General features: G+C 38.6%; 1 protein-coding gene across 2 annotated transcripts; it reads right to left on the bottom strand.

Moving 5' to 3' along the window:
• Window positions 1–82,932: 82,932 nt before the first annotated feature.
• On the bottom strand, window positions 82,933–141,973 carry LOC149144489 (protein phosphatase). 2 transcript variants are annotated; one of them, XM_089447338.1, is made up of 4 exons: window positions 141,728–141,973; window positions 141,448–141,532; window positions 123,159–123,312; window positions 82,933–83,253 (listed from the first exon to the last, which is right to left on the bottom strand). In XM_089447338.1, the coding sequence occupies exons 1-3, from the start codon at window positions 141,796–141,798 to the stop codon at window positions 123,202–123,204; spliced, it is 267 nt and encodes an 88-aa protein (XP_089303464.1). In that variant the 5' UTR covers window positions 141,799–141,973; the 3' UTR covers window positions 82,933–83,253; window positions 123,159–123,201. The 2 variants fall into 2 exon arrangements, with proteins under 2 accessions (XP_089303464.1, XP_089303463.1); XM_089447337.1 differs by having other exon boundaries at window positions 82,933–83,313; window positions 141,728–141,967.
• Window positions 141,974–144,179: the final 2,206 nt, after the last annotated feature.

Here is a 144,179-nt window from a genome sequence, read left to right as displayed (position 1 = left end):
ATTTTCTAATAGATGTTACATTAATGTTAAAAGAATGATTACATTAATGGTGGAAGAGGGTTGATGAGGTTGACCGTGGTTTAAGAGGGCTAGCCATTATTGATTAAGGTAGATCATGATTACCAAGGTTGACAAAGGATAAATTGAATAGATTATTTTGGACCTCAGTTGAATATGGCTGAATATGGTTGATTTTGTTTTACCATTGTTGACCTTAGTTAACCGTGCTTCACCATTATTACCATGGTTGACCAAGGATGAAGAGGATAGAGTATGGTGGAGTAAGCATGACCATGTTGACCATGATTGGGCTTGGATGGGTATGGCATGAACATTTTGTCAATGGTTGACTATGGTTGAGCATGGTCACCATGGTTGACCATTGTTTAGCTAATTTGAACATGGTCAACTAAGGTTGAACTTGGTGACCACGTTTTGCCATGGTTGAACTTGTTACACAAAGGTTGACTATGGTCAGTATGGGTGATTGTGAGGAACATGTTTGACCATGGTTGTCAACATTTAAATCTAAATGACTATGGTTGAACATGATTGATTGTGTAGGCCACTTAGCACATGTGGTTGTGCTAGCACAACAAATAGTAAATGTGGTTGATATGTGTTGTTTAGTGCCATTTTCCACCTTATATACATCGATTGACCTATGAAAATGGTGTCGATTGGTGTATGTTAACCACATTTACTGATGTGGTGATAGTTAATGGCTCATGTGCATGGGAAGGATTAGTACACCATGGTTGCCTATGGTTAAATATGGGCAAGTTATGGTTGATGAGGATTTATAGTATTAGATGTATATCACTCCCTCACCTCCCTGATCTACCCATGCAATGATGGAGTACTTAGGATCGACGAAATTATCTATGGAACTAACCACCCATAAGATTTCAATCTATTTTCGGGCCTTGACTTGAAAATTTCTTCAACAACACTGAGTAGGCTTAGAGTGGCCACTTCTCCCAGATTGAATTGATTGAATATTCCAAGGATCCCATTCCCACCATGGTTGACTATAGTTTATGATATTTGAAGAAGGTTGACCATGGTTGATTGTGTTTGATCGTGTTGAACAAAGATGGTCAACCATCGATTTCACTATTTTGAACCATGTACTAGTTGGTAAACAAAAATCAAGCATCATCAAACATGATTCGTTATGTTTGACCATTGTCAATCATAGTTGATTGTGTTTGACAATGTTTAACCAAGGTTAACTATGTTACCATGGTTAACCGCAAGTCGATCATGGTAAAATTTAGCTAAACATGGTTGTCAATAGTTTTTTTTGTTGTAATGTGATGTCATTCTCTGTTTGTAGTATTATGGCATTATTTTTTGTCCAGTTGCAACGGTAATTGTTTTTGTGTTTGAATATGGTTGAACATGGTTGTGTTTGAATGCAATGTTGACCATGATTGTGTTTGATTATTGTTGACAATAGTCAAACACAATCATGATTTTGTTTAGTATCTGATGTTGACCATTGTAGTGTTTGACCATATTTATGATTGAATATGGTAAGTTATGGGTGATGAGGGTTGACTACAATTGACAATTTTTGACTATGTTTGAGGAGGGTTGATCGTGGGTGATAATTCTTAACCATAATTTGACCATGTTTGCCCTCAATTGACCATGGCTAGCCATGTTTGTCGTTGGTTGACCATGGATGACCACATTTGTCCTTGATTGACCATTGTTAACTGTGTTTGACCATGTGTTAGCCGACGAACGTGGTTCTACCATCTTCAACCATGGTGGACTGTGTTTGACCATAATCAACCATAAGATGATCATGGTTGACTTAGTTAAACAAATTAACCATATATATTTTTTAAATTTAATTAAATAACAATAATTTAAAATCTATATTTCTAATGATAATATTTTATTAATTTATTTTTATTTTAAATTAATTTTTCTTTATAATTATACTATAAAGAACACAAAACACAAAATAACTATATTAATTTTTTAAATCAATTTGTTCACATACAAATAAATTAAATAATTATTATTATTATTATTATTAAATAAATTTGTTTAAATTAAATAGTAATAATAATTTTTTAATAGATTTATTTATATACAAATAAATTAAACAAGACAATGTGATGATAAATATGCATATACATATATATATATATATGATAATGTTAATGATAAAAATAATTTAAAAATATTTATGTATTATTTATTTAGTTTTGATGATTAGTGGAATTGGTAATATATATATATATACACACATAATCATTACTTTATGTTGCTTGTAATATAGATATAAGTAAATTGAGAAATTGAACAAAAACTTTAATAAATTTAGATGTTGAATAAAACATATTTTAAAAACCATTTAAATATAATTTGATTTTTTTTAAATATATATAAAATATATTTTGAAAACCATTTAAATATAATTTGATTTCTTTTTTAAATATAAATAAAACATATTTTGAAAACCATTTAAATATAATTTTATTTTTTTATAAATATAATAATATAATAATAATTTTTAAATAAAAAAATTATTTTCAATTAATTAAAATTATGAAAAATCATTTTAATTAATTAAGCTAATAAATTTAATATTAAGACAACTTAGGTTAATTAATTAAAATTATGAAAAATCATTTTAATTAATTAACGTAAGAGATTTAATATAGACAAAGACTTTTTAGTATTTACGTAATAAATTTACATATTTTGTTAAATAAATTATATTTTAAAAGTAATTTGAACAATAAATTTAAAAATTATTTTTTATTAAATATAATAATGATAAATCATATCTTAATTGATTAAAACTAAAATAAATACATTATAAAACTAAAATAAATATATTATAATTAGTTATAATGTTTTACATATATTTAAAAAATAAATAACAAAACTACTTTTAATAAGTAATTATGTTATATTTGTTTGTATTTTTGTACGTTAAAATTAAATAATAAATTTGAGAGCTTTATGTTTATTAGGATTATGTTGTAAATTCATGTTTTATGTTTTATTTTGTTTTGTTGTTGACAGGTAGTAGCTTGTTTTTGCAAAATCAACCATATAATGTTTTATGAAAATTCTAAAAAAAAATATAATATGTGCGGGTGATCTTCAAAAGCTTGAAAACTAATGCTGATGATATATAAGAAAAAACATATATATATTATTATTTATTCTAATTGATGAAAAATCTTGTGAAAGCTATTTATGTTCAGGGCAATAGTTGGTTGGGCATGACATTACCAATATTGCTTTCTTCGATTTGCCGCTATCCTTGATCTTATGTCAATCCTCTTTTTGAAATTTAATAGGATTTTTGGTTTTGTTTCGTGTAGATATCTGTAAAATAAATGTAAGAGGAGCTTGTTACTTTGTGGATAACATTTTAATATAATGGAAGGAGGGTGTGATTTTTAGTCTAGCTGTTTCTTGCATCTATTTTATGACAACTAAGGAGTCTCCATAGATATTGAGTTTAGAGATACAAAAAAAATCAACTAATTGTAATAGTAATTTTAAAGTAAATAACTCAATGTAGCTATTTTAAGCCTTTCCAATGTTGCAAAAGAAGGAGAAGAAATGAGAATTAGATAGATAAATGAGACTTCCCAAGCCACCTAGGGATGAGTTTTGTTTGGCTTCTTCGTGAATAAAGCCTAAGGATTTTCTTTAATTATATCAACTTCAGAATTGTTTTGTTTTTTCAGAGTGGGATAGTGAATAGGAAGATAGCCTTGTAAAGCTAGACTATTTATGACAACTCTGATAAAATATTTCCATTGGTTCTAAAAAATTGTGTTGTTCCTCTCCAGCGAAATGCCTCAAAACATAACCAAAGGAAGAGATTTTAGATTGCTAGGAGGCTTCTTGTTAAGCCAATCTTTTAGGCATTCATCCAGAGAGTTTCATTGCCAAGTGTTGTTTACTCCAATAAATTTTTGTGATTCTCTCTAGACACTTGTTGTGAAAGGGCACTGTGTGAAAATATGTGGATGGTTTCAACATCCTCTAGACAAGGAGAGAATCTATTGGGCCCACAGAAGGATACTTTTTGTAGGATATCCTAGGTTGGAGCTTTGTTTTTTAGGGGCAATCAAATAAAGAGCTTTGTTTTAGGCGGACAATTTAGCTTCCAAATTTTTTTGACCCACCAGGGAGGTGCGTGGGCATTTGGTTGTTGTGCAATGGCTAGGTACCCATACTTTGGATTGTAGAAACCTGTTGGGGATTTGGACAATACCAGAATATTCTTAGAGGGTGAGAGTGGACGAGATTGTGTTGAAGAGAAGTCATATGTTGTTTCCATTCTAAAGTTAGATCCCTAGCAAGATTAAAAACATCAACTCTTTTCCAAGTTTGTTGGCCCAAGAAGCCCATCCTAGTAGAAGCTTGATGCAAATAGAAAATGCCTTGATTATTTAGTGCATGTATTAATTGTTCAAAATAAATATGTGATTCCTTGCTCCCTGTCTAGTCAATTTAACGTCTTAAATTGCTCTACATAAATTATCAATCTGGGTATCGTAAACTGATGAAGTGTGGTGCACCATATGTGCTTAGTTAACATTTTTCTTACTTCGTTGTTTTATAGATTTTATTTTGTTTTGGGGTTTTGTTTTTGTTGGTTTCCTAAAGTGTCTAATGCAAATGGAAATCCTATTCTAAGGTCTTAAGAATACTTTTAAAGGACAAGTATGGATAAAGATTTCAAGACAAGGCCTATGTCCCTAATGGTAACTTCCAAAACTTAGCACTTCAAAAGAATTTAAAACATGTTATTGATGGAATTAGTATTTAAACAAAAGTGTAAATATACAGCTAGTTCAATCAAAATAAAATGCAATAAGCAAACAATGAGCTAGTGACTATGAGACCCAGTATCCTTGCTGCTTCAGCAGAAGGACAAGATGATTCTATCATGTCATTAGTCATTAAAAGGCTATGTGCATCACTAATCTACAATCAACCGGTTGAACACACTTGCATGAATTAAAATTGCATGAATGAAAAATCTAATCTATCAAACTTGAAAGCAATTTATGTACAGCTAATATACAGAAGCATAACAAAATTAATGTAAAACAACAGTAATCAAAACAGCTTGTTATGTACAGCTAATGTACAGAAGCATAACAAAATTAAATGCAGAATTAAATGACAACTATACAAGGCTTTAGTGTGCAGGGGCCCTCTGCCACTTGCATGAATTAAAATTGCATGAATGAAAAATCTAATCTATCAAACTTGAAAGCAATTAAATAACATAATGAAATCAAAGCAATATTTACAAAATGAAATCTACTCTACCTTACATTCTACAAAGCAATATTTACAAAATGAAATCTACTCTACCTTACATTCTAATATGCTCCATGACATCTACTTCACATCTCCTTCCATGTTGAGAACAACAAAGCTTTATTCAATTTCTTCAAAAGTACAAAGTACAGCAAAGTTCTCTAAAGCTTTCAAAAGCCATCAAGGAAGAATTACAAACTTAAGAACTAGGGACTAACAAGCTTAAGCTAAAATAGACTAACAAATGAAGGAGAGAGATCTCCTATTTATACAAAAAGATGAGAGCCATCTTATTAATGAGAGTCCATGAATCTCTCCCTCTACCTCTAGAGTCCTAATCAAAATAGGAACTGATAAGACACATGTCTTCTTAGAGTTACAATACAATTAGGAGATGTGACACATATCTTCATGATCCCATGATTCTTTCCAACCAAATTCGAATTTAGCCTTAGAGTGCCACATAAGGGTCTTCTAGAAGTCTCCTTTCAACCTACACATGTCAACAACCTCAACCCATTTGTTAGGTATAAGCATATGCACATTATTTTCTAATTTTTAACCACAAATTCACTTAAAAGACTTAGAATTAATAAAGATTGGAAAAACATAAATGTGGCCCAATGATAATGAAAGTGGGATGAATGTGGTGACATAGTAGTGAAGTGGAGGTGATATAATGGACATAATAGTGAAAGTGTAATGGAAATGAATGACATTTTCAAGGCTCAACATACCCCCCAACTGAAGCTATTGCATTTCCTCATGCAATATATATTACATTAACTATTTTGATCCTTGAGCTTTGGCTTAACTTTGCATAATGATATTTTGATTATTGTTGCAAAGTATATCTTTATTGGATTGCATGATGGTTGGTTCTTGTGTGACAACCATGATTTTGTTTGTATCCAATTTATCATTTAAGCATTTTTTTTCAAAAGCCATTGTATGCTCATAATAGCAATGTAATAATTAATATATGTTGGAAGTATGTGAGCTCATGAATATGATATGGACATGGCAATATATGAATATGAATGTATTCCCCCCCCCCCCCCAACTGATGGTATTGGCAATTTTATGAAATGAGGAAGAGAAATGTTTTTCCAACAATTATCATTCTAGCTTTTTATGGAATTTTATGGTCAAAAGTTAGAAAATGACGTACCTTCACTTACCCTTTGGAATGGATGAGTTGTATGTGTGGTGGCTGAAAATTTCTGATCATATTCTTCTTCAGGTGGCTGAACAAGAGGAATCATGGATAGAGAGATAAGATGACTTTTTATTGCTTCTACTAAAAGTTGTTGAATCTGCTCCAAAATGCTGAAAATAATAGTCTTCATGTCTTCAAAACTCATTGGCACAATTCCTACTATGTGAAAAGATGTTCTGATGTCGAACATAGTAGGAAATTGTTGGCGTAGTGGCCATTAATGGATGCCACTAGTCAACACGAGAACTCTCACCATTGATGACAATGAGAGTCAAGATGCCCAAACACATCTTGCTAGGTACGAATGAATTTGTTGAAGTCGAGTCACCTAGAAGATCTGACGAACAAGGGAAATTAATGTATTCCCATTGTTTGTCAGCATGAGGACTTGCCATTAAGGCATGCAAGCCTCAAGGTGTTTTTACAAAGAACTTAGACTCAAAGGACTATGGACTCAATAATTTGCATTGAAGCAGGGCTTATTTGCGGAATGAAAATGACAAGGAATGGAAGATGAAAATGGAAAATGGCAATGGAGAACAGAAATGACAATGGGCAATAAGCATGTGAATGAGCTTCTTGCTTTTATTTGTGGGTTATGAATGGACAAAAAGAGATGGAAAGTGTATGTGAATGAAAATGGAAAATATGGAGTGGAATGAGGTGAATGGTTTATTATGAAGTATGGATGTGATGGAGACAATAGTATCTGAAAGTTTTTCAAGTGTTTGGATCTGATTTCGCATCAACATATTTCCTCTTTGTTGCTGATCATCCTCTTATGAAACAAATTGGTCTCTTAGAGAGACACCATTCTCTTGTAGTCATTTGTCCTTCCTCCTGAAACCTGCAAAAAAACTAATACTTCTTCTGCAATGGAATGTAATATTATCAAAGGAGAGAGGTGATCAATCTCTCTAGTTATGATATTTACACACAAAACTAAGAATTTGTATTAATGAAACAAGTTTTCAAAGGAAAAATCAAAAGAATTTATACCTTCTTTGAAATTGGTGCCCAATTTGAATTTATTTCATTATTTTCCATTTCAAACTCTAATGATAGATTTCTCATTGTATATATCTTGTTGAGATCTTTCCAATGATAGTTAAATCATCAAAATCTGATTTTGTATGAGAAAGATAGGCTGATTTGAACAATGAGGTTTTTCTGGCTGCGGAATTAGACTTTAGCTGCGGAATGTGCACAGTTCTGTAGCTACAATCTTGGATACAAAGTTAGCCATTCATTTTTCATCATCAGTCCAAAATTAATCAATACCTTCAGAAAAGTGAGAAAAATAGCTTATTCATTTCATTGATTCAAAATTATTATTTTTTTCTTGACATGCAGTGACTCAGTGTGGCGACTTAGTGATAACACACAATTTGACTTCCCTTTGACCAGGGTCTTTTTCATCAAATTTGATTGAATGAATAGGACACCATCCATGTACCAACATTCCCCCAGCTACCCATGTGACTTGTTTTGCTTGATGACACCTGCAACCTAGAGTTTAACAAAACAGCTGTGGAAAGTTGAGCCAGTTGCGGAAAGTTGAGCCAGCGGCGGAAAGTTAAGTTAAAACAGTCGATCATCAATTTTGAAATTTTTTCATTGTCTGCATGTAGGAACTCTGTGAATGGAGCAAAACAATTTTATTGATGGATTTATAGTTTGATAAACAACCTATAACCATGATCATAACTATTTATCCCTTTCATAGACTTAATCCCTTCCAGTTCTGCCCTTAATAACCGACCCATCCTTTACTCTGTTTAAAATTTGTCTGCCTGTGAGGGTTTAACAGAGGTAAGACAGCTGGGTTACGGGGTTTACGAAAAAGACAACAGTGACTGAAAATGTAAACTGGATAATAGGTAGCGGGAGTGAACAAGATTCAGGGACTGTCAGCGGAAAACAGAAGACAGGCAGCCGTGGTGGATTCACGAAATGGGAAGGAGACTAATATGAACAAAGTGGAGATGCAACCGTGCTTCAATAGAACAGTGGAGATATGGAATGAACCCAACAGAACTTTAAACTAAACGGCTGCGGAGGAGGTGTAAACACGTTTATAAAATGGTTGCGGAAATTATGCGGTGGAGAGGAGCCGTAATGAAACCGGTCACTTATCATGATTACAGGTGGAGTGTAAAAGTGCAGTCAAATATGAGTTAAACCCGAGGATTAATCATGAGGCCGTTATACATCAAGATTGAATGCTAGAAAGGTTCACGCCACGTCTATCAATCGGCTGTGAAGAGCCGTATCCAACCAGTTCATGTAATGGAGTTATTTATTAAATAGACCCGTCTTCAATTGGATTGCTGTTAACAGGTGTTACGTTTATCAGCAAAGAACCGATCCAATTAGAACTGTTATTAATCGAGAAGTGGCAGAGAAACTGCTAGACGGGTGGAAAAATCAACAAACGGTTAATCATCAGCACGCCATTGATTTCAAATCGAAAGTAGCTAAATTAAATCAACTATCAGTTAATCAATTCAAATCCAGTTTTTTTCTTCACGCGGCGGCAAAAAAGAGGCTCCAAAGAACCGAGGATTTCTCCCAGACCGCCACAAATTTCTTCAAACGGTTTCTGGGTTATCTAATTGACCCACCTGGCAAAAAAACCCATGTTTTATTTTCTTGAAATTCGTCTCTGTTTGGGCAAATCGAGCGTTTTAAATTTGACGTTTTTCAGGTTTTGCGTTTTTCTGAGTTAACATTTTTTTACTGTTCTGAATTATTACGAATTGTTGCATTCGGCCTTCTGGTTTTATTTGCTGCGTAACTGCCTTAGTTGTGCTTGTTACTAATGGTGGTCCACCTTCACGAAGCGGGAGTGAACAGTCCACAAATTAATCATGCTGACAATCCAAAAAAATGAATGCACAGAACAGTACACACATCTTGTTGCGTATTGATAAATGGCATGGCATGGGCAGGAAGGACAAACAGGATTGATTGGCTTAATTGATAGGATTACAGGGCCAGTGGAAACAGAAACAATAGTCTCCCATCTAACAAGCTACCCCTCCCTCGAAGAGTTTTTTTTTTCTTTCTCTATTTCTCTCTCAGATGGATTACTTTGGATGTTGATGTACCTCGCCTACAGATTTGATTATGGATTAGAAAGGGCACTTTGAGGTGCACGCTGAAGAGAGACAGGGCATGGAACTTAGCTTTAGAGGAAGTGACACACTTGGAGTGTTATCTCCAAAAATGCATGATTCCGTCCTCAAACAAGGAGCTCAATCCACCTTAACAATAATAAATTTCAGCCTCTAAAAAGAAATGCCGAGGCCCCTTGTCTTTGTTTGTCCATTAGCCCTTACTCAATTTCTCCTTATTGATGTCTGTAGATGCTCCATGTACATGTCTTCATAGCATATGCTTAGTCATACCTTCATTTTCATTTTATTGCACTAACATCTTGACTGTAAATTTGAAAAATAGAGTGGTGGCTGCGGAAACTGTTTCTGGCTGCGGAAACTGATTCCAGCTGCGGAAACTGATTCCAGCTGCGGAAACTTGGCACAGCAACCACTTAGCTAAATAGAGATAGTTAGGCAATCTGAATGGAAATGATCATGGGGAAAAAAAATCTTTTATTGATGAAATGGATGGCATGGAGTGAAAATGGAAATGAAATGAAGTTTATTTTGTCTCTTCTTCTTCTTTTTTTTCTTTTCTCTCTTTTTTTTTTTTTTTGAATCAATTGAAGTGATGAAGTTTATTTTGTCTCCTATTCTTTTCTTTTCTTTTTTTTTTTAGGCATAACAATCATTTTTCTGATCCTCCAGATCACACAAAGTGCAAGAGGAGAGCATACTCAAGAATTGTTAATTTTTTTTTCAGATGTAAGAAATAAGGTTTCCTAATTACACTTCCCCGGCAACGGCGCCAAAATGTCTAGTCAATTTAACGTCTTAAATTGCTCTACATAAATTATCAATCCGGGTATCGTAAACTGATGAAGTGTGGTGCACCATATGTGCTTAGTTAACATTTTTCTTACTTCGTTGTTTTATAGATTTTATTTTGTTTTGGGGTTTTGTTTTTGTTGGTTTCCTAAAGTGTCTAATGCAAATGGAAATCCTATTCTAAGGTCTTAAGAATACTTTTAAAGGACAAGTATGGACAAAGATTTCAAGACAAGGCCTATGTCCCTAATGGTAACTTCCAAAACTTAGCACTTCAAAAGAACTTAAAACATGTTATTGATGGAATTAGTATTTAAACAAAAGTGTAAATATACAGCTAGTTCAATCAAAATAAAATGCAATAATCAAACAATGAGCTAGTGACTATGAGACCCAGTATCCTTGCTGCTTCAGCGAAAGGACAAGATGATTCTATCATGTCATTAGTCATTAAAAGGCTATGTGCATCACTAATCTACAATCAACCGGTTGAACACACTTGCATGAATTAAAATTGCATGAATGAAAAATCTAATCTATCAAACTTGAAAGCAATTTATGTACAGCTAATATACATAAGCATAACAAAATTAATGTAAAACAACAGTAATCAAAACAGCGTGTTATGTACAGCTAATGTACAGAAGCATAACAAAATTAAATGCAGAATTAAATGACAACTATACAAGGCTTTAGTGTGCAGGGGCCCTCTGCCACTTGCATGAATTAAAATTGCATGAATGAAAAATCTAATCTATCAAACTTGAAAGCAATTAAATAACATAATGAAATCAAAGCAATATTTACAAAATGAAATCTACTCTACCTTACATTCTACAAAGCAATATTTACAAAATGAAATCTACTCTACCTTACATTCTAATATGCTCCATGACATCTACTTCACATCTCCTTCCATGTTGAGAACATCAAAGCTTTATTCAATTTCTTCAAAAGTAAAAAGTACAACAAAGTTCTCCAAAGCTTTCAAAAGCCATCAAGGAAGAATTACAAACTTAAGAACTAGGGACTAACAAGCTTAAGCTAAAATATACTAACAAATGAAGGAGAGAGATCTCCTATTTATACAAAAATATGAGAGCCATCTTATTAATGAGAGTCCATGAATCTCTCCCTCTACCTCTAGAGTCCTAATCAAAATAGGAACTGATAAGACACATGTCTTCTTAGAGTTACAATACAATTAGGAGATGTGACACATATCCTCATGATCCCATGATTCTTTCCAACCAAATTCGAATTTAGCCTTAGAGTGCCACATAAGGGTCTTCTAGAAGTCTCATTTCAACCTACACATGTCAACAACCTCAACCCATTTGTTAGGTATAAGCATATGCACATTATTTTCTAATTTTTAACCACAAATTCACTTAAAAGACTTAGAATTAATAAAGATTGGAAAAACATAAATGTGGCCCAATGATAATGAAAGTGGGATGAATGTGGTGACATAGTAGTGAAGTGGAGGTGATATAATGGACATAATAGTGAAAGTGTAATGGAAATGAATGACATTTTCAAGGCTCAACACTCCCAATTCAAGGATCCTTGCATACTAATAATTTTTTGTCATCTCCAACTTTCCATCGAATACCTTGTGTAATGATATCCACATATTTTAAAATTTCTTTCCAAACTATAGATCCATTCTTTGTGGGGCTTCTAGGGGATATGAGCCAATCTAGAGTAGTGGATGGGAGGATGTATTTTTTAATGATAGTCTCAACCCAGAGCCCAATGTCTTGAATCAAATACCAAGCTCCTTTTGTAGCTAAAGCTTTTGAGAACTAAACAATACTTTTTAGGCTCATCCTCCCAAGGATTTTGGGAGAGATATAGAGGACCAAGCTATGAGGGAAAAAAGTCTATGATCCTATTTTCTATCCCAAAGATATTGTATGAAGATTTGCTTTATTTTATTGGGAATGCCCATTATACAGGAATTGCCTCAATCACTGCCTTACATAAGACAAGTCTGCCAACTCAAGAAAGCCATATATTGCACCAGTTTCAAATTATGATCTCAAATTTGGCAATAAGCCAAGCCCAATCCTCCTTTTGGTAACTTTTTGGCTTTAAAAGAAACTGCAAGAATTTTTGGGGATCCACAAGAGGCAAGGGGACTAATGAAAGGATTCTAGAGACAAGGTCCAAATCTTCCTGACCTAGGGAATTCTCGATAAGAATAGACTTTTCCTAATTTAAGCATATGTGTTTCCCGAGAGACTAACTCTAGGGTGTGATTTATGGCTTGTAGACTTCCAATATCCAGTGTGAGGAAGAGAATGATATCATCCACAAATAAGAGGTGAGTAAGAGAACAAGCAGGGGAGATCTCAATGTCTTTAATAATATGTATTATGTTTTCATTGAGGAACCCTACTGAGGGATTCAACAACCAAAAGAAATAGGAGAGGGGACAGGGGGCAACCTTGCCTTAGACCTATCTGGGGATTGAAGAAAGGGGGACCTGATTTATTGATCAATAGAGTCATTGAAGAAATCCTGATACAATTGTATATCCAATCCGCAAAAGAAGGATTGAAGCCAAGATGAAGAAGAATCAATATGATGTAGAGACAACCCACTCTATCAAAAGGCTTGGAAAGATTCACTTTGTAGATGACTACTTTTTGCTTACAAATATGAATAGAGTGAAGACCTTCTTAAGCGAGCCCTATAGCCTCATGGATTTTCCTATCCTTCAAGAACCCAAATTTTTTTAATGAGATATGCTCAATAGGGTTGGATTTAAGCTGAGGGCGATGACCTTTGAGATTATTTTGTAAATAGAGTTACAAAGAGAGATAGGGCTAAATTAATTAAAAAAAGCAAGCTTATCCAATTTTCGGATGAGAGTTATGAAGGTAGAGTTGAAAGGGGCTAAGACTCTACTATTTATCTTCGAGTATTTCACCACTCTCAATAAGTCATCACCAATAAATCAAAACAAGCATGATAAAATTCAATGGGGAGACCATTTGGACTAGGGATTTTATCTTTTTGAAAACTTTGTAATACTGCCTCTAGCTTTGCTTTTGTGATTTCTTTCATTAGTTCTTTGTTGTCTTCATCATTTATGAATCTAGGGAAAAGAGTATCCATTTGGAGAATATTGTTTATATTTGCTCTTCCAAGATTTTTGAATATGTCCTTGACGTATGAAACACCTTCTTTGCAATTTCCTTAAAAAAAGAGGCTTTTGATCCATCTACTTTAGTGATTTCCTAGATAGTGTTTTATGGCTTTTTGGTGGTTTGCAATTTTATGAAAACATTTTGTATTTTGGTCCCTAACTTGAAGCCATAGTGCTCTACTATTTAAACACCATTCTTTTTATTTTTCTAGAAGGAGAACTCATTTTTTATTCTTTAGAGCTTTTAGAGCTAATAGTTTCTCATCAGAGAAAGAGTAATGATTTGAGTTTTCAAGAGAGTCTCATAATTTTTCCTCAATTTCAGATAAGGTCTTCTCATCTGGACATTTTTTCTATTTTTCCCAGTGTGAGATAGTTTTTATTTATTTATTACCTTAGTAAGTTATCCTAAAATTGTAGTGGAGGAGAAGATCCTAAAGTAGGGCTATAGTGAATCCAAGCCCCGAGTTTTTCAATGAGGGAAGGATGGTTAAGCAAGCTTGGGTTTAATTTGAAAGGTCCCATTGGATTTTTGGTTCCATTATCCATGTCCAAGATGATTGGATTATGATTCAAGTCTCCCTTGTAAGTTACCCATTGTCGAATTTGAAGATTTAGATCCAGAAGATTTTTAGAAATGAGGAAATGATCAAGTCTCTTTGCTATGAATGCAGACCCTATCTTGTTGTTAGTCCATGTAGTAATAATTTTAACAGGGACAACATCCACTAAACTTGCTTTCTCAACATTGTCCCAAAATAATCTGCTAGATGATTAAGACAAGCAGAGGGGCCCCGGACTTTAGATTGTGTGAAGTTGAAATTTAAGTCGAGTCAAAAAAATAATTATTATGACTCAAAAGAAAATTATTTGAGTCATGTCCCATTTGGAAATGTGTAAGAAAATGAAATTTTATTTTTTCTTTGAGTCATATGTCCACCAAATGTGTAAGTCATCCCTCCTTGGATGAAGTCGGCCTAGTCCTCCAAGAGCCACCTATTCAACCTCTTGAACAACTATATATATGAGGCAGTTCAACTCATTTGGTAGGTCATCCAATCACACAATAAGAAGTACATTTGAACCATGCAAAAGAGAACAAGGAGTATAAATTGAAGGAGAGAAAAAGGCAAGAAGAATATCACAAGTGTGAAAAATACATTATGTGAACATGCCAAAAAAAATTGTGCTACTACAGGCCCAAAATTTTAGGACCGAAATTTTAGAGGCCAAAATTTCAAGAAGATGACTACTTTGACCTATGTTGACTTTGACTCTAAAGGTGACTTGGAGGAGGGTTGGAATTGGAGTTTTTGGTAGCAATTATGGTCTTGATGTTGGTCTTGGGTATCTCATTTTGATCTAATTCTATAAGAAAAGGATTGTTGGGTTTTCCCCTTGTGGGGTTTTGCCTTAGCTAGCAACCTAATTTTGGTGTCACTTGTCTCTTTATTTTTCATGCAAGATTGAACATTTGCATAATTACTTGATGAAAAATACATAATGAATATAAAGAAGAAATCTAACATTCACAAGTAATTATCGAGTAAGAGAAATCAAGCCTTATATACTCTATGCTTGGTTTCTCAACAGAGTATCAAAGTTATGGTGAATGCACGAGCACTACTGAAAAAGGCCTAATCAAGACTAAGTTTGGTGTGCAAGAAGAAAAGAAGCAGATCAAATCTGGGAAGAACATCATATTTGTGATCAATCACTCTTCAAAAGGAAAAACAAAATTCTTTGTGATTCGTACCCTAAGGTGTAGACCGAAATCTATAATTCATATCTGTAAGAAGAAGATAAAAAATTGAATATTGTATATGTGGAAAAAGTCTGAAATCTGTGGCTACTATTCTGTGGCAGTGTGATAAGTTGTGACAAAGGATCTTTAATTCTGAAGAAGGGCTATATATTTTATCTCTATGATTACTTATGATAATACGAGTTTTTGTGATGAAGTCTCTGTGACACATATCTCTCATGATGATGAGAATATCTGTGATAATGATGTAAGTTTTGGTTACTTATATCTCCGTAATAAAGTGAGTTCCTACGATAGATCTCCCTGCGATAATGCAAGTTCCTATGGCAACATCTTCTTGTGTCATCCTTCTGGGATATCCAAGAATAATATAGAAATATTGCTACTATGTATTGTAAGCTATATAAGGCACTCTTTCTCTTTGGACGTGACATCTGAGTACAAGACCATGTAGAGAAGCATTTGTTCACTTGTGATTGGAGCACATCAACACACATACATCTGAGGCTACTCGCTCAAGGATATTTGGGAAGAAAATTAGAAGTAAAGGCGAAATCTAAAGCTATATGGAATCTCTAAGGCATTGAACAGTACGAGGTATATCTCTAAGGTATGTAACAGTGCATCTCTGAGGCATAGAAACATTTTTTTTATCTCCCTATAAGAAGGACTGTGATTCTAGAAATCCAAAGATATATGGAGTATGTGGAACACAAAAATGTCGAGCCTCATCTATATGATACAATGATAACATCTGAATTTGTAACTAGTCTGAGCATGGAAGAAAATATCGTGATATCTCCGTGACAGACCTAAGGCATCTATAATAATGCCAAGTCGTAATCCAAGTCCAAGCAGTGATCAACATATGAAATAATAAATCCAATAAGATCTTTGTAGTAGAATAAAGACAATTTCAAGAGTTTGACAAAGCTTGGAAACCAATGCTCAAAAGGACAAAAGTTCTCTGAGATACGGAGTTTGAGTTGTAAACACATCCAACTTTCCTCCATGGAATATAACATTGAAACTAAAATTTCATATCTGTGGTAACCAATTGAAGTAATCCAAGACTACAACATTACAATATGAAGACAAGTCCAACATTCATCTAAGAGCTCTATTATCTCAATCTTTGTAGCATTACAAGGATATTTCTCTTGAAGCAACTCAAAGAAAATACGAGTAGAATGCACCAAATCTCTATGATATCTAGAAAATGATATCTATTTTCTAGAGCGAATCTTTCTAAGGTTCATCTCAACGTCATAAGGACTATAATTCATCTTCTAGTTTGAATACCAAATGTTTGAGGAAGATGATGATGTACATCAGTTGAAGAAAAGTCAAATTACCTCTGTTACAAGGGATCGAATATCTTATGAAGGAGGACCTCAACTCTGCAAAATAGATCAAACTTCTATAGCTAATCTTAGTAATGGAATAACTAATGGGTTGAATAGGTAAGGTTGAAAAAGGTACGTATAACTTCTGCTCATTTCAAAATTCTCTTTGCTATATCAATTATTGTGCATAGAATTTTAAGTTTGCTAGATTATGAAGATTCTAGGGAATAACATGTAGAGTAAGCAAACAATCTTATACTCTCTTGAAATAAGGTGTCATAAAAGGATCTGTAAAGATATATTAGAGATCAGCATTTGAATCCTTTCCTTGACATGTAGGCTAGGTTTTTGTGATCAAGGAATGAAATCTCACTTATAGAAGGTCAGTCACTAACATTTATAGGGTTTGCAGCTAACACAATTGTATATTTGTAGAATATGCAAATTTAATGTATAACAGGCCTTGAATACTTTGGAACTTGAAGCATCTAGGGTTTATAAACCCTTGCAAATGTTTGAATAAGAAAACCCTAGAAACAAAACCTTAACTATTTTTTTTGCTGAAAAAAGAAGATCTAGCTCTTGAAGATGACAAAAATGGGATCATGTTGATGTGAGGAAAATTTGATGAAAGACTCCAAGATTTAGAGGAAGTTGACCTTCCTCAAAAGATAAGTACTCCACATCTTCTTGGTTACTACTATTACTATTGTCTTTGTACTTTTCCTATTTATATTTGTTCTTTCATAGTCTTCTAATAAAGCTTGCAGGTCAATAATTGCCTAAGCTTTGACAACTGATGAAAGAATGTAGCAAAGCATGAAGACTTTCCTAGAAGACATAAATAAAGAAGGAGAAAGCAGTTTGAAGGTTGCATTAAAAAGTTAACACTTAGCATTAGATGGCAGCATGAAACCAAGACTTGAGAAGGTTCTCTCAATAAAAATAAGTTTACTTATGTGAGTTGGAAAGAGCGAGTTGCAAAATCTTGGATGAATACATTATTACTTGAGTTGATTAGGATCTTGATTCATTCAATTCAAGGAGACATGAATTAAGTTGGCAATGTTGATGATGGATACGGAGACTACCAATAGTCGATTCTTCTTGGAAGATGGTATGCTTTCTTGTTAGAGTATGAAGCAGGTTTCTGTTGCACTGTGAAGGAAGAAAAACTTGGAAGTTTGTATAATCAACTTTGAAGCAATCTGGCTCCATGAGATGTTTGATGGACTACTTGATGACATGTTGGATCCGATTATGATATTTGATCAAGTCTATATGAAGATTACCAAAGAACCATGAAGGTTGAAGTATATTATGATTCGTCACATGATGTAGAATGGAGTCGTGAAGCTACAAGTATATTTCCACTAACCAAGAAGTAGTCGATGCATTAATGAAGTTAATTTTCATGGAAAAGTATGAGTGCTTTTGAGACAATATTAGGCTTGTGGATATCTCTTCCCTACTTGAGAGGGAGTGAGGAACTCCTCCTTAGCTGATATGGAGTGAGGATGGACACCGTGTTCTCCAGGTGTCACATACTCTGGCCAGGACTAACATTTGTAAGCCTAGTGCATGAACACTAGTAGGAAGAATGGTGGATTGGATACACATTAGGGACCTACATTCTTGAGTCATGTATTGTGGTTGATTAGGACTAACATCCTAAGTTGGATACATGGACTTGGTAAAGAATGGTCTGGAGGACATACTTTTCCTTGGGATTAGGAAATGGTCCTATGAGGTCATATTTTCGTAACACCCGGGTGGGGTATGTACCTTGAGAGGCGGTGGTGTCTAAATTAATTCCTCCCAACATTGTGCTTTGATTTAGTTGGGAGATAGAGCATACTTGTCAAGGCCTTGGTAGTTTTAGAATGTTGGTTAGAATGATGTAATCATCATTGATGATGATCAATTTGTATCCTCTCTTATATGATCATTTCAACGTGAGATTATCCTATTAAGTCATTATGAATACCTCCCTAGTTAAGAGGGAGTTTTGAAGTTGTAATTAGATTCAAACATCATAATGTAATATAAATTTCTTATTGGTGTATTTATTATATTATTTTATTTTGGTCAAATAATTTTCTTCATGCTTAGAGAATCAAAAGCATCAAATAGAATTTATTATGAGTCAAAATAATATTATTTGAGTCATGTCCCATTTGGAAATTTGTAAGAAAATTAAACTTGAATTTTTCTTTGAGTCATAAGTGCACCAAATGTACAAGTTGGCCCTCCTTGGAACAAGTTGGCCCAGTCCTCCAAGAGCCACATATTCAACCTCCTAGACAAATAGATGATCCAATCACATTTGAACCATGCGAAGGAGAATAAGGAGCATAAATTAAAGGAGAGAAAAAGGCAATATGAATCTAACATGTGTGAAGAATAAATTTTGTGAATAGGCCAATTTTTTTATGCTACTGCAGCCCCAAAATTTCAAGGAGATGACCAATTTTACCTATGTTGACTTTTATGAACTTGGGGTTTTTGGTCGAAGTTCTGGTCTAAGTTAGTCATGGTTTTAAATATCTCATTTTGATCTGATTCTATAAGAAAAGGATTGTTGGGCTGTCCCATTGTGGGGTTTTGTGCTGGCTAGTGGCCTAATTTTGGTGTCTCTTGTCTCTTTATTTTTCCTACAAGATTGAACATTTGTATAATTGCTTGATGAAGAAGATATAATGAATAATAAGAAGAAATCTAACATTAACAAGTAATTATCAATAGGAATCAAGCCTTCTCTACTCTATGCTTGGTCTCTCAACATAAACCATTGTCCCTGAAGATGAAAGTTATTGCTAGATAAGATCATGAGGCCCAAGCCAATGTGCAATGGAGGAGGGAGGTTTTCCACCTTGCAATCAATTCTCTTGATCTCGCTTAGGCATATGTCGAATGAAAGGACCATGAAGGAAATATTGCAGACATAATGGACTCTACCCTTGCTCCATTTATCATTGTCTCTTGAAGGAAAATTGCATGAGTGGAGAGAGAGGAGATTAGTCTCTTTGTAGCTACAGTTTTTGATGGGTTGGCTAGACTCCTTACATTTAGCGAAATTAATCTCATTCAAGACCCTTTTTAGGGCTTGCTACTCTAAGCACCCCAATGATAGACATTTTATTTCCTAGTTTCACCTCAGAGAAGGCTTGCTTCATGACTAAGGAGATAAAGGACTTCCTTCCTTGGTTAGGGCCTTGGGCCACCTGGTCATCAAATATGCCTAGACCTCCATGTGGTTCCTATTTGAAACCCCCATTGGGGAGGACACTCTTAGAAAAGAAGGAGGATTTCGACCTGAGTTATGAGGATGATGCAAGGGTGTAGAAGGAGGAGGAAAGAAGTGGTCCTCTGAGGGGAGGGAAAGATTTGAGATGGGGGGCATAGGGTTTAAGGTAGGAGGAGAGGGAAATAGGATAATGGAGGGAGGGGGAGGTGGGAAAAAGATGTTGGGGAGTTCCAACATGGGGTAGGTGCATTGTGATAATTTATGGGAGCCAGTTTTTAATACATCAAAGGAGAAATAAGGGGATGGTAAGGGAGAAGACATACTCGATGAGATAGTTGCGGTGACTGCTGAGGGATATGCCTAAATCTCCACTTGGTTTTGGTTCAAGACTACCATTAGGGAGGACACTCTCAAATAAGCAGGAGGATTTCGACTTGAGTTATACAGATGATGTGGGGGTGTAAAAGGAGGAGGCAAGAAGTGGTCCTCCAAGGGAATGGAAAGGTTCAAGATGGGGGACACAAGGTTTAAGGTAAAAGGAGAGGAAAATAGGGTAATTGGGGGGGGGGGGGGTTGGGAAATAAAGGTTAGGGAGGTCCAACATGGGGTAGGTGCATTGTGATAATTTATGGGAATTGATGTTTAATACATTAAAGGAGAAAGAATGGGATGGTAAGGGAGAAGACATACCCAATGCCATAGTTTTGGTGACTTCTCATGGAGATGCAAAATAATTTTGAGTCTTTATTTTGGCAAAGCCAGAGGTGCCCTAAAAGTTATCCATAAGAGTTTAACCTTGACCATTTGAACCAGAAGTTGGCACATAGTCATTTTTCTTGGAAACTTTGATCATCATTCTCCAAAACTTATGAAGAGACACTTACTGAGTACAAACCCTTTGGCGAATTTTGAATCCATTTTTTCTTGATCTTCCAATTAGGTCAACCCTTTCCTATATGGTCATAGGAATGGAATCCAGCACAATTATATGTAATTTCTTAGTAATATAAGGTTTTCTTATGGGTCTTTGCCTGAATTTGAATGGTGATAGAATTTCAAAGGCCTAATGCTAGGTTTAAGCCCACAAGTATTCTAGCCATTGCCATGTACCCCGTCTTTTTGTAGGAGGAATCAACTTCATAGAAGAATCCCAATATGTTTCTAATTTCCCTGAAGACTTCCTCTGACCAGAATTGTAGAGGCAGGTCCGGAAGCTAGATCCATACAAGAAATATTGAGTCATTCAGATCAAGCAATATCCCAACACAAGAGAAAAGTGCTTTATCATCCTATTTCGCATAACCTCCATGCCCATCCTTTTATTGGTGAAACAACCAACAACCACAATATCTTCCATTTTTTAGATATCATTCAACTTGATGACGACACCCAAGACCAGATTTGGCTCCTCAACTTTCCTTTTCACACATTAAGGACATCCTTCCTTGTCAGTTGGAGGGAATGCAACCCATTGTTTAAGGAGATAGCCATAGTATGCATTTCCAATGTAAGGAGGTCGCAAAGGAAACTAGAACACTATGCATTTTCAATGTAATCAGTACAAAAGGAGTAAGGGCAATCATATCTGCATGTAGATTAGGGTTAACAATGGTTGATAAATAGAACCTCGCTTTTCAAAAGGATCAGGCGAGGTCAAATCCGAAGTTGCGGTGGTCAAGTGAGGATCCTCTGAAGGAGAAGGGGGACGATTAAGAGAACAAGAGGGTGCCTTTGGGAAAAGAATCAAAAATATGGAGGTAGAATAGGGCTTCGCACCAAGAGGAGAGGCCTAGGATGTCAAAAACAAACCCCGAGGTGTTAGAGGAGGCAAAGAGTTACCCGGAGTAGTCCAAATTTGGAGGCCCTTGTAAGGGTGCTCCGAATAGTTAATCAACTCCATTTCCATGCTAAGATTAGTGAAATTAGGAGCCAACTGGGCCCAACCCCAACTAAAACATAAACCCTCGACAACATGTGTTCATAATGACTATAGAGCTTGTACCAAGGCCTACACAAACATTAAATTTCATGTTATATATAGATTCCTTTTTTATAGTGCAATATTTGTGATTTTAGATTTCATTTTATTCTATTTTTAAATTAATGTAATCTAATATATATAATTATATATTTTATTGTTATAAGTTTTATATATAATACTTGTTATAGTTTTATTTATTTTTAAATTTAATTTTAAATTTAATTTAGATATGCAATAATTATAATTTTTCCCAAAGATTTTTTTTTTAATTCATAAGTGAGAATATATATATATATATATAGATATATATATATATATATATATATATATATATATATATATATATATATATATACTTACTTACTTACTTACTTTGGGGACTATAGAGGGTTTTAGGGCCTAAAAAAATGGTCTATATAAGCTTCTTGTTAAATTACAAAAAGTGATGCATACATTTTTTACCTTTTTTTTAGTCAATATTGAATACATATTTACACTTAACACCACTTCTAAATGTAGCTTCTTTCCACAATCTCCAAACTTTTTTATTAAAAAAAGAATAAATCATGAGTCCATGGACTCAAACTTGACCTAATCAATAGGTTCATGGATTCCAAACAACTCTATAGGAAAATTTAGTGCTTCCTTAAAGAGCTCATTGAATTTCTTGTTTAACTCCCTATAAATGTGTTGGAGGGAGATTCAATCAAAGGATCAGATTGACACTTGAAGGTCCTATAGAAAAGGGTCGATGCACAAGTTCAACACTGAGACTCTCTTAGAGACTTAGTTAATGACTAATTTCAAATCTCCCATCACTTAATTTTTTTAACTCTTTTATGTTTGCTACCTCAAGAAGAGTCCATAATGTGATGAATTCAGTTTTATTATTTGAACCGCTTCTTGGGGTGTACCTTATATGTAGATAAAGAGATAGGTTAAGAAACATGACAACGTTGACTCCACAAGATGGAGGATGGCATTTCCTAGTGCCTTTGAAGAAGCCCCACGGAGTGTCGCCCCCCACCACCACCCCCAAAGATAGACAACCAAAATCTTAGGACTCCTTATTTTGAGATTAACCATATATTCTTTTGAAAGCTTGTTAATAAAACCAACAATGAATTTCGATGGGATGTCCACATCTTTGAATATACTTGAATTTTGAGCTCACCATACACTAGAATGTCTAAAAGCACTTCAAATTATTTGACCAACTAGTGGTCTAGTCAATCTCACATACAATCGACTATATTTCGCTTTTACGAGGACACATTTTCTTAAACTTTAAGCTAACAATCAACATCACTTGCAGTTTACAATGATATGATATAAAAATGTGATAAGACACATTAAATTTTAAAAAACCACATTTGGTGGGAAGGACCTCTTTAACTCGATTTTTCATGTCACAATCTTATAGTTCATTGTACAACAAAATGTAATTTTACATTTCATAGGATCATGAAGCTTCTAGAAGGTGTTCCATCACCATTATTTTTCCTCATTGAATTGAGGTTCCATCCACGTTGAATATCCCAATTTTGCAGTAAAATCTCTTGTCCTAGGATTTTTAGACTAACACAAAATATATTTTTCCTCCTTTGGTATGATAAAGTTAGTGACCAATTTTCCTGAATAATGGGATTACTCATCTGCTTCCTATCCTTCCAACTCCAAAACCTCCCCAAACTTCAACTCCATACTTTAAAAGGATTGAGGCCTTTGCGTTTTAGTGCCTGCAAGAGAGAAGATCCCTGCCCCATTAAGGGAGTGAATAAGGGTCTTGAGAACTCATAATCCTCATCAACACTCATCTCGAGGTCCTCTCTAATTCTAAATTTTTGGTTTTACCAATTCTTTGAATTGACCACATCCCTGCAAGAGGGAAGGAATCCGCTAGAGCTTTCCATACAATGGATACACTTGAGGACCTCCTTTGCTTGTATTAATGTTCAATGATCATATTTTCTAAGTACTTAGATTTCATCACCTAATCCAATAAGGAAATATTATGCCTAAAAATACTTTTGGTTGCTAGTGATTGTGTGAAAAGGAAGATTTTTTTTATCCCCAACCCTCCTAAATTTTAGGATTTGCCACCCAATTTCGTTTAACCAAAGGAATAGCTCGAAAATAATGAGAGCCATAATATAAAAAACAAAATCTTATCTTATTGATTTTTGAAAGGATTCAACTGGGAACTACAACAATAGAAATATAGTACATAGGACTACTCTCCAACACCGACTTTATTGAATTAACTACCCCATCAGACGAGAGAAGTATATAGACCTGCAAAGAAATTTGTGCCTCAACTTTTTTGTATAGCCACAACCAATCATCAAAATCATAACTATTTGGTTTAAGAAAAAAGTCAAGGTATTTGAATCCCAAGTCCAACTCTTTCCAAGGAAAGGGAAAAAGATCCTCAACCTACAAGGAGGGAATTCAGGAAGGCCATAAATGAAAATGCACACATGTTCGTGGTTAATCTCCATGCTAGTAGCTTTGCAATATAGCTACATAACTTATTTTAAAGTATTAATATCCATATGAGTACCTTGTGTGAAACATAAAATATCATCAACTAAAAGGAGGTGGGTAGTAGATTACTAGGTTAAAATCTTTACATCTTTGATACCCCATCTTAACCTAGCATTACCTATTAATTTTCTTAATGAATTTGCCACAATTTGGAAGAGGAAGGGTGATAGAGACACCCATGACATAGCCCTCTTAAAGCTTGAGAAAACCTAGAAGGAGAACCATTAATGACCATAGCGAAATAAATCAATTCAATCCATCTCATTATCCAATTAGAAGTGGATAGATTAAAGTCCTATTTAACATGACTAAACAGAGGAAAGTCTAATATCATATGCTTTGGATAAATCTAACTTAGGTATAATCAAAACCTGCTTTTCCATCTTAACCAAAAAAAAAATTGAGCTATTTCCATAGCATCATGGATTTGTCTTTTCCACAAAAAAAAAATTGATCATTTCATATAACTTAGATAACTCAAGGTCAACTTTAGTCACCTAGCTATAATCTTTTCCCTAATCTTATACATCATGTTATAACATGAGATTGGTTGAAAATCACCAAAGGATACATTGTCTTGTTTTTTGGAATGAGAGAAATGAAATTTGAGTTTAGGGATCCCAAAACTTTCCCTAAACTCTGGGACACTAATATTTTTTAACAAATCATCCTCAACAGCTCATAGAAACCTAAAAATCATTCCATGATCCTGTTTGGACTAGGACTCTTGTTTTTTTTAATGGAGACAAGTGTTATAATTTGTATTTTTTGATAGTTGGATAAGATTATCCGTTTGCATATGAATTGGTTGGCCAACTCTTTATCTGGTCACAACATGCAAATTCTTATGGTTCAAGGCTTCTTTCTTTGGAATTGTGTGTATTAGGTTTATATTCTTTTGTTCATCATTTATCCAACATGATCAGAAAATCTTCTAGAGAATGATCATCAACGCCATATATATTACAATATGTTAATTCGGTCCATTCTTTCAAAGAATAGCCAAGTTCCATATGGACTTATTTGTAGCATATCAAACAATATAATTGACCTCTGCCCTGGTTTCTACCAACTTTCATGAATCGTCCTCTTCTTCCTCCTCTTCCTTGGTAACCTATTGCTATAGGGATTAATGCATGGGTGGTTGTGGCTAGAATACCCTCAAGGATCTTCCCAGGATCCTTGGTAGACAAATCAAATTAACTGCAGCTGACACAAAGAAACATGTACATATCCATATTAATGAAATGATATTCAAAGCAGGAAGGAAGAGATTACCTCATATCTTGATGTAGTTTTTCTGGAGAACCCAATGTATTGGAGCGGAAGAACTCTCTGCTAGCTCCTAGATCAACACCTACATATAGGCAAGACAAGAAGTAATACTACAACATATAAACTTTGATAATCAAGAAAATAATGCATAAGGACATTAAATAGCATGCATCTAAGCTACTCATAAACTATGGCATTGCATCAACATGTAACTGAATCACAACATAAACACCATATAGTAGACAACACAACTGCAAGTCTATATTAATAGCAGGAAATGATAATTACAACCATTTGGTGAATCATGTACATATCCATATTAATGAAATGATATTCAAAGCAGGAAGGAAGAGATTACCTCATATCTTGATGTAGTTTTTCTGGAGAACCCAATGTATTGGAGCGGAAGATCCTCTCTCTCTCTATATATATATCCTCTCTCTCTCTCTCTCCATATCCTCTCTCTCTCTCTCTCCATATCCTCTCTCTCTCTCTCTCTCTCTCTCTCTTTCTCTCTCTCTCTCTCTCTTATGTCTCATACAAAGTTTCAAAACTAAGTTGGCAATCCTTCAACCTTTCGACCTCTCCCACAATGCCCCAAACCTCCAATTTATAGAATGAGAGGCTAATCTTTGCCAACTCTCTCATGAGTTCCCTTTGGCAAAACCTAGGATGTTTCCTTGCTTTATTGCTCTTTCCCTTTCTATTAGACTCGGTTATAAATAGAAATATCCTCAAGCAGGTCGAACATGGATGTAATCAAGAAAATAATACATAAGGACATTAAATAGCATGCATCTAAGCTACTCATAAACTATGGCATTGCATCAACATGTAACTGAATCACAACATAAACACCATATAGTAGACAACACAACTGCAAGTCTATATTAAGCTTCCCTTACTCCTCCATATCCTCTCTCTCTCGCTCTCTCGCTCTCTCTCTCTCTCGCTCTCTCTCTCTCTCTCGCTCTCGCTCTCTCTCTCTCTCTCTCTCTCGTTCTCGCTCGCTCTCTCTCTCTCTCTCTCTCTCTCTCTCTCTCTCTCTCTAAATAGCATGCATCTAAGCTACTCATAAACTATGGCATTGCATCAACATGTAACTGAATCACAACATAAACACAATATAGTAGACAACACAACTGCAAGTCTATATTAAGCTTCCCTTACTCCTCCATATCCTCTCTCTCTCGCTCTCTCGCTCTCTCTCTCTCTCTAAATAGCATGCATCTAAGCTACTCATAAACTATGGCATTGCATCAACATGTAACTGAATCACAACATAAACACAATATAGTAGACAACACAACTGCAAGTCTCTCTCTCTCTCTCTCTCTCTCGCTCGCTCTCTCTCTCTCGCTTGCTCTCTCGCTCTCTCTCGCTCTCTCTCTCTCTCTCTCTCTCTCTCTCTCTCTCTCTCTCTCTCTCTCTCTCTCTCTCTCATATACAAAGTTTCAAAACTAAGTTGGCAATCCTTCAACCTTTCGACCTCTCCCACAATGCCCCAAACCTCCAATTTATAGAATGAGAGGCTAATCTTTGCCAACTCTCTCATGAGTTCCCTTTGGCAAAACCTAGGATGTTTCCTTGCTTTATTTCTCTTTCCCTTTCTCCCTTTGGCAAAACCTAGGATGTTTCCTTGCTTTATTTCTCTTTCCCTTTCTATTAGACTCTGTTATAAATAGAAATATCCTCAAGCAGGTCGAACATGGATGTTTCTTGCTTTTCGGGCTGATATATGAGTAAAAAGTGGGATATTATTCAGTGAACCCACTCCTTTGACCTTCGGAACCTCACAAAAGTTGACTAACGCTGCCCCTAAGGCAACACAAAGAGTTACCCTAGGGACTAACACCCCTGGTTCATGCATGGGGAGCGTTATAACTCATCTTGCTAGTTCCTGGGGAGCATTACCCTAGCAAATAGGATTGTGAACTTGGTCAAACCTTCAGTCAAACTGTATTTCTCCTCTGAGTTGATGAGGAGGTCATTTTCATGTATAACGGATGCCCCCTAAAGTGTCAGATTAGAGACAAATACGATTGTCGAAATACTTTAGAATTTATGTGTTGGAAAAAAGAGAGAGGGGATCAGAGCTTCGGGACTATGAGAAACCTGATAGAACCACATATGTTAAAATCTAAAATCATGTCCTGATTCAGGAATTCCCACACTCAGTAGCTATGTCAGATTGATTTCTCAACAAAGAGGTATGACGATCATGTCCACTGATAAGCACAATGTGGAACTGTGTCATAATAGGATCATCCTAACGAGCTATCTCCGAAAAAAATATATGCAGCTTGGGAGAGGAAACAAGGTTGAGTGATGTAAGCCTCTACCCAAGGTCTTGATCACTGCTTCATCTCGATAGCATATTTCAACACATGTGAATAAAGGCATTGAGATCAAACATGTGCGAAATCATTTGATTACCAGTCAATAATGAAAATTATTAACAGACATGAGGATGGCCACCGATAATGATGATGGTCTCCAATATGTGCAGTACAATCTAGCGAGTGTGAATAATGATGTTGTCTTCGAACACTCATCATTCAAACGGGAGCCAATAATGAAAACCCCTGGATCAAACACAAGGTAACCTACTACTAATGACTGCAACTTCCAAGGCACTGATATGTCTCTGGGCCTGCTTCCTAGATAGAGTGTTGAAGTTGACAAGAAGATACATGTCGAAAGGTAGGCAATAATGTGTCCTACATCAGTCGACATGAAATGGGACAAGAATGATTGTTTTTTAAGATAAATTTTGAGCAATGGGTCAAATCGATGGAGGGCATGATGGAAGTATATGAGTGATGGTTGATACAAGAAGCAGAGGATAAAGGGATCCCTTGAACAATAGAAGGCACAACACAAAGGTTTAACCAGATATCTTTAGACTCATAAACACCAAAGAGTGTTAGGATACAAGGATGCAGGAACATCGGAGTATATAGGCTAAACTCATAGGATGGTAAGGTTCATCTGAGAGGCTATCAAAAAGGAGGTTTTGTTGAGGGAGTGCCATGTTCAAGGGAACGATTGCTGCCAAAAAATATTTCCAAATATAGACATAGAGAAATTGTGTTGTCCAAATTTTCCCCATCTGATTAAATTTAACGAGTCCATATGGGTAAACTTGGTGGTCTTTTCATATTTAGAGAGTCTAAAAAGATTGTAAAGAGCAACTCCAGGGGGGTCCCTTTGTCATAGTTGTTAACCGGGTGCGACAAAGGTTTAAGAGTATAACCAACACAGTTCCTTTTCCATAATTAATTCTATTCAGTCCACATAAAGTGATAAACCTATGATCAATAGACATTTGCTTCATTTTGTTACGAGTACGAGGGGATGGAGTAAACTCAATATTCTTCATGAAATTTTAATGTGTCACGCAAAGAAAAACTCAATAGATCTTCATCAAATTTTAATGAGTCAAATGAAGAAAACTCAATATATCTTTTTCAATTTAATGAGCGAGGAAAAAGAGATAAAATAACTTTTCATGCCTTCTTCGTAGATTTAATGAGCCTGAAGAAGGGAAAAACTCGGGGATTTTTCAATTTAAGAGAGAGAAAAGGTCCCAAAAAAGAAAGTTTTCATACTGTCGACGTAGGAGTTTTACAAGCCCGACGACAATAACTCGGGGATTTTTCAATTCAAGAGTGAGAAAATATCCCATAAAAGAAAGCGCTCATATTGAATCAAACATGGTCATTTCTGCAATTCAACACTAAAAATTCTTCATCAGAGCATAAGTAATATTGACAGCATATCAAAATGGCGTATGATAAACAACATAGGAATGAAAAAATTCGATTTCAATGACTAACTAAGGTGATTCATACCTCCAGAGTGACTATAAGAAGGTTTGGAAGCCTTCATTTTCACCATTTGAGTTATGTGAGAGTGTTCTGGAGTGAAAAAGGAGCAGATCTTCCCCGAGCGATTGTGAGCAATCCAAGTGACCATTCGACGTGCCGTCTATTCCAAGTAGATGGTCTAACCCTCATCTTGCATTCTATTACCTTTTTCAACTACATTTGGGGTGAAAATTTTGATTTTGGGGAAGCCCTAGACAGTTTTTTGCGCCTAACGTTGCCTCTTAGGGCTAGAGGAGCATTAAACACCCTTCATGACCTACAGGGGTTTGTTAGCCCACCCTGTGGGCCTTAGGGGGGAGCATTAGGCTGCTTGGGCACATTTTGAAACCCCAATGCATGATTTTGTATTGATTTATCCATCATTTTGACTGATTTTTGGGTGATTTTATGCAGGTTTTGAGCCATCATCATGAATCTTTGGAGAGAAAGAGCTCACAATAGTGAAGAAATAAAAATTCTTAATGATCCGACATGCTTACTTGATTTGCGTAGATGCAGCTTGATGAAGTATGATAGAATTGACCTGATGAAGGGTTAGGAAGAACTTCTCAACAGATTATCCAACGATGGGATGAACACCAAGGTGTGTTATGGATCGGGGATCATGATATCGCAATTGAAAGAGATGAAATTTACTTTCTTACAATTTTATCATGTATAGGTGCACGAGTAAACTTGACTGGTGGCAGAATAGATCCATGAACCACCCTTGAGCTGGTCCAGACTCATTGTAGGTCAGGCAGTGGTTTAGTTAGTAACAAGGCCCCCATTGAGCAGATTAGGACTAGGCCTATTAGGTCCATTCTTTGGATGATCGTGTTCTTGGCAGGGTCCAAGAGCCCGCATGTAGCTACAAAAGCTCAGCTTTTACTAGTCATTGACTATTTGCAGCCTCAGATATTCAACTAGTGTGAGGGAGTTATTTTCCAGGTGAAGGAAAAACTGACAGCTTGTAAGACTCATACCTAAAGGGAATTTGGGTATGGTACTCTTATTGTATCCTTCTTTCTTGAGAGACTTCTCATGTCAAGGCCACGAATGACTTTGGGTTAGGTTGATCCCAAGGAGCCAAGGCAAGGGCGATGGGCTTCCCTAGTTCCTTAGATCGAGGGGGACCAATTCGACACTTCTTCGAAGATGATTTATTCAAGTGGCTTAGCAGCCAAATTCTCATGATCGATGATTATGCCTATGCAGGCATGGATTTCACGGGAGATCCACAGTTGACGTTGCCACCTGGCACCTAGTGGGGGCCACAAGGTAAGAAGCTTTTATTATCGTACAAAAATATTTTTTAACTTTTGAAAGTTATCTAATGATTTTTTTTTTTATTTTATGGATGAAAAAGTATTGACATGAAGCATTTTCTTGACACATATGTGGCACCAGTGCATCCTGTGGGCATGCCCCGCCAAGTGAGGTGGGGGGGCCGACTACCTGGGGATGGAGCAGGTGCGGCAGTCGCCGAAGAGGGAGATGATACGCAGAGTCTCCACGAGGTTCTTAGGAACCTCGAAGGTCTAAGCATGGGTGTGCCTCCTCTTCCCATGAGGGAGATCCCTGCTCATATGCAGCGACACACAGTGGGTATGCCTGAGCGGTTTTTGGTTCCTCTTAGGAGGTTAGCTATAGATGTTCTGAGTTTTCATGAGCAATAGTCTCTTAGCAGTAGCATGGTATAACCAGCGGGTAAAAGACTAGATTCGATATTTACCCGCTGGCTATACCATGCTACTACTAAGAGACTACTACTCATGAAAACTCAGAACATCTATAGCTAACCTCTTATATATATTGGCACTTTTATGATGTAAATGTTTTTTTAATGTTTTTGTAAATTTTTAACTGTGTAAATTTTTACATTCATGAATGTATCTATAATAAATGAGACAAATTCCAATATAATACATAATTTTCTAATGAGTAAGCAATTGTATTAAATTCTCAAGAAATGTGTTCATATGTAATAAACTTAAATCGACATTCCAAGAGTCTTCCCCTTAAATAATGATGTAACAAGGTTGGATTGCGAATGTGATGATGATTTGTTAATTGCATAGTGACTAGCTAAGAGTCTAACCTGACCACCAAATTGGAGAAGTCTCAAGATGACAATTCAATGAGAAGTGAAATTACAGACATATACTCTGCAATATTTTTTGTGGTAGTGCCAAGAAAAACTCCCCCGGAACAAAGTAGTTCTGACTTAGGTGTGTAAATGACCCAAGCATTTGATGCAATGTGTCGTGTGTGACGACTGGCACCATCCACATAGCCTACGTGTGGTAAGGGTGATGAAGACATATGCGCAACAAGATACATGCATGAGACAAATACTCAAAAATGCCAAAAAATCTAGTCACAACAAAAGAAGCAAAACTTATAAATACATAAAATTACAAAGCACATGCCTAGTGCAATACTAGGCATAATACTTTTTCAAATAGAGCCCATTTCGGGGCTCCACGAGCGGGATTCCTTCACAGTCTTGAAGTTCATAGGCACCTTTTGAGAGGGCCTTGGTGACGACATATGGACCAATCCACAATGGTTGAAGCGTTCTTGCCCCCAAGAGGTTGTGTTTTTTATCATAGAGTAAAACAATATCACCTTCTTCGTAAGAACGAGGCTTGAAATTTTTGTCATATTGGGCTTTGACTCGATGCTTATGGGCTTCGAGGGCTAGTGCGACATCTCAACGAGTCTCATCCAGTTGATTGAGATATAGTAAGCGCTCTTCTTCGGCAATGGTGTCGGGAAAGAGTTCAACAATGAGTTTCAGTGAAGGAATCTGGCACTCGATAGGTAGTACCGCTTCCAGGCCATAAGCGAGTTGGAATGGTGTAAAGCCTGTAGCAATTTTAACTGAAGTTCGGTATGCCCACAATGCAGGATATAACATATGGTGCCAGTGGGTTTTGTGGTTACCTACTAACCGACGAATCATGGTTTTTAGGATGTCGTTAACGGCTTCCACTTGGCCATTAGCCTAGGGGTAGTAGGAGGAAGATTGTTCCTGCCTAAAACTGAGAAACGATGTTAAGTCAGACATCATGTGATTCTAAAAGTGAGAACCATGGTCTGTAATGATCGTGTGGGGCACACTAAAACGACAGATCACCTGATTGAACAGGAATAACACCACGGTTTCTCCATCAGCCCAGAAAGTGGGAATGGCTTTGGCCCATTTCGTAAAGTAGTCCACAGTGACAATAATGTAGTTGTGTCCATCAGAGGAAGTGGGGTTGCATGTGACGAAGTCAATGCCCCATTTGGAAAAGGGCCTGACGGAGATAACCGGGTGTATGAGGGCGTGGGGTGCACACATTTTCTTTGTAAATATTTGACAAGGGTGACACTACTGGATTGGTCCTAAACATTATTATAAACTAATTATTAATTACTTTCTCAACCTATGATTAATTATATATAGGCATGTATATATATATAATAATTTATATAAGTAAATAAATTATCCTTTTAATTCTAACCATTAACCCTAACTTTCACCTTAATAACCGAATATTTTAACTTTATTCATAGAATATATATATTTATATATTTAACCTTAAAATTATTTTAACTAACTTCCATAAAAATAAACTAACCATTAAATTATTATTGAATAAAAAATAAAAATAAAAAACTAGTCATCTTATTATTTTAATCAAAATATATATATATATGTAGAATACCAATAATAATTATTTTAAAAATTGAATAAAATAAATAAATAAATATACTATCAAACCAACCATTTAATCCTACCTTATATATATATATATATATATATATATATATATATATATATATATATATATATATATATTATATATATATATATATATATATATATATAAATATATATATATATATATATATATATATATTAATTTAAATAAATAAACAGATTCCCTTTTTATAACCATCCTCTTTACCGAATTCAACTGATTTCCTTAAAAATAGTAAATAAGAATTTGACCTGGCCTAAGGTCAAAATTAGCCGTTAATTTAGCCATTGGAGTCTCTGCTCAAACTATTTATCATGCTAAGCTGGATCTGTTGCTTCAACTTGTCCTGACGATGAACCACACTAGTTGGTTCAAAACGCGTCGACAAATGATATTCCATGTGATTTTCGCCGAAGAATCTTTCTTAACTGGATTGCCTTGATACAATCTTCAAACAAGATCGGCCAGTAGTATCCTGCGCGTAGAATTTTCTGGGCAGTAGCCATGCCAGAAAGATGACCGCCACATGCCCCAGCATGGTAGTCATTTAAAATGTGTTCTGCCTCTTCATGAGTGAGGCAACATCGAAGAATTGTATCAGCGCCATGACGATATAAAGTATTGTTCAACACTAAATAGTGTTGAGCTTGGTAGGCGGATGCGAGGACGGTCATCTGACGATAGTTCAGGTCGAAATCGTTGCGCTTGGAGTTAGACAATAATTTCACCATACCAAGGGTCAGTTGAGTTGATCAGATAGACATATTCATCCAGAAGAGGATCATGGGCTATCTCATTTGGATCGACTATGGGAAGATTCGACAATAGTTCTGCGAAGACTAAGGATTTTTTCACCTTGGTAGTGGCGAAAACCAAATCAAATTGTTGGAGGATAACAATCCATTTGGAATATTTTCCTCCGATGACTTGACGAGACAAAATGTGTCTCATGGGATTCTCCAAAGCGATGACGGTAGTCTGTCGCAACAATATATAGTGTCGAAAGTGATTGACAGCAAAGACAACTGCCAAGGACAACTTTTCCACATGTGAATATCGGAGTTCAGGCCCAGCCAGGCCTTTTGAGAGATAATAGATCACATGCTCACTAATATCATCATGGGTTTGAACCAACACCATACCAATAGAGGATGGCAAGGCTGCCAGGTATAGGAGAAAGTCACGTGAATAGTTGGGAGCACTAAGCAGTGGGGCAGATATAAGTGCCTCTTTCAAGGCATCAAATGATTGTTGGGCTTGATCATCCCACAAGTATGGTACTCCCTTCTTCAGTAGGCACATAAAGCCTTTCGTCAGCTCGACATAGTTCACGATGAATCGTCATAAGAAGTTTGCTTTCCCTTGCAAACATTGGAGTTGTAAAATGATTGTGGTGCGGGCAATTGAGTAATTGCCTTTGCCTTATTAGGATCAACCCTAATCCCGTGTTTGGAAACAATGAAACCAAGTAGGCGTCTAGACTCGACAAAGAAAACACATTTGTTCAAATTCAAACGTATTTTATAGAACCTGCACCTAAGAAAAATTTCTTGAAGATGAACTAGGTGATGGGATCGCTTCTTGAAATGGGTTGGAAGGTCGTCCAAGTAAGCTTGAACAATGTGTCTAATATCATGGAATGCGTAGTCCATGGCCCATTGAAAGGTTTGTCCAACATTCTTTAGACCGAATGGGAGTTTTCTATATGCAAATATTCCCCAAGGGAAAATGAAGTCGGTTTTGTGTTGGTCCGCAAGTTTTATGGAGATCTGGTTATAGCCTGAGAAACCATCCATAAATGAGAAGGATTTGCAACCATCACAATCGTTGATTATTTGGTCAATGAACAATGTCAAATAATTATATTTTGGACACACAATGTTCAAATCTCGTAGTCGACATAGACCCGGATGGTACCCTATTTTTTATCTACAGGAACCAGATTGGAAACCCATTCCGTCAAAGGACTAAGGTAAATGAAACCAACATGTAATAATTTTTCTACCTCAGTCTTAATGGCTACATTTTTGTGGGGGTGGACTGGTCGGAGTCTTTAGCAAACAGGCCTAGAATTTTCATAAACCTTAATCTCATGCTCAATGATAAATGGATCTATGTCGGGAATTTCCTCATAAGACCAAGTGAATACATCGTGGAATTCCTTGAAAAGGTAGGTGAAGCTTGCAATTTCCTCAGGATTGCAATTGGCTCCAATCTGTATATTTTCCACGATGTTTGTCTTGACTGAGATATCAATGAGCATTGCCTTTGAAATATTACCCATGTTCCCTTTTGAATCCAAAGTTTGGACGGTTGTATAACTCAAGGGAATGATCTCAGGTGGTTCAAAGGAAATGATTTTTATAGGGATCGCATCTGAATCAGATATTGAAATGCGATGGTGATAGTTTTCCCAAAGTCGCCCCTCTAAACACATGATCTCTTGAATATCTTTGTCTAAATGTAGGACTTGATTGAGGAGATCACTAGAGGGAGCAGTTGTGGGAGAGGAGGTGGTATCGTTGGCTGTGACCAAAGTGATAGGAGAATCAGATGCAGATTGAATGGATTGATAGGCCAATTTGACTGGTGACAACGGCATTTGTTCTCCATAAGAGTCAATGTCTGAAGGGGTCGAGAGGATCCAGGGATCGTTTGGGTCATGAGGAATAGTGGAGACCATAGAAACCATCTGTGGAACTGTAGGTGGTGGGAGAGGAAAGAAACCCATCAAGGAAGAACCCTTCAAAAGACCGGTACTGATACTGACATAAGAGTCAGGTATGCCACCCACTAAAGGTACAATGTCGCTAGGCAACAGGGAGTAATCTGGGGTGCAGAAGGACAGTTGGTCCACCATGACTATTCTTCCATCCAATGGAAATAGGATGATGCAAAAAACAGTAGACATGATGGTAGTCATGGCATAAGTCCAATTGCAGCCCAAAAGTAGATTATAGTCGAGTTTTCGATCCACGACTTCAATGTCCACTGTTATCTTTTTCCACTCAAAGTGATGGGGTAGTCGACAAGGTAACCTTTTGGGATGAATGTATGGACATTGAAAGCTTTAAGGGAATTTGATGGTGGAGAGAGGGTTGGAGAACCCAAGGCGAGCCAATATGAATTTGTTAAGTTATGGTATGTTCTATGCTTATAACAGTTTACTTCTTTTTCTTATTATATTCCACCGATTAGCAATCACATGTACATAAAGTTAAGTGCAGATAGAACATTAAACGATCGACAGAAAACAAGCCAAGACAAGAGACACAAGATGTGGCGGCTAGTCAGGGACAAACCCCACAATGTGTGGGGAAACCCTTTGATCAAATATTCTTTTATCTTCAATAATTCAGCAGAGAGAAATAGTACAATAAATTTGATTCATATCAGCAGTAGCAAACCCTAGATCAGTAGCATCAGCATTAGCGGCTTCATTATCAAACTAGGGCAGACCATATCTCACAAACCGACAGTCGGATTGACTTCATTCCACCACCAAAATTTTCGGCTTCCAGAGGAGGTTCAGATGAACCTACAATGCAGTTCAGATGAGGATATATTCTAGGTCATGCAAGTCAATATTTACTTCTGCAGTTGCAGCTTCAGTTTCAGCAGTTTCCGGCTTCAAACTAGGGCAGTCGATATCTTGCAAACCGTTCGTCGGATTGACTTAATTCCACCACCAAAAGTTGTGTCTTTCAAAGGAGGTTCAGATGAATTTATAGCGCAGTTCCGAAGAAGAGATCTTCTAGGTCACGCAAGTCAATCTTTACTTCTGTAGTTGCAGCTTCAGTTTCAGCAGTTTCCGGCTTCAAACTAGGGCAGTCGATATCTTGCAAACCGTTCGTCGGATTGACTTCATTCCACCACCAAAAGTTGCGGCTTTCAAAGGAGGTTTAGATGAACCTACAGTGCAGTTCCAAAGAGAAGATATTCTAGGTCACGCAAGTCAATCTTTACTTCTGCAGTTGCAGCTTCAGTTTCAGCAGTTTCCGGCTTCACATGTGTGAGAGAGAGAGACCCATTTCAGCGCAATAGAGAAGAGACTCATATTTGCGCAGTAGAGAGAGATATGTGATGAGATGAATGAGTCTAAATGAGGAAAAGTCCTCTTATATTTATACACAACGTTGGTGGGTGAATAGATGAGACTGTTGGGCTTCTGAGCCTACATGAGTTGTAGATTGACTTGATAATAATTCCATAATCAAAATAAATTCATATCTCCATGAATACTTATCGGAATTGGATGATCTTTATATCAATCCTACACCTCTCGACGAGAGGAATCTAATAAAAATATTATTATCCATGAATAAGATGACCCACATGAATTTTTTCCCTAGTTGCCAATTTTAACACTCCCTCTCAACCATGGAGAACTTCATCTGCAATTTGTCTATCGGTCATTACTATTCATCCATCAAATGCACTGCCTTGTACAGCCTGACCCTTGCCCTGCTCTGCTCTATTTTTCCTGTTCTGCTTTGTCTTGCTCTGCCCTGCACTGATCTGTACTGTTTTTTTCTGTTATGCTCTGCTCTTGCATTGTTCTGTTCTACTCTGCTTTTGTCTGAATTATGAAGAAGAATAAATGATCGAGGATGTATCATACTGACTCAAAGTCAGTCTCAGAGTATGTACCACTGGTCCCAGACCAATCTCAACCAACCTAAAGTCAGTGTCATAGTGAGTACAACTATAATGGTCCCAGACCAATATCATCCTCCACTGACTCAAAGTCAGTCTCAGAGTATGTACCACTGATCCCAGACCAGTCTCAACTGACCCGAAGTCAGCGTCATAGTATGGTACAACTCCTACCACTGGTCCCAAACCAGTATCATTGATCCCAGATCAATGGAGGTCATCCTAGCATAGGGAGTACAGTAGTTACAACGATGCGTCCATCGGTACTACTATGGTCCCTAACTTCATTTCCCTGCTCATTGATCAGATGAGAGGTACTTCCCATGAGTCCCAGACTGCATGGGTAGGATGCCTCGACAGGAGAACTAATCAATCCTGTCCTCACAGGAGAACACATCAATCCTGCTACAATTACCATGGAGAACACATCAAACCAGGCCTCACAGGAGAACACATCAATCCTGCTACAATTGCCATGGAGAACACATCAATCCAGGCCTCACAGGAGAACACATCAATCCTACTACAATCTCCATGGAGAACACATCAATCCAGGCCTCACAGGAGAACTAATCATCCTGCTACACAGGAGAGCGAATCATCATGTTCCACAAGAGAGCGAATCATCCTGTCCCACAAGAGAGCGAATCATCTTGTTCCAGTGTGCACCACCAGGGGAGGGTGAGTCACCCTGTGGTCGTATGTTGCTCCAGTAATAACCGCAAGCCCTCAAAGCTCCCAGAGCTCAATGTACGCAACATGCAGGACTCTTGTACAAGGGTTTCTTACCGACTCCAAGTCGTTTGGGAAAATCACAGATTAGATCTTTCCTCGGGGCTTTGACAAGGTGTATCAACTTGTACATCATCTTAATGCGATGGAGCCTCCTTGCTCATCAACTTACCATATCCAAGATGATGTCTATCTGCTGGAGCAATCGACGAATACGGGATTCCTCAATAATCGAATCCCACCTCTGGTTGTTATAGAGAATCACAGTGGTATCCAATGTAAATCCAAACAGCTCACTGAAGAGCTTTCGCAACCAGACTACCTCACACGAGGTTATGCTAGCAACAATATATCCTGCTTCGGCGGTGCTTAAAGCCACCGACTTCTACTTCCTGCTCATCCAGGATATAGAAGCAGATCCCAAGGTGAAACAGCACCCGGAAGTGCTCTTACGGTCCACCACACTGCCTGCCCAATCAACATCAGTATATCCAAGTAGTCTCACATCTTCGGCAGTGTATCTTAGTCCATGAGAGATTGTGTCCTGAAGACATCTCAGAAGATTCCTGGCATCAATCCAGTGAGGCTCAACCAAATATGAGCTCACAATGCTAACTGCAAAAAAATATGTTTGGACGGAGGTTCACCAAGAACATCAATGCGAATGAGTTTATGAAACTCAGAGGCATTTCCCAAATCTGGTCCGACATCACTACCATATAACTTCTAAAAGTTAAGATCCTCGAGGTAGTCAGAGGCTTGCAGTCCATCATACCAAATCTTTCCAATATCTTTACCACATATTTCCCTTGAGATAGGAAAATTTCCCTTGGCTTCTGCCATACTTCAAGTCCTAGGAAGTAGTGCATCAGTCCTAGGTCTTTCATTTCAAATTCAGAGGCCAGCTCCCTCTAACATTTGGGAATGAGAGGGTCTGCACCTGTTAGAAAGAGGTTATTCACATATAATACCAGTATGAGAGGCTTGTCATCTTCAACCTTAAAGTAAAGGTTAGGATCGGCTTCACTTCTAGTGAATCCCAGCTTCATCAAGTAGCTATCGATCCTCTCATACCATGCTCGGGGTGCTTGCTTCAGCCCATAGAGAGCTTTCTTCAACCTGCATACATGAGATTTTCGATCATAAATCTCAAATCCTTTGGGTTGCTCCACGTAGACCTCTTCTTTGATCGAGCCATGCAAGAACGCAGTCTTGACATCCATCTGATGTAGGTTCCATCCTTATGAAGCGGCAAGGGCTATGATCGAGTGGATGGTCGTATATCTGGCAACAGGTGCAAATATCTCATCATAGTCTATACCTTCCTTTTGGGAGAAACCTCGAGAAACAAAACGAGCCTTATACTTTTCCGTCCTTCCATCTGCTACATGCTTTATCTTGTAAAGCCATTTTTAAGTAACAATTGTCTTGTCCAGGGTCTGGGAACTACTTCCCAGACATCATTCTCCATAATAGACTCATATTCTACGGTCATAGCATCCTTCCATACTTGATGCTTGACGGCATCTGAGAATGACGAAGGCTCATTTTGTATGATCGTGCTCATGATGGTCAGGTATCCTTGATACTTATTAAGTTTCTTACTTTGACGGAAGGTTCCTCAGGGTGCAGCATGTCCTTTAGCATCATCAAGTATCCCCCTAAGCCATGAAGGCCTCTTCCTAGAAGAGGAAGGCTCATGTGGATGAGAATCTATCAGATCCATGGGTTCTTCTACATCAGGCATTGATTCATCATCCTTTTCTTTCGATTCCCTGGTGTTGTCTTCTTGAGAGCTCCTCAAAGTCGAAAGATTGTTCACCTTGCGGTGAACTTTTCTTTAGGAGTCTTGGAACCCAATGCTTGATGAGGGCATCAATTTTGTACATATACGACGGTGATTGTAGTTCCAGCCCATAGAAACATCAGAAGTCTTTGATCATGTAGCATGGCCCAGACAGCTTCCATCATCATGCGGTTATTCCTTCCCACCACACCATTCTGCTCAAGAGTATGTGGTGTAGTAGTCTCCCTCTTAATGCCAACCTCAGGTATGCCTGAGTGAACCAATTGTAATATATCAGAGGTCTTGCTTTGGCTTGAGGGAATGGTCCCCTTTTGAGCTTTCCTTCAGCACATCCTAGACATACACCTTCATTCTCTATTCAGAATTCGGGCATCCCTATCACCATTTGTCTTACACCGAGTATAGCTTTATAATGAAGGGGGGAAAACCTCTAATGCCAAAGTTCGGACTGAAGAGATGTGTCATAAGACATGACACCTAGCAGACTTCCATCGACCTGATATAATGAATCAACACTAAACCCAAGAGTAAAGGCATCTTTAATATTATTTTTCTATATACATACCTTGCCATTGCTGAAGGTTACCTTGTAGCCTTTGTCTTCCATTCCCGAGATGGACACTAGGTTCTTTTTGAGGTCAGGTGCATTTAATACATCCTGGAATTTCTGGCCTTCTTGAATGCTTGTCCTCTTCCTTGATTCCCAGCTCTCCTCTTACCTTTGCTATTGAATTTGTCATTCCTTTGATTGCCATCAGAGGGATTTTGATCATCGTCCTAGAGTGAGTCCTTTCTATCAGGGCTCTCCCTTGCATAGTGACTTGCTTTATCGCAAATGTAACATCGTCATTTTCTTCTAGCCTTAGGTCCAGCCTTTCCTTTTGATTTAGTCCCGGAATTATTTCTTTTCTTTGCATGAAAACAAAAAGGCAAGAGGAGGACCTTTAGGCATGGGCATTTCTTACACTTCTTCCCTTGTTTCTTCTTGAATGCATCTAGCCATTAATTCCTCGAAACCAAGAATTAAATTATAGTTCAGAAGAGTAGTCCTGAACACATACCATTCAGATGATAATCCTTCAAGAGTTGTGAGTTCCATTTCTCTGTCAGTAATAGTTTCCCCAATAGATAGGAGATCGTTCTTGATCTCGGTGATTCTTAAGAAGTATGCTTGCATACTTTCATCTTTACCCTTCTTGATTTCCCTCATCTTATTTCTAAGAAACAAAACTTGATTTGCATCATTAACTTTAAATAAACTCACCAGTCTGTCGTAGATTTCCTTGGAGGTGTCTAGATCATAGATTTAGGCCACCAAGCACTTGTCGATAGAGTCCCGGATGATCTTCTTTGTTTTGACTTCTCCATTTTTCCATTTGTTCCAGGCAGTAGCAGATGCATTTGATGAAGGCTCAACAATATTGCCTCTTACATGGTCCAGCACTCCTTGATCTTCAAGGGTTAGATCGATAGACATCCGTGATAGTCAGCTTTCTCACGGAGCTTGTCTTCGGCAGGAAAGAGTGTTGAGGACCCCATAGTTCTTTTAAGATAGCCTTGCCAATCTTCTCTTCAATGATTGCTCTTGCTCTTGCTCGGGCTTTGTCTTCACCTCTGCTCTGATACCATGTTAAGTTATGGTATGTTCTATGCTTATAACAATTTACTTCTTTTTCTTATTATATTCCACCGATTATCAATCACATGTACATAAAGTAAAGTGCAGATAGAACATTAAACGATCGACAGAAAACAAGCCAAGACAAGAGATACAAGATGTGGCGGATAGCCAGGGAAAAACCCCACAATGTGTGGGGAAACCCTTTGATCAAATATTCTTTTATCTTCAATAATTCAGCAGAGAGAAATAGTACAATAAATCTGATTCGTATCAGCAGTAGCAAACCCTAGATCAGTAGCATCAGCATTAGCGGCTTCATTATCAAACTAGGGCAGACCATATCTCACAAACCGACAGTCGGATTGACTTCATTCCACCACCAAAAGTTTCGGCTTCCAGAGGAGGTTAAGATGAACCTACATCGCATTTCAGATGAGGAGATCTTCTAGGTCACGCAAGTCAATATTTACTTCTGCAGTTGCATCTTCAGTTTCAGCAGTTTCCGGCTTCAAACTAGGGCAGTCGATATCTTGCAAACCGTTCGTCGGATTGACTTCATTCCACAACCAAAAGTTGCAGCTTTCAAAGGAGGTTCAGATGAACCTACAGTTTAGTTCCAAATAGGAGATCTTCTAGGTTATGCAAGTCAATCTTTACTTCTGCAGTTGCAGCTTCAGTTTCAGCAGTTTCCAGCTTCAAACTAGGGCAGTCGATATCTTGCAAACCGTTCGTCGGATTGACTTCATTCCACCACCAAAAGTTGCGGCTTTCAAAGGAGGTTCAGATGAACCTACAGCACAGTTCCAAAGAGGAGATCTTCTAGGCCATGAAAGTCAATCTTTACTTATGCAGTTGCAGCTTCAGTTTCAGCAGTTTCCGGCTTCACATGTGAGAGAGAGAGAGACCCATTTCAGCGCAGTAGAGAAGAGACTCATATATGCGCAGTAGAGAGAGAGATGTGATGAGATGAGTGAGTCTAAATGAGGAAAATTCCACTTATATTTATACACAACGTTGGTGGGTGAATAGATGCGACTGTTGGGCTTCTGAGCCTACATGAGTTGTAGGTCGGCTTGATAATAATTCCATAATCAAAATAAATTCATATCTCCATGAATACTTATCGAAATTGGATGATCTTTATATCAATCCTACACCTGTCGACGAGAGGAATCTAATAAAAATATTATTAGCCATGAATAAGATGACCCACATGAAGTTTTGCCCTGGTTTCCAATTTTAACAGAATTAGACATGACGTAGGTTGAAGCAACTTCATCGATGACATTTCTATGTACCCCTTTTCCTTTCAAAAAAATTTGCACCTGAAATGAAAGCTGGTGGGAAAGGGGAGGTTTACATTTCTCCATGTCGAATATTGCTAGCATGGAATCCTGAGGGTCAACCGCACCAATAGCCAAAAGAAAAGCTTTCCTTTGTGCTGGACAAGTTTGCAATACTTCGAGTGCAGACATAGCTGACGGTGCTTGCACCAAATCTTCTACAATACTGTAGTTATGGGCAGCACATGTAGATGTATTATGTGTTGTGTGATGAAGTGCCCCTTTTGGGGGGTGAATTGCAACTGTTGGAAATAATACTGAGAGGGGGGTGAATCAATATTAGTCAAGTCAATAATATTTTTCTTTTCATACTCAATTTCATATACGCTACTTCAATGAAGGTAACCCACGTGTGCACGCAACTGTGTTTAAGGAAACAAGTGTATATCCAGCAAACTAATGATTCAGTTAATTCATCATATGTTGATCTTTAATCTGAACATCAATACTTTATTAAACATTAAACAGTAACCGTGTGTAGTTAATAACAGAAAGAACCATCACACATAAGCAACACACATAAACACCAAGATGTAAGGTGGAAACCCAATGTGGATAAAAACCACTTGTTGTTGTTGTCTCTGTCTTCTTTTAATAATAAGAAAATCTATTTACAACATTGTGCTGGTGTAGACTCATACCAGTACGTAGGCTTCTACCTACATATGGCTACAACCTTCTCTTGTTCTCCAACTTCTACTAGAAGGGAGCTAGAAGCCCCTAGCTATTGTACTAGTCGATATGTTTACTAGCATGTAGGCACCGACCTATAGAAGGCTACAACCTTCTCTCTTCCAGGTACCACGTTTCATAAATTTTCATACTAGATACTCCTGGAACACAACATCATAATCTGAAGGCCATGTTTCATCCAATTTTCATACTAGACCCATCAACAACATTGAAGCTCAAAATCAATCACCACTGCAATCACTGAAACTCAATCATTACTTTCTGAATCAACCAAACTCAATCAATCACCGACACCCCATGAATCTCTAACACAACTGAATCAACCATTCATTAAAATTCAATCAATCAGCTGGAACAAAAAGATCATTGTAACCAGTACACAGATCTGAGTTCAGATCACTACATTATCATTCAAAATCAGTTGTAATCTTAAAACCATGCTTTAGAGTGTATACGCTATTTGACAGAAGCCAACCTGCATGTATACACAGCTTCCCTGAAGCAAACCAGCGTATAGGTCTGCAAACACTTTTTTGCACTTCCATACTTCAGATATAATCACACATAGAGGATAAAACATGTGTTAATGATCAGATCTAGCCCATCCATTTTCAGAACACATAATGGTAAGTCATTATGGTCCTAAACCATCATTAGATTTCATCCATCAACACTGAAGCTAATCACAATCAACCAATCTGAATATGCAGAATATTGTCACCAGAACATAATGCAGAACCCTGAACACTGCAACAACAAACAGAACCCTTATAGATCATACTTCAGAAGATATACGCTACATCCATAAGCCAAACTAGCGTGTATACGCCCTTTTACCAAGGGGAACCAGCGTACAGATCTGCAAATTCCATTCTGTGATGTATACGCTACTTATGTATGCTGAACCAGCGTGTATACGTTGTTTTACCAAAGCCAACCTGCGTACAGATCTGGAAATGCTAACTTAAAGCATCACAACTATTTCAGACTTCATTCATACCCAGATCATCACATTTACATAATAAAAACATGCGTCAGTATTCAGATCTAGAATAAACATGATCAAACCATATAAAGATAATTCATTCCAAGCCTTAAGATGTCGATCCATTATTAGATCTTGTACTCCATCAACCGCTAAGGTTCCTCCTTGGCTCAGATCAAGCAGAGCAACATAAACCCATAACCTGCATATTAGATCTCACACTTCATCAGATATTCAATACTTGCACACCATGGCCTAATGATCTTCTCCTCCTTTTATAGTTTTAGGCCTTTCTCAATACCATGGACCAAAACCACTTAGGACCAATACCTTGGATCAAATACCTAGGGTCAATATCTCGGACCCGATACCTTAGACCAATACCATGGACCAAATACTTCAGACCAAAAACTTAGTTTTCCAAGGTATACACGATTTTCCTTTTGTGAAAGTGCGTGTATACATATACATGACTTTTATATAGTGAACCCGCGTGTATACGCGGATTGGCCAATGGTGAACCTGCGTATAACTCTCTTTCTTCATTCTTTGTAGTCTGAATTGTAATTCGTTGTTGTATATCTACTATACTGTGATCTTTCATTTGAGTGAGTTATTGATTCCTCGAAGCTGCCCTGCATTTCATCACATCTGTAAACATTACTGTCATGCATTATTTCGCATATGATATCTCTTCTGTAGATTCATCTAGTTACCATATACAAGTGAGTTGTTCTGCTACAAGTGGGTTGCCATCAAGTACAACACATGCATCATAATGCCAACAATCTCCCCCTTTGGACTTGATGGTAACCATGTTGGTGTTGATTACGGCCCGTTGTAGAAACTGTTAGAGATAATAAGCAACACCAAAATACTCTCCCCCTTTGACATCAAGGGCAAAGCGCAAACCAAGATATTCTCCCCCTTTGATATCACGGGAAAATAGCTGAATATATAAATATTGATCATGCTCCCCCTAAGCAAATGTTGAATTATTTGATAAAACTCTCCCTTTGTTCATCTTGAGATATCTTGTATCATCCATGCTCCCCTTGAGCACATGCAGAGTCTGCAAATATTTTCAAGAAGAAAACATGACTCTATAACTCAACTGTGTGAGTTTGACCTTTCTATCATCAATGACTCATACATACATTCATTCTCCCAACCAAGTGGGGATATAACAAACTTGACTCATCCGCCCAACCAAGTGGGGATATATCAATTGTTTACACATGACTGAACTATAGAAATTATTACATCATCCTTCCCATGCATAGAGGGGGTACAAATTACATCATATGACCAAAAGACTACAACAGACAGAGACAAATTATTACATCATGGGTCTTGATATGACCTTTACATCGAATGATATACATGACATTTATAATAGAGACCAAATATCTAAACAAGATCATGATAGTCATCAACAACTATCATACACCATGTATGATCTTCTCCATAAGCATCTGTTGATAGCATCTAGACCAGCAACATGTATATGTCCATCATTAGTTCCCAAGATATGACAGTGTAAATATCATCAACCTATGACAAATAATGTCTGCATATATATATATATATATATATATATATATATATATATATATATATATATATATATATCAACTCATCCTCTTGATCTCATCAAGATCAACTTGCTTCGTTTCCTTAGTAGAAAGAGCCTTATCATAACCTTCCATGAATCAACTCTGCATATGTCATACAAAATCATTCTCGTCATATCATATGTGAAAAACACCATAGTCATCACATCATCATCAAGAATTGCATGATCTTTCACAAGAACCCTTAATATATCATCACTAAGGAACATCCCACATCTGATAAGCATCAATCAACATATGTGAGTATCAACCTATCATCATAAGGTAAGAATTATGTGTCTAAGTAAGCCATGTCTTCAAATAGCTATGTCTTTATGCAACCTGCAATAACACCATTCTATTGGCCAACCAACAATATTTATCAATGTGCAACTTGAGTAATCATCCATGTATCCAGCATACTATATATCCATCAAAGAGATAGCACTATGTATCTAGAAAACCATGAGCTCATGGTCATTTGCCAAGATTTCTTGATATCATCAACAACAACAATCCTCAACCATGTGAGAGCCAAGAGCTATAGGAATAACCATATGATCTTTATGCATCTTTCAAGGCATGATAACAGCAGCATAAAGAAATGAGTGGCTCATCATCAAATAATGAAGTTGTGTATTCAAGCTTTGTACTTCGCTTTGTCCTTATGAAGATCACCATGTAAGCAACATATATGTACTATATGCATCATCAAAGAGTCATCCACAATCATCCATAGATCTTATATGAATACCAACTATGTGACCCCAAGTGTCATATGAGATTTTTTCATGGGCAACCCATAATCGTAACATAGCAAGATGTATCATAAGCATCATCATCATTGATTAGATACCAAAGACTTCTAATCATAATGCCAACTGTTATCACCTAGAACTACAGCCACATGTATATAATTTTTGTCCAAGGTTCACTGTCAAAAATGGGTGTCAAATGGTTTTTGTCCTATGTTTCTTACTTAGGGGTCATGTTTCTAAAGGGTTTTGATGTGAATCATTATCTAATACTTTTGGTCATCCTCCATCATGATTGCATAAGCCATGTCTTATCTTGTACATGTCACTGGTCTTTTCTGTATTTTCGCAGCGCAGTCTTATTGGTTGATTTTGCAGCGCAATTATGTTTTAGCCATTTCGCAGCGCGTCAGCATCCAGCCTTTTCGCAGCGCAATTTGCTGATTTATAACTGTTTGCGCTACGAAATCGCGGATTCGGGCATTTTGCAGCATAGATTCTTAAAGGGTCACGTCTGGGGGATGAGTCATTGTGTCCGTCCGATTATTGTCAGTTGGCGTACCTCCCAAACACTTATGAGCTATCACTCCACCAATAGATTCATAGGCATGCACATTAAAATCATTCAAACAGTTGTATCTTGCATGAGTGTTTCATGATGTTTGTTAATGATGTATAAAGTGGTCAGCTTAAGTGTTTAAATATTTGAATTGCAAACGAGCCCGAGTTTCTTTTTCAAGAGAGCCTGATACAAGCGAGCCTGCGTTTTTGAAAAATTTGAATCTGCCATTCGAGTTGAAGCTGGTGGTGATTCTCTGTGCAAAAAAGAATTTCGAAAGCGGAATGGAGAGGAAGGAGCATCGGTCTGGAAGATGTCAGAGAACAGAGCCTGAAGGATTGGACCTTGCATTGAGAGATGAAGGTGTAAGGAAAGCTTTCAAGGATGCTGGCTGTTGGAATTTCTGTGAGAAGCTGCAGGGTGGCCATGCTCAGGTAACAAAAGAGTTTGCCTTGAATTTTACAGGTTTAAATTCTAAAGTATCAATGTTAGAATTTCAAGTATCTCCAGAGGCAATTGCTAATGTAACTGAGATTCCAAGAGGGGGACAAGAGTGGTTCAAGAACTTCAAATTCGATATGAACCCCTGCAAAGAATTCCTGAAGGAGGCACATGTGAATGAGGATCTGACAAAGGCTGTGCCTCGAAATTATGTTAAAGAGCACTATGCTCTTCTTCTCACTTGTATTCAAAAGTATTTAACCTGTGAGGGTAGATATAACAAGGTTTACTCCTATCACTTTAAGTTGTTGCTGCATTTTACTGGCAAAGCATCCATAGATATTCCATTTTACCTGTTTCGTAGTCTCAGCAAGATGTGTGACAAAGTTCAATTAAGGAGGGATGACTGTGAGACATCATTATTTCATCATGGTTTAGTGAAACTGTTAGTGCTGGATGGTCTTCAGAAAATTGGTAGGGATTGGAACTCTTTTATCTTTATGGCTGGTTTTCAGAGTAAAACAGGCCTAACTCCACAGCCGGTTAGAGAAAGAGAAGAATCAGTTGAGGAACTCACATTAGCTGAGCTTAGAAAGGAGGTAAAGGAGAAAAAGAAGACCAAGTCTAAATTGAAAAAATCAGTGAAGCCCTTGGTTATTAAAGAGCCACCTCAGCCATCATCAAAAGAAGAGGTCAAGCACAAGAAAGATGTCCATGGATCAAGTGGGTATGAAGAAGTATCAAGAGTTAAGACAAGGAGCCAATTAAACAAAGAGAAGGGCAAATCAGTAGCTGTTGAGGAAAGTCCAATATCTAAGGCCAGTTTGAGCGATTTGCTTGAGGCAATTGAGTTTGATCAGGATGAACCAGTGCATATTGAACCAATGCACATTGATTTGACTCAATCATCACCGGAGAACACTAAAAAGTCCAAAGCTTCAAAGAGACTAAGGTTTGATGAACCTGGTGAGGAATTTATTTTCAAACCACGAAGGCCGGTTACAAGGAAACAAGTAAGGGAAGCTGAGAAGCTGCATAAAGGAGAGAAAGTTGTAAAAATGCCCAGAACAGAGGAAGTTGAAGAGTTGTCTAGAACAGAGGAGGCAAAACAAATCAAGCAAAAGGGAAAGAACAGAACAGTCATTATTTCCCAAGGGGGAAATATCATAGCCATAAAGAGCCAGATGGAGACAGCAAAAGATGAAATTGCCAAAGCAAAGAATGTCACTAGAGAGCGTGCAGTCAGGTATGCCAACTATCGAAGAGCTGTGTTGAAAGGTAGTAAAAACCTAGTGGGTCAAGTGGATTCAGTGGCTGATGTTTATACATGGACAGTTCCAGCTCTCAAACAAGCTAAACTCATCAGAAAAATGAACATGTGTTTAAGAGCTGAAAACAAAGCTTTAAGGAGAGAGGTTGCAGTTTTAAAAGCACAGCTAGGTTAACTGGCTGCTCATTGAAGGTGAGAAAGGTCATATTCTAAATTTTGTCAAATTTTGTTTAAGTTCCATTATTCTAAAGGCATATAGGTCTCTGCCACCTGTAAAGGTAGTTTGAAAAATCAAAGGTCCAAGCAGAAAATTCCTCAAGGCAAATACACATTGTTTTAGCAAAAACAGCAGTTTCGTAGCGCGCTACGAAACTGCTGTAGGTGTTGTTTTATGATGAAAACAAACAGTTTAATGGTAAGATCAGCAAATTTTTGAAGGAAACGCCTAAGGAACATAAGGGAGACCACATGAGGCTATCCTAGCCATTCAAATAATGACAAGTGTGCCTTTTTGTAAAGGTAAAATATTTTGTCTCAAGTTAAAACTTTTATAAAGGTACTTTATGACCAGTTAGGGTTTGGCAGAAATGGCATACGAGGAGTATTGTTTTTGTTTATACACATGGCCATCAACGAAGCCTCCAACGCATCTGAAATATGGTGATGCTCATCAATTTTGGGGTATTAAAGAGCTAGGAACATGTTGCTTAACTTTCGAAGGATGGTGGGAGACAAGGACCGGAAAAACAGGGGTTTGTTCTTATGATCAATGAACCATCAGCGCATTCAGTATCCAATGCTAACCTTGTTCATTGCATTCTTCTCTCAGCTATCTCGGCCAAACTGAAAGGAGACAGGTGTCAAGGATCAAGAAAGAATCATGCTACGAGAAGAATAAAATCAGAGTTTTAGTTTAGTTAGGACTCTTTGTAATTCTAGTTCAGCATTTAATGTATTTAATGAGTCAGTTAAATAGAAGATAGGGGTAATTAGTAGCAGTCATCGAGCTCCCCTCATGCTGGAGGAGGAAGCTCAAGTTATTTAAGGGTGTATCTCTATATATAGATCAAACTTTGATGTAATGAGGGTTGGATGTTTTTGAGTAAACAGAGTTTATTTTGGCTTGTGTAAAAACTTATTTCAGTAATACAAATGACTGCTTTTTCTTCTCAGGATTCACACGGTGTTTCAAGTGCTTAAGATATATGTGGTATTGTTTTATCTTATATGTTTTACAGTTGTATAAATACACAATCACTCAGAATTCATATTATTGCTCTGACTTCCTGTGTGTATTTATAAGTTGAGGTTTTTATGAGAGGTATTTTGAGTGCTTAAACATTACATGCCCTGACTTCTATGAATGAGTAGTTTTGTAGTTTGCTGAGATATGAGAGACTCCATAAGCCCAATGGGAATCAATTCAATGTTGTCCAGCCAGCTTATTTTTCATGTGTCTTATAAGAGTTAGCCATCTTTTCTTGTCATTAGTCAATATTCATAATCTGTGAGAGAGCCCTCTCAGACTAAGGAGGCTAAGCCTTAGTCCAAAGCCTGGTTTGAAATAGTTACACAGAATCTTGCTGATTGGCAGCCTTCAGTGTCTGATTTTGTGATAACACCAACAATGCCTTATTAGAAGCATAGTATGTTCTCCCCCTGAACCTGTTCCACCTGTTCACTATCATATCTGATCATTGCATATATTAGTAAGAAGTATCAAGGTATCATCATCAATCAGATATACATCAAATTATCAACAACTTGTGAGGATCAAAACACTTCTAAAGAAAATCCACAGACTGTAGTCATCTATCATCACGACAGAAGGGATAACTGATAATTGTTTGAATCATATAAAAGTAGTTTCTCTGAGTCTGTCCCACTGCATTTTTCTCAAACCACATATACGCGACTGTGTAACTTTGAACTCATGTATATACATGACTTGTCTTCATGAAACTTGCATATGAGATTTAGAACATTGAAATTTCATACTTTCGGCTTCTCCTGAGTTTGTCATGTTTGTACCCTGTGCCATGCCACATTTTTCTGACTGTACTTCCTTCTTCTTCCATATCTTCGAGTGTGATGATGTTTTCTCCTTTTGGTATGGTGCCCGATATTTTCTCCTGCATTCCTTTGCTATATGTCCAAGCTTGTTACATGCATAACATCTTACATGTTTCATATTTCTTTTATAGCAGTCAATGGCTTTGTGACCAAACATATTGCAAGAAAAACAATATCCCTTAAAGTACCTAGAAGCTGATGATCTTTCTATGTGATGGTCTTGAACCATTCTCCTTCTGCATCTCGCTGCAACATGTCCAAGATTATGACATATAAAACATTCAGTATTATTCATTTGGGGAAATGACCAACTATCACTTGCATAGTTAGGAGTGAATGATTTTCTTTGAAGAATTTCTTTCCTTGGTTGTTGATGGGATTGACCTCTCATCTCCTTGTTGAGCATTTTAGATTTTACATTAGAGTTCCTTGTCTTACTTTGTGAACTAGATTCACCTTCAACAGATTCATGAAAACCAAGACCAGTTTTGATGGCAGGAGACCTTTGACTACTAAGAATATCATTCAAGATCTTACTAATATCTTGAAATTGTAAGAGCTTATCCTTTTCTTCTAATTTATCTTTTAGAATATTTACCTCAACCTGATGTTGCTCTTCCTTTTCAAGATACTGCTTCTTCATGATTCCTTCAGCTTTTCTTCCTTCTTCCATCTAATGCCTTAATTCAAGAACTTCGTTTTCTTGTTTTTCAAGAGCTTGGAGTAGTTCTTTATTCTGCTTATTTGATTCTTCAAGATCTTCTTTTAGCGAGAGGATATTAGCTTCAAGACTTTCATAGTAACTGGATCTATCTCTGAGTTTCTTGATTGTTGTGCTCCTTTCATTTACTTCATTTCTTAATGATGTCACTTCATCTTGTAGCTTTTGACATTGATCTTCCTTTTCCTTGAATTGCTTCCTTACTTTGTTTCCTTCCTCTAGTTGAGCTTTTAGTTTGGTAGCTTCTTCTTTGAAGGCACATTCCCTTTTGTCCAATAGATCTTGTTGATCTCTAATTTTTTCCATAAGCCTTTTAAATTTTACCTCTATTTGATATCTTTCTTCTTCAACCATAAGAGTAAATTCAGTTGTTTCACCATCTTCAAATGGATGGAGAAATGTATCACCAGAGGATAACAAATTCATACCTGATAGTTCTTTTGCTTGTTCATCTTCATTCTGAGGTGATTCTGAATCTGAAGAGTTGCTTCCACATATTCCCCAATTGATTCTCCCACTGTCATAGTTCCTTTGAGATGTCTTCTTCTTCTGAGGCGCTTTCTTCTTTAGCTTTTTTCCCATTATTCTACGGATCTCCTTCAAGCGATCAAGCTTCTACCAAAGGACCTGCTCTAATACCAATTGCTGGAAATAATACTGAGAGGGGGGGTGAATCAGTATTATTCAAGTCAATAATCTTTTTCTTTTCATACTCAATTTCATATACGCTACTTCAATGAAGGTAACCTGCATGTGCACGCAACTGTGTTTAAGGAAACAAGCGTATATCCAGCAAACTAATGATTTAGTTAATTCATCATATGTTGATCTTTAATCTAAGCATCAGTACTTTATTAAACATTAAACAGTAACCATGTGCAGTTAATAACAGAAAGAACCATCACACATAAGCAACACACATGAACACCAATATGTAAGGTGGAAACCTAATGTGGGTAAAAACCACTTGTTGTTGTCGTCTCTGTCTTCTTTTAATAATAAGAAAATCTGTTTACAACATTGTATTGGCGCAGACTCATACCATTACGCAGGGTTCTACCTGCAAAAGGCTACAACCTTCTCTTGTTCTCCAACTTCTACTGGAAGGGAGCTACAACCCCCTAGCTCTTGTACTAGCTGATATGTTTACTAGCATGTAGGCGCCGACCTACAGAAGGCTACAACCTTCTCTCTTCCTCCAGGTATCACATTTCACAAATTTTCATAAAGGATACTCCTGGAACACAACATCATAATCTGAAGGCCATGTTTCATCCAATTTTCATACTGGACCCATCAACAACATTGAAGCTCAAAATCAATCACCACTGCAATCACTGAAACTCAATCATTACTTTCTGAATCAACCAAACTCAATCAATCACTGACACCCCATGAATCTCTGACACAACTGAATCAAATACTTACTGAACCTCTATCACAACTAAATCAACCATTCATTCAAATTCAATCAATCAGCTGGAACAGACAGATCACTGTAACCAGTACACAGATCTGAGTTCAGATCACTACATTATCATTCAGAATCAGTTGTAATCTTAAAACCATGCTTTAGAGTGTATACGCTATTTGGCAAAAGCCAACCTGTGTGTATACGCAGCTTCCCTGAAGCAAACCAGCGTATAGATCTACAAACACTTTGCTGCACTTCCAGACTTCAGACATAATCATACATAGAGGATAAAACATGTGTTAGTGATCAGATCTAGCCCATCCATTATCAAATCACATAATGATAAGTCATTATGATCCTGATCCATCATTAGATTTCATCCATCAACACTGAAGCTAATCACAATCAACCAATCTGAATATGCAAAACATTGTCACCAGAACATAACGCAGAACCCTGAACACTGCAATAGCAAATAGAACCCTTATAGATCATACTTCAGAAGATATACATTGCATCCATAAGTTGAACCAGCATGTATACGCTCTTTTACCAAGGGGAACCAGCGTACAGATCTGCAAATTCCATTATGTGATGTATACGCTACTTATGTATGTTGAACCAGCGTGTATACACTGTTTTACCAAAGCCAACCTACGTACAGATCTGGAAATTCTAACTTAAAGCATCACAACTATTTCAGACTTCATTCATACCCAAATCATCACATTTACATAATAAAAACATGCGTCAGTATTCAGATCTAGAATAAACATGATCAAAGCATATAAAGATAATTCATTCCAAGCCTTAAGATGCCAATCCATCATTAGATCTTGTACTCCATCAACCGCTAAGGTTCCTCCTTGGCTTAGATCAAGCAGAGCATCATAAACCCATAACCTACATATTAGATCTCACACTTCATCAGATATTTGATATTTGCACACCATGGCCTAATGATCTTCTCCTCCTTTTATAGTTTTAGGCCTTTCTCAATACCATGGACCAAAACCACTTAGGACCAATACCTTGGATCAAATACCTAGGGTCAATACCTCGGACCCGATACCTTGGACCAATACCATGGATCAAAATACCATGGACCAAATACTTCAGACCAAAAACTTAGTTTTCCAAGGTATATGCGCTTTTCCTTTTGTGAAAGTGCGTGTGTACGTATACGCAACTTGTATACAGTGAACCCGCGTGTATACGTGGCTTGGCCAATGGTGAACCTGCGTATACCTCTCTTTCTTCATTCTTTGTAGTCTGAATTGTAATTCTTTGTTGTATACCTGCTATATTGTGATCTTTCATCTGAGTGAGTTACTGATTCCTTGAAGTTGCCCTGCATTTCATCACATCTGTAAACATTACTGTCATGTATTCTGTCACATATGATATCTCCTCTGTAGATTCATCTAGTTACCTTATACAAGTGAGTTTTTTCTGCTACAAGTGGGTTTCCAAGTACAACACATGCATCATAATGCCAACAACAAGATCAACAACCATCCTTTTGATATGAAGATCGTTGGGCGGCAGTGGGTTTGAACTCGAGGCAGCGTCCTAAGTGTTAGCGATTGGAGCTCCATAAGTTTTGGCTTGTGTTTGAAGATCAATTGTTTCAAAAGTGTAAATGGTTGACGATCCTTCAACAACTGAAGGATGATGTGAACCGTCATTTCCCCCGTGTGGGGGTTGAGGCGGGTTCGCAATAAGATTTTGTTGTTGTTGAGCATGGAAGGGGTTATGTAGGACCACAGGGGTCCGACCAGTGTCACTTTGAGCAAGAATATATGTGCATTCTTGGAGGCACGAACAGCGATGTGTCATATTGTCTTCTGCCCATATTTTGCAAGGGAACTTGACAGCTTTTTCCTTTCCAATGTCAGGTGGCACAATAGATTTCTTCTTTGGGTTGGATTGCTTGGCTGGCTACTCTTTAGAAGGAGAGGTATTTTTCTTATTCTTCTTATTCTTACTGATGGGTTTTAGTGTAGGCTACACAGATTTTTTCGCAACGATAGGAAGAGTAGCTGCTTGGGTAGCGGGATCAACAGAAAACTGGGCAATGTGTCCGCTAAGTTGTTTAATAGTAGACCTAGAGGTAGCGCCGATAATACCATCAGCGTGCGTGTCGGTTTGCTGGGTAGCAGTAGCATTGGAAGCTCTAGGGCATTGGGGATTATGTCATATAATATTCCAAACTGCGAATAAATCAAATCTAAGTTTTGGGCATGACGAATGGATTGTTCTTTAGTGACTGTACCACCTAAGGCAACGTCCTTGGTGATTTGGGGCAGAAGATATATACAGAACCAATCTGGAGTGGGAGCTTTGACTAGCCTCCACCTACGTCTCCATTCATGAATGTGATCGAAGATGTGGGTGGAGGTGTCTTGGCGTAAAGTAGTAAGGAGTTTCGTCCCGGTTTCGTAGCGGATGGGTAACTGAAAGTGCTTTAAAAATTCCATCACCAAGGCGCCAAAGGTATTAACTAACGCACGTGGTAACTCAATGTACCACTTGGCGGCATTTCCAGTAAGGGTGCGGGGGAAGAGCCAGAGCCGAATACTATCATCCACCATGGAGTTTGATACACACCATAGATGATAGGTGGTGACATGTGTACCCAGATCATCCCCTTGTTTTCCTTCAAACTTCAAGATGTCAGCAGGAATTTTGTGCGGGATTGGGGGCCAATGTAAGTTATGGTAGATGGGTTCATTGGTCAGTTTGTATAGATCGGGGATGTCAAGTGTTGCCAAAAAAGGAAAAGTATTTGGTGCCCCCGATTCTGACCAGGGTGATGACGAATGACTTGAGCATCCTTGCGGTCTACCCATCATATTGTTGCCAGCATTATACATAGGATTTTCTGAATAATAGTTTCCTTGAGGAACAGCCATATATTGTGGCTATCCATATGGTTTGTTACGCTGGGGCATATAAGATTTCTTTTCCCCATGATAATAATTTCCCCCTTGACTCAATTGAGGTTAAGAATGGGGTGCCCAAATGGATTGAGCGAGATCGGGTTGAGGGATCCTTCCAGCCACGTAATTGGTTGTCAGCACTTGACTGACATATGGAGGATTGATGTCAATCAATGACTATCCATCTTGTCCTATAAATAGAGGGGGAAATATAATGTCTGCTACCGATATGTGCATGTTGGGAAAAGTTCCCCCTGGCATTTGAACCTCGAGATTTGAACTAAACAAAGGATTCCAACCAAAGGGATTACTGAAGGGACCCGTGATAATAGCGTTATCTGGAGCACTAGCCGAAGGTCTAGGAGCAGACACAAAAGGGGCAGAAATTGGTATGTACTGGGTCCACTCATGTTGGGTATAACTAGGTTGCTCGAAATTGGCACAATTTGGATAACGGGGTTTACTATCAGTGGTGTAGTACTGATTGTCGACTGGGGAAGTGAGGGTGGAACAAAGTTGTCCATAAAATCCCACGGCCCGTTAGTCACCGACAGAATGGTGGATGTAGGTACAGTGGAAGACATGGTAGGTACTAGTGCAACTTGAATCAATAGTGGTCCCAAAGGATCAGTGGTAGGAGGATTATAAGGAGGTACAAAACCTTCAGTGAAAAAATCTTCCCGCAGTATTGAGTCTTGGGATGTATTGATTGATTTGGTGTTAGATATTGGAGACTGGTTACCTGAAGATGGGTAATCCGGTTCAACGTGGCTCGACAAATCCTCCATAGTCAATGGAGGAAGACCTTTCTCTCGCCTAGATTGATGACTATGGTCGTATGTAGCCACGGTGACCGATATATTTTATTAAAAAAAAAATATTGATATTGATTATAATCTCAGTGATAACAAAATAGCACTTAAAAAATAAAAAATACTCTAAAAGGTCAATCAGTAAGCAGGGGATATGACTTTGTCTAATAACCACCGTTTACTGGAAATGAAACCCAGTATCACAATGTATAAAAGAGATATATGGCCAAATTTACAATTACGATTACTCTTGATCTTCGCTCAAACCTCAGATTAAGGGGCAAAGTACTCTCATGAAGATGATCACCCTCCCAAAAACCGAAGACAGAGTAGCTTCGCCTGTTTAGGTACCAGGGCAGTCACCTTGTGTTCGTCCCTAAAAAGTATGGCCACTATGGTTACCTCAAATCATAGACACTTTCGGGGGGGGGACATGGTCGTAGACAGTATGTTGTGTGGACAGGATACCTAAGGCCCCGACTCAGCACTGATACCCCAAAAGGGATCCCCGATACACAAAATACCCAAAGGAGATGTAATCAAAGGCGTGCTGCCTTATTTCACATCCCAATGTTGTCTCGCATTTAGCTCCGCTTTGACTGGAGTGTTCCTAGATAGTATGAGTGCAACAGGATTTTCCCTCTTTAACGACACTAGTCTCGATTTTACGATCTTGGGCAGTTAAATCACAACTGCCTAACCCAAGATCCTAGCCTAGACTAATATGTGTCTCTACTCAAAAAATAGTTGTTGATTTATTTTATTAAGAGATAGATTTTAAATGTACTTTTTTGATATCTTCGGAAGGGGTGTTGACGTATGGAGTTTTGTGGGACTCTGACACAAACCATGTTGAAAATGCTTTCAATTTTAGTTCGATGAATGAGTTATTTATACGAGGAGAGGGTCATTTATACATCAATCAGTACCATGCATCCAATGGAGTAAAACACAAGCACAATTTGCAGACATGCAATTCTCTCTAACAACTAAACCAAATAAATATAGAATCTAACCAACTAAACAAAAAAACTTTAACAATTTCTTTTTCTTTTTCTTTTTATGAAAAAACAAAAGCAATGAAGTTATTTTTCTAAAAAGAAAATAAATGCTCAAGAAACAGGCAACCGAAAAAATTTCACAACTGTAGATCTTTGATCAGACTATAGGCAGCTTCCCCAACCTAGGAGTTCACAGAACTGGTTGTTGATCAAGATTTGGTTGGCTAACGCACTTCAGAAGAGGGCATAGAGAGTTAGTGACTGCACTAACACTCTGTCTGCAAGCCAACAGAGTATTATAACTCTCTGGTTGCACTGTTAGGGTGCGTTAGGGGGGCAGAAGCTCAAAAAGAAGTCTTTTAGGGTCAGAACAAAAGTTGAGCACAGTGAGGAGGGTGTTGAATAGTCCTGAATGGTCAAAAAGGGAACCAAGAAGTACAGGAGGGCCTGGAAGAAAGAGAGATCCGAGAACTTGGTAGGAGAAAATTGGGAACTAAGTGTAGTCCCCAATGGAGTCGCCAATTCTTCTATAGGGATTAATGCACGGGTGGTTGTGGCTAGAATACCCTCAAGGATTTTCCCGGGATCCTTGGCAGACAGATCAGATTAACTGCAGCTAGCACAAAGAAACATGTACATATCCATAATAATGATATGATATTCAAAGCAGGAGGGAAGAGATTACCTGAGATCTTGATGAAATTTTGTTGGAGAACACAATGTAGCGGAGCGAAAGACCTCTCTGCTACCTCCTAGATCAACACCTGCATATAGACAAGACAAGAAGTAACACTAAAACATATAAAATTTAATAATCAAGACAATAATATATAAGGATATTAAATAACATGCATCTAAGCTACTCATAAACTATGGCATTGCATCAACATGTAACTGAATCACAACATAAACACCATAGAGTAGACAACACAACTGCAAGTCTATATTAATAATAGGAAAGGATGATTACAACCATCTGGTGAATCAAGCTTCCCTTACTCCTCCAACTCCTCTCTCTCTCTCTTCTTAACCTCTTGGTAAACCACTATGTCTCATACAAAGTTTCGACAATAAGTTGGCAATCCTTCAACCTTTCGACCTCTTTCACAATGCCCCAAGCCTCCAATATATAGAATGAGAGGCTAATCCTTTCCAACTCTCTCATGAGTTCCCTTTGGAAAAAGCTAGGATGTTTCCTTGCTTTATTGCTCTTTCCCTTTCTATTAGACTCCGTTAGAAATAGAAATATCCTCAAACAGGTCGAAGATGGATGTTTCCTACTTTTCGGGCTGACATATGAGTAAAAAGTGGGATATTATTCAGTCAACCCGCTCCTTTGACCTCCAGAACCTCACAAAAGTTGACTAACATTACCCCTAAGGCAACACAAAGAGTTACCCTAGGGACTAATGCCCCTGGTTCATGCATGGGGAGTGTTATATGTCATATTACTAGTTCCTGGCAAGCGTTACCCTATAAAATAGGACTGTGAACTTGGTCAAACCTTCAGTCAAGTTGTCTTCCTCCTCTCAGCTGATGAGGAGTTCATTTTCCTCTATAACTCCTATTCGTTGGCATTCATAGCCATTATTTTGTTGCATGTTTTGGTCAAATGCTTATGTATGGCACACTACATGGTAATTTAGTTTATTTCAACTATTCAGATGACATTCCTATGTCAAATGGATTGACTTTTCATAGATTCTGCACCATTTTTGGTTTTGCTTTTTTGAGATTATGTGGGAAATCTCTTGTGCTATGGTTTTTAAAAGTTTTAAAAATATCACAGAGAAAATCTACTTGGATTATGTGCACTTATTGTCCTTTCTCAAAAGGATATCCATATTTGCAATTGAATTTTATATGGCCTTCACTTTTATAGGCCATGCACTAAATTTAATTCCTTTTAATAGCCATAATTCTTAGTGATGGCTAAAATAGTTATATATTTTCTTCAAGATGCCTTTATGTCAAAGACGATGACATTCAGGGCTAACCTTTGTCTTTTTCAATGTGGTCCGCTTTCGGCAATGCTTCTTTCCATGACCTAATGTCATGTATGCAAAATTATCTAATTGTTTGCAATAAGCTTGATAGGTATCACTACACAAAGCGTTTTTCATATATTTGGAACGAGATTTGAATTAATAAATCTTTGTATCTCTTATCATATCCTCTAAATTTTTCTCTTGGTCAATGCTTAATCTCCTTCAACCTTTGTGCAACAAGGTGCTTAACATCTTGCACATTGAAAAAATATAGGAGGTTGGCTTTTGTTTCATCTCTTTGCTTCTTATTTAATTAATGCAAAAGAAAAAAATACATAAGGGAGTTCTCATAATTTATCGTCAACCCTAACCTTCCATGCTCTTTAAATAGAGATCATGTACTAATCGGGTGTTAAGCCATGAATCAATAGTCGTTAGTATTGAGGAGAATATGAGTCATTAGATCACTCTATGGCTAAAAAATATCATGACCATCAAATTATAGTGCAAGTAATGCATACTAAAGAAACGCATTAAGAAACATACTTTTACCTATAGACCAAGTTGAACTTAACTAACTCCTAAGTGTCTAAAGATCATAGCTTTCCCCCTTAAGAATAAATTAGGACAAGATTGAAGGATTTACAAAGGTGGCACAATAGGAGAAGGAAGGAAGCATTAAAGCATATCCCCCTTTAATGGAAACTTCTTGAACTCCAAACATAGATCGAAGTTTGGAAAACTTCACTTCTGTGAGACATTGTGAAAATTCTACAACTTGATACCATGATCTACAGTTTGTTTAAGACCATAGAGAAATTTATTAAGGAAAAAAACAAGGTTAGAGTCACTCTAAACATAGCCAGGAGTTTGCTCCAAGTATATTTATTCTTGGAGATATCCATGCAAGAACATTAATTTAACATCCATCTAATGGACCACATATCCATGTGAGGCAACAAGGGCTAGAACAAGGCAAATATAATTCATTTTAGCAACAAGGTATCATTGTACTCAATTCCTTCAACTTGAAAGAATCCTTTAGAAACTAACCAAGTGTTCTATGTTTCGACACTTTCATCAGATGCATACTTAGTTTTGTATACCCATTTACATCCAATGGTTTTTATTCCTTTTGGAAGAGGTACAATTTCCCGAGTATCGTTCGCCATCGAGGAAGAATATTCTTCATTCATTGGTGTTTCCCAATCTGGATGGCCTAAATATTTTGCAAATGTTTTTGGATCATGAGTCTTTAAAACTTGAGCCAAAATAGATGAGGCTCACTGGAACTATGAATTAGTACAACGTTTTTCTATAGGATCATTAACAAGGTCACCAACTAATTCACGTGTTGAACAAACCCATTTCAGAACTTGTGGTGGTTGTGTAGGTTCATGTTCAATGGACTCATCTGGAGGAATGTGAGCAAGTGTAGGTCGATTTTCATCCTTAGTGTCATCATTTGAAGAAGAAACCAAAATAGGAAGAGGTGGCACAAACATTGAAGATGGTTCATAGGATGAAGAGGGCACAATTGCCAAATTAGACTCGCAAGTCAAGATATTTTCATCAAACATTTATTCTAATGATTGTTTCATCGATGTGAGGTTGAAGAATTCTATAACCTTTTACATATTTAAAATATTCAACGAAAATGCACTTCTCACTTTTAGGTTGTAAATTTATCATTTTCTCATCAGGAATGTGAGTCCATGCTACACTACTAAAGATACATAAGTTGCTTAATCTAGCTTAATGTTATTCCTTGATTCTTCTAGTGTTATATTGCATAAATCCTTTGAGTGAGTGAAATTGACTATGTAATTTTCATAATTGGTTGCTTCTGCCCAATAATGAATACATAATCCCTTAAATTGAATTATACAATTAGCCATTTCCTTTAATGCACGATTATTTCTATTAACAACACTATTTTGTTGTGGTGCATGTGGAGCAGTTTGTTGCCCTATGTAATGCAGTGAGTTGTGAATATATTGTTGGCATATTCATGTACATTATACATCCTTAACCTTTGCAACTAACATCTAAATTATTTTTGTACAAGGTCTTTGTAGCCAATAACATGTCAAAAACTTCACCCTTACATTTTAAGAAATAAACCCAAATGCATCTGGAGAAGTCATCATTGAAGGTTAAGAAGTAATTGAACCTAGAGAAAGGAGAAGAAAGTGGACCACACAAATCATTGTGAACAAGTTCCAAAAGGGCCAAGTCATGCCAAGAAGCGCATTTTTCAAATTTGTCCTGATGGTGTTTGGTGAGAAAACAATTGTCAAAAACATCATATATACGAGAAAATAGAGAAAATCTAATCACCATATTTTCATTACATAGTTGATGAATGAACAATAGTTTAGATGACCAAATCGCTCATGCCAAAAGGTGATGACCCAAATTTGTCGAACTTATACAATCGGGTGATATCATAAACTATTATAGCAACGAGGACATGCTTAGGATATGTTAAATCCTTAGTTACAACTTGGTCAGGTGAAAACTCTATTGTTTTACCTTCCCCTGAATGAATAATATGATATGTTAATAAAAGGTTGTAGGAAAGACTTGAAACACATCACATCATTGAAATGACCATTATCTACATGACTTGTTCCTGACCCTACAACATTAAGAGATTTATTATCACCAAAATATATTTGTTTTGTGTTACAATCATTACAACGTAAAAGTGGCTTTATCCTTAGCCATAAGATGCTCCAAAATCAATAATCCACTCATCCAAAGAAATAGAGGTTGCATTGAAAAGAGAAACTAGATGCATAAAGTACATGTCCATGAGAAGAAGTGTTAGAAGAATAATTAAGATTGATTTTGTGCTTCTTCATTGTTGGTTCTAAGGCCTCCATCTTTTAAAACATGCATGTCCATCTTTCCCACAATAATTGCAATGTTTGTCAGTTTTCTTACTCTTTGATTTTGGTTCTTTATCACCATTAGGAATAGAGGCTTGTTGAGAGGGTTTGGGACCCTTCTTTTTCTTATTGTTGCGAGAATGTCAATTCTTTGGATGCTTGGTTTTATCTTTATGTTAGGCCACTAGGGCCTGCTAGATGTACCTATAGTGCTAATCATTGGAATATGCAAGAGCTTGTCTTCTTCTCTAATTAGAGAGTCACAAAGAGATTCAATAGAATGATTTTGATAGGGATCCACTAGAGCTTCTTTAGTGGCATATAATATAGATACAAAAATAGAATGCATAGAACCAAGCTTGGAAGAATAATAAATATGCAATGTTCATCCTTTATTTCGGTTTGATATTATGAAAGTAAATGTCTGTGTGTTTTGAACTTAGATAAATAATCTTCAATACAAGAGAAATAATTAGGACTTAAATTCATGATCTAATTTTCAAACTAGTGAGATCTAATAATATTAGGTTCATCGGATATTTGTTTCAAGTTTTCTCAGGCTAAATTCAGATCATTGATTCCTTGAATATGCAATCACAAATAAGGAGAAATGGACATGTTGATTAGTCCATGTACTTTTCATTCATATTATGTGTTTTGGCTCTCTTATTAACATCTGTGGGGGTCATTTCTTGTCGTAAGGTAATCAAGTACAATCCTTTACTTCTTAGTACATCTTCAATGTGGGACATCCATGAGTAGTAGTTGGTACTAGTAAGAAAAATTTCACTCGAAATGGCCATATTAAAATATGTAGATAATATGGCTTCAACAGTTGAAATTAACTGTCTAAATGGAAACTTCTCGAAAAAAATTGACAATTCAAAAAAAAGGCATTGAAAACAAACTTCAGATGTGAAAGTTATACTCTTTAAAAAAAAACATTAATTGGTAACAAAGAGCCACATGGTAGGTAGAAGTTGGCTCATGTGGTGATGGATGTCAATAAAGAATATAAAATATTTGCCCTCGATACTTCTTCCTGTATGCCCACTTTTACGAATAAATTACTTTATGAAGTGGTTCACTTTTATAAAACAAGCGAGAATCATTTTTACAATGAATTTACTTTAAAAATGAGAGTTGCATGCAAAAATTAACTTGAAAAAGAATAACATTATGTTTTAGTGATTCACTTTTGTATTACACGAGATAAGTTGCATGAACTTTTTCAAAAAGTAACTCAAAGAGAGAGATTTAAACTCAAGGCCTCTTACTAAATAAAGTAACTTTTAACCAAGTGAGCTAGTGCAAAAGACATAACAATAGAAGTGGAGGGTGGGGTTGTTCTTTTTGTTGGAGCTCTACTTTGAAGTGTGTGTTTGTCAAAAAAATAAAGCGTGCCCATCTGATAGAAAAATAAATAAATAAATAATAATAATAATAAATAAATAAAATAGTTCAAAAAAAAGTCTCCAAAACTCAACAAGAATGGGTTTAGATCTCAGTTAACTTAAACATAAAACTTAAATTTGAAATAAGTAAAAAAATAAAAATAAAAAGTGTATGTGGATCATATACCTAGGAGCTAACGAGAAATTGTGTATATAGGACAAATAGATACATATTTAGATGAAACGAAATGTGTTCTGAGCTAAAAACAATATTTTGGATGCAACCAAACATTCTATTTAGGTCACAAATGATACATAAATATAAAATCTTAGAAATGCAACAACACATGCTTAAGATCTCAATCGCCCATGAGAGTAGTTCTTCAAATGGGTTATGGTACCATGTTAAGGTAAAAAGGGTATTCCATACAAGACAAATAACTTCGATATTCACTCACACAACCAAATCAAATATCACAACGCCAATATTTTTGTGTGGTTAAAACCCTCTAAAGGGAAAACAATCCATGACGCCAGCCAACACAACCACTTGAGGCAATTTTATTCATGCAAATGAAAAAAAATACATAAGAAAGTTCTCGCAATCAATCATCAACCATGATACTTCATGCTCTTTAAATAGATATCATGGAACAATCAAGAGCTAAGCCACAGGGCAATAGTTATTAGTATTGAATAGAACATGTTGGGTCCCTATAATCCTAGTGATTACCCCATTACTATTGTAGTTATACCCCCTATTTATATTGTTGTGCCCCTATTACCCCCATATTGTTATTTCTGTGCCCCATAGAATCCCTCTATTGTTATTTTTGTGGCTTTATATTATTATTGTTAGGTCGGCTGGATTATATTGTGACTCCTTATACTCCTATATATAGAAAGGAGGTTTTGTCATTTGTATCATCCAAGAATTGTTCATTTATGTAATGTAAAGGAGGTTTCCCCCTCGAAGAGGCTGAATTCTAAGGCGTGGATCTCTCTTTTCTATCTTTTTGTGAGCTGGTTTCATAACATTTGGTATCAGAGCTTTGGATTCTAGGGTTTCGCTGCTCCAAACAGGTCATCGTGGAAATTTCGCTATAACTTTTTTTCTGTGATGTTTCAGAAGTCGCAAAATAAACCCATTTGAGAAGAAATCGCGCTGAACCTTGGGTCCGAATTTCAGAGCTTTTCGCGCGATATTTGCGGAGATATGATCTGAGGAAGTTGGTCTTTTTGCAGACTCCTGAATTACATTCAAAACAAGTGACCTGGGGAAAATCGTCATAACTTTCTCTCTGGGGATCGGATTGAAATTTCGTAAGAAGGTGTAGAAAGAGGACGGACTGTAGTTTCTTGTATGTGTATTTCAGATTCAAAGGTTGAAACAAGGACTCGTGGCACGTCGTACAAGTTATCTCTACTGAACCAGTCTAAAAGCAAGTCACTGTGGGAGATTTCACATAACTCTTCCTTGGAGAATCCAATTTGGCTCAGACTTGTGGCATTGGAAAGAGGACGCAGAAGGCTACTACAGGTAGCAATTTCAGAGTTGGATGATCTGAAATTACAGAGATACATCAGATTCAATATCAGGCTTCTATAAAGTGAAAAAAGGTGTGTAGTTTTTTTTTTAATTTTTGTGTAAGCTTTGTTTAACGGAATTCAAAGGGCATAGTAAAGCATTATTATCGGTAACTGATGCCCCGAGGAAAGAAAATGCAAACACCTAGTAAGGAACCTGAAAGCTCTAGCATGACTCATGAAGAAGAGGAAGAAATGCTACATGATATATCAAAATTACAAGAACAAGTGCAACAAATGTCACGCTCACAAAAGCTAACAGAAGCTAAGGTAAATGGCGTGGAATCTAAGATAAAGGGCATGGAAGCTAAGATGGAGGATTCGATGGCACATTTGAAGATAGATTTGAAGACAGACATGGAAGAATTGAAGAAGTTACTACAAGAAAGGGTCACTAATGGTGAAAAGGTAGTAAAGGAAACTCATGATGAGAACAAAAGAAATGTTAATCATGATTCCATAGACTCTAATGTTGGATCGAAGACTCACCATGTTCCAAAAATCGATATGAGGAAGTTTGATGGCAAGGATCCCGCCACATGGATATTACAGATGGAGCAATTCTTCGATCTCAATAATGTGCAAAACACACAAAAGGTACGTATGGCAACTTTATATTTGGAACCAAATCAGTTTGTATGGTATCAATGGCTTTGTTCTCGTAAACAATTTATCACTTGGGCAATTTTTACGGAAGAATTGATAGCACATTATGAGGATACAAAAAGCAACACTTTTTTTAGCCAATTGATAAGTCTCAAACAAAAGGGTTCAATAATGGAGCACATTGAGGAGTTCCAAAAATTGAACATAAGGGTAAAAGATATTCCAGAGGAGCATAGGATTGATGTGTTCATAGGGTCTTTAAAGGATAATATCCAACATGATGTGCGCCTTTGGGAACCTGATTCATTAGAGAAGGCATTCAGGTTAGCAAGAAAAATGGAAAGCAAAATTATGGCAACTAGGAAGCATACCATTCACAACTATAAAGACGGAAGTGTTGTTGCCCATAGTCTTCCACAACCTACAAGGTTGACACCACAACAATTGGAAGAAAAAAGAGCAAAAGGGCTTTGTTACAATTGTGATAGCAAATACACAAAAGGTCATAAGTGTGCTGAGAAGAAATTATTCTACATAGATTGTGAAGAGGAAGAAGAAAAGGAGCAAGAAAGGTCAAAAGAAGAGGATATATTCCAGGAACAAAGCCTAGATGAAGAACAAATAAATCCGACCATATCTTGTAATGCATTGGCGGGAATTACCACTCCTCAAACCATCAAGATAGAAGGACAAATCAAGAAGAAAAAGGTAATAGTGTTGATTGATTCAGGAAGCACCCACAATTTTATTCATTGTAGGGTAGCAAAAGAATTGAATTGCTTCCTATATCCAGCACCAGAGTGTCAAGTGATGATTGCAAATGGAGGAACAATAAATTGTTCTGGAAAGTGCCATAATATCAAGCTATCCATGGGAGAATATGTATTGACTAGCCCAATGCTTTCCATTCCAATGGGAGGTGCTGATGTTGTACTAGGAGTCCAATGGCTACAATCCTTGGGTACAATAGCTTTTAATTTTCAAGAACTTTTCATGAAATTTTCTGTGGAAGGAAAGGAAGTTGAATTAAGGGGTATTGCAGGGAAACCAGGAAAGATAATCAGCTCTAATGGCATGACAAAGCTTCTAAAAAAGGAGCAAAGAGGTGTAATTGCACAATTATGTTCGCTAGATGTTTCCACATTGGAATCATCTATTTCTCCAGATCTCCAAAAAGTCTTGGACAATCATTCCAAGGTATTTGAGACTCCCAAAGGTCTCCCACCTATGCGTGATCATGATCATGCTATTCATCTGATTCCAGGAAGTGTTCCTCCAAACATCAGGCCGTACAGATATCCCTATGTCCAAAAAAGTGAAATTGAACGTATGGTTGCAGAAATGCTAGAGGCTGGTATAATTCAACCGAGTCAAAGTTCTTTCTCAGCTCCAGTAGTATTGGTGCACAAGAAGGATGGATCATGGCGCATGTGTCCAGATTATAGGGAGCTCAACAAGCTCACTATTAAAGATAAGTTCCCCATTCCTGTTATTGATGAATTACTGGATGAATTGCATGGATCAATTTACTTCACCAAGTTGGATCTTCGTTCGGGATATCATCAAATCAGAATGAAGATTGAAGACATTCCGAAAACGGCATTTAGAACTCATGAGGGTCATTATGAATTTTTGGTCATGCCTTTTGGCCTTACCAATGCACCTTCAACATTTCAAGGTTTGATGAATTCAATTTTCAAACCATTCCTTAGAAAATTTGTGTTAGTATTTTTTGATGATATACTAATCTACAGCAAGTCTTGGAAGGATCATGTTGAACATGTTGACAGGGTGCTACAACTATTGGAGGAGAAACAATTATATGCAAAAAGATCCAAATGTTTCTTTGGAGTCCAGGAGGTGGAATATTTGGGTCATATTGTATCTCATGAAGGAGTTAAGGTAGACCCTAGCAAAATTAAAGCCATTAAGGAATGGAAAATCCCCACATCCATAAAGCATCTGCGAGGATTTCTTGGGTTGACAGGGTATTATCGCAAGTTTGTTAAGAATTATGGGAGAATAGCAGCACCTCTAACAACATTATTGAAGAAAGATTCATTTTCATGGACTTCGGAAGCAACAAAGGCCTTTGAACATCTTAAAGAGGCAATGTGCCAAGCACCGGTCTTAGCTACACCGGACTTCACAAAAACCTTTATTGTGGAATGTGATGCTTCAGGAAATGGAATTGGTGCTGTTCTAATGCAAGATGAAAGACCCATTGCTTTTGAAAGTCGTCCAATCAAGGGAAAGTTTTTAAGCAAAGCTATTTATGAGAAGGAAATGTTGGCAATACTCCATGCACTTAAGAAATGGCGACCCTACCTAATGGGAAGACACTTCAAGGTAAAAACGGATCATGATAGCCTTAAATACTTTTTAGAACAAAGATTATCCTCTGAAGAGCAACAAAAGTGGGTCACAAAGATGTTGGGTTATGACTTTGAAATCATCTACAAAAAAGGGAAGCAAAATGTGGTGGCAGATGCACTCTCAAGAAAGGATGAGGATGTGGAAGCATTGTTGTGTGCCATTTCTATTATCCAACCAGATTGGATAAACGAAGCAAGGGAGGAATGGAAGAATGACGAAGAAGTGTGGGCACTTATTCAAAAGCTACAACAAGATTCCAGTACTTCTGATACATTTAGCTGGAAAAATGATTCGTTATGGTACAAAGATCGCTTATACCTCTGTAAGAATTCCCAGCTAAAACAAAAGATTCTTATGGAATTGCACACTTCTCCCTTAGGAGGGCACTCAGGATTTTTAAAAACTTACCACAGGGTTAAGAAGGAATTTTTTTGGGATGGCCTTAAATCAGATATTCAAAAGTTTGTGGCGGAATGTTTGGTTTGCCAGCAAAATAAAGTTGAAACAATTAAGACACCGGGTCTATTACAACCTTTATCCATTCCAAGCCAACGTTGGGAGGAGGTTTCAATGGATTTTATCACAGGTTTACCCAAGTCTGAGGGAAAGAGTGTCATCATGGTGGTAGTTGACAGACTTACCAAGTATGCACACTTTTGTGCATTATCACATCCATTTAAAGCCAGTACAGTTTCTACTGCATTTATGGAAACAGTTCAAAAGCTACATGGAAACCCAAAGATTATTGTAAGTGACAGAGATCCCATTTTCACTGGAAATTTTTGGACAGAATTATTTTCTTGTCTTGGTACTCAGTTAGCTCATAGCTCATCTTATCATCCTCAATCTGATGGGCAAACTGAGATAGTAAACAAATGTTTGGAAGGATATCTTCGTTGCTTTGTATCTGATAAACAGACACAATGGGTCAAATGGTTGCCTCTGGCTGAATGGTGGTATAACACTTCCTTCCATACAGCAACAAAAATGACCCCATTTATGGCACTTTATGGGTATCAACCACCATCCATCACATCATATTTAAGAGAAAATTCTAAGGTTCAGGCAGTGGAACATCACATCGAACATCAACAACAAGTCCTCCAACTCTTAAAGGATAACCTCGTGTTGGCACAAAATAGAATGAAACAACAGGCAGATCAACATCGCAGTGAAAGAAGTTTTGATGTAGGTGATTGGGTATTCCTACGGCTACAACCATATAAGCAAATGTCCCTAAAGCAAGCTAAGAAGGATAATAAATTATCACCAAAGTATTATGGTCCGTACAAGGTGTTGCAAAAGATTGGTACTATGGCATACAAATTGGAGCTTCCTGCAGCTTCTCGATTGCACCCAGTTTTCCATGTTTCATGTTTAAAGAAGGTTATAGGTGACAAGCTCCCAATTCAAACAATATTGCCAGAACTTGACGAGGAAGGAAAAATTATATTGGAACCGGAAGCAGTCACAGAAACAAGAACTCGACAGCTACGAAATCGATCAATTTCAGAGTATCTTATCAAGTGGAAGAACTTATCCGCTGAAGATTCCACATGGGAGGATGAGAATTTTATGCAGAAGTATCCAGAACTACTCAAGCGTTGAGGACAACACTTTTTTGAAGGAGAGGGGCATGTTGGGTCCCTATAATACTAGTGATTACCCCATTACTATTGTAGTTATACCCCCTATTTATATTGTTGTGCCCCTATTACCCCCATATTGTTTTTTCTGTGCCCCATAGAATCCCTCTATTGTTATTTTTGTGGCTTTATATTATTATTGTTAGGTCGGCTGGATTATATTGTGACTCCTTAGACTCCTATATATAGAAAGGAGGTTTTGTCATTTGTATCATCCAAGAATTGTTCATTTATGTAATGTAAAGGAGGTTGCCCCCTCGAAGAGGCTGAATTCTAAGGCGTGGATCTCTCTTTTCTATCTTTTTGTGAGCTAGTTTCATAACAGAACATGAGTCGTCAAATCATTATTTCTAAACATATACAGTCATAATACAATGCAACTAATACATACATACTAAAGAAACACACTTTGACCTAATAAACACATTAGACCAAGTTGAACTTAACTAACACCTAAGTGTCTAAACATCCTAACAAAACTCCCTTCTTCTTAACCAAGTTGATCCATCTGGAAAGCTTTGTCTATATACTCAGTGAATTGCCTTTCTTGGGGACACCTCAATTCACCATAATGGTCCATTGACTTGGAATCTTCTTCCTTAGTAATTAAATTCAACTGGGGTTTTGCATCCATGAGGCCCCTGATGTGGAGTGTGTTTTTCTCATCTCCATGTTGTCCTGCCCAAATTCAATATATTGGAGGTATTTTGATCAGTACTTTGTTGCGCAGGTTTCTTGCAAGTCAACTGTATACCACACTAAAGACGGCTCAAGATCCAAATTTAATCTATGGTGAATAAATTCATGAATATGGGGACTAGCATCATCGATAATGTTAAATTGATGCAATGCCAGGCTAGAATCATCAATGTCAATACTTTCTACAACATCTACAAGTTGACGAGCACCATCTACGACAATGAGAAACTGTAGGTTATTACTCCTCTTAGGAACCATCAAGGCAACCCCTCTCAGATATGGTTGTTTATTCCAATATTATATGAGTCTAGTGCACTAAATTTCCACTCTTGGAGTTTGTTCTTAACGTCTGGAGGTCACTTGCATTGCACATTTTCTCTCTTTTTTGTGTCATATGTCCCTTTCAATTTTCTAAATGTCAATTAAATGTTTATGGCACTACATTAATATCCAATCTTTTGTCGGGATTCTTCTAATGTATAGACCCTTTCAATCAACTTGCTCCTTGATGATGGAATTGTTTTCTTTAGTGCAATCAATTCTTTCAACTTTGACTACGGCATCTCATGATTCAACCACCCCCCCCCATCATTAGTCCCGACTTGCTCAAAATCAATGATGGTAGTCATGATTATTGAGTTAATTTGCTTAAGAAATAATCCCTAGTGTTTTGTGTTTCTACAATTGGCTTCTAAAAGTCTTTTCCAATTCTTTTTCCTTTAGTCCCAATTGGTGATCTCTCCCAATAATTTTACCTCTAGTCCCTATTGATGTTTGTTGGTGGAGTATTCAAAGGTGGTTGGTACTCACCCTTACGCCAAATCCTTCCTCTAATAAAAAATTATGTAAGAGAGAAAGTATAATGCATAAGAAACCATCATGGAAGTCGTTGTGAAGTACTCTTTGATTTTATTGACTAGAACTCTTTCTTCTAATGCTTGTTCTTCAATAGTAGTCATTACATATTTTCTTAACCCAATCATATAAGTTTCTTCTACCCCGGTTGACAATTTATAGCATTAACTTATGATAATCTGTCAGTTTATTCATTAGCAATACAATTGATATATCAAATGATTTCTTTTGGGATGGATTCTAGAAACCACTCATGGGTTTTAATGAATAAATGGGTTCTTGCTTTTGCTAGCGCCAGTGGATTTATTCTAATGTAGTTTTTGAGATAATTTTCATTTTTTTCCCACCACTCACAAAACTCTTCCAAGCTCAACATCTATGTGTGCATTATTTATCAAACTTGAGTTCAAGTACTACTAACAATGGAACCAATATTGTCATATGAGGATAAGTGAGCAATTACCAGGAGTATATTGACAAAGCAACATATATTGTTATATATAGATATTCATACGCACATACACACATAGATGAGAGAAATGAGAGAGAACACTAGTAGTGATATGTGTGTGTGTGTGTGTGTGTGTAACCAAGAGAGAGAGAGAGAGATTGTAGGGAACTGTTTAAGTGTTGTGATATGCAATAAATAGTTTATTTATTTATATGTATGTGATAATCAATTATAAGGTAGTTATAACTATCTAGTTGCCTTGGTCATTACATTATGACCTGACAACCAACAAGGTTCAATTAAATCAACGAACCATTCCAACAAAAATTGTTTATGAAATGCAAATAAATGCCCAAGAGTTGTCACAAGTTTTTCGTTAGTAAAGAAAAATAGTAGTAATAGCATTATATTATATTAGTTTGATTATCCACAAAACATGAAATAAATACTCGTACTAACAATGTTTTATATTTTGATAATGGAAATATAAATATCATTGGAAGGATGTTTCAACTTCTTCATTTGTATAATATTACATAGTACTCTATATTAATTATCACTTGAGATAACCTCTTCACACCTATGGAATCTTCAATTCAATAGTTCTAGAACATTCTTTTATTACTTAATTGTTATATTGTTTTGGTATTTGTACTTAACTTGTAAAGATAATTTTCTGAATTGCACATTTAAAGATTATATACAAGGCTTTAATGAAACATAATTTAAACTCTAGGTGAATAGAACTAACAAAATTAGAATGCATATAAAAACTAATACAATAATCCATACAACATCATTGTCATAGTTCAAAAAAAATTAAAATATTTACCATATGTTACCTTTTAAACATCTTAATTGTGAGCTATAATCAATATAGCCAACAATTAAGCTATACAATCACTCAAAGGTTAACAAAATGATGAAAATTATATTGCATATGGAACACTTTGAAATATTACATAGCATAATTCAAACATGATGTATTCATGATCTATCATCTTTGATCCATTTTGGATATTGCAACATATTAATAACATAATAACACATTATTGGATGACATGGTTCAAACATGAGATAACTATGATCTATCATCTTTCAACCATCCTTCCTGGATATTTTTAACATAATAGTTCATTAAACTTTATGGCATAGCAACACAATATCTTCTTCATCAAAAACATCCACATTTTAAATAACAACTTTTATATTTACAACTTTACTTGGACATTGTATCACTTTTTAACAAATTCCCAAAATATTGAACAATGGTTTTCCTTCATCATAACTTGTAAAAAGAGTATTAAAGCTAAAAGAAGTTTACACGTGTACAAAAGCTTGAGTACACTTAAAGTGAAATTCAAATCCAATCTATGTTAACGTGTTTAAAATGTTTCTTCGTAATTATACCTTCTCCACTTCACTCTTGAGTTACAAAGTTTTAAATTGCAACTACAATTTCAAAACTAAACCATAGTATATAAGGATAGCACGTTTATTCGGATCATTTGTATTTAAAGGTAAATAAAGTGTATCCAATTATACTATATTGTTCAAATTATTTATTCCACATTTCAATATTTTTTAATAAAAAGTAATTACTCTTGAAATCTATCCAATTGACATTAGAATCCAATATTTTGGATTTTCTTTCTATATACAAAGCATATGCTATAATGATACCATTATAATCAAAACATAATGGTGGTTACTCAAACTAAAAAGTATCATTTTTACCTACACTAATAATGAATTTTGTTGTACAATAGGTTAAGCATAAATAAACCCATTGTTCATTTAAAGAGAAGGAATTCCATGTGTAGACATATATAGAATTTAGTTTACAAATCCCTAAAATTTAATTGAATTGGTTAAACCATCCACCAAAATCGTATTATTGATAGGGAGGCCCTGAGTCATAGGGTTAAATCCAACCCAATCCCATGAGATTGCCATGTATTATTTTGGCTAGTAGTTAAATTTGAATATTTTAGGAAGATGGAGGGATCCCATGAGGTTATATGGCAAAAATATATATAAGTTCATTTCAATGTAATAATTAAGCTAGGTGAAACATTAATACATGATACATTACACATGTATACATATAATCTAGCATACATGCAATAGTTAATTTGATCCCTACAATAAGCCAATGAGAAATCACCATGGCAGGGAACACATTAAAGTAAACAAAAATAACACTATAATCCATGCATGCAATGAGGATTACATCAAAACCTAGATTCAAATTAATTATTTTGACAAATGTTGAGTTAATTATTTGGTAAAGATTGAACCTAGAACATAGAGAAGTTGAACAAGCTAATAGCTTTATAGATTAGTTAAAAACGTTATAGATAAACCTTAAAAAATTGAGGTGACAAGTAGTGCCTTGTATTTACAAGTAATAGTGCTGATTTGCACTAATCCTTGAAAATGTGCAATAATCATATGTTAACAACAACCACAAAATTATGAAAAACACAATTTTACAACATATAAAAAATCAAAGTGTTTGAGTTGTTACAAGAATCATATACTTAATGACAAAAAAAAAATACTACCAAACAAAATAGACTGAATTTTTTGGTTGAGTTTCATAAATTTAATGTGTATGCAAGGAGCACTATTGTTGCTTAGAAACCATGACTTCCCAACATGAAGTGTTTCGAAAAGGTACCCAATTGCATATCGAAAGATAATGCCATTTGTGATATAATTTGTGGTGATTATTATCGGTAGTTGTGGGAGTTATTACTAATTTACATCCATGTTTTACTTGGAATCTTATGCAACACCCTTTCTTATACAACCTTTCTACCATTGCTCAAATAATGAATACATATAAATGGTTCATTTGTATGTAATTTAGGGATTACATTGTGTTATGTCAGTGAACTTGTGGTTGTTATGTGTGTTATTGTAGACTATTTAATTACACATATTTATGTTGTGAATTTGTGATAATCATTCCACATTGGTACTACTCTTCTATGTTTTTAACAACTCTCCACTTTACGTGGATATATGACCTCCCACCATCGTTCACTCCATCTCTTTAAAGAAAGGTTTCTAAAATCAAAGGCTCCATTATATTTGAAATTAAACTCCAAAAGTCATATTTGGTTTTAAAATAATAATAATTTTTAATAAAGGTTAAGGGGTTGTATTTTTATCATTGACATTTATTAACTCAACTCTCCCATTTGATGACAAATATTTTAAGAGGTATTAATGTTTCCTTCATCGAACTTTCTCTTTAGTGGTACCTCAAGTGAATGAGTAAAATTTTATTAATAAAAATGCTACAAATATTACTAGAGTTCCACCTCAACAAGAACATAGGGAATCATAAGTGTGCATGCACACCTCTTTAGATTTTCTATATTGCCTTGCTTAACCCTTTGGAGGACTTAACTTTAATGAGTTGATTTACATTTCTTAAATGATTTGTTATGTATTAATATTCAACCATTGCATTAAACATAAATTAGTGTTCCAAGGGTAGAATCGATTTACCCCGGGATCTAAATAATTCCACAAATAATAAAGTTAAAGTGTATGCCCTCCTTTAGGGTCTTCTAATAAATTTAACTAGAGCGAAGACCTTGATTGTTATCAATGGCTCAAGTATAACTATCATGCCATACACTTATCTATTGTGCATTATAAGTCATGCAAACATAGTATAGCTCTATCTATCAACAAATGGCATAGCACCTTCAAAGTGATATGAAATTATATGAAGAAATGAGATATGATAGGACCTACCCCTTCAATTCACACATTCAAGCCCTAACTATTGGTTGCCATTTCAAACCATATTGTGTATTCTATCAAAACACAGGTGGAATAATGATGTATTGTGTGGTTGGTTTGAGTGCCCATCTTGTGGTATACTGCACCAAGACTATTCTTCTTCCTAGTAAGGTCTTCTCTCTATTTTTAGTCTATGTATTGGAACTTGCAAATGGTGGAAAAGATAATAAAAAAATTGAGATATGATAGGGCCTACCCCTTCATTTCACACATTCAAGCCCTGACTATTAGTTGGCTTTTCAAACCATGTCGTGTATCTTATCAAAACTCAAGTGGGATAATGGTGCTTTGTGTGGTTGGTTTGAGTGACGATCTTGTGGTATACTGCTCCAAGACTATTCGTCTTCCTAGTAAGGTCTTCTCTCTATTTTTAGTCTATGTATTGGAACTTGCCTATTGTGGAAAATATCTTGAGGGATGTCTAGTGCTCCATTAGTACTTTGCTCTTGAAATTTGAACTCTATATTGTGTCTAGAGACATGTTGTTTTTGACACTTTGGTTGCTTCATGGTGTTCAATGTCTTAGAACTCTAGGTTCTAGTGAAAATTGTTGGTGCTTGTAATTCTAGCCATTTTGTCGGTGGCATGTCGTGGTTTTAGGGAATTTGGGATTTAGTTGTTTTAGTTGGGGGTTTTATTTGTGTTATAGAAGTCACATTTCTTAGATTTATCTCTCATGTTCTCTCAGTTACATCCCTCTTATTTCACCTTTTGGTGGCATATTTTGTCCAATAGACAATCTTAGACTCTATATTGGAACTTAAAACATGGTTTTTCTTTATGTGGACATCAATCTCCATTGATGTATTACATAAAGGAAAAGGAATTTCGTAGGATGCTCTAAAGGCATAAGGAATCCATTAGCAGCAACAAAACTTCAATCTCTTATGTGACCACTAATGTCCATGAAAACAAGCACCAATGCATCTCTCAAAATGTAATGGTCATGAACACCCTAGTGTAACAAATGCAACAAATTGATGTCTTGGAGGCAAAATACTCCATGTTGAGAAATACAATTTGCAACCTAAGCAAAGGTTCTCATTCAGTAGCCTCTAACCTCAAAATGTCAATAAATTCACTTCAAGAAGGCCTAAAAGGAGGGCGTCAAATGATGAAGAATATGCAATTGGGAAACAAAGATTCTCATCTCTCCAACATTGGACAAGACAAAGCCATCAATACACACGTTTTTCACTAGAATTTATGTTTTGTAAATCAATGATAATATTAGGTGTCACCTTTCGAATATATGCTAATGGGAAATTTTGGAAGGCCACAACAACATATGTACTTAAAACAATGTTTTTGACATATTATGGTTGTCTAGCTTTCTAGTAAAATCATCTCATCTCTTCATCAAATGATGAAGAATATGAACTTGGGAAACTAGGATTCTCATATCTCCAACATGGGATAAAACAAAGCTACCAATAAACACGTTTTTCACTAGTCTTTGTGTTGTAAATTGATAGTTATATTAGGTGTCCTTCTATGAAAATATACCAGCAAGAAATTTTGGAATGCTACAACAATAGATGTACTTAAAACTCTTTTTTTGACATATTATGTTTATCTAGCTTTCCAGGAAAATCATGGAAGCTATCTCTATGTATTCTTCATTGTTCAACTATGTTGCAACTCTTTATAATATAAATAATTTCTATTTAAAAAGGAATAAATAAGTGTTCCAAGTTGAAATACTTGTTTAATTATCTCTTCAATTTTCTTTTTTATTTAGAGAAAAGTTGGAATGTTTTGTTAACAATCTCCAGATAATACATTGTTTTCCTTCATTTGAACATACATAAACAACACAAATTATGCATACCTTGATTTGCATAAATTTAGTAATTTTTTAAGTTTAAATTAAATGATCAAGAGTTCAAGATCTGATGATACTTCACAATATATGTTGGTAGTCATCTTCCTGCTTTCACAATATATATTTGACCAGAGTGTATTACCACTACACCTAATTAAATAAAGGTTATACATAATCATAAGCATCATAATGCAATGCCTAGCTCCAAGGGATAGCTCACTTGGTCGATTTCGTGTCGCTAAGTACCTCACTTATCGCGAGGTCACGAGGTCAAATCTCTTCGACGCCCTTAGGGTTAGGCCTTGCTAGTTTGGCCAGTGGGTAAATCCCTTTGGGTTTATCTACCTCGATTTCCCGTGGATGTAGTGGACACTCAGTGTCTGTGAATTACCCTGCAATAAAAAAATAAATAATCATAATGCAATGCCTTCAATCTCAAGAAGTGGAATGTTTATCTTTTCACATCAAGAATGTTCTTGGAAAAATAAATGTCCCTTCCCTTCTTCTGAAAAAATAGTGGTTCTTATCTTTCTTTTTCCCAATTTTGTAGATAGTGACTTAAAAATATCATCTTCTCTAAGATCATAAAAGATTAAGGTGTCATTGTGATATTTAAGTTATGTTCATAGATCGTTAGGGCAATTGAGTATGACAAATTTTGCTTGGTGAAATTAGTAGTAAGTGTTACAGGCCATTTTGTCACATCATGCCAAAAGGCTTGCAAACTGGATCAATCAACATCCTTGAATACTTTGTCATAATCCCTTTGCAAAGCCCTAAGCATTAATTCTCCAAAAAGTCTGATTTTCTGGGTCTATCTGCTAAAAAACCACATTTTTAGGCCCAACGCACCATGTGTTCTTGTCCACCAACGTTGGGTGCAAGTTGCATACTTGTGCATCAGTGCTAACCAGCGCAGGTTGCCATATTCTGCAAGTGCATTGATTCTAGAAATTCGGAAAAATTAAAAACTAATTTTGAATCTTCTCCTTCCAGAAGCTTCTAAGGTGGTTTTAACCATTTACCATGGATAGAGATCTCGAATTCCTATTTAATCCTACTCTAGTGATCTTATCTCTTATCCCTTGAGCTTATCCTCCATCATAAGTGGATCTCAAGCCTAGATTGGTAAATCCTAAACTACCATGTTTACCCTATAAATTTATGGTCTCCCATGGAGTCTAGATTGGCTTTTGGAGATTGTTAGTGTCCTCATGTTGTTGCTTTGAACGTAAGGAATCATCATTCATTTGCATTAGGGTCTAGTGTAAAAGTTTGATTTGTGACAATGAAGAACAAGTCAAGTGGGGAGACACACCTACAAAGTCAACTTCTATATATGGTTGTAACTCTCTCCTTTCTTTATTAATACAGAAGGCATCATATTTTCCTATACTTGTGTTATGCTTATGCTCTTGCATTTTAATGCCATGTTTGACTCATTGAATAAAGGTATTAGATTATGTTATGTGGATAGTGTAGTTCCTTTGCTAGTTTTAGTGATTGTTGCAGGTCCCATTTATAGCTTTTGGAGCTAGGATTGGAGCTTACAAGCGAAGCGAAGAGAAGGACTTGCTACGAATTCTAGGTAGGTCTTTTTTCTGTATTCCAATCTCTCTAAGGAAAACATTGATTCTTTTTGTCCTCTATTGTTCTAGATCAGACCGCTAGATCTAGGAAATTCATTTTTGTCCGCAGAAGTGAAAATTCCATATAACAGTAAGCATTCAACCAAGAGTCAATCCCCTATAGTTCTTACATGTATATGCTTAGGCTTGGATTAGTCATGTGCTTGTAAATACACTAGGAAAACAAATACTCCCTCTATGCATTTGCCTAAGACCTAACATATAACACCTTATGTTAAAGAAAACTTTTTTTGTTGTTGTTGCATAATATTAAAATCAATTGCATTATCAAATTGAATATAGTCTTTGTTTTTGCTTTTCGGATGATGTTGACTGAGAAAGAAAATTTAATTAATCAATGAGAGGCTCCCACCTCTATAGTACCTTTTTAAGAAAGAAAAAAATCCCAGTTTAATGAGAGGATGGTTGTAATTGCAATCAAGTTGTAACATCCAGCCGCAGAATAAATGGGTAATGGAGTTGTACCATTTGTGACAAAACCGTAATTTCCCAATGTTGAATAAAATGGACTGGTCCATTATACCATGACACAATGCATTTGCCTACAACACATTGTTACATTGATATAAATCATTGTGTCATACGGGATTGGTGATAAGCGGCGAGGTGTCAAACATTGTTACTAATGACGACTACCTATTAAAACATATACTGTTTGATATGCAGTGTTCTATCACAATGTTTCGGCATTTCTTTGGAATGTGTATTAGTGTGATCTTGCCATCATAAAATAGAGGTTTTTAGATTTGTTACATGTATTCGACAATCAAAATGCGCAACGACAATAATTTCAATTATCAAATTCCAACATTGCTTAGAAGGGCACAATACTAAGGTATGACTTGACATGGGCTCACACTTATGGTCAACATGGCAACTTGTTGGAATTTTAATGCTCTACTTCATTGGGAAGGAATGAAATTATGTCATACTTCACTTTGTGACCGTTTTATATCTTGTCTCCACCTTTGTTGTTCTAATCCAAAACCATGATAAAAATGTGGCAATGTAGTTGGAATGAAATTATGTCATGTGACCGTTTTATATCTTGTCTCCACCTTTGTTGTTCTAATCCAAAACCATGATAAAAATGTGGAAATGTAGTTGGACTATTTGACGATTTAGAGCAACAACTAGGCAAACACCCCTTGTATAAAAAGTATGGCCCTAATATACAAGGAGGTCTACAAAGGCCATCAAAGCACAAACATTTAGTTCATCGAGTGTCTACAAATATGTTGACATATATAGAGCAAAATTAAATTTATTTCATTTTCTTGCCACTCTTATTTTTCGATTTAAGAAATCTCCAATGGATAAATATTCACCCGCATGAAATACCCTGAGACATAAGCCACACAAGAAAGGTCAAGAAGATAGCCACTCTATTACTCCAATTTCCATCAAGGGTTAACAAAATGGTTAGAATTAATGTCACATTCAAATCACACTAAATTAAATTTTTGTACCTCATAGTCCAAGAAACAAAACAACGTGAATGAAGGTGACAATTGTTCGCTTAATTTCGAGACATCTGAAAAAGATATTATAGCACCGTTTTGTCATTTACTCTCCATGATGAAAGTAATTGTGTAATTAACTCTGCTAACATGGTATATTTGTGACCAATGGGCTTGCAGCTTGCCCCTTTGATTAGCTTGAAAACCAGCCTGTGTCATAACTCATGGCTTCTGCCCAAAAAGTCATACATAAAAAACGAATATCCTAATACAGAGATGTAGTGTGAAATAGTTATATCATAACGCAAGAGGAAAGAGTAATGAACATGGCAAATGTTGACTAGTTACTGATCTTGTAACTAATAACAGATATCTTGGATTACTCACAAAATCTCATACATACGCAAAGCACTGCCATTATTTGGGAACATGGCCCCTAATACCTTTGATTACTTTGACTAGTGTAAAGTGACCTTCAGCCCTAGAAAAGTATTCAGAAGTTCCATGTTTTCAACCTCTGTTATCCTCTCCGCATAGAGGTGTGCCCTTTTACTTTTGATGTTATCGAGATCACAATATCTATTTCATCTGCCTAAAAAAATACAAAGTGAAAAGTAGCATTGCATTATCTATAAACCTGATGAAGCAATGCTGCCTAAGATATATATTTCACCCATAAAATTCCTCATGTTCTTACAATGAAATTATTTCTCCCGAGGAAGGCTGGCCTGAACAAACCCATGAAAAACAACTCATACCAGCAATCATTCAGTTTGAGGCTGCATTAAAGCAAATGTGATGCAATGAAATTACCCTGTGAGAGAACTTATAAGGAATTAAATAAAGCTCAATAGATTTAAGAATCTGTTCTTATTTTCATGTTAAAACTATAAATGCAATCTGCAGATACCACTCCAAGGAGATTCTTGTACATCATCATCTTCAATGCCTGGTTCAATCTCAATTCAAATTTTACACCAGCCCAGTCAAATGCCTTTCAATTAAAACCATCCCAACTTAAGATTTTAACTGATCGGGCATTACTTGGCACCCATTTCTGAAAGGTGTTATTGCTAATGAAAATGTACAATGATTACACCTATTAAGCTGCTGTTGCTAGAACTTGAGTCCTCAATATAACCATTATTGCACATTGCCTGTATGGGAAGTAAGTAATGGTTCAGCACGCATACAAGATCATTCATTGAAAACACACCCTGCAAAATTCCATCAACAATCATGTTAAAATTATATTTAAGACTCAATGACAACACTCTGCATCACTTTTAAACCAAATTGACTATTTTCACATTTTCTCCAGCTGTTCTAGATTCTATGTGATATTTTTTCACGAAAGTATACAACTTATGAACAGATTTTGACATCAAGGATTCAAGACCCACAAAGTAATGATGGAAACTCAATTATAGAGACACGGTTGGAAAATTTAAAATTTTAATCCTTTGATAAACTTTGTAGGTACATAAAAAGACTGTCTTTCACTCTCTGTAACAAAATTCCCAAAAGGGCTTGCAAGGTTCTGCAAAGAGGTGCACAAATATAAATCATCCTTTTGTTCTGCCAAATGGGAGGATATTAGACATTAGGTAATCTGATGATGCTCCAGTTGATATGTATCTTATCGTCTTATTGGTCCATTATCTCTATCTGAAGATCATGGAGAGTCACCTGTCGGGCATAATGAAGAGTATCGCATTGTATTAGATGTAGCTTTCCTTTCCTCGAGCAGTGATGCAACCTTTTTGTCGGTCCAAGGATATTTCCCTCTTTGAGCTTTTTACCACATAAATCCCATTGTCTCTATCTCTGCTCTATGTGAGTTATTCCTCTATGGTGTCCATCCCTATGGTTGCTTCTGTGATTCTTGCATATGATATCAGAGCCTTGTGAGATTACCTCCATTTTTTGTTTGAAGATCAAGATTGTTGTGTTGAGCATTTAAAGAGCTTCAAATCTCTTCTTCTAGTACTGAAGTCGACCTCCAGAGCTCTCATTAATAGCTCTTGAAGGTCCAGGGTTGTTGTTCTGTTTCAGCAGAATTTGAGCATTATGGAGAAAATCCAACCATTCCATTGTGTCTGGAACCTTGGTTTTAGCTCAAAATGCCTTTTGTTTCACTCAGTGAAGACCTCTATATGCCTGATATCTAAAGATTTCTGTTGGCTGAATCACGTTTATTTGTTTTGAATGGGCTATATGAACTTTGGTTTATAAAGTTATTATAAAACTTATTTACCATCGAGTTCTTTGTTTTCTAGCAATGTTTTGGGTTTCTCAAGATGATTGTTAGTGATTTTTGCGACCTCATTTACTTGCAACACCATGACTCTTGTATTTTCTGATGCAGTCACTGAGCGCCATTGATCGTTATTTCAGCCTCCAATACAACTGTAGGAGATCCTCTTTTTCATGGCAGCATTTCCATGTTTAGCTCCTCCCCGACAAGATTTTGTATGGCCCAAGCCACAATCTCCACACTCTAGGGACTGAGCTTTCTGGTCACCCCTTTTTCCGGCATCTCGCTCCTCAAGACCAATGTTGTTGGACTACGAGCTCCTGTGGGCTTCTACCACATGGGCCACTCTTCACATTCAGACCTTCACCTTTGAAATGATTGTTTCCAGCACCACACAGCTCACCTACAAAGATTGACAACAATTTGTTGCACCTTCAAACAACTGTTGATTCCTCTGGAGAGCATGCCTCCAAGGGTGTTACACCCACCAACCACATGAAGGACCCTTAGCAACTGACATCCAACTAATGGAGGTTTGATTGATATCTCTTGACAAGCAAACACCACATCAAACTTGAGTGCCTCAAAGACCTGTTACTCATGTATACACAGAGGTAACCCTAGGAGAAATTTTTTCTCCTAGGACGCAGATTTCCAGCTTCATATGATCCTCAGAAAGCAGCTTCTCAGATGTCTCTTGCCCACTCATTGGTTAGCTCATCCACTTGATAAAATTTCTCACTAGATGATGGTAGGTCAACAACCATGAGGTACATTAGCCATTGTTGTTGAATTTTTCTACAAGAATACAGTAGATTCTAGAATACTATTTTCTGCCAGATGATTACTACATAATGATTTTTGCAGTGTTCTTATGCCCATTGATATCACTGAGCAATTACACTTCATAAAATATCAACAGTAAACGCAGAAAAAAACAATAAAGATCGTAGGAAGACAGCCATGCACATCAGAGAATATTTTTACCCTGGGAAATCAAACCTTGGGAGAAAACCCAACAATTTTTGTTTAGAAGAAATTATTCTTCAAAGGTTTACAAAATCAGCAATTTTTCTAAAAATCTGTGCCCATAATCCAAGTCAAATACCAGTCAAACTTGGCCAATTCTCCAGCAAGTCAATGCTGATCAAACCAGCCAAAACAGTCAAGAGTTAACGCAGGTCAAACAGTCAGCCTGCAATGCTGTATGATTCTGTGGTCAAATCTGAGGTCAAACAGCTCAGTCACCGCCCATTCAACTCAGTCAAACAGAGATATAACTCAGTCAACTGCTCCACATGTGTGGCCAAGAGAGAGAGAAAAGGATGATCACCAAAACCGATTTTTGTTGCTCAGCCTTGCTTTCTTGATTCTTCAATGGTCTAGAAATGAGGCATCACAATGCCTATTTATACAAGTCGAATGGGGTGAAATACCCCAAGGAACACATCCCTTCATGAACTGAGCTGACTTGATGCTCCAAAAATCAAATTTTTGAATTTAACCTTTCATAATTTTTCTAGGCCAACTTAGGCATGCGGGAATACTCCCGATGTTAGACAAAACATCAACGCTCCCTCTTAGCGAGGAAGGTATTCCCCTTGGCTGCAAACATATTTCTCCTTAGCTGAAATTTCTCCCCCACAAGAAAAGTTCAAGAGCTTGCTATGTTGATGTCGTGTCTTTTCACATGCACATCTATAGATCACTCGATCTTGGAGTAGGCAATGTGACTCCTCACGTGTTAAAGAATGTAACTAGGTTCAGTCTTCATAAATTGTATTTGAGTCACAATGAAATGTATTTATCAAAAGAATGAAAAATAAATTATTATTATTATTATTATGACTTATTAAATCATGGTTTTCATGCTTGGGTCATCATGTTTTAGGTCAAAGTCCCCATTGAGGACTTCTAGGTCATTAGAGTCCTTGTCTATTTAAAGAGACCCTTATTGGGCTTTTGAATCATGTAAAAAGATTTATTATTGAGTCAAATAAGCTATTAGTCACCTCCACAACAAGTTGGCCTCAAATAGGGTAATTCGACCTCACCAAAAGGGTATATATACAAGCAGTTTTAATTCATTTAGAGCACTCACTCTCACAAGTTTGATATAGAGAAGAAGAGCAGAAAAAGTGTGAAGTTGCTAGGAGGAAGATCAACGTTTCTGGGTTTATCTCTCTCTCACTCATGTGGATTTACTGGGTCGAAATTCTATTGGGTTGAAGTTGCTACTGCTAAGTCGAAGTTGTTGTTGGGTCGAAGTTGTTGCTAGACTAACTGTTGGGTTGAAGTTGTTGTTGGGCTAACTATTGGGTCGGAGTTGTTGGGCTAGCTGTTGGGTCGAAGTTGTTGTTGGATCGAAGTTCTGTTGCTACTGCAAGTTGTTGTTGTTAGGTCGAAGTTATTGTTGAATGAGTTATCTACAGAAGGAAGAAAATACTGGTCAAGAATCTTGGATTATCTCGTGAAGTTATTAAGGAAGAGTTGTTGGTTGGTTTTCCCCTAGATAGGGGTTTTTCCCTAGCTATCCACCTACATCTGGTGTCTGTGATCTTTGTGCTATTGTTTTGGTAATTGCTTGATGAACTAAAGATAAAAAAGGAACATAAGAAAACATAAGAATATCACAAGTAATTATCAACATAAAGAAAATATTTTTGCCTTTCTAATTTTCTAACATGGTATCAGAGCTGAGGTGAAGGAGGAAAAAGGAAACTCAAAGATCTATTGAAAGAATAAGGATTTTTAAGAAGTTTCATCAAAAGGATCATATAAGAAGTCAAGTCTACCATCTTCAAGGACAATGTCTAACTCAATGAAGGGAGAAAACAAACTAGAAGGAGCACCTAACTACAAGGCATGGAAGAAGAAGATAGACTTCATCCTTGAAAAGAATAAAGTTTTGGATCTAGTCAAAAGAAAGGTGAAGAAGTCTAAAAATGAGTCAAGTTATGCAAAAAAGGCAAAATTTAGGGAAACATAAATATTGGCCATGACATTAATGGTGGATGGAATAAAGAATAACTTCATTCCATATATATCCAACATAGATTCTGCTCAAGAGATGTATGAGGCATTATCCCAATTATTCACTATCAAAAATCTTAGTCAAATAGCAAGTCTTAAGAATGAACTCAAATCTATAAAGATGACAAAGGAAGACACTGTAGCATCTTTCTTTGTGAGAATAGCTAGATTAAGAGATGAACTCCAGGAAATTGATGAGATGATACCGAAAAAGGTGCTTGTAATCACTGCACTTCTAGGTTTACCAACATCATGGAGTGCCTTCTCATTAGGTCTCAATAGTTGGAAGGAAACTCCTACATTTGAACAACTATGGAATGCATGCAGTCAGGAAGAAGTCAAAATTTCTCTGGTAAGCAACAAGGAGAATGAAGAGGAGAAAGTTTCAAATGCCTATTCCGCTCATCACAAGAACAAAGGATCATTAAAGAAATCAAAAGGGCCTAGAAGGAAGATAGACCTATCCAAAATTGAATGCTACAATTGTCACAAGGTGGGTCACTATAAAAGTGAGTGTCCTGAGAATCCGCAAAATAGAAAGAGAAATAGGGACCATGCAAATGTTGCCGAAGAAGGATCCCCAAAGAAGCACAAGACCGAAGAATCGGAAATAAAGGACCTATACTACTAATTCCTTCTACTCTAAGATTTTGAATTGTTTTGTATTTTGATTTCTAGAACTTACATTGAGATTTGATGACTAAAAAAAGTTTCCTGCAATCCCAACCCGGTTTTAATTTCACCTTATCACTCTCATTCAGTTAAATGCTCTTTCCCATAACCACACATTCAACATATAGAATTCTGGAAATGAAATTTTCAGATTAAAACACATGGGACTGTCAACACATGCTGAAAATAAATATGGGCATAACCAGACCAACAACACACATAAAAATACACACAGACTTTTGGTCAACTTAGAAATAGGCAAAACCCCTTCAATCTTCTCTAGGGAAAACCTGTTAGAGAGCTCTTCAAATTTATTTATTGTTGGGTAGCAGAGGTCCCGCGTAACGGTTTTGGGGCAGAAAGCCAAAAAGTAGGATTAAATTATTGTAAAAACTCTGAAGCAAAAGGTAGTCCACCTGAAAATAATGTAAAGAAATATAAATAGAGTCGGCCCGCACAGGGATCGCGGGCCAAGGAAGGGTATAAATAGAGCGCGACTCTATGAGGGAAAGGCAATTTGGTTTTGGAAAAATATGAAATGTAATGGGGTTTTGAAGAAGATAGTCTGAAAGCGTCTGTAAGTCCGAGTCGAGGGTTGGGGTAGAAGGTAGAGGCTCTGCAGCTGTGTGCACAAAGGCCTGGAAAGTCCGCAGCTGTGTGCGCAGACCCCTGCAGCTGAGTGCGCAGGGCAGATCTGAATGTATTGAGGATAAGTGGAAATAAAGATAAGTTTCTTCTGAAATTTTGTGTTCCTTCTGAGTTGTCGCGAATCTGACTTTCATAATATCTGTTTAATTTACTCTGCTTATTGTATGAATGAATGTAAATCTGGGTTCATTTTAATGCGCGAATCAGTTGTGTTGGTTAAATGTTTGCTTAAAGACCCTGTTAATTTGTAACCGCATCCTCCAATAGAATAGCACGCTAATAAGAAAGATATAATCAATCTGGATCTGTGCGAATACCGAGCAGCGCGGAGCTGTAAACCGGTGCGCGAAGCCTCCAGACCACACCAAGACATCCCTAGGGTGCGGAAACCTGGTTCCAGCACCCTCCCCTGCTACCTCGAGTGAGACCTCAGTCCGCGCTCCGCGGGCTGTTGCCAAAAGGGCCGGTAGCTGCGGGATTTGTTTGGCTAAATAACTCTTCCGAACCTGGGTCAGGCCCAAATAAGCCAACAAATGGTTTCGTTGCCGGGACCGGGATCTACATAAGGGGTGTCTGGTGTGAAACGCGGGGACTCTATAGAAAAGAACGTTGAAAAATCAAAAGGATCAGGGATGGTAGTAGAGCAAGGGTAACTATGGCGAACACGATTCAGTTACCAGTGTTCAAAGGAGCAGGAGGCGAAGACCCGGAACAATTTTGGTTCGTGCTAACATCAATATGGAACGCGCAGCAAGTCGCAGATGATAATATCAAGAAAGCCATCTTAGTCAGCGCACTGCAGGATCGAGCGCTAACATGGTACATGAAGTATTCAAGCATCAACCCAAGTGGGGATAGCAGACATCCATACTGAATTAACAAAGGAGTTTAGCCGGCCAAAGTTAGAAGCGCAGTCGGTTGTAGGATTCAAAGAGATCACAATGATGCCTGGTGAGACCCTGTGGGACTTGGATCAGAGGTTGAAAAGCACCATTCACGAGGCCAACATGACCCTGACGGATGCACAGCACCGCGCTTGGTTCGTCGCATCATTAACGCCATATTTGAAGACGGCTTTGTCACAACAAAAAATCTCAACCCAAGCGGAAGCACTGGAGGCAGCAATGCGGCTGCATGAAACCCCAGTACAAGACCCAAGGTTGGGAGTTCAGCAAATCCAAGCGCAGGTCCAAAATTTGTGTTTGGAAATACAGAAGTTAAAACAGGAACAGACACCGCGTTCGGAAGTCCGGGAGGAAGTATGGTGTATAAAGTGCAGGAGCCAGGGACATGATAAAGATCATTGTCCGGTCTCGATGAATTTTGTGGTCACGGGGGGACCGACACCATTGCGACCAGAGGCACAGGCAGGGCCGAGTGCGATCGCCCCGCTCTAGTGCGCAATCTGTCAGGTAGGAGGAAAGCACAACACTGATAACTGTCATCTATTGCCAAAATACAACCAGACCCCCCAGCAGCTCTTTTGCAACTTTTGTAGATCGGTGGGTCACGAAGAAAGAGATTGTCGTAGCTATCGAATGTTGATGGACCAGGCACCTGCCTACAGAATGCAGACTGAGGTGCGAGGTCAAGATCCAGCCGTGGCAATGGCGCGCGGTGGGTTCCCGGGACGGGGTCGAGGACGGGGCGGAATGGGATTAGGAAGGGGTCGCGGGCAGCTAATTTGTTACAACTGTGGAGGACCAGGACATTACAGCGGGATTGTACCAATCCAACCCAAATATCATGTCCTTATTGTGAGCAATTCGATCATGAGTTGCTAGACTGCCCCATGCTGATAGCACAAATTCGCAACAAGAAGGCAGCGCCTCCTACAACAACACAAAACGTGCAAATGATGAGATCCGAACCACGCAACAACAAACCCACGGTAAACATGGTAGTGCGGAGCGGCGCAGCCACAGGAGCGGTCAATGGGGAGAACAAGATGGAAGCTAGGAAAAGCTTCACGGGCGTCTCTACCCGAGGTAGTAGGGATCGACCTGAGCTAGCTAGGGATCCCTTGATGTTGACTACCTTCTTAGAGACATGCATAAAACTGCTTCGCGACAACAGGGCGGTTAAAGGGTTACAGGAAGTGATTAATAGATACGCAGGATGGGGTGAACCTCGCGCAGTCTGGAAGTTAGGAAGACACGCATCGCGGACAGGTCGGGAGATGCGGTTAACAGCACAGATTGGCGACTACGAGATGGATTAGGTCATTCTAGACCTAGGTTCAGATGCAAACGTATTGCCTAAACAAACCTGGGAGCGTATGGGCAAGCCCGCACTGCAATGGTCCCCGATTCAATTGTGGATGGCCAATCAACAGAAGATCTTGCCCATGGGAAGACTACAAGGAATTACAGTAGATATTGATGGCGCAAGTACCTGGACAGATTTCGAAGTTATTGAAATCATGGACGAAAGTAGCCCGTACCCTACACTGCTAGGGATAGACTGGGCCACTGACATGAATGGGGTTATTGACCTCAAACAGAGGAAGATGGTATTTGAGAAGAAGTCGCTCCATGTAGTCGTTCCGCTAGATCCAACAGACGAACCGCGCTACACAGAACCTGTGCGCAATGAAGAAAAGGACGATGCATTGGATTGTATCTACAAAATTGCTACAAATAGGCCGAAGGAGGAGCGGAGACTCTCGCGAGGCTACGCTGGCTCATGCACCAGCGATTCAGATGAAGAGGATGAGCGATGGCGAAACAGGGTGAACAGGGTAACCACGTTACACTGTAATATGATGACGAAATCGTTGTATTGCGTTAAAGCTCAAAACTACGAGCTGTCGATGTATGATGGGTTGACAGTAGTGGATGAATTCCTGGTTAAATTTGAAAGCGCGGTACCAGAAGACCAACGGTTCGATGCGCTAAAATGGACATTGCGCGCGACACCGGCGCGATGGTGGGACACCCATGAAGGGACCTTCGAAAATTGGCGAAGTTGTAGGCACATGATGCAGATAAGATTTGGGAAGCCAGAGCTATGAATAACGGAGAAATACGATGGACGAGATGATCCGCACCTGCACCTGACTAGATGGACCAAAGCTTATGGTGCGGAGCCTCAACCAAAATGGGTGCACTTATTTTATCATACCCTGGATGTCATTCCAAGGAACTGGTATACAGAAACAGAGCTCCGACATGGCACCGGAGAGTGGGATATCCTGCGCAAAGGGTTTCTGTCGACATTTCTCTTTGAAGACCAATGGATGGATACCGTGGACGACGCATTACAGCTAGTAAAAACTGCCATATTCAGAACACCACCGGAACCAGAAGAAGACATGCCGTCAGACTGGTCGCGACAGTTGAGCCAGGCCTTAGCATGTTACAATGTACAAGTAGAAGATGATGAGGATGACCCGCGTAACATTAATATACCAGAATCCATAGGGAGTCGTGAGGTGTGCAGCCCCGAGATAGAAGACCCAAACATCACGGCGCCATTGAAAACAAAGCAAGTAAATATCGGAACAGAGGAAGAGCCGAAGTATGCTACGCTTGGGGACTATTGGGACGACGCCACGATGGAAAAGGTCGTCGAGTTGCTCCGAGAATACCGAGATTTATTCCCTACAAAAATTACAGAGCTAAAAGGGATTCTAGGAGACTTAGGAATGATGAAGATAACTTTGAAGCCAGATGCAAAGCCAGTGAAACAGCGACCCTACCGATTGAATCCAAAATACAAAGCAAAAGTCCGCGAAGAATTGGACAAGATGCTGGCAGCAGGAATTATTGAACCAGTCGAGGAGTCCGATTGGGTAAGCCCTATGGTCGTGCAGGAGAAGAAACAAAAGGGTGAGATCCGCATCTGCATCGATCTGCGAAAGCTCAATGATGCGTGTGTTAACAATCCGTTTCCAACACCCTTTACAGATGAGGTACTAGAAAATGTGGGTGGGCAAGAAGCATACTCCTTCACAGACGGATTCTCCGAGTATCATTAGATCAAGATCGCGCCAGAGGATCGGAGCAAGACAACATTTGCTACCGAATGGGGTTGTTTTCAATATACGGTAATGCCCTTTGGGCTAAAGAATGCGTCGGCGATATTTTCCCGTATTGTGGTAGCCGCGTTCAAGGAATTTATCCACAAGTTCTTAGAAGTCTACCTGGATGACTGGACCGTATTTGGCTTGGTTAAGAAACATGTCGCGAGTTTACGATTGATGCTGGATACCTGCTGCCGACACCAGATTGCGCTCAACCTAAAGAAGTGTACTTTCCTCGTCCCTTTCAGGAACTTGCTGGGCCATGTGGTTTGTAAGCAAGGACTGATGGTGGATCCGGCAAAGATCGTTGTCATACTAAATCTACAAGCACCGTGAAGTGTAAAACAGCTATGCGCTACATTAGGACACATGGGCTACTACCGAAAGTTTATAAAAAGCTACGCCCAGATCACAACTCCAATGGAACAGTTACTGAAGAAGGATGCTACGTATTGCTAGAACAAGGAATGTAACAAAAGCCTGGAAATGCTTAAGGAAAAGATGGCATCTACCCCTATCTTGGTCTTTCCAAAGTGGGACGTTGAATTTCATGTACATGTCGACGTGTCGTGTATCGCGTTGGGTACGGTACTCACTCAAGAAGGAGCGGAGGGAATCGATCACCCGATTGCATTCGCAAGTCGTAGGTTGTCCAAAGCAGAAAAGAATTACTCTACTACTGAGCGGGCGGGATTGGTGATGGTATACGCGCTCCAAAAGTGTAAAATTTTCTGTTTCCCACCCCGGTTTTCAGTTTCACCTTATTTCTCCCATATAGTTAAATGCCCATTCCCATAGCCATACATTTAACAGACTGAAAAAATAAATATTGCTGAAAACACAAATTCTGGAAATTTTTCAGAGTGCTGGAAATTGCAGAAATAAAAAATCAGCAATTAAAACAGCCATTAAAACACATTTAAACTCAGTGATTTTTGGTCAACTTGACCCTGGAAAAACCCCCTACAACTCTTGGGGAAAACCAGTTTGAGAGCTCTTCTTTATTTCTGGAAAATGCCTTTTACAGAGAAAATTTTCAGCAAATAAATTTCAGCAAAAACAGAAATTTCCAGCAAGCAAAACTTATCTGTTTTCAGCCCAAACGACAATCTGAAAAATGCTGTAAGAGCTGTACGGACCGTACGGATGTACGGAAGTACGGACCGTACGGACTGTACGGACGGCCGTACGGACTTGTACGGACAGCCCTCGGAAAAAGTGCAGAAAATCGTCTCCTCGATATTCGTGCTGAAAAATAATTTTTCCACTATTTTGCTCACAAAAACTGCCTTTTTCTGCTTGTTCTTTATGCTGTTCGGATTTGCTGAAGTGCTGCCTTGGTGTGTGTGCCAAACTGCTGCCTCTTTCTCCTCCTTGTCCAGAAATCTCCCTTGCTCTCTTGCTCTCCTTCTCCCAATCTGCTCATGAAAGAATGAATGATCTTTTCCCCCTTTTCCTCCCTTAACCCAACCCTAAATGACTTTTGGGTGATCCCTAAATCCAATGGCTGAAATAGATTTAGATCAATGGCTGAGATTAAATGCTCATTTAAATCTCACTTTCTATTTTTTAATTCACCCCACTTTAATAAAGACCCACTTAGTCATTTATTTCCAAAGTCACTTTTCCTTTCTAATTTTTCATTGACTTTATAAAGTCACTTTAAAATTAGACTTAGTAACTTTATCACTTAAAGTCACTTTCAAATTAGATTTAACTTTATAAAAATTATAAAGTTACTTTAGGAGAAAAATTAAATTCTTTTGGACACTTTTCCCTAGGCCAAAGATCAAAGCCTTAGGGAACCACCTGTCCTCCGGTACCAAATTTCAATACTCCCTCTTACCGAGGAAGGTGTTCCTCACCACACCCATCTTGTTTCTGAAGTAGACATGCTTGCCCCGTGGTAAGGCTTTGGTAAGAATATCTGCAACCTGCTCATCAGTGGAAATATACTCAAGCTTCACAGCTCCCTTCTGAACATAGTCTCTGATGAAATGATATCTGATCCCGATATGCTTTGACCTGTCATGAAATACTGGATTCTCCGTGAGTTTAATGCAACTCTGATTATCACAGTAAATCACTGAAGGTCTCAACGGCTGACCAAATAAGCCAAACAACATCTTGCGAAGCCAGATGGCCTCACAACTAGCTAGACTGGCTGCCATATACTCTGCTTCCGCTGAACTCAGTGCTACTGACTGCTGCTTCCGGCTGAACCATGACACTACTGCTGAACCCAACCCAAAACAACACCCTGAAGTGCTCTTCCTATCAGAAGCACAACCTGCCCAATCAGAATCAGTGTATCCTGCCAATCTCACTCCATCTCCCTGCCTGTAGTCCAGACCATAATCCACTGTCCCCTGCAAGTACCGCAAAATGTGTTTTGCAGCCACCCAGTGAACCTTCCTAGGCTCACACATAAACTGACTCATCGTGTTGACTGCAAAACAGATATCTGGTCTGGTGTTGACCAAATACATCAAGGAACCAATCAGCTGCCTGTACAATGTGGGATCCACCAACTCGGAATCCGAAGCATGAAGCTTCTTCCAGTTGGTGATCATCGATGTCGACATGGGTCTACAATCCTCCATGTGGAATCTGCTAAGGATGTCCACAATATACTTCCCCTGCCCCAGGAAGAAATGCCCCTCCTCCTGCCACACCTCCAAACCCAAAAAGTAATGCATCAAGCCGATGTCCTTCATCTCAAACTCCGCCGCAAGATCTCTCTTGCAGTGCTCTATGAGTCTCTCTGTACCTGTAATGATCAAGTCATCCACATACAGCACCAGAATGAGAGGCTCCTCACCAATCACAATAAAGTAAAGGTTCGGATCTGCCTCACTCTTTGTGAAACCCATCCCCTGCAAGTATGCATCTATCCTGGAGTACCAAGCTCTGGGAGCTTGCTTCAGGCCATAAAGGGCCTTCTTCAATCTGCACACATGGGACTCCTTCCCATGCACCTCAAAGCCCTGTGGCTGCTCAATGTACACCTCCTCCTGTATGAAGCCATTGAGAAATGCGGTCTTCACATCCATCTGGTGGATCTTCCAACCCATCTCTGCTGCTATCGATATAATGGAGCAGATCGAGGTATATCGAGCCACGGGAGCGAAGGTCTCCTCATAATCAACTCCCTCTACCTGGGAGAACCCTCTAGCCACAAACCTCACTTTAAATTTCTCAATGCTGCCATCTGCAGCATGCTTTACCTTGTAAAGCCATCTGGAAGTAACCACGGATTTGCCCTCAGGCCTCGGCACCACCTCCCAAACATCATTCTTCATGATAGAAGAATACTCCTCCTGCATGGCCTCTCTCCAGACCTGCTGGCTAGCTGCCTCCTCATAGCTAGAAGGCTCAGAGTCAAGGATGCTGGTAACCATCGCCATATAGCTACAAAACCTCTCAGGTGGTCTACTCTCTCTGACCGGCCTCTTCGGCTCAGCAACAGATGTGGCATCTCTCAAGGTGTCCTGAAGCCACTTGGGCTTCCTCTTCCCTGAGCATGCTTCTCCCATAGGAGAATGAAACTCCTCCTCCTCATCCCCATCAGTAGCCTGAACTCCTGACTGTCTGTCTGTTGTCCTCCTGCCTGCACCTGAACCTGTAGAAGCTGAGGTACCGTGTGAACTGTCCATCAGTGGACTCCCTAGTGAACTGCTCTGTGAGCTGCTCTGCATGCTGCCCGGAGCACCACCCCTCTGGCTCGGCGAGCCACTGCTCACTGATGGACCTGTCATCCTCATAGATGTACCTCCGGATCCTCCTGATCCTTGCCCACTGGATCCCTGCGACTGACTCAACTGCTGCTGAGGGTCTGGCTGATCCAGATACTCTAACTCCCGTGACCTCCTAAAGGCCCTGTCCTCCTCGAACTTCACATCCCGTCTGACAACAACTTTCCTCTGTGCAGGAATGTAAATCCGAAAGGCCTTTGAGGTCTCACTGTAGCCCACAAAGATACCCTTTTCTGCGGTGGGCTCTAGTTTGGTCCTCTCCTCCTTGGGTATATAGGAGTATGTAATGCATCCAAGAATATGAAGATGACCAAGATCAGGCTTCTTCCCAGAGAAAGCCTCCTCCGGAGTCATGTGCCCCAAGGCACGATGCGGACTCATGTTCTGCAAGTAAACAGCGGTGTTGCAGGCCTCTGCCCACAAGAACAATGGCAACCCCTGAATCATGTAACATGGCTTTGGCAGCCCCTATGATGGATCTGTTCTTCCTCTCCGCAACCCCGTTCTGCTGGGGGTTGTAAGGAACAGTGAACTCCCTCCTAATGCCTGCCTCCGCACAATAGTCAACAAACTCTCCAAGGGTGTACTCTCCTCCATTGTCCGACCTCAGGGACTTGATCTTTCGACCTGTCTGAGTCTCCACAAGAGCTCTGAACTCCTGAAACCGCTTGAAGACCTCACTCTTGGTCTTCAAGAAATAAATCCAGGTCCTCCTGGAGTGATCATCAATGAATAAGACATAGTACTCATATCCACTCAAGGAAACATGAGACATCCGACCGCTCACATCGGAATGAATCAAATCAAGTATCCCCGTCGCTCTGCTGTCACTGCTGGGAAAAGGGGATTTGGCAAACTTGCCCATCGCACAACCTCTGCAAGTATCGAAGTGATCAGTACTGAAATCTGGCACACCTGTGGTGATCTCCCGCAATGTCCTCAAGGCTCCATGATACATGTGTCCCATCCTGCGGTGCCAAATCTCACACAGCTCAGAACTGCTAGCTCTGCTGTCGGTACTACAGCTCAATGCCAAAGGGGGCTGGAATGCAAACTTGTACACCTTTGCATGGCGTACACCTATCACTCTAGCTGAATCAGCTGGAGAGCCCCTGGGATACATCAACACCTGTCCTTCCCTGAACAGTCCCTCATATCCTCTGTCCTCCAAAGCTGAGACGGATATGAGGTTCTTCCTCATCCCTGGCACATAAAGAACCTCTGACACCTTCAAGGGAGGTTTGGACTCCCTCTGAAATGTCACTGTCCCCACCCCGACTGCTCTAACAACTCTGTCATCACCGAGTACTATCTCAATATCAGTGCCACTCTCTGAAAGCTCTGAGAAGTACTCCCGGACTCCTGTCATGTGACGTGAAGCCCCACTGTCCACATACCAGATACCTGTAGATGCTCCGCTAATCGAGGGAAAAGCATGCTCCCTCTGAACCTGTGTGGCAGGTGATCCTGCACTAGAGGACTCACATGTAGTGAACGCAAACTCCCGGTCAAAACGACCTGCAAAGTCCTCAATCTCAGCTGAAGTTGCCACATCCTGGTTCTTCCCCTTCTTCTTCTTCTTCTCCGGACACACAACTGCATAGTGTCCCATCTTCTGACAATTCCAACACTTCACTTTGGAATAGTCCTTTTGTGAGTTACCCTGTTTACCTTTACCTTTGCCTTTGCCTCCACCACCGCTTGTGGAAGCCTGCTTCTTCCCTTTGCCTTTCTTGCCTCCTGCCACCAGTGCTACGTCCTCATCCTGCTCAACTGGCTTGGCTGCCCCAAGCTGTCCTTTCCTGATCTCTGTCTGAATACAATCATCTCAAAACCTCTCCCATGTGGGAAGGGTCTCACGTGCACAAACCCCATCAGCAAAGTTCAACCATGAACGGGGGAGGCCATTCACTGCAATACGCACCAACTCAGTGGATGGAATGGCCTCTCCAATCGCTGCCAACTCATCTCTCACATTGGTAATCTTTGTGAGATATCCAGCTGCACTATCATTCCCCATCTTAATGTTCTTCAGCTTCTCCTTCAGGACCATCTTCCGGTTCTCATTGGTACTCTGGTAGAGATTGGACAATGCTGTCCACATCTCATGGGCATTGCTCTTTCCTCTCACATGAGGAATGCAATGGTCTTTGATTCCGTCTAGAATCAGCCTCTTACCCTTGTTGTTCTTTTTATTATAAGCTGCCAACTGAGTAGCATCAGTAGGCACAACAACAGGGTGTTGTGCTGTATGCACCATGATATCCCAGACTTCTGCCTCCTCAAAGATACTCTGCATTCTCTCCTTCCAAACGTTGTAATTTGTATGCCCATCCAACCTATCCTCCACCCTCAATCCCAATGACATCTTGCTGTCCTAAAACTGAAAAATAGCACTGCTGTGGTAAAGATAAACCTGCTGTTTATGAAAAATCAGCTTGCTGGAATTTTCTGAGTGAAAAAATCAGCAGCTGTATTTTTTCTCTTCGCTGTCCCAAACTGCCCTTCAGCACTCAAGCTCTGATACCATGTAAAATTTTCTGTTTCCCACCCCGGTTTTCAGTTTCACCTTATTTCTCCCATATAGTTAAATGCCCATTCCCATAGCCATACATTTAACAGACTGAAAAAATAAATATTGTTGAAAAACACAAATTCTGGAAATTTTTCAGAGTGCTGGAAATTGCAGAAATAAAAAAATCAGAAATTAAAACAGCCATTAAAACACATTTAAACTCAGTGATTTTTGGTCAACTTGACCCTGGAAAAACCCCCTACAACTCTTGGGGAAAACCAGTTTGAGAGCTCTTCTTTATTTCTGGAAAATGCCTTTTACAGAGAAAATTTTCAGCAAATAAATTTCAGCAAAAACAGAAATTTCCAGCAAGCAAAACTTATCTGTTTTCAGCCCAAACGACAATCTGAAAAATGCTGTAAGAGCTGTACGGACCGTACGGATGTACGGACTGTACGGAAGTACGGAAGTACGGACCGTACGGACTGTACAGACAGCCCTCGAAAAAAGTGCAGAAAATCGTCTCCTCGATATTCGTGCTGAAAAATAATTTTTCCACTATTTTGCTCACAAAAACTGCTTTTTTCTGCTTGTTCTTTATGCTGTTCGGATTTGCTGAAGTACTGCCTTGGTGTGTGTGCCAAACTGCTGCCTCTTTCTCCTCCTTGTCCAGAAATCTCCCTTGCTCTCTTGCTCTCCTTCTCCCAATCTGCTCATGAAAGAATGAATGATCTTTTCCCCCTTTTCCTCCCTTAACCCAACCCTAAATGACTTTTGGGTGATCCCTAAATCCAATGGCTGAAATAGATTTAGATCAATGGCTGAGATTAAATGCTCATTTAAATCTCACTTTCTATTTTTTAATTCACCCCACTTTAATAAAGACCCACTTAGTCATTTATTTCCAAAGTCACTTTTCCTTTCTAATTTTTCATTGACTTTATAAAGTCACTTTAAAATTAGACTTAGTAACTTTATCACTTAAAGTCACTTTCAAATTAGATTTAACTTTATAAAAATTATAAAGTTACTTTAGGAGAAAAATTAAATTCTTTTGGACACTTTTCCCTAGGCCAAAGATCAAAGCCTTAGGGAACCACCTGTCCTCCGGTACCAAATTTCAACAAAAAGTTCCATCACTATCTGCTCGAAGGACATTTTAAGATGTATATTGATCACTCTACGCTCAAGTACCTAGTGAATATCCCTGTGTTGGGGGGGTGCATTTGTCGATGGTTACTGTTGTTTCAAGAATACGACTTTGAGATTATTGTAAAGCCGAGACGTCTGAATGCAGGTCTGGATCACCTGTCCTGAATTGAGATCGACGAAGAACCAACAAATCTAGAGGAGGGACTCTCGGACGCTCAGTTATATGCCGTGCGTGTTGCAGATGGCCACTTTGAAGATATATTCCACTTTTTAACTACAGGCACTGTGCCGTAGGAGTATCCTGTCCAACAAAAGAAGGAATTAGTGATACGCACAGCAGATTTTACCGTAATTGCAGGCCACCTCTACAAGATGGGCAACGACGAAATATTGTGTAGATATGTAGCAGAATTCGAGCGCGGACAGATCCTGGCTGAAGCACATGGAGGGGTTGCTGGCGGACATTATGCGGGCCGCGCCACCGCCCAGAAGATTCTTCGCACCGGATTATGGTGGCCCACTCTACATCAAGATTCGAAAGCATACTGTCGGGCCTGCGATGTATGTCAACGGACGGGCAAACCATCGCGGAGGGATGAAATGCCCCTTCAACCACAGATGACGCTACAGCCATTTGAGAAATGGGCGATCGACTTCGTTGGGCCTATTGAACCACGCGGAAAGACGGGTGCGCGCTATATCATCACTGCGACCGAATATTTGACCCGATGGGCCGAGGCACAGCCAGTTAAGGATTGCACGACTGCAACAGCAGCAAAATTCTTGTTTGAGAACGTACTGACTAGGTTTGGCTGCCCCAAAATTCTCATGAGTGATAGGGGAACGCATTTTCTGAATGAAACGATCAGCGCACTCACTGAGGAATTCCAGATATATCACCAATAGAGTACGCCCTACCATCCACAGGCAAATGGGACCGTTGAAGCCTTCAACAAAATTTTGGAGACCGCATTGACTAAGGTCTGTAATGCGCGATGAAATGACTGGGACTTGCGCATCCCTGTTGTGTTATGGGCATACCGAACTACGTGCAAGAAGTTGACAGGCCAGACACCGTTTTGCTTAGTCTATGGCAAGGAGGTCGTTATGCCTATGGAATATATTGTGCCTAGTTTGCGGATCGCGACAATCACAGGTATGGCAAACCATGGGGCATTGGAGGAAAGGCTCGCACAGCTAGAAGAATTGGAGGAGGAACGCTTTCTGGCCAGATTCCATCAGCAGGTATAGAAATAGCGCGAGAAAGCGTGGCATGATCGCCATATCAAGGTACGCACCTTCAAAGAAAATGATCTAGTCTTGCTTTATGACAGTAAGTTCGAAAAATTCCCAGGTAAACTCTGCATGCACTGGCTGGGACCTTATGTCATCAAACAAGTTACCAATGGGGGCGTGGTTCAGCTGGCTAAACTTAATGGAGACCCCTTCCCAGGAAGAGTGAATGGCAGTCGCCTAAAGCTCTACACGAGCGGGCCAACCGCCTGACTAGCTGACGAGAGGATAGTCTCACCGCTCCACCCAGTTGAAAGAGAGCGTGGGACGATAAAGCAACCTGGGGGACAAATGCGCGAGTACTACAGTGTGCGTACATTTGACCAAACACAAGGATTGCGGTTGCGCAAAAAGGATCACACGGATGCGCTGATACAAGGAATGATGACCGTTGATACCACTATTCATGACAAGATGGCTGCATTATGGCAAAAGGGAGCAGGCGGCGGGCCATTAAGAGAAACAGTATGGGCCAGATATGAAACGAGCTGCCACAGATTTTACACGAACAGGTTACACGCGCTGGAATAGGCGGTAAGCAGTGAATTTGAAATTCGCATGGCTTATAAATCACCGAGGGCGGCCTACACTTTGGAAACACATATGAAGTTGTTCATTATCTCTGCACAAGGCATGCGCCTGATGGTAGTGATCTGGCCGATGGAGAAGCAGGACTCTCTAAGGAGTATGGGGTTGACCGTTGCGGGCGTCCTGCAGGCTACAGCATCACTGGTAGGGGATGTACCGGAAAAGAGGGAACACGAAGCAGAATTGGTCTGGATGTCGTCGCCTCACCCAGGGGCAGGCCGATGCAATACGACAGCACAACAAAAGGATGGACAGACGGCGACCACGGGTAGATATGCAGTTAACAAGTCGTCTCTGATGTCCCTCGAAGACTGGGATCTTGCGGACAGCAGCCAGGGTCTTGCAAAATTGCAACACAAGCTGCAGCAGACGGTGTGAAGAGAAGATACAAAGGTCAGAAGTGGCTGCGGTGGTACTAGGAGGTCCCATATGCGGCTCCCCCGCTCGCGGTAAAATCCTGTAAGGGGGTGTTCTGTGTTAACCGAGCAGAGCAGAATGAGCATCATCGATTGCGAGACGTGGTAGAAACACTAAAGCAGGAGCCAGACAAAGCGTTGCAGGAGACAATGAGGGAGCAGCAGGACGACGAGCGCCACTCAAAGGGAGGCGAACCGCGAAAGCCAAGGCAGAGCGTCTAGCCACGCCAGCGAGTGACTCGGGACGAGTCACGATAATTGTGTTGGGGGACTGTTGGGTAGCGGAGGTCCCGCGTAACAGTTTTGGGGCAGAAAGCCCAAAAAGTAGGATTAAATTATTGTAAAAACTCTGAAGTATGCGGAGCGCGAAGTATAATAGGATTGAGTCAAAGGGTAGTCCACCCGAAAATAATGTAAAGAAATATAAATAGAGTTGGCCCGCGATCCCTCCCGAAAATAATGTAAAGAAATATAAATAGAGTTGGCCCGCGCAGGGATCGCGGGCCAAGGAAGGGTATAAATAGAGCGCGGCTCTATGAGGGAAAGGCAGTTCGGTTTTGGAAAAATATGAAATGTAATGGGGTTTTGAAGAAGATAGTCTGAAAGCGTCTGTAAGTCCGAGTCGAGGGTTGGGGTAGAAGGTAGAGGCTCTGCAGCTGTGTGCGTAGAGGCCTGGAAAGTCCGCAGCTGTGTGCGCAGACCCCTGCAGCTGAGTGCGCAAGGCAGATCTGAATGTATTGAGGATAAGTGGAAATAAAGATAAGTTTCTTCTGAAATTCTATGTTCCTTCTGAGCTGTCGCGAATCTGACTTTCATAATATCTGTTTAATTTACTCTGCTTATTATATGAATGAATGTAAATCTGGGTTCATTTTAATGTGCGAATCAGTTGTGTTGGTTAAATGTTTGCTTAAAGACCCTGTTAATTTGTAACCGCATCCTCCAATAGAATAGCATGCTAATAAGAAAGGTATAATCAATCTGGATCTGTGCGAATACCGAGCAGCGCGGAGCTATAAACCGGTGCGCGAAGCCTCCAGACCACACCAAGACATCCCTAGGGTGTGGAAACCTGGTTCCAGCACCCTCCCCTGCTACCTCGGGTGAGACCTCAATCCGCGCTCCGCGGGCTGTTGCCGAAAGGGCCGGTAGCTGCGGGATTTGTTTAGCTAAATAACTCTTCCGAACTTGGGTCAGGCCCAAATAAGCCAACATTTATCTTTCAAGTTCATGAAAAATACATTTGCAGACAAAACAAAACAGCAAAATACTTCTCTTTTCAGTGCAAAACTCCTTGAAAATCGTGCCCACTTGAAGTTGAAAATATGTACTGTATGGATACAACTTTATGGTTTTTTTTCAAAAAAAATAAAACCTTCTCTCGAACAACTTGCAGCTCACAGCGTTCAATGTTGTTCGTATTGTACCTTCTATTGTCTTCTATGCCTTGATTTCCATGCCCAGATTTGCCCAGAAATCACTCCTTCAGTTTACTGCAACAAATTTCTCCTTCAAAACTTTTCTCTAGCTCTCAGCCTCCTTTCTGCAATCTGCTCATGAAGAATGAATGCAATCTCTCTTTTCTTTTCCCCCTTTTGTTTCCTTAAATGACTTTTGGGCAACCCTAAGATCTAATGGCTGAGATTCATTTAGATCAAGGGATGAGAATAAATGTGCCTTTAATTCTCACTTTCTATTTTTTAACTCACCCATTAAATAAAGTACCCACATTATACTTTATGTCTAAAGTCATTTTTCACTTTATAATTTCACATTGACTTTACCACTTATAAAGTCACTTTCACTTTATAAAGTCACACTTAGGAAAAGAATTATTTTGGACACTTTTCCCTAGGTAGGGACTAACCTATGAGAAACCACTTGTCCAAGGTACATTAAAAATCAACACTCCCTCTTACCGAGGAAAGTGTTTCTCACCACAATCATTTTGTCCCTGAAATGGACATGCTTGCCTCTTGGCAAGGACTTCGTGAGAACATCAGCCACCTGCTCATCTGTTGATATATACTCCAGCTTCACTGCCCCCTTCTGAACATAGTCCCTGATGAAATGATATCTGATGTCAATGTGTTTTGACCTGTCATGAAACACTGGATTCTTCGTGAGTTTAATGCAACTCTAATTATCACAGTGAATAATCGTCGGTCTCAACTCTTGATCAAATAGGCCATACAACAACTTGTGAAGCCAAACAGCCTCACAACTAGCCTAACTAGCAGCCATATACTCAGCCCCAGAAGAGCTCAAAGCAACTGACTTTTGCTTTCGACTGAACCACAACACAATTGTCGAACCCAATCCGAAGCAACACCCTGAAGTTCTTTTCCTACCAGAAGCACAGTTTGCCCAATCTGAATCTGTGTAACCTGCCATCCTCACTCCATCTCCCCGCCTATAGTCCAGACCATAATCAACAGTCCCCTGCACGTAGCAAAGAATGTGTTTTGTAGCTACTCAGTGCAACTTCCTGGGCTCAACCATGGACTGGCTAAGTGTGTTCACTGCAAAGCATATATCTAGCCTAATGTTGACCAGATACATCAAGGACCTAATAAGCTACCTATACAATGTGGGATCCACCAAACTAGAATCTGAAGCATGAAGCTTCTTCCAGTTGGTGATCATAGGTGTAGACATGGGTCTACAGTCTACCATGTGAAATCTACTCAACGAATCCACAACATACTGCCCCTACCCCAGAAAGATATGCCCCTCCTCCTGCCACACCTCAAGCCCCAAAACATAATGCATCAGCCCAATGTCCTTCATCTCAAACTCCATAGCAAGATCCTCCTTGCAACCACTAATCAGTCTCTCTACCTGTTAATTTTAGGTATGTTCTATGCTAGAGCAATTTATTTAAATTTTCACAGTTAGCAATCACATCAGCATTAAGATAAACTGTCGATAGAACATAAATATAAATTGTAGAAAACAAGCCAAGACAAGAGGACACAAGATGTGGCGCTAGCCAGGGACAAACCCCACAAATATGTCGGGAAAGCCTTGATCAATTCTTCTTTTATGTTCTTCAAAGTTCAGCAGAGAAAGAGAGAGATAGTACATTTACAACAGAAGTCAACACTTTGACTTGCATAGATCATTTCGTATAACGATGAGATCAGTTGAAGACACTTTGCTTCAACTGATTCTCTGAGGTGACTCCTTCACCTATCATCGTGTTGCATCTTGTCCATTTGCTGCACCTGACCGTGTAGCACCATAATGTTGCATCATACATTATCATGCTACTCATGATCTCATACATCACGCTGCCCATACATCATGTTGCCCATAAGCTGCCCATGCTCCATGCATCATTGTGTTGCCCATGCACATGATTACATTTACCATGATGCTCATGATCTCATATATCATGCATCATGCTGCTCATACTACTTCCCATCATGCAGCTCATCATGTTGCTCATAATACTGCCCATCATGTAGCGCATCATGCTGCTCATAATACCCTTTTGTTGCTTCATTATGAAGGTCATATACATATCAGCCTTAGCTGCTTGCTATGGCTTGCAGCTTAGCAAAGCAGAGAGGCTATCCTCCACGCAGTCCCATTATTTGCTTAACACTGTCTATATGACCAGCGTTCTTCATAACCATGCTGGACTGCAGTTATGACTGAAGTAGATTATATATTATATGACTGCTCTCATAATATATATGATCGTTCCATACATCATGAAGCGTATATACATATGACTGTGTCTAGGTGACTGTGTTCCATACAACGTATGATGACTGCGTTCCATACATCATTATGTCCCATGATTGTTGCATCCATATATCATATGACCTGCGTGGTATATCACCATGACTGCCCAACATATTGACTGTCCAATGTTTCAATATAATGCATATGACCTGCGTGGTATGACACCATGATTGCCCTGCATATTGACTGTCCAGCGTTTCAATATATTGCATATGACCTGCGTGGTATGACACCATGACTGCCCAGCATATTGACTGTCCAGCGTTTCAATATATTGCATATGACCTGCATGGTATGACACCATCACTGCCCAGCGTATTGACTGTCCAGCGTTTCAATATATTGCATATACCTGTACGTGGATTCCAGAAATGAAACCCGAGTTCTATTCCTCTAACCTGCGGGCTTCATATATATTAGTTGTGGCTAACAGCGTTCCATATATAATGTCCTTCCATTATAGCGTATAACTGTACGTGGATTTCGAAGAGCGTATTATATATGACTGCGTGTTCTTCCATTGATACTGTGTAAGGCTTCCTTGTTGTGCTAGGGTTTCTTTCCTAAACAGCGTATATATGTGTCCAGGGTACATAGAGTCTTCATAACCAGCATATTAAGCACTGCGGCTAGATTTGGGGTTTTCATGTTGTTCATAGTTGCGTATGTATCCCTTGAATGTTGTGCGTATATCTTCATAGTGTTTAGGGCATTTACGTGACTGTGCATATATTGTGATATAGTCATGACAGCGAATGTATATATATTCTTCATTGTTGTACATATAGATGACTGTGTATAAGTGCCTGCAGAACAAAGTCAAGATTGTACTGCGGCTCTTCCAACAGAGCAGATATGTCGACTGTCTTGTGTAATGACTGTCTCCATGCATATGACTTGTCTCCATGCTCAGCGTAGGATAAGGGCATCATCTTGCAGCTAGGGCTCCTTCTAGGCCAGCATATTCTTTTGGTTCTCTCCTCCAAAAACCCAAGACGTGGAGAGGAGATCACCTCAAGAATACATGTCCCAAATGACTTCAAGTCCTCACCAATTTATACTAAAACGTGGATGATGAATAGACACGTCTATTGGGCTTCTTGAGCCTACGTAAGAGCTGGTCGGCTTGATAATAATTACATAATCAAAATAAATTCATATCTCCATAAATACTTATCGGAATCGGATGATCTTTGGATCAATCCTACACCTCTCGACGAGAGGGATCCAATAAAAATATCAGCTGCCATAAATAAGTTGACCCACATGGAGTTTGGCCCTAGTTGCCACTTTAACATTCCCTCTCAACTAGGGAGAACTCCATCTGCTAATCCATAATTCCGACTGTACTATCTTTGCCATCAGTGCCCTGCATTGCTCGGCCCAGCTCTGCTCTGCTCTGCTCAGCTTTGTTGGTTCTGTTCTGATCTGCTCAGCTCTGTTGTCTTAGCTGGCTCTGCTCTGCTTAGCTCTGTTAAAAACTATTAAGAAGAAGAATTGATCGAGAATGTCTCATGCCATTCTCCACTGACCCGAAGTCAGTCTCAGAGTGCGTACCACTAGTCCCAGACCAGTCTCAACCGACCCAAAGTCAGCTTCATAGTATGTACCACTCTCACTGGTCCCAGACCAGTACTGCACTGACACGAAGTCAGTCTCAGAGTATGTACCACTGGTCCCAGACTAGTCTCAACTGACCCGAAGTCAGCATCATAGTATGGTACAACTCCTACCACTGGTCCCAAACCAGTATCGCAGGCTTAGAGAGTGTACCACTGGTCCCAGACCAGTCTCAACCGACCCGAAGTCAGCTTCATAGTATGTACCACTCTCACTAGTCCCAAACCAGTCCTGCACTGACACGAAGTCAGTCTCAGAGTATGTACCATTGGTCCCAGACCAGTCTCAACCGACCAGAAGTCAGCGTCATAGTATGTACCACTCTCACTGGTCCCAGACTAGTCCTACACTGACACGAAGTCAATCTCAGAGTATGTACCACTGGTCCCAGACCAGTAACATTGATCCCAGATCAATGGAGGTCATCCTAGCGTAGGGAGTACGGTAGATACAACGATGCGTCCATCGGTACTACTATGGTCCCTAACTTCATTTCCCTGCTCATTGATCAGATGAGAAGTACTTCCCATGAGTCCCAGATTGCATGGGTAGGATGCCTAGACAGGAGAACTAATCAATCCTGTCCTCACAGGAGAACACATCAATCCTGCTACAATCACCATGGAGAACACATCAATCCAGCCCTCACAGGAGAACACATCAATCCTGCTACAATCGCCATGGAGAACACATCAATCCAGGCCTCACAGGAGAACACATCAATCCTGCTACAATCTCCATGGAGAACACATCAATCCAGGCCTCACAGGAGAACACATCAATCCTGCTACAATCGCCATGGAGAACACATCAATCCAGGCCTCACAGGAGAACACATCAATCCTGCTACAATCGCCATGGAGAACACATCAATCCAGGCCTCACAAGAGAACACACCAATCCTGCTACAATTGCCATGGAGAACACATCAATCCAGGCCTCACAAGAGAACACACCAATCCTGCTACAATCGCCATGGAGAACACATCAATCCAGGCCTCACAGGAGAACTAATCATCCTGCTACACAGGAGAGAGAATCATCCTGTTCCACAAGAGAGCAAATCATCTTGTCCCACAAGAGAGCGAATCATCTTGTTCCAGTGCGCACCACCAGGGGAGGGTGAGTCAACCTGTGGTCGTATGTTGCTCCAGTAAGAACCGCTAGCCCCGGAGAGCTCCCAGAGCTCAATGTATTCAACATGTAGGACCCTTTTACAAAGGTCTCTCGACGACTCCAAGTTGTTCGAGAAAATCACAAATTTGATCTTTCCCCGGGCTCTGACCTATACATCATCTCAGTGCGATGGAGCCTCCTTGCTCATCGACTTACCATATCCCAGATAAGGCAGTATTTTATGTCTATCTGCTGGAGCAATCATTGAGTACAGGATTCCTCAATAATCAAATCCCACCTCTGGTTGTCACAGAGAATCACAGTGGTATTCATTATGTGTAGTCACTAAAGAGTTTCCACAGCCAGGCAACTTCATACAAGGTCATACTCATAGTTATGTATCTAGTCTCGACGGTACTTATAACAACCGATTTATGCTTCCTGCTCATCCATGATATCGAAGCAGAATCCAAAGAGAACCAGCACTGAGAAGTGCTCTCGTGATTGTCCACAATGCTTGCCCATTCAGCATTCGAATAATCATGCAGTTTTCATATTTTCGGCAGTACGTCTCAATCCATGAGAGATTGTGCCCCGAAGATATCTCAGAGGATTCTTAGCACCAATCCAATGAGGCTCAACCAAATATGAGCTCACCATGCTAACTGCAAAACATATGTCCGGATGGAAGTTCACCAAGAACATCAACGTGATTGAGTTTATGAAACACAGAGGCATTACACAAATCTGGTCCGACATCACTACCATATAGCTTCTGAAAGTTAATATCCTTGAGGTAGTCACAGGCTTGCAGTTTATCATTTCACATATGGAATCCAACTCCCTCTGTCTCCTACAAATGAGAGGGTCTGCACCTATCAGACATAGGTGTCGGTATGAGAGGTCTGTCATCCACAACCTTCGGATGGTTTGGATAGATTTCACTCCTAGTGACTCTCAGCGTCATCAAACAGCTGTTGATCCTCTCATACTATGCTCAAGGTGTCTTGCTTCAAGCCATAGAGGACTTTCTTCCACCTGTATACATGAGATTCCTATTCATGAATCTCAAACTCCACGAGTTGTTCCAAACTTGTGGACCTGCTACATGAGGGGGAAAGGTCCCCTTGTAATATTTTCCTTCAGTACATCTCAAACATGTACTTTCATGCTCTTTTTGAATTCAGGCATCTCTGTCACCATCTGACTCACAGACCTCCGGTGTTGTGTCAATGGACATGGTCCCCAGTGGACTTCCTGCAACTTGATACAACCCTGAACTCAAAAACATCTTCGAAAATTCAATTTTCAAACACATACCTTTCCATCAACGAATGACACCTTAAAGCCTTCAACTTCCATTCCTGGGGTTCCTTGCTTCCTTGAAGGGTCGGTCGTGTCCTTGATGACTTGGATCTCTACCATTCAGACACTCCTTCGTATAAGGGCCGTTGCGTCATTCTAATAACATTCTCTGCTTTGACTTCACTCTAAGCGAATTATGAGGAACCCATTGATCCTTCTGTCTTGTCCCAACTGTCTTTGGTGATTTCTCTTTCACTCTTGCTTGGGCATTGTCTTCACCTCAGCTCTGATTCCATGTTAATTTTAGGTATGTTCTATGCTAGAGCAATTTATTTAAATTTTCACAGTTAGCAATCACATCAGCATTAAGATAAACTGCAGATAGAACATAAATATAAATCGCAGAAGACAAGCCAAGACAAGAGGACACAAGATGTGGCGCTAGCCAGGGACAAACCCCACAATGTGTGGGGAAACCCTTGATCAATTCTTCTTTTATGTTCTTCAAAGTTCAGCAGAGAAAGAGAGAGATAGTACATTTACAACAGAAGTCAACACTTTGACTTGCATAGATCATTTCGTATAACGATGAGATCAGTTGAAGACACTCTACTTCAACTGATTCTCTGAGGTGACTCCACCTATCATCATGCTGCATCTTGTCCATTTGCTGCACTTGACCGTGTAGCACCATAATGCTGCATCATACATTATCATGTTGCTCATGATCTCATACATCACGCTGCCCATACATCATGTTGCCCATGCTCCATGCATCATTGTGTTGCCCATGCACATGATTACATTTACCTTAATGCTCATGATCTCATACATCATGCATCATGCTGCTCATACTACTTCCCATCATGCACCTCATCATGCTGCTCATAATATTGTGCATCATGCAGCTCATCATGCTGCTCATAATACCCTTCTGTTGCTTCATTATGAAGGTCATATACATATCAGCCTTAGCTACTTGCTATGGCTTGCAGCCTAGCAAAGCAGCTAGGCTATCCTCCACGCAGTCCCATTATTTGCTTAACACTGTCTATATGACCAGCGTTCTTCATAACCATGCTGGACTGCAGTTATGACTGAAGTAGATTATATATTATATGACTGCTCTCATAATATATATGATCGTTCCATACATCATGAAGCGTATATACATATGACTGTGTCTAGGTGACTGTGTTCCATACAGCGTATGATGACTGCGTTCCATACATCATTGCGTCCCATGATTGTTGCGTCCATATATCATATGACCTGCGTGGTATATCACCATGACTTCCCAGCATATTGACTGTCCAATGTTTCAATATAATGCATATGACCTGCATGGTATGACACCATGACTGCCCAGCGTATTGACTGTCCAACGTTTCAATATATTGCATATGACCTGCGTGGTATGACACCATGACTGCCCAACGTATTGACTGTCCAGCGTTTCAATATATTGCATATGACCTGCGTGGTATGACTGCCCAGCGTATTGACTGTCCAGCGTTTCTAGCATATACCTGTACGTGGATTCCAGAAATGAAACCCGAGTTCTGTTCCTCTAACCTGCGGGCTTCATATATATTAGCTGCGGCTAACAACGTTCCATATATAATGTCCTTCCATTATAGCGTATAACTGTACGTGGATTTCGAAGAGCGTATTATATATGACTGCATGTTCTTCCATTGATACTGCGTAAGGCTTCCTTGTTGTGCTAGGGTTTCTTTCCTAAACAGTGTATATTGCCTAGCATATATATGTGTCCAACGTACATAGAGTCTTCATAACCAGCGTATTAAGCATTGCGGCTAGATTTGGGGTTTTCATGTTGTTCATAGTTGCGTATGTATCCCTTGAATGTTGTGCGTATATCTTCATAGCGTTTAGGGCATTTACGTGACTGTGCATATATTGTGATATAGTCATGACAGCGAACGTATATATATTCTTCATTGTTGTACATATAGATGACAGTGTATAAGTGCCTGCGGAACAACGTCAAGATTGTACTGCGGCTCTTCCAATGGAGCAGATACATTGACTGTCTTGTGTAATGACTGTCTCCATGCGTATGACTTGTCTCCATGCTCAGCGTAGGATAAGGGCATCATCTTGCAGCTAGGGCTCCTTCTAGGCCAGCGTATTCTTTTGGTTCTCTCCTTCTCCAAAAACCCAAGACGTGGAGAGGAGATCACCTCAAGAATACATGTCCCAAATGACTTCAAGTCCTCACCAATTTATACTAAAATGTGGATGATGAATATACACGTCTATTGGGCTTCTTGAGCCTACGTAAGAGCTGGTCGGCTTGATAATAATTACATAATCAAAATAAATTCATATCTCCATAAATACTTATCGGAATCGGATGATCTTTGGATCAATCCTACACCTATCGACGAGAGGGATCCAATAAAAATATCAGCTGCCATAAATATGCTGACCCACGTGGAGTTTGGCCCTATTTACCACTTTAACACTACCCCACTAATAAACAAGTCATTAACATACAACACAAGAATGAGCGGACCATTCCCTACAACAATGTAGTATAGGTTCGAATCTGCATCTCTTCGTGAAACCCATCTGCTGCAAGTAAGTATCAATCCTCGAATACCAAGCTCTCGGAGCTTGCTTAAGTCCGTAGAGTGCTCGCCTCAACTGGCATACATGGGTCTCCCGCCCAAGTACCTCAAAGCCCAATGGCTACTCAACATACACCTCCTCCTCTATAACTTCGTTCAGAAATGCGATCTTCACATCCATCTGATGGATCTGCCAACCCATTTCTGCAGCAATAGAAATAAGGGACTAGATAGAAGTGTACCGAGCTACGGGAGCGAAGGTCTCATCATAGTCAACTCCCTCTATCTGTGAGAACCCTCTAGCCACAAACCTCGCCTTGAACTTCTCAATGATGCCATCCACAACATGCTTGATCTTGTAGAGCCACCTAGAAGTCACAACTAACTTTCCCTTAGGCCTAGGCACCACTTCCGAGACATTGTTCTTAATGATAGAGGCATACTCCTCCACCATAGCCTCTCTCTATACCTCCTGGCTGGCAGCCTCCTCATAGCTAGTAGGCTCAAAGTCAACAATGCTGGTAGCCTTGGCTACATAACTGCAAAACCGCTCAGGTGACACACTCTCCCTGTCCACCCTCTTCGGAGGACCAACGAACTCTGCGTCCTTCAAGGTGTCTTGAAGCACTTGGCCCTCCTCTTCCCTGAAGAAGCTTCCCAATAGGGAACCTCATCCTCTGCCCCCCAGTCTGGTGAACCTGAAGGTCTGCCAACTAACCCTGGTGTGCTTGTACCAACACCTGTCCTCAAAGAACATGTACTGGCACCTGTCCCTGTGTCAACTGAAGTGCCATGTGAACTCTGTACCAGTGGACTCCCTAAAAAGTGCTCGAAGAACTCGCCACTGGTGCCCCAGATGTCACTGACACTAAGTACCTCCTATACCAATCGATCCAAAACCCTGAGGTCCTGCTCCCTGTACCTGACCTCCCTACTGAGGAGCAGTGTGTGAATCTCTCCCATCATACTCCCATGATCTCAAATAGGCCCTCTCCTCCTCAAACTTCACATCCCTCCTAATCACCACTCTCCATTTAGAAGGAATGAAGATTTGATAGGCTTTCGAAGTCTGGTTGTAACCCATAAAGGTACCCTTCTCTGCCATGGGTTCCAGCTTCGTCCTCTGCTCCTTGGAGATATAAGAATATGTGAGACATCCAAAGATACGAAGATGTGCCACATGAGTCTTCTCTCCAGTGAAAGCCTCCTTCGGAGTCATATTCCCCAATACTCTGAGAGGACTCCTGTTTTGAAGATAAATAGCAGTATTGTAGGCCTCAGCCCACAAAAACAAAAGCAACCCCTGATCACGAATCATCGCTCTAGCAGCCCCAACAATAGCTTTGTTATTCCTTTCAGACACCCCATTCTGCTGGGGGTTGTAAGGAACCGTGAACTCTCTCCTAATGCCCTCTTGTGCACAGAAGGCAGAAAACCCACCATTGGTGTACTCACCACCATTACCTGACCTCAAGACCCTAATCTTCCTACATGTCTGCTTTTCCACAGAAGCTTTGAACTGTTTAAAGCGACTGAAGACCTCACCCTTGGTCTTGAGGAAATATATCCAAGTCCTCCTAGAGTAGTCATCAATGAATATTGTTAGGATATTCCGACACATAGGAAATAGTTAAGTATAACTTGGTCTAGTGTAGAGTTAGGTAAAGTGTGTTTCTTTACTATGTACTTTTGTAACTTACAATCCAACGGTCACAATATGTTCTAGACATGAAGTGATCCGACGGTTCATTCTCTCCTTGGTATTTCCGACACATGATCCGTGGCTTAACACCCGATTGGTCCATGATCTCTATTTAAAGAACATGGAGGGTCATTTGTAGGGTGACCGTTCATGACAGAAACTTATGTGAATTTTCATTCTTTTATTAATAAATTGCTTGAAGTGGCCGCGTTGGCTCAGGCCGTGGACTATTTCCCTCTTTGAAGGTTTTAACCACGTCAAGAATATTGGTGTATTGATATGTGATCTGTTTGTGAGTAGTGTCCTTTGGTGTTCTGTCTGAGGAACTTACCCTGGAAATTCCTACATGGTATTAGAGTTATTTGAGGGTTGCATCCATTAGTGATCCAAATCTGAATCCGGTACAACTGCATCCAACTGTCGTTTCCTAGATCTACTATTTCAGACTGCTTTTGGGCCGATAAGACTGCTCTATTGTGTTAGGAGCATCTGTTCTAGTGAGGAACCTCTTTCGTTTCACGCGAAAAGGTTTCCGGTAGCCCTAGCTACGTCATTTTTAAGATCTTGAGGTATATAGGCTTTATTTGCAGTTCTAGTTATTGATCTCTCTGTTTATTTTGGTTTATTTAGCTCTCTTTGCCCCCCGACTCTGTGCGATCTGGGAAAATCAGAAACAGAAAGGAAGGATTTTTCTCATGCGTATGCTCTTTTCCGTCGCGCCTTAGTGTGATCTCGGAAAATCAAAAACATTGAGGAAAATATCTAGTTTCCAGCTAAAGCTAACTTCAAGCCATAAGGTTTGGTTTTTTTGTATGTCTGTGTTGGGTTTTGTGGTTTTTGTTTTGTAGGCCAAAAAAGAGTTTTTTCAAGTAAGCACGTACCCCAAAGCTTCAGTGATTTAAAAAAAAAACAACAAAAAACCTTCTTCTTTTTCAAAAATTACTAACCCTTTAAACTTATGAAACCGACGTTTCGGACTATCTAGGTGAGTCCATCATCAGGGTAATGAGATCTTGTATTTTGAGATTGAAGAGAGATTCCATACAGGCTGGTAGAGATTTTTAAAGGGTAATGAGATCTCAAAATACAAGATCTCATTACCCTGATGATGGACTCACCTAGATAGTCCGAAACGTCGGTTTCATAAGCTGCTCACAGGTTTTTTCCATTGATTAAAAACCTTTAAACTTGCTCACTTGGTCCAAAGTTATTTTATGAGAATAGAGGTCTTGAGTTCAAGTCTTTCTTTTTGTTGAGTTACTTTTTCAAAAAGCACATGTAACTTATCTTTTAAAGTTACTTTATGTAAAAGTGTTATCACCCATTATAAAAAGTGAGTCACCTATAATTCTAAAGTCTCTTTATCTTTTATTTAAGTTACAATTTAGTGGGTAGCTCATAAAGTACCATTGTAAAAGTGACTCATTTATGAAAGTGAGTCACATAAAATCTTTTTTTTTTTAAGTGAGTTAATTAGATTAAGTTTGGAGGGGGGGGGATTTTTTTAAATATAACATTGTCATTCACTTCTGCACATTCACGCACTTCGTTGGCATCTTCAACAACTTTTCTTCAAAAAACCATAACTTCTTCATTCGGAAGCCGTTTTCAGAGCCATTTTTTTTAATCAGCCTAATTTTTTCGAAATCTTTCCATTGGAACACTTAGTTTCAACATCTACAACGTCAGTTTCTGTTAAAATGGAAAGTCCATGCCAAGTTATTCTTGATAGCACCAACTATTTCCAATGGTGGTCCTACATTATGGATTTACTTAAAAGTAAAGGTCTTTACAGAATAGCCTCAGGCCAAGAAACTAAATCTAAAGACGCAGATAAGGCAGCTAAATGGAAAATAGGTAAGATCAAGCATGTGGGTTGATAAGGATGTCTATTTCTCCAGACCTTAGATTTCATATCGCAGAACTTGATACCCCTAATGAAGCAATGAAACAACTCCCTAAATTTTTTGGAATTAAAAATGAAATTAGAACCCATCAACTTGAAATTGAGTTGCTTACGTTGGACCCCAATAATTTTTCTTCCATTGAAGATTTTCTGTCCAAAGTTCAAGACCCTTAGACTTCTCTTGGAAGTTGTTAAGGTTAAGAAAGCAGATGGTAGCCTTATATATTCCATTCTTATTAGTTGGGACCAACCTACTCTGTGTTTGTTTCCACCTTCCATTCTACTAAAGAAACCTTTATTTCTCAAGGACAAGACTACAAATCCCCCTCTTTTGATGCCTTTCATGATTCTTTAATAAGAGAACAAGAAAAACTCTTACATCTTGGTCTTCTTAATCTTGAAAACTCTTCTAAGAAAACTTTAACCGCCCAGCAAAAACCAAATTCAAAGAATCCTAGGAAGCAGTATCCTAAAAGGAATGGTCCTAAACCTAACAAGGGTCCTAAGAAATTTCAGTCTCAAAATGAAAAATCAATTTAACAAAATGATAAGGTAAATAAAAACAAAGGGAAGAAGACTGATAGACATTGCAACTTTTGTAATCGAGATGGCCACTTAAAATCCAAATGCTTTAAGAAGATGGAAGCCTTAGAAGAAGCAATGAAGAAGCATAACATCCGTTTGGAGCATTCTTCAACTTCAACTTCATCTTCAGGAATAACACTTTCTGCATGTGGTTGTTAAGCATCTCAGTCTGGTTATGCACTAAATGTATCTTCTTCTTCTCATTCTCATGAGTGGCTCATTGATTCTGGAGCTTCTTATCACATAGCGAAAAACAAAGCCATGTTTTCTTCTTTAAATGATTGTAACACCAAAAATATTTATGTTGGTGATGACAGATCTCTTAGTGTTGTAGGTACTGGAACTATTCATCTAGACAATGGTCAATTTAATGATGTATTATATGTTCCAACCTTATCCTGCAACCTTCTATCTGTATATCAAAAAACTCATTCAGGTGAAGATAAAATCGTTGAATTCTCACCTCATGATATTGTAATTAAGGACCTAAGAGATCCTAGACAGATTTTAGCTACTGGCATTACTGATGATTCTACAAAGTTGTATAAGTTTAACAACTTTGGGTCATCAACTCTTCCCTCGGTATTTGTTGCTTATAATGATGAAGTGAGCAAACTTTGGCATGAGCAATTTGGTCACTTACACTATCGCTCCCTTCAAAATCTATGTAAAGAAAATATGGTGACAGGTCTTCCTATGGTGTCTTGCAGAGATGGTGTTTGTTCCAGATGTGTACTCGGAAAACATCATTGGGATAGTTTTGAAAAACATGCCTCTTGGCCGAGAGGCAACTTGACCGAGAGGGCCGACGTGGCAACTTGACCGAGAGGGCCGACGTGGCAACTTGACGAGACAAATGACACTTGACAATTTTTAAAATTTCTTTCTGCAAGGAACATGAAGAACAAGCCTTTCTAAATTTTCTTTTGACTCATCATAATAAATTCTTTTTGACTCTAAGCATGAAGAACATGCCTTTGACAAGAATATAATACATATAATAAATACATCAATGACATTATGAAGACCGAACCTAGTTACAACTTCAAAAAGGGATAGGGTTTTATGTGGAAAATTGATAAAAAAAATAAACTTATGTTTGATGTTTTATAGTTCTTAAAGTAGGATTTTCACTTAATAATTATATAAAAGAAAAATCTAGCATTGTTGCATGTTAAACCCTCCTCTTTAGGGCTGACATCATCATTTATTTGTTGTTTATGCATGGTTTCAGCCATAAAACTCCATTAAAAACCCTAAACCCTTGGTATTTATTTGAAGGTCTAGGCTCTTTTGTTGATCAATCATTGAAAGACCCTTTCTTTAGGCTATTATATGACATTGCATGCCTTATCATTGAAATTTTGCAAAACCCTAGCTTATAACAACCTTGTAGTTGGTGTAGGAATAAAGTACCTGAACTTTGGCAAAGAATATTTAGGCCTTGTAGGCCATATCGCAATTAGTAGACATCTTATTATTCATCTTTAGTCATTTCCATTGAATATCTTTAGATGAGTAGTTAAGGAAGCCTCCCTTGTGGTCAAACACAACTAAAGAGCAAGAGAAGGGTTGTTGAGGTGACAATGGCAACCGTTTCTCTTGTTGCCCTAAGGTCTTGCTTTGCCTAAAGAGCAAGAGAAAGGTTGTTGAGGTGACAGTGGCAATTATTTCTCTTATTTCCCAAAGATCTTATTCTACCTAGTGAGGCTTTGCACTAGGCCTACTAGATTTTGCGACAATAGTGCCAACAGTGGGCAACCTTCCTAAGTGACCCTACAGTTGCACTTGGTTCAAGGGCCTAAATTTCCTTAAGTTCAAGTATGGAAGGTAACAACTTTCTAACTATCTATCTCATTCAATGAGTGTGTTCCTTTACCCTATCCTCCTTGGGTTGTTCCCACCCTCCCATTTTCACAACTTACTCTATGAGACTTGTTTCTTAGCTAAGCTATAAGTTGGTTGCCTTGCCAAAGAATATTGAGTTTTAGGGAATCTTGGGTCTTGATCTCTTCTCTTTTGTTGAAGTTGTCTATATAGTATTGCTACTTCCACCTGACATACCTCTTCCATTTACCCTCATTGTAATACTCTCGTAAGTACCTTATCAAATCCTTATCAATTGGGTAACCCTTTTCCATTATGCCCCAATCATTACACACTTCCCGCATTGTAGAATCCATGTGGACTTTCTCCTTTTCAACTCTTCATGGATGATTTTAGCAAGAATCCTTTCCCTGTCCATGGTTTCCACCTTTTTTTCCCATATATTCCTTCTTATTGTGTCCATATCTATAGGGTATAACCCTCTTTCAAGTTTGGGGTGTCGATTTTTAACCTCAAAAAAACTATCATGAAGTGCTTTTTGCACTCTCTGCACATTGTTCCATCTATTTCTAGGTGTACTTGGCCCCCATATCTCACCTATAGAGGGGTACTAGGATTAAAGCTAAGATAAAAATAGATTGTTGGGTCAACGAAGGTGGATAGCTAATATGAGTTTTAATAATAAGCTCCTATCGCATTTGAAAACTAGAAAATATCCTTGGTATTGATAAGATGTTTAATATACTAGCAAATAGGACCAAGTCTAGTTCCAAATGAGCTATTACTAAGAAATAAGAGTGAAAAAAAAAATAGGACAAACTTATTGAGAGATTTCACTACTATAATCAATTGACAGCAAGGATGATCTAGGTGCTACAATAATGAAAGATATCTCTAGAAGACTATTAACTTGCCACTTTTGACATTGAACTCACTCAAATGAAAATTATGCAAAAAAAAGTTATCATGTTCTATATTAATGTAGCTAGGTGGAATATACTCCCAAAGAAACTGCATGAAAACCGAAGTATAGGAAGAGTAAATGAGAAAACAAAACATAGAGATATTGGCAAACATCGGCAAAATTAAGATACCACCAATATATCTTTAAAAATCAGCAAACATCGGCTAGGCCAAAAAAATTGTGATTTCGGAATGTATCGCGATAAAATCATGATGTTTTGTAGGGAAATCAATCCTATCTTCATAACGCATGCATCAAGAAAGTGCCAAAAAAGGATAATGAAATAGTAATAAATTCAAGCAGATATTTCAATCCACGTGATCCAAGAAGCCATGGGTATTCGATACCTAGCATCACACATACCAAAAATGGGTATTTGATACCTAGCATTACACATACCAAAAAGAGTCCATCCTTTGCACTGATATCCTCCAACCAGGCCACTCTTGGTCCCACAAGTTCACAGGGTGAAGGCTCTAGGGGCCTTTTGTTGTGCTTCAAAGCAATGACCCAAAACCTCAATAGTAAACAACAATATGCCACCAAGTTCCCAAACCCCCTTGCACATCTTAGCAAGGCACATACACCTCAATAGGTGACACATGCACTCCAACATCCCTAGCAGCCACTAAAACACACTTCAGCTTTGAACATGCATAGGGAATGCCAATCAACACCAATATAGTTAGTCTAAAGGTTTTGTACACGAAAAACAAGAAGTGGTTGTTGTTAAGAAGGCTAACAATCATCCCATCAACAATTACAAAACCAAAGCACCTCCAACAATTAAATCTTGGTATTGTAACTAAAATGTTTTCCTATGTATGACAAAGCACAAAGCAAGCTACAAAGATATTTATTCATCTACTTTTCAATTTCATGCACTCATTCACGAAGCATAGTACAAAACTATTCAACAATGATACAAGCACTGTTGTGTCCTATTATCTCCTCATTTATATCTAAGTTGCATGATACAGGGAAATGGGTACACATTTCCGTAACTAAAACACACTAGAAATGTGAGCTCTCAAATTTGGAAACAGGGATATGTGAAATATATATATATATATATATAAGAAATCATTATGAATAAATGAGCAAGAACATTTAAATGAAAAGAAAAGTTCCATCATCATTTACACTAGGATCCTCCTCATTAGTATTGCCCTATGTCTCTACATCAATCCTCTAGGGACATCAGTCAACATCGTCTAATTTTGATGAAACTACCTAATCCAAGATTTAAAATATGCTACGATAAGCCTATCATGCCTGATCAATGATTTTGGTTTGAGTAAAGGGCACATTTTTGTTAAGGCCGTGACAAAGGAGTCCAACAAGCAATATCCCTAACATGGAGGTACATAATGGGCTCGGCGCTCTTGATTAACTACAAATTCCAAACCTTCATACATTATAGAATCTAATGAAAATAATCCTGAAATTCTGAAAACTGTCAAGTTTGTTGAATTTTGAATAGGATATGAAATTCTACTTTCTCCATATGAAGATTGATGAGGTCGGAAGCACTCTCAAACATCTTGAAACAATTAATGGTAACGTTAAAAATTTAAGTAAAAGTGACATTTATTTTACTTTAAGAATTTAACATTACCATTAATTAACAACATTTTGGTGCAAATTGAGAGTGAAACCTTTTTTAAAGAAAAAATTCTGGTCTTAGAGGTTTCTAGAAGTCTCATTAATTCATGATTAACCTCTAGTTAGGCAATAAAACCAAAAGTGTGGTTCCCAACAATTAAATCAAGGCAAAATCAAACAAATTTCATTTGGAAACGCATTGTACAGACGTTGAAACACATTTCAATTTGTATGAAACACATTTCTGACATGTGAAATGCACTTCATACAAACTGAAACACGCTTCAGTCGAGTTTCAATATGAAAACGCAGCTAATATGCAAGGGGGGCCAAGTTTCCTGCAACATAGGTTTATATTCATTCTTCCATGCCCATAATTAGTCCAACTTAAGTCAACCTCTAATTTGCATCTTGGAATTGAATCTATGAAGAGAATAGATATGGACTTATCCATAAAGGCAAAAGTGGACACTCAAACAACAACAGACTTGTTGAGGGAAGATAAACATATTATACTCCAATTCCAAGTGAAACAAGAAAGCAAAATCATGAGCTAGAAGTTATAAATTATTCATTTGTGTTGGCAAAAACCAGGTAGGACATGCAAGTGTGGAGTGAGGAAAGATAAGCGTATTATACTCCAATCCCACGTGAGACAACAAGCAAAATCAAAAAGTAGAAGCCATACATTATTCGTTTAAACTAAGTGTTGGCAAAAACCAGGTAGGACATGCAAGAGTAGAAGAAACAGGAACTTTAAGGAGTTGGTACTGTTACATGTGACAAGGACATCCAATTGGGGAAGCTAGTAGAGATGATGTAGGTTATAACTAATCAATGAACCACATTAGCTAGTTTGAAACGCATCGGCAATTTAAATGATTTATGTGATGGATCCAGAAGACAGATATCTGAATAAAAGAATTTTTTAGAATTATAATATCAATACTTCATGAACCAAAGCTCTCGCCCACATAGTAGAGGGCATCATTAAAAATATTTGTATCAACCCATGTCTTGCACCTAACCTCCAGTCTATTATTCAATAAATATTTATTTTGACTCTATATTAGTGCTTTTTGCATTAATACCGATTTGTCCCAATGGGTTTTTTTAGAACCTAGGTACCTTCAATTACACTACAATGTAGCCGATGAAACTGGTAAAATGCAGCAAGACTAGCATGGAGGATTTAGATATGTTATTTGCGTTGCTTACTCTTGTTACATTGTTTGAGAAAAACCACGGAAGAAATATTGAAAAAATACGATATTCAGACATCTCCATCACATGAAAATTGTCTAGTTGACACTGTCACATAGTAGGGATTCTTAAATAGTATTTTTCACCTTTTACAAATCTCAAACCTTCAATGTCTGTAATCACATAATAGATTTGTAACTGTAAAGCTATAAAAGTGTTCTATCCAAATGCACTCTGCATATATAAATCATAATATACCTACAAACTGGAAGCAGCTAATCATCTTTTCTTGAAACATTTATGGATGCTATAATTACATGGCAAAGGATGATGTCATTCTTACCTCAATTAGCCCTTATATAATAAATTTGTTTTGACAAATTAATGAGCTAGAGCATATTTTTAAACAATCAATCATGAAAATCCAACCCACTCATCATCATACCAATTTGCCAAACCATTTGTTAGAACTTAGAAATGAAAACCACATGGCGATTTATGATCCAATGACAAAGTATAGCACAACCTTGGTTCCATCAAGAATATTTACTGAGGTAGGAGATGACTATCTACTCAGAGGAATCTTCAGTGTGCAATGGCTGCACTAGGTCATCCTGTTTAGACTGTGTAAGAGCCTCAGCTTGTAGTAGGCGACTCAAATTTTTGTCTTCCATATTTTTCTGCAAGAGCAACAATAACAAAATTAATTATCTGTTACTAAACATGCAAGTACTAAATAAATATGGAAATATTTTACTTAATCAATGCACAAAACATGAATTCTATGTGATTAAGAACTTCAGATTTCGTAAAATATATATATATAAAAAGGAAAAAAACACATTAAGCAATATTTTTCTACACTTGATCGAAAGGATATCAGGTTTCAAAATGGGAGGTTAAGTCCAAGAGCGGACCCGAAGTTTTATACACTAATAGTTTATTTTCTCTGTCGGCTCCATAAAGCAGGTAAGGGTCGCATAAGTTTCCGATGTGATTTCTTTAAGGACCGTCGGATCATTGGGGTTCTTATCGAATGGCTATCGGGTTGTATAATGGTCGGAGGTTTATGTGTAAGTTTTATGTGTAAGGTTTCGGGTTTTGTTGACCCTGTTGACTGTTAATCATCAACGGGTCTGTCTTTTGTTGGTCTTTACACTTGTAAAGACGTGTACCATATGTAATATTTTTATCGGTTAATTGAAGGCTCCACTCTTACTTGACCAAAAAACAAAAATCTTCTACACTTTAGTCCCTTGGATGTAGATCAGTTGGCAATAAGGAGCACTGTAACAGGGCACTCCTTGCAACGTCACTGATTCAAACCTTGATTAGCCTGTTGACTATGTGTGAGTCGGTGTGGATACACCTAGAGGCTACAGTGGTAGTGGTCGTAGTGGTTAGAATTGACCCCATGCCACAGACATAGGAATCCGGTCCAGTTGCTCATTCCACCACTCACTGTGTGTGTGTATATATATATATATATAGACACATACACTTTAGAGACAAAACCAAAAAATTAAATTGCAAATGCATGCAGCAAGTTACAAGAATAACCACTGCATAAATATCAATCTTGTGCGAGTAAACCAAGTACTTATACAAAGTTTCAAAGCTGGCACCAAACATGACTTTTCAAAGTTTCAAAAATTGAATTCCAATTAGCAAAACCAAAGTTCAAAGGTCTTTGGATGTTCAAGAGTCTAATCCTTTTCATACTTTTTCGAAGCCTGCCATAGTAGAAAAAATACATTCTTATTTTCTAGATGAAAGGGGCATATATACACCTTTTTTAGTACGTGTCATGTGCTAAGTACTATACATTTTGAGTACAAGTTAAATTCCTTTGACTTTGTAATAGTTCTGTTTTAATTGCACAATGTTTTCCAAAGTTTAACCGAAACACATTCTTAAATTAAATATTTAGAATATTGAAAATATTTTCCACAATTGTGAAAATTTGTAGATTATTTTTTTGATTGGATGAAGAGACTCTAGATGGGACATAATTCCTATTCTCCTTGCTTGAATTGTCAGTCAACAAAATTAATTTTAAAACAATCACAATAAAAATTCTAAGATCCACCACATTGTTAACACGACTTGATAGCAGCTGACAAGATGATAAATGTAATTTTATAGTCGTTATATCACTAACAATGAGAGCAACCTCTTCATGGCAAGCCTTAATGGGATAGCAAAGATGGTGCCATCACCTTTATAGCAGAAAACACCCATCTGTGAGTAAAGGACAGCCATCAGAGACAAATTCAACAATGGAAATGAACCTATTGCCTTCTCTGCACATCCTAAGAAGAAGAATGATGCTGGTTCAAGGAGACAGGGTCAAGGATCTAAGAAGGGATTCAAAGGAAGAGGCAAAGGGAGATTTTACAATTGCAATAGGTTCGGCCACTATGCTAGAGAGTGTCCTCACAAGAAAAATCATCCAAGGGATGACAACAACAACAACAATTACAAAAGCAATGGCAATCAAAGGAACAACAGGTATAACAACAAAGGAAAGAGGAATGCTCCCGCTGCTCGAGAAGGAAATAGTCGACCTCCCAAGAGGACAAGAAATTCCAAGTATGATGAAAGTAATGTTGTAGAAAAACAAAATGAGTTCTATCTTATTTCTGCTCTATCTATTGCCTCTCCTCTAGATACTTTGGATCATTGGTTAATTCATAGTGGAGCCTCAAGGCATTTCATTGGATACAAGGAGACCCTCTCAAATTTAGTTGAGAAGAAAACTAATCTAAAGATTATACTTGGAGATAATGCCACCTACCCCGTGAAAGGGATAGGAATTGTCACTCTTCACTTGAATTATGGTCAAACCATACATCTTCAGGAAGTGTTGTATGTGCCCGATTTGAAGAATAACTTGGTGTCTATTTTTGCGATGGAAGACAAAGGCTTCAAGGTAGCATTCATTGATGGAAAGGTATGTATTTGGCATAGAAACCCTAAAGATGCTTTTACTCTTGGATTTAGGGTTGATGGTCTCTATCAAGTTGGTGGAAGTCCTTTGGGAGCTTTGGCAAGTGATACTTCTCTTCAAAGTGAATTATGGCACCGAAGATTTGCCCACTTATATTACAAAGCCTTACAAGGATGCCTGAGTCTAATGTGAACTGTGGAGTATGTCAGGGATGTGCAGCTGGGAAACATACAAAGGGACCATTCCCTTCTAGTGAAAGCAAGACAACTGATATTCTTCAATTGGTCCATTCTGACCTGTTTGGTGCCTTGCCCGTAACCTCATTAGGAGGATACACATATTATGCAATCTTTGTGGATGACTTCTCACGCAAAACATGGATTTATTTTTTGAAGAAGAAGGATAAAGTGTTCAAATGGTTCTTTTCTTTCAAAGCATTGGTGGAAAATCAAACAAGGAAGAAGATCAAGACGTTAAGGACTAACAATGGAACCTTACATGAATCCAATGAATTCAATGACTTTTGCAAAGAAGCTAGCATTAACAGGGAGACAATTGTTCCATACACTCCAGAGCAGAATGGTGTTATTGAAAGAAAGAATCGAGCGATTATGGAAGCCACCCATGCCATCATCTATGATCAAGGTCTACCAAAATTCTTGTGGGAAGAAGCTGCCAACATTGTTATATATGTTCAAAATATGAGCCCTCATCAAACCTTGGATTTCAAGACACCCGAGGAAGTCTTCATGGATAAGAAACTTGATGTTTCTCATTTTAAAATCTTTGGTTGTCCTGTGTATTTTCATGTGCCTAAAGAGAAAAGGAATAAGTTGGAAGCTTCTAAGAAGAAAGGTATATTCGTCAGATACAGTGAAAATTCAAAGGCATATAGAATATATGTACCTCATCAAAGAGATGTAGAAGTGAGTAGAGATGTTACTTTGATGAAGACACTGCCCTTGGGAAAGCCAGAGATCTCCCCATTTCAAGGAAGGATGATGATGCTGCTGAAAAACAAGAAGAACCTCCAATAGATGAGCCTATGCCCGATGTTGATGGCCCAATGGATCCTCTTGATCCACCTCTTGGTGATCCCTCTACCTCAAGGAAAAGACCACTATGGCTCAAGGATACACTTCAAGATGTCAAAAAGCATACTGCTCCAAGAGGGACATTTGGCGAAAGTAAGAAGCCTAACAGGTATCAAGGGTACTTGGTTGCCATGAGTACTATTATTCAAGATGAATCTTGCACGTTCGAAGAAGCTGTAAAACACTAGGTATGGAAAGATGCAATGAATGAGGAATATGAATCAATCATGAAGAATGATGTCTGGGAAGTGGTGCCTAGACATAAGGACAAGTCTTTGGTCACTTCTAAATGGATCTACAAGATAAAACATGGAACAAATGGAAGTGTTCAAAATTATAAAGCAAGGTTCGTGGCTCGTGGTTTCTCTCAAAAGGAAGGAGTGGACTATGACGAAATTTTCGCACCAATGGCTCAATACACCACTATTTGATCTATAATCGCTCTTGTTGCCAATCAAGGATGGAGCCTACATCAAATGGACGTCAAGACTGCTTTCTTGCATGGCTCACTTAAGGAGGAAGTCTACTTGGAACAACCGTAGGGGTTTGAAGTACAAGATCGAAGGTCTCATGTATGCAAGTTGAAGAAATCTCTCTATGGGTTAAAGCAAGCTCCTAGGGCTTGGTATGAGAGAATTGATAGTTATCTTATGAAGTTGGGATTTACAAGGAGCTATGTTGATCCAAACCTATACTTCAAGGTTGAAAAGGACATGCCACTTATTTTGGTCCTTTATGTTGATGATCTCTTTCTAACTGGTGTAAACCCTCTCATTTATCAATGCAAGAGAGAGTTGACTTCTGAATTCGAGATGAAGGACCTAGCACTGATGCATTATTTCCTAGGCTTGGAGGTTAGGCAAAAGTTAGGAGAGATTTTCCTTTCTCAAGGGAAATACATTTTGAAGCTATTAGAAAGATGTGGGATGGTGGAATGCAAGTTTGTGTCTACTCCGATGGAACTAAACTTCAAGAAGCTATGTGGAAGTGCTACTGGTCTCGAATTGGCAAATCCTTCTTAATATAGACAACTTGTGGGGGGCCTGATGTTCTTGGTAAACTCCCAACTGGACATATGCTTCGCTGTAAATACTTTGAGTCAATTTATGGTTGAGCCTCATCACATACATTGGGTTGCTGCAAAGAATCTCTTAAGATATCTTCGTGGCACTATCAACTATGGGTTGAGATACACTATCAGGAATGAGGCTACATGGATATTCTGATGTTGACTGAGCTAACAGTGTGGTGGATGGAACAAAGGCATGCCCAAATGGTGCTTCTCTTTGGGATCTGCTTCAATTTCTTGGATGAGCAGGAAGCAGAAATTGGTTGCTCTAAGCACCACCGAGGCCAAATATATTGCAGCTAGTATGGCTTGTTGTGAAGCTATTTGGTTGAGGAAGCTCTTCAATGAGCTATTTGAGCATGTGTTGGATACCACCGTCATCTATTGCAATAATCAAAGTGGGATTCGCCTTTCAGAGAATCTCGTGTTCCATGACCGCTCCAAGCATATTGATATCAAGTACCACTTTATCCGGGATATGGTACAACGAGAGCAATAAGGCTCTAACACATCAGGACAAATGAACAAGTTGCGAACATCCTCACAAAGCCGTTGGGGAAGGTCAAGTTCTTAGGCTTCCGAGACAGACTTGGAGTTGTGGAAAGGCCCTCCCATGAGGGTCCCATTTGAGTTGAACATTGAGCTCTGGGAGCTCCTAGGGGTCTGGGGTACTTGTTGGAGCTATGTGCAACCATAGGGTGAGTGGTTCACCTTCCCCTATAGGTACGTTGTGTGCAGGGTGAGTGGTTCACCTTCCCCTGTGACACCCCATGATGATATATGTGAGCATAGGATGAGTGGTTCACCTTCCCCTATGACACCCCATGATGATATATGTGAGCATAGGGTGAGTGGTTCACCTTCCCCTATGGCATATGAGCAGGATGAGTGGTTCACCTTCTCCTGCGAATGCCCTAGCATACATCTTACCCTTGCAGTTTGGGACTCTTAGGAAGTACCTCTCATTTGGCCAATGAGTTGGGAAAAGTGGTTAGGGACCATAGCACTACAGATGGACACATTATGTACTGTCATACTCCCTATGTCTAGGATGCATGATGTTCAACACCTTGATCACTTAGGATCTATGAAAATTCCTAGACTTGAAGAAACCCCTACTGCAGCAAATCTGAAATTACTTCACCTACTTGATTTTTAAATTACATTCATCAAGTTATTTTTCTGATTACTGAAGCACATTACATCTGCAACCTACAATAATTAAATATTTAATCTCATGAAACATAAACTAGAGCACAGAACAAAATACAGAGGACACTTATTTTTGGACACAATAGTCCCCGGAAAAACCCAATGTGGAAAACCGGTGTAGCAACTCTGAGGGTTTTATTATTACCTAAGTTGCAGGAAACGCAGGGGGAGGGTCCGTTTCCGTACGGAAACGAAACGGAAACGCGTTTCCACGCCGTACGGGCCCCGTTTCCCACAAAAAAATACTTGTTTTTTAAATTTCTTTTTTTTCTAATTAGTTTTTAATTTTTTTTAGGGTTTCTAATCACTTCTAGAAACCATTTCTAAAGTTATAAAAGAGCAGTGCCTCTCATTCTCTCATCACACTATTCAGCAAGGAGTTTCTCTTGGAGATTGGCAGTTGTTTCAGTAGCTGGTGTTTTGAGCATTGAGCAAAGTAGATTTCAGCAGCGGGAGAAAGAGATTTCAGCAGCAAGAGAAGGAGATTTCAGCAAGAGATTTCTGTAGCAGCAGATTTGGCTCAACTACAGCCATAATTCTCTTCTCTTTTCTGGCATTTCCGGGTAGTTTCAACCACAGAAAATTAATTTGGGTAAGCCACATTCATTTTGTTAGTTTTTTCTTACTATTTCTTCAATTTTTCTAGGGTTTATGCAGCTAAATTGCTGAAAAAAGTTTTTTATTTATAGATTTGTTTTTTAAATTTATTTTTGCAGCAAATTTGGCTCAGCTACAGCCATATTTCTCCTCTTTTCTGGCATTTTAGGGTAGATTCAGCCACAGATAATTAATTTGGGTAAGCCACATTCATTTCTTAGTTTTTTTCTTACTATTTCTTTAATTTTTCTAGGGTTTATACAGCCAAAAATATGAAAAACGTTTTTATAAATTTATTATTTACAGATTTGTTTTTTTAATTTATTTTTGCAGCAATGGCTTCCAGCCAAAGTGCAGCTGCAACTTCAAACCCTAGGGCCAACCCAAGGGCTGAATATTATCCTCTTTGGAGGCATGTGACGAAGCTTCAAAAATGTGGAGGTGGTGGCTCATGGGAATGGCGATGCACTCTTTGCAATAATACGTACAAGGGCTCCTACCCAAGAGTGAAGGCGCATCTGTTGCATGGAGGAGGACAGGGGATTCTGGGTTGCACAAAAACATCAGATCCGTTGGTAAGGAGGGCATATCAAAGAGAGCAAGATGAGGCGGATGGTACTAAGAGAAAGCATGATGAGCATACTCAGGCTACATCTAACATTGAGCCAAGGATTGTAGTTGAAGCAAGAAAGAGGAGAGGTGGTCACAGTCAAGAACATGAACAAGCAGCACCCAAACATACCAGAGGCTCAGGGGCATCCCAATCAGTTCAGGATAGCAGAATTGCTAGATTGGTGAATGTGCAAGCAAGAGAAGAAGTTGATTCCAGAGTGGCCAGGTGCATTTATACATGTGGTATCCCATTCAATGTTGTTCGCTCTCCTTACTGGCAAGATATGATAAGGGCAGTTAACAAAGCTCCTCAAGGGTAGAAGGGGCCCAACTATGAGAAAGTCAGAACCCAGCTTCTCAAAAATGAGAAGGAACTTGTGGAGGACGTTTTAGCTCCAATTCGTTCTTCCTGGAGTAGCTCTGGGGTTACCATAGTCTCAGATGGTTGGACAGATGAGGCGCAGACCATTGATAAATATCATTGCACTTCCCCCAAAGGAGCAATGTTTATCAAGGCAGAAGACTGCTCAGGAGAGGTGAAAGATGCACAGTTCATTGCTGATGTTATTATAAAAGCTATTGAACAAATAGGGGTTAACAGGGTGGTGCAAGTTATCACGGATAATGCACCAGTTTGCAAAGCTGCAAGTTTGATTATTGAGGGGAGGTATGACCACATATTTTGGACACCATGCATTGTCCATAATCTGAATCTGATCTTAGAGGAGATCGACAACAAAGTTTCCTGGATAAAGGAAGTCACAGGGGATGCAAGGGAGATTATCAAATTCATCACCAACCACCACCAGTCTCAGGCCATATTTCGAGAGTACTCCAAATTGGAGTTGTTAAAAGTTGCTGAGACAAGATATGCCTCAAACTTCGTGATGTTGCGCCGCCTTGTTGAGGTTAAGCATGCATTAGTTTCTATGGTGGTGAGTCAACTGTGGATTGAGTGGAGACAAGCAGATTCAGAGCGGGGATCTATGGTGCGTAGATTGTGCCTTGATGAGGATTGGTGGAGCAAGGTAGATTTCTTGCTAAAGTTCACAACCCCTGCATTTGAGCTTCTCCGGAGTGCTGACACTGACCAACCTTTCTTGGGAGAGGTATATGATGGCATGGATTCCATGGTTGAGAAAACTATGGAAATCATTTCGCAGGAGTCTCCACAACTTCTGTTTGTTGATGATCATTTTGCTGGTTTGATCAAGAAAATCATTGTTGACAGGTGGAACAATTTCAATACACCATTGCACACTTTAGCACATGCTTTGAACCCCAAATTTTATGATGAGGAGCTTATTGCTAAAAGCAATGGGAAGAGGAAGGCACCCCATAAGGATAGAGAGGTGGCTACTGGGGTGAAAAAAGCACTAATGAGAATGTTTCCTTCTCACCTACATAGGGAGGTAAAGGAGGAATTTGCCAGTTTTGCTGCAGGAATAGATGATTATGCAGATATATCAGCTTTGGAGGAGAGAAGCACCATGAATCCAGTTAGGTGGTGGATTTGTCATGGAGCAAATGGTGTACATTTGCAAAGCCTTGCCATTCGTATTCTTTCACAAGTGGCAAGCTCTTCATCAGCAGAAAGGAATTGGAGCACTTATGGTTTTATTCATTCTGTGAAGCGCAATAGGTTGGGCTCACAGAAAGCAGAGGATCTTGTTTATGTGCACTCCAACCTTCGCCTTGCATCTCGTAGGGGTCCAGAATACAACAGTGGTCCTTCTAAAGAATGGGATGTGGATGCAGAAAATCCTGATTTGGATCTCTCTCTTGCTGCCCTGAATATTGAGGAGGATTCTGGAAGTGGAATTGGTGCATCATCTTCTTCAGCACCACCATCCACTGTTGAGCATTTTGCTGCTTCTATTTTTGATGAGGATTGTTATGATGAGGATTAGTCTTTTGTGACTTGTCTCTATAGTTCTTGCAGCCTTATAGTCTTTATTGTACTTGCAGCCTCATATACTAATATAAATAAAGGCTGATTTTGGATTTTCCAGTTCCTATATTTTTATTTTCATTATGTGATGACTCATGAGTAAATGTGATCATTGTGATGTAAATTTAATCTTAATGTTAAAATGTTTAAGTAAATGTATCATTAATGCTTTATGATTGCACATATATATGTTAATAATTTTTAAATGTTTTTAATATATATATATATATATATATATATATATATTCGTGTTTCCCCGTTTCCAAAATTTGGGGAGGTCGCATTTCGTTTCGCTTCCGCGTTTCGTTTCGCTTCCCCGTTTCCCCGTTTCGTGCAACTTAGATTATTACGCATGAGAAATATAGGAATACAAATCTAGGATGCTCATCTAGCAATCCTTTAGAGAGAAAATACTAGTGGAAAATCTGAGTGAGTTTTACGTCACTTCACCCGGCAGAATTCTGGTAAATCCAGCACAAGACTGGCTAACCCCAATTATTTCTACGTCACCTCTTATGCCCTTTGCGTCAGCTATCCCGGCTATTCCGACAGTTTTCGGCAGTTCCGGCTGTTCCCGACAGTTTCGGTTGTTCCCGGTAGTTCTAGCTTCTGCCCTCTGCGTCAGCTTTCTCGGTTATTCCGACAGTTCCGGTTTCTGCCCTCTACGTCAGCTTTCCCGACTGTTCCGGCACTTCCCGGCAGTTCTGATTGTTCTCGGAAGTTCCGCTTTTGCCCTCTACGTCAGCTTTCCCCACTGTTTCGACTATTCCTAACAGTTTCGGCTTTTGCGTGACATGTAACTTTTCTGCTCTACTGATTCTCTTTGCCTCTCTGTCTGTATTCTCCGGAAAGTCCTTCTCCCGGATTTTCACTGCCCCTCTACTGTAGAATGATCACTTAATTCGAAATCATTAACAATCCCTGCCCTAGGAATCAAATTCTTAATCAATTTGTTCTCTCCGTGTGTGTTTCCAAATGAACCCCAAGCCTCCATTTTATACTTTTCCTGTTGAGTCTTCAACGGTCAAGATTAAGTCTCTAATCAACGGTTAAGATTAAAACATGACTTGATCCATCTTCTAGATCATTCTCACCCATATTTTGATTAATATCCCATTAATATTTTAATTTCCCTAAGTTTAGACTTAGGAACCCCATTTAAAATATTAATTATTTTAATAAAATACAATCCATGTGGAATTTCACCAAACAGCCTCTGGGTTCTTTAGAACTCATGTGCCTTAGCCTCTTCACCAATTTTCAAGGCTAAAGCACTTTCGATGCTACCAAAAGCTAACACTCCCTCTTAGAGAGGAAAGTGCTCTAGCAACAATGTCCACCTACATACTGCTCTGTTTCTGAAGCACTCCTTTCTACATTGTTGCTGCCACCAACACTATGTTGTTGTGGTTACTGTACTCAATGTTGTGAAAATCGTGATTGGGATTAAATCGGCGCAGGGAACAAACCGGAAAAAATCGAAATTATAGGGAAAAAATCGTTTGGTACAAAAATATTCATTTTTTTCATTTTTTTTCAATTTTTTTAATATCTAAACCATCTACAACATAAAATAAATACATTGACACATAAATATGATAAAAAAAAAACTAATATATAAGATGTTTAATATCATTTCTAGCGCTAAAATCACACATAACATTGAATCATGTCCTGAATAGTAAGTCCTGACTCCTGAGTCCCAACTCAGCCTCAAAATATCAACAAAAAATATGATATTGTATCTCATCATGTCATAATGTCATATACAATAAAATGAAAGTCTAATCCTATTGATTTCCTCTCCCCCTCTTGCGAGAGAATGCCACAGCCTTTCCTTTCCCTCTAGATGTAGATGCTGGTGCCTGTGCTGGTGGAGATGGCAGTGGAGTCTAATGTGCTCTAGAAGCTGAAGAACTAGAAGTAGGAGCTATAGGAGGTAGACCACGTCCTCTACTGGTGGCAGGGGTAGCCCGGGCAGGTGATGTCACCTGGAAACATTACAATCTCCCAATCCTGAAATCCTGAAAAACCGATAAGTCTGTTGGATTTTAAATGAAATCTAAAATTCTACGTTCTCCATATGAAATCCAATGAGGCTAGAACCACTCTCAAACATCCTGAGTCATTTCATGGTAATGTTAAAAATTTAAGTAAAAGGATGAAAATGCAGATTAAGGAGAATGTCACTTTTACTTTAAGAATTTAACATTACCATGAATAGCATATCCATACTAGGGCCTAGATTTGATCATTAAGCTGCCCCACTCAAAAATTATTTGTTTCTTTCAAAAAAAATTGCATGAAAAAACCCAAAAAAACATTATAAAACTATGTTGTCGCAACCCCCGACGATTTTTTAAGTTTTTATCGCGATTTTTTCGTTTTTATCGCGATTTTTTCATAAAATCGCGATTTTTTCAATAAAAATCGGCAAAAAAAAATCCGGCGATTTTTTCGTTTAATTATCGCAATTTTATCGGCAGAGGGAAAAAATTGCGATTTTTTCATTTTATCGCGATTTTCACAACACTGACTGTACTGCTGCCCATGACACTACCATTGCCACTGCTACATCTGTACTACAACTCCCTCTCAAACGCTGCATCTGTGATGCTACTAGCACTGCCACTGCTAACACTGCATCCGTACTGTAACTCAGTTGCTGAGAGACGCAACTGAAAAACATCCAAAATTAGTTGAACTTAATTGTGTTCAACATAATACAATGAACATTGGAATCTGACTACTGCGGATTCTGACCCTCTAAATCTGTTGCATTACTGCTGACTCCTGCACTGTGCCAAACGCATTGCTGCCAACCTTGCTCTGCGTTGATCAGTATTTGGTCCCCAGCTACTACATTTGTCCTCCAAACACTCCACTGCATCATCTAACACTAAGTCCATCTCGCTACTGTTGAATCTTAGGCTCCCGTAGCAAGGAATTGATCCAAGAGGTGGCCTCAAGGATCCTGCCCACATGCAGTCCTCCTGACTACAGCTCAATGTCGCCCCATCTCCCTCCTGGACATGTATGGACACTCATGGCAAACTCATCCTCGTCAATCTTTATTGAAGCAGCCTTAGGATCATGTTTCTCATCCTTATCCTTTTTCTCCAAAGGACACTGGGATGCATAGTGGCCCATATCGCCACAACTGAAGCATTTCCTTCGAAATGTCCTTTCGCTTCGGCTCTTGTTGTCCCTTCGATGCCAGAGCTGCCTTCTCCTCCTCCTCCTTCGTCTTTGTGCCACTCCCACTACTGCCACTGAGGTTGACCTTCACTAGATCCCTCCTTAACTCCTCTTGTTGAAGAGCCGCCCACATCTCCTCCTATGAAGGTAGTTTCTCTCTGCCCAATATGCTTTGGATGAAAACTTGCCATTCATCTGAGACTCCATTCAAGGCTATCCTCACCATCGTGGTTGGATGAGGAGTGGACCCCACTGCAACAAGTTGGTCTCTAGTGTCCTGAAGACGTTGAAGATAGAGGTTCACCCCTTCTCATTTCTGCATCAAAGTCCATTGCAAGTTCTGCTCCAAATACATCTTTCATTGTTCGGAAGAGCCTTCATACAAAGAAGACAAGGCTTCCCACATTTCTCGGGTTGTATCCTTGCCCTACAAGTGTGAGACCACATGATCTTGAACTCCATCGAGAATGAGCCTCTTTGTCTTCCCCTGCTCGGCTTTATACTTCTTCTTCTGATCGTTGTCAGCAAGAACAGCTACAACACTTTTGACATAGGCCTCGAGATCATATTCCTCTAGAACAGCTAAGATTTTGGTCTTCCATATGACATAGTTGGAGGCTTCGTCCAAGTTGTCCTAATCTCTGAGCCCATGTGATGCCATCTCACCCAACTGTCGAACTAACTCCTCTAGTCACTGCTTAGCACTACTCAGTTGCTCAACAAGTGAAAAATTCGAACTTTCTGGCGGAAAAGTTCTCTGAGGTGAAAATTCCCCTTCTACCTATCTTCGTTCTTTTCTAGCGGATTTCTGCCCTGGCGGAAACTGCGCCCTTCAAGCACTACACTAAGGCTCTGTTTCACTCCCTCTGCCTCTACAAACTCGCAAACTGGAAATCGTACCTCTCTATCGCTTCACTCAGAGAGAGATTTCCTCGGATCTTCTTCCCGGAAAGGACTGCGCAATCCCTTCAAGGGGATTCAAATTGCTGCCAAATGCAGCTTTCGGCCTCACTGCTCAGCATTGGATCTGCTCTTCCTGTTTCAAAATCAATGCTCTGATACCATGTGAAAATTCCTAGACTCGAAGGAACCCCTACTGCAGCAAATCTGAATCTACTTCACCTACTTGATTTTTAAATTACATTCATCAAGTTATTCTTCTTAATACTGAAGCAAATTACTTCTGCAGCCTACACTAATTAAATATTTGATCTCATGAAACAAAAACTAGAGCAAAGAACAAGATACATAGGATACACTTATTTTTGGACACAATAGTCCCCGGAAAACACAATGCGAGAAAATCGGTTCAGCAGCTTTGAGGGTTTTATTATTATGCATTATAAATATCTGAATACAAATCTAGGATGCTCATCTAGCAATCCTTTACCGAGAAAATACTGGTGGAAAATTTGTGTGAGTTTTACCTCACTTCACCCGGCAGAATTCTGGTTGATCCGGCACAAGATTGGCTAACCCCAGCTATTTCTGCGTCAACTCTTTTGACCTCTGCGTCAACTTTCCCGACATTTCCGGCTTCTGCCCTCTACGTCAGCTTTCCTAGCAGTTTCGGTTGTTCCCAACAGTTCCGTCTTCAACCCTCTGCATCAGCTTTCCCGGTTGTTTTGATACTTCCCGACAGTTCCAGTTTCTGCCCTCTGCGTTAGCTTTCCCAATTGTTTCGACAGTTCTGGTTGTTCCCGGCAATTCCGGCTTTTGTGTCAACTTTCCCGACTGTTTCAACTGTTCCCGACAATTCCGGCGATTCCTGGCAGTTCCAGCTTCTGCGTGACAGACAACTTTTTTGCTCTGTTGGCTCTCTCCGCCTCTCTATCTGTATTCTCCAGAAAATTCTTCTCCCGGATTCTCACTGCCCCTCTGCTGTAGAATGATCACTTAATTCGAAATTCTTAGCAAACCCTACCCTAGGAATCGAATTCTTGATCAATTCGTTCTCTCCATGTGTGTCTCCAAATGAACCCGAAGCCTCCATTTTATACTTTTTCGATTAAGTCTTCAACAGCCAAGATTAATTCTCTAATCAACGGCTAAGATTAAATGATGACTTGATCCGCCTTCTAGATCATTCTCACCCATATTTTGATTAATACCCATTACTATTTTAATTTCCCTAAGTTTAGACTTAGGAACCCCATTAAATATATCAATTATTTTAATAAAATACAATCCGGGTGGAATTTCACCAAATGGTTTCTGGGTTCTTTAGAAGTCATGTGCCTTAGCCTCTCCACCAATTTTCAAAGCCAAAGCACTTCTGATGCTACCAAAAACTAATAGTATCAAGTCCGATTAGGGTTCTACCCCTGGTTATGTGGACTGACTTTTGTCAATGGAGAGCGGTAAGGTCTTTTGACTCACTCTCTCGATCAATCCTTCTTATTATCTATATCAATCTTGAGCAAAGACGAGACGAGATGCACAGATAGTACATGATGATTCAGATGTCATGATGATGGATGAATATTGGCACGTGGAATTCTCCCTAGTTGAGATGGAGTGTTAAAATATGCAACTAGGGCCAAATTCCACTTTGGGTTAGCTCATTTGAAGAAGATAATTATTGTGTTGACTTCCTCTTTCCGAGACGTCCAAAATTGACCTAAGGATCATTGAATTTAGACAAGGAGAAATATGATTTTGAAGGTCAACCCACACATGTGCAATTGGTCAAGGTCGATTTGGGGTTAATTAGACAAATTGAACCCCTCCCCATCACATATAAATAGAAGAGACCTCCAATCTCATTTGGCACATTCACAACGCATCATTCCTTCTCTCTCCTACATTGATTGGTTCGTACAGATTGCAGGGCAGCCTATTCCTTTTCACACGTGCAAGATTTTTGGAGGCATCTTTCACTGTTTGGGTTGAATTCTATAGTAGGATTGTTTGACCTTGTTTGACCAAGTTACCCTCATTGGTTTGACTTCGTTTTACCACCAAAAGTTCGATCTTGGAGGGCCAAGTTGCTGGGCACAGAAATCGAGGAAATATAGACAAGTTGACCTACATTGACCGTAGACCTGTGTTGATTGTTTGACCACAAGGTTGACTTTCTGGTTGACCAAGTTTGACTGCTCCTTTGTTGACTATTTTTGTTGTTAGTCGACCTCCAAGGAAAGTCAAATTACTTTGACCTTGACCGAGCTCAAGCAGGACACTTTTACTTCTGCGTTGACCACTATTGACTTTCTGGTTAGGGTTGTTTGACTGCTATTAACTGAGAGCATAATTGTAGATTTTGATTGATCCATCTATTTGACTAATGGCAGTGATATTGGATCATCTATTTGGCAAGTCAACTTTGATGTTGACTTTGTATCATTGTACTCTAGTGGATATTCTCTCTGTTGAACATTTGATATTTGATAGTAAGAAGGATTGATCAAGGGTTTTCCCCATCTTGGGGTTTTTCCCTGGCTTGAGCCAAATTATTGTGTTCTCTTGTCTTGGTTTTGTTGATTTGGGGTAGAATCGGATGTGCTCTAGCCATGAAAATTGGTGGAGAGGCTAAAGCACATGAGATCTCCAAGACCCAGAAATGGTTTGGGAAGATTCTAACTGGTTTGGGAGATATTAAAATGATTAATATTTTTAATGGAGTTCCTAAGTCTAAACTTAAGAAAAATAAAATATTAATGGGTATTAATTTAAAACTGGGTTAGAAGGGTCCAAAAGTCATGGATCAAGCCAAATCTAATCTTAGCCATTGGTTAGAGATTTAATCTCGACCGTTGATGAACCAACGAGAAAAGTATAAGAGGAGGCTTGAGGGTCAGTTAGACTCTTGGAGAACACACCAGAGTGATCAGTCATTCGATTTTCTAGAGCGGGGTTTGATAAGAGAAAGCGAATTAGTGATCAGCAGCGAGGGGCAGTGAATACATAGCAAAGAGGCAGAGTTGGTACCAGAGAGAGTGCAGAGCCCAAAGAGGTTGGCGCAGAGGCAACTAGGAGTTGCGTACAGCCAGGAGAGGCCAACGCGTGTGACGCAGAGGGTCTAACGGCTGACGTATAAGCTTCAGAAGCTACGCAGAGGCTAGTAGAGCTTACGCAGGGCCAAGAGGCAACGCTGGGAGGATTTCGTGGGACAGACTGGGAGCTGGTGAGCCGGGTAAGGTGACGCATTCCCTATCAAAGTGACACAGAGAAGTGGAAGCTGCAATTGTTGCTGTGGTATTGTTCATCCGGTGATTAATCAGCCAGAATATCTGTCTCCGAGGAGAGGTACTACTGCCGAGGACATTCTCTGTTGGGTGAGCTATTTCTGGCACCCTAGTTGTATTCTGAAAACTGCATAATAATAAAACCCTCTGAATAGCTGCACCAGTTTTCCCACATTGGGTTTTTCCGAGGACATTGGTCCAAAAATAACAATGTCACTTATGTGCTTGTTTACTTTCAGTTGATGATCTGTAGATGTTGATACTGTACTTGAGTTTATTTTCAGTATTTACATGGTAAATAACTTGTTAAGTAATTGAACAAGTAGGAATAAATAAACTAGATAGTACAAGAAGAGTTTCTAACGGGTAAAACTTAGAAATTACAACTGCCTTGTCTTCCGCAGTTTATTGTATATGTTCTATCTACAGTTACTGTCAATGTGAATTAATGGTTTATGTGATTGCTATTGGAAACTAAGTAAAATTATCATTGGGCTAATAAAAGGATATTGAAGTAATTGTTGCAAGCATAGAACATACCATTGCTATCTAAAATTAACACAAGAGACCAAGATGAAGGAGCATTTCATCTTGCATTGCCCTATCTACTACAAGATGAAAATTGCCTTTACCAAAATTCAAGAAGTTCAATCTCCACCTTCTTCAACAATCCAAACTAGAATATCCTCACTCACTTCATGCGGGATATATTTGGACATAGATCACATTTTCTTCATGGTCACACCCAACTAGAGACTATCAAGAGAATCACCTCTTTCTTCCCAGTTGTTTCACCAGCTTAGAAGAGCAAGTAGTAGATAAAGACCAACACCTCTTCAACTTCCAAATCTATGAGGCCTTCAATTTCATCTCAACCCCCTAACTCAAGAGGTCAACCAACCTCCTCGAGACTCCTTTGAAATTGTCATTCTAGACCTCAAGACATCTACCACCAATCCTCTGGACAAATTAGCTCTAGCAAATCACAAAGTCCAATTCCCCTGTTCGAAATACAAACCATTTGATCAAGTCCAATGGCCAAACTTTTGTCAAAGGTTTTTCCCCAAAGCATTGGATGTCAGAAGAGATAGTCTTCCTCGATCTTTTGCTCCCCCAAGGATCAAGCACCAAGGCCCCTCAACCTAAGATACTCTCTAACTGACCTTGTCTAACAGTGCATCAACCCCTTCATAGTGGTTGATGACTCTAATGAGGAGCCTACTTCTTTGTGATCCCACTCAATTTCAACTTTCAACAAAGTAACCAAAAGTGCTAGTGTACATTTCAATTCATCAATCCCCCTTGAATTGTAGCTATTTAAGTCCTATCACCAGCCACCCTGACCATCCTCCTTTTTATACTAAAGATCGACTCAATTGGTTTTAGCATTCTTCATTTTCATTTTCATCTACCTTGTACATCTTCTTTTAGCTAGCTGCTTAGATTTTGTGTCGGGTTGCTTTCCCAGTCCAGCTTTGCCCTGAGATATTTTAGTCCCATTACCCTACTTATTGTGGTCATTCATTGTTCATATTAATTATCTTATCTATTTTGCGAAGAGAGACAGGAATTGGGGACAAATGTAAAGTCCCTTGGATAAGTTTAAGTCGATTTAGAATAAACTAACGTAGCCAAACGATCCTGAATTTACAGGTGCCAACTACAGACTTCCCTAGCCACAGTGCAAATGTGGATACCTAACGAGCGGACAGCCCAAGTCATGGTGAGAATGTGAGTACCTGATAGAGTTATGCTCACTAAAAGAAGAAAGAAAATAAATTAAAGTCATAAATAGACTGTTGTATCTCATAATATTGAAAGAGTCAAAATGCAGCCAATAAATGTAGGAATTAACCCTAACAGTTATCACTAAAACCATAAATTGCTTTGTTACTGCCCAACCCAATGTCCTTATATTTTTCATGCAGAAACTTGAAAATCTTACTATTACGCATGCTCTATATGCTTCCAACTCGTCCTTGCACTCTTCTTTGTCCCATTGACCTTTCAGATATTTTTCCGTGTACCACCTGCGAACAGAACATTAGAAAACAAATGCTTGGATTCCTTTATTCATAAAACCATAATCGACTAAACATCCTTAGCCCCCACGCCCATGGCTACATCGAGAACAGGAATCTAGCGACTGTAAATTGCTTCGGCAAAATTCGAACAAGTCAAAACCGAAGAAAATGTCAAGGGAAAAAGAGAACAGAGAAACATACCGGTTGAAACAGTCATTGTACGCAATCCTCAGACGAGAGCACGCCGAAGCACTGGTCCTTCCGGCACCCATCTTTGGAATCGGTTCTCGGGGCTGGCGAGTCGTTCAAGTGATTTGGGTATTCCAAAATTCAAGAAGTTGCAGGATCGATTCCCGGCGTTTCACCTTTCGTGCATCGTCGTGTCGAAGGCGGGCCCTTTATTATCGTGACTATTGCTGGTGTGACCCTGGGCGCATATTCGCACAAAAATTATAAATTATATTCCACGAAAGTGATGCGATTATGCGATTTGGAAGAGGTTGGTAGTTTTATCCAAAAATTCCAACGTGTCTCTACTTTCCCTTTTTTTTTTTTTTTTGAAATTGGATGAAAAAATGGAAAGAAAGAAAGAAGTTATTTTAATTTCTACGAGGTTAAAGATAGTTTATGGGGCAGATTGATATATTTGGCTTTCTTTTTGTGAAGTTTCAAAATAAATGCTTCTAGCTTCTCGACAAATCCTTCATTAAATAGATTATCCCAAGAGCTAGACAAACCCTTCATTAAATAGATTATCCCAAGAGCTAGCTGCTAGCATATCTGCATAGTTTTCCTTGTTGTCTTTGAAGATCTCACATTCTAAAATGAAATGTTTTATGTTTCCACTTTTCCGTAAGAACAAAAAATGCATACTCTTTCCTCCCACACTTCTTTTGGCCTTTTCCAGCGCCCTGTTTCACAACGGAGTTGATGAGAATTAATCCTTAACTGAGCAATAAAAATTTTGACCCTCCAAGAGATATTGGTCTCTATGTATCTTTTGGTTGATGACTATGAGTGGGATTAAACACTTCAATACAGTCCTTTTTATTTCTTCTTAGCTCCTTATCCCAAGTACGCTTGTGGAACTTTTTCATAGCAAAAGCTTTTATCTCTTTGATGTTTATGGGACACGCGTTCAAGCAAATACCTCATTTACTAAACCATTTGTTATTTTGTTGCATCCAAGTATTTTTTTCTCTTGCACAATCTGTCATTAAAGACAACTTTAGGCCATCTACCCTCTTCCATTTGCTCAATTTTTTTAAAATACCTTATGACTCGCACCATAGCAATTGCTTCAATAGGAGCAGTCCATGTTTCATTTAACAAGATAGCACAAGGAACTGCACTTTTAATCTTGAATTTGTTTGTAATCAAACGCTTTTGAATTTTCTCAATTTGTCTCCACTGCATGTCGGATGTACTGCTGGCCCATATTTCACAACTATAGAGAATCACTGAAATCCCTAGAAGCCCAAAAAGAGTTTGAGTGGTTTTCCAATCCCATAACTCTGCCTCTCTACACCTATTTTGAAAAGCATAAAATGTTTTCCAACCCCCCAAAGTTCTTTTCTTTCTACAACCATTCCAGCTTAGATTTTTGTAGAAGTCAATTTTGAGATATTTGTAATCCACAACTTCTTCCAGAATGTTGCCTTCAAAGTAGAACTTATGTTGGTTATGTTTTCTTTTCTTAGAGAAAACCACTACTTTCGTTTTGCTGATATTGACTTGCATCCCCACACTTCCACAAAAATGCTCAAGGGATAGTAAGTGCTCTTGCAAACTAAGAGTCGATTTAGCAATCATAATAAGGTCATCTATATACAAAAGAAGCCTTATAACAGACTTGCCCAAATAGATACCATCACCCCCTTGCGAATTTAATCACTCCTCAAGCTTATCGATATATAAACCAAAAAGGGTAGGAAATAGTGGGCAACCTTGCTTGACCCCGATATCGCTTCTGAAACTTTCAGAAATGTATGTTGAAGTTCTAATTTTGACTTTCACCTCTTCATACAGCCTATGCACAGTTGCTCTTAAATGTTTAGGAACCCTTAGTTCCTACATTCTGTGTCAAAGCTTATCCCTAGGAACCGAGTCAAACGCTTTTCTGAAATCAACAAAGCAACAAAAGACTTCTTCCTTTTTATCCCAAACTTTTTCAATGATGTGCCTTAAAGTTATACAATGATCAACTATGGAATGTTTAGGTCTAAAACTTGCTTGCCCTTTAGCACGCTTATATCTTTCTTCTACCCACTTGCTAATTTTGTTTTCTAGCATGCTTCCAAATAGCTTTGCAAACAAAGGGTTTATCGTGATGGTTTTATAATTGGAGGGATTATTGACGTCACCGCTCTTGATAAGAGGTATTGCCAGATTAGTTGTCCAATCTGTGGGGAGCCCCTGTTGTATGATGTTGTTGAAAATTTTTGTAATGTGAGATGCAAGAATCTTTGAGCCCCGCTTTAGATATTCTGCTTGGAGTTCAGCTAAGTCTTTTGCTTTTCCAACACCCAACTTCTTGATACCCATCTCTACCTCTTGCACCGTGAAGAGTTGAGTATTAGTGCTGACCAAGGGGGGTGGGTCACCCTTGGGATCCTGCTTATAGATTTGTCTTGCATAGTCAAACCATTTAGAA

Source organism: Pinus tabuliformis, chromosome X, assembly GCF_031772625.1.
Source record: "Pinus tabuliformis cultivar Carrire ecotype Pingquan chromosome X, CPIR1, whole genome shotgun sequence".
NCBI lineage: Eukaryota > Viridiplantae > Streptophyta > Pinopsida > Pinales > Pinaceae > Pinus > Pinus tabuliformis.
The sequence above is the reverse complement of the archived record's forward strand: the minus strand, read 5'-3'. Positions and strand labels throughout refer to the sequence as shown.

Bases quoted from the DNA above. Each gene is read 5' to 3' on its own strand.
- LOC149144489 (XM_089447338.1), bottom strand. From the start codon at position 141,798: ATGGGTGCCGGAAGGACCAGTGCTTCGGCGTGCTCTCGTCTGAGGATT. The intron at 141,533-141,727 runs GTATGTTTCTCT...TTCTGTTCGCAG, and splicing joins TACAATGACTGTTTCAACCG to GTGGTACACGGAAAAATATC. The intron at 123,313-141,447 runs GTAAGATTTTCA...TTGCTCTTGCAG, and splicing joins CATATAGAGCATGCGTAATA to AAAAATATGGAAGACAAAAA.